This window comes from Dermacentor andersoni, chromosome 4, assembly GCF_023375885.2.
Source record: "Dermacentor andersoni chromosome 4, qqDerAnde1_hic_scaffold, whole genome shotgun sequence".
In the NCBI taxonomy this organism is placed as follows: domain Eukaryota; kingdom Metazoa; phylum Arthropoda; class Arachnida; order Ixodida; family Ixodidae; genus Dermacentor; species Dermacentor andersoni.
In genome coordinates this window covers 139912986-140057164 of record NC_092817.1, presented here as the reverse complement: position 1 = coordinate 140057164, position 144179 = coordinate 139912986, and the positions used below count along the sequence as shown (strand labels likewise).

The following is a 144179-nucleotide window of genomic DNA, read 5'->3' as shown; positions in this document are numbered from 1 at the left end:
GCATAGCGTTATTTGGAAAAGTATGCAATTATTGCATTCTACCAATACTAACGACGGAGCGGAACCGCGAATGTTAGTAAAGAAACTTGAAAAATTTTCGGTAACGCGCAATGGACACTTCAAGGAAAAGTTATAGGCGTAAGGGACAGATGTACTGCGGTGTGGATTAGAGAGGAAACGGGGTTACCCACTATAGGCGCTGACAAGAAGAAGAAGCGGCGCAAAACGAGAGTAGGGCAGATAATCGGTGCCTTTTTAGGGTTACAAAATGGGTGCCAGAAAAGAAAGCGCAGTGGGGAACGGCACCAAAGTAGGTGTTGGGGCGAAATGACCAAATTTGCAGAGATAAAATGCCGTGAGCTGGGACAATTGCCCGGTATTTGCAGATCACCGTGAAAGGCTTTCTTCACCACTGCTCATGAATGGGTTGCAGCTGCTGGTGACGATTATGATAATAAACCTTCGCAGGATGCAATACAATTCCAGCAAAGCGCATGCGCTGCAGTACGATCGGTAAGCCCTCAATGTGCCCACGACTTTTGCCTAAAATACTGTGAGGTCATCATGGTACTAGAGGGCAAATCGGTAGTTCGCAAGGTCCTGAACTAAATCCGCCATTGTTTGGTACGAGCTGGGAGCATCACCTCAATCAAATTGCATGTGTGTAAAGTGAAAGAGACTTCTGCGAAAAAACCAATGGGATTCTTCGCATTTCGTGTGGCTTAATGCCTATGTGCGGATAATCAGTAATACAGTCCAGCGTTGTGAAATAGGAGAAATCAGAGAAAGCGTTTGCGACGTCCTGAATAAACAAGTACCCGTGTGAAATGAATGGTAGAAAGAGGGTGCACATTATGAGCAGTTGTTGGACGGGAAGCCGAAGCAAGGATTGGTTGCGGTTGCCATATTTGCGGCCAGATATTTTTTCATCTGAGCCCGCAATGCACTGGTTGGGAAGTGCGGAAGTGTGGAAGCCTTTCAAGCTTATAGACAAAAGTACGGTTTACCTAGTGTCACCTACCTACACGAGTAAAAGAAATGAGACAGCTCAAACACGCAGTGCATATTTTGTTGTGGTAAAAATCAGAAATGCAGTGTTTGTGGGCACTCTGGCGCATACTGCTCTGACTGAGGCAATGCCAGTGTCCTTGAATGGGAAAAAAAAAATTCTAGCAGTTATGGCTTGTGACGCAACTCTTTTGCTAATATCCGTTTATAAAATGACCAAAAGCGCAATAAATACTGGTAAATAAGAGTAAAGAACATTTACCGATTCATTCAATACAACTTTTTAGGCTTGGGAAACAGACGCAGGTTGCCATACTTCCACTGTTTCCGCCGAGGCCCAGTTTTCCAAAGCTCGGATCTTGTGATGTCGACTGGGAGAATTTTTCGGGGGGATCAGCTTTATGCCGCGTACCCGGCGTTTTGTTGTGGTTCTTTTCATCGAACCTGGAAGAAACAAAGGCGTAATGATTCGTATGTATTCATATTTTATAACGAAAATGAGGGACATACAATTTCATAGGAATTGTTTTTTTTTTTCATTAACAATTTTTAGCATTAGCGCACGAGGACAGAAAGAGACGTTGACAACATAATTGACTCCCTTCTTAACGTCTCAACCTCCACTTGTCGGTTCTGTTCTCGTCGGCTGGCGCTAAAATTGTCCTCCAAGTGAGAGTACCAACATGCCCAAGATACAGCACAGCTTTTCTGCGGCCACTGCCCCCATTTCGCCGTTTGTACATTTCTAGCTGTTATCGGAGGGCAATCAATTTGCACCGCTATGTATGTGCTAGGTAGCTGTTGTTTGGCCGAGCAGACAACTTGTGGCAATGGGTATGTCCCCAATAGGCAGGTTGCTGCTGACTGGGGTAGTTGAAAACTTGGGTCACTGGGTACGTGCTGGAAGCGACAACTTTTACAGTGAGCATGTGGTATTGGCATGAGGCCATTTTTGAGCCAATCCCCCTCAATGGATGTCGCTGAGCGAGATGAAGTGGCAGAAATTTCGACATCGACTACTTGCGGCTTGGGCATCGTCTCGATGGGCAATGTTGTTAGACATCTGGATATGAAATATTTTCTGACCAATGCACAGGGGTTATGAGGGATGAATAGTTATATACGAGGTATTTTTGTGCAATAAATTCATTAGAAAGTAGCGCTCAGTATGTCCTCATTCGTTTCACTGTTCGTGTTTTTCGCGCTCGCCTAAAAATTCATGCCAGGTTTTCGCTGTGCCTCATAGGTACAAGGGCATATTCATAGCCTTGTCAAGACCTTGTCCCCAACTATTCTGCTCGCCAGGCTTGATCGTTTGCAGATTACGAACCTTCATAAAGATCCAGTTTTAGCGTTTCCAACGACAGCCTCCAGGAATGCTGGAGGACATTTTTGTCACGAGCTTCAGTATTTGTTGCTGGTGTTCAGTGTTTCTCTGTTCCAGTGATATTGTTTGATGAAAAATGCGTTTCACACTCTCACATTTTCGGCATTGCTCACTCATGCTGGTGGTACACGGTTACCTTATACCACCAGTAGCAAAAGGTCATGTTTGTGAGCGTTCTGAACAAGGGATCACTGCTCACCCGGAAAAGCGAGCCATCCTACGTGGAAAAATGTGGCCGCGCAGACGAGTCTGTGGCCTTACGTGCAGATTTCGATGACATTCAAGCACATGGTCCTCCCCAAAATGACACGGGTGAGGTGCACAACACAGGTTCCTACCCTGTCCATGACTTTGCCAAATCGGTATTAAAACTGAGATAAGCCAGAATAACACGGTAAAATCTTTCCGTTTCTTTTACATTACACAACTTACCAAAGAAGCTGCGCCTACTCCCACACCTTCCCGCGACGAACAGGTTAGCGAGATGTAGAAGCGACTGTGTGCCCCTACCCCACCCTACCACTTCGACCTTTTCCCGCCCTACCTCGCCACTGAGTTTCGTGGGAGCTCACACACTGCGACACCGCCCCCCCTTCACCAACTGCTCGCCCCTTTTCAGAACTCGGTTGCCCAAAAAAGTGCCCCCTTTGTGTCAGCGCGCATCCCGGCCTTTTCTCGCCCGAGTTCGACTACCGTCGTACCAATGACCCACAACTACAACGGCCGAAAGAGCCATGTGGAGTCAGAGACGAGGATTGACATCGTGTCTGTCATGCATGCACGTTTCTCCCGCTAGTTAGCGCATAACTGCAATATTCTTGGGAAACTTCACTTATACAGATTAGACGGGAGTGAACCAGTGGAAGGTAGAACAAACTGCAAGCGCGTCGAATCTCTATAACAGCGGTTGTTGAAAATGTCGTGTTCTTTGAATTTGTTTATTTTTCTGCTCACAAGTTGATTATGTGCGCGAAATATCATTTCTAAAACATTTTTATTGCGGCTGTAAAGATCTTACAGCATTTGAGATGGCAATATGCTAGAAACTTCGGATGTTTTGGTACGCAGAATTTTGTAAAATATTGGTGTATTATTACTAGTTCAGTACGGTTTGAGGTTTTACCGGAGGTTTGAGGTATGACACCGGAGACCTGCGGAGGTGGGGGAAGGCCAGTAAAGTACTGCCAAACCGCACACTTAGTCTAACTTTCGCTGAACTTTCCCCAGCTCCACTGGTCTGTGGAGTTTCCGGTAGCAGAGCCACGCATAATATTTTTTCCACTGCGAGAAAGGGGACCGTTGGAGCGAGCGAGCGGGTTTTTAACTTAGCAATGACGTCACACCACCTGCGTCTTCGCCATGGTTCCCATTCTCCCTCGCTAAGCTTCACCCACCCTCGCCGCATCGCTATGGTGCGAGATACCATTTTTATACTCTGCTTCCACTTCCTCCCAGTTCTCTCTCCCCCAGCTCGGTGAAGCTGCTGACGTCAAGAGAAACCCAGAGAGGCTTTAACAGCTCTACTGTAAAAAATTCTGGCAGAACCAATCTTGATGTTTTTCTAAGTGTCCGCTTGCTCTCCTTTTTCTACCGGTCGTAACTTCACCTGCTCTTACAGATCTGCATTCTACTTAGGAGCATAGTGACTGCGCTCGGCCTCCGCTAGGCGTCGTCCATCGCTTTCGCATTTGCGGCGGGGACCTTCTTCGGATGACTCACAACAATAAATTTCTGTCACTACATCTCGCCCAGCGACATCCATTGAGGGGGATTGGCTCAAAAATGGCCTCATGCCAATACCACATGCTCACTGTAAAAGTTGTCGCTTCCAGCACGTACCGTAACTATTCATCCCTCATAACCCCTGTGCATTGGTCAGGAAATATTTCATATCCAGATGTCTAACAACATTGCCCATCGAGACGATGCGCAAGCCGCAAGTAGTCAATGTCGTGTTTTCAGCGCCCCCCCCCCCCTGCCACCCCCAAGCTAGGTTGTCTGTATAAGCGTGTGAACGCGAGTGGCGAATGGCCTAAAATCTGCAGCGAAAGACACGCCAAGCACTTGGTGTCCTGCAAATGTGGCGGCGTCTACAAAGTGCCGCTCTATTGTGCACGTGTTTACATTCGTCAAACAAGCCAAAGTATCAATGATTGCTTACGAGACTACACTAACAATTTGAAGTCAGGCAGCAATATGGCTGATTTACACTGTGCCATGTGCGGATTTTCTCCGTTTTTAGACCAGACTGTTATAATCAGAAGTTATCAAAATCAGACCACACGAGAAATTGGTGAAGCGTCATGCATTTAAGGGCTTTCTACAAATCGCGTTAGCGGTGCTTCTGTGTCGCTCTCGAGGAAAGAGCTTGATTGCCTGCAAGGCTAAAGGCACCAGCTTCTCCGATAATTCTTTTATTTTTTTCCCTGTCTCCTTATTTCACTCCCTAGACTTTTTAAACATGCGCTGGCTCTGAAGTGCCTCTTTCTTGCCTTAGTTTTACAACCTGTTTAGACTTTTTATCCTTCGGGGAAGTAGTTTTAGTGTTTAATGGTGTTACATTCATGCTATGCAATTTTTTCAATGCTTTATCCTTTAACTATCTCTCTTTTTTAAGCTGACAGTTTGTTTTTGTGTTTTGTTTTATATCGTCCCAGCGTTGTTCACCATGTGGGCACATGTTTTTATCACATTTTGCAGCTTGGGCATCACCTCGATGAGCAAAGATAAAGGCTCAGATACAGACCCTAGTACTCGCATGACTTGAGGATCAGTGATTTATCACACCGGTCATTGGCTGAGTCTCTGGGGAGGCAGTTTTCAGACGTATTTATCCGAGAATAAGCTCCACAGCTGGGACAGCGCTATATCTTAAAATAATGTTCCCACGTTCTAGTAGAAGGCTTTTTTAGAAGAGAACGCTGCTACATGTTGCTGACTCCACATTATGGGACTCGTCTCTCGTACCTCTCATTATATTAGGACTTCTAAGAGCATGCAGCGCGACATCGAACTTCGAACAGCACATACATTTGATGACTTGCTTAAACATTTGAGAGATTAACGCACTTTACAGCATCAAGAGAGTGCTCCTAACGGCCTACCATATCCACTACATATATCACACGCCCTTCTTTGACATACATTCCGTACACAGTTCACTGGCATGCGTGTCATCTCATGCCCTTGAGAATATGCCTACCCTTGGAAACAGTTGAGGATTTTCTGATTCATATGTCATTTGAGTAAAATCATCGCCTTTTTTGAGCTTTGCATGCGTCAAGTGTTCTGAGATGAGTTCTGCGCTGAAGTATCTTATTTGTAAGCCCTTTACAACGTAAAGCTGTGTCCACTAATCAAATTCCGACAAAATTCTTCATATTTAACAGCATGTACAATCAGAACCTCTAGAATAAACAGTAGCCTGAATCAGAAGTTATATCATTCTTGCATTAAAATCATGTGCCCTCTCACCAGAAAGTTGTGTCTCCACTAAAACGGCTTAGCGTTTTATTGCTCCTACACTGACCGGGAGATCAAATTTTCTAAAACCACAAACGTACGCTGTTTACAATACCTCTGAAAGTTTCCTAACCCCTTTCTCCTCTAACACCCTACCGTTCTATGTCCTTCTCTTTCTTTATTTCTTCTTTCCTTATTTTTCGGCCGCCTTAGTATTATTCCGCTCTCTTACCCTCGTCTTCGAAACTACTCCTAGAGCCTTCAAACACCACCGCTCATTTTATTTTCAGTTTCTCCCTTTACAGCCAGCCGCCACCAACACCCACACGTGACGGGACCTCACCCACTTGTTAAACCTAACCTGCCGAGGATCACGAGGCCCCCTTTGATGAAAATAGGCGCTCCTGTCGAAACGTTGACCAGCCTTATTGCGACACCTTATCCTGTTTACAATCGGTATACGAGCTAAGAAAAAAATGAAGCATGGTGAAAAAGCGCTGCGACAGAACAATTGCTGCATCGGTCGATGCGTGGAGCTCGTTTGGTTGAACTGCGTAATACTTCGCAGTCGAAGCGATCAGTAACTCCGGCTGCAAGTGCGCAACGAACGCTCTTTCGCGAGACGTTGTGATCCACCCTAACATCGTGCTTGAGAAAATATTAATATAGAATCACTCAAAAAAGGTGCGGAACTTTCTACCGGCAATATAAAGCTCGCCAAAGAAGGCAGCGATGGCGAAGCCGATGCAGATTAGGAACATTGTGATGACAGATTGAATCTCGAGGAGAGAAAGCGGGCTGTAGGTGTCCGCGTGGTCCGCCAGCAAACAAGACTGCCAGTCACCGAGCTGCGTTTCTAGCCAAGCTTTCAGTAAACCGCTTTCAGCAAGCCAGCCGACCCTGTAAGAAGAAATGGAATTAATTGGTGAACAAATCACTCTGAAACAATAGTCTTGTTCTCTACAACCGAAACCCACAAGTCAAAAACATTTCTGGACCCTGTTTGGTGTAGCTGTACCTGCATCCGTCATTCGTTGTTGTTTTTGGTGCCAGTTCGGTTATGATAAATCCAACAAAGATGGAACAAGAACGATCAAAGCATTCAAAAGATAAGCTAATTTACGTGTTACATCATTATTACATGCGCCGACGCCATCCAACATGTACAGTATTTTGTCAAAATGTACAGAAATGCAGTTCTTTCTATGAAAAAAATCAAGCCATATGCGTGGCCGCGTATGATTTGGAGAAGAGTTGAAATCCGGGCCAGTTGGTACATAGTTGAAGGAAAAAGAAGACAGCCAAAAAACACAAAGGACAAGAGGAGAGGTTCACACCACAACCACTGGCTCTCCTCAACCTCTCCTCTTGTCCTTTGTGTATTTTACTGGTTTTTTTCCCTTCAACAATGATTTGGGCTGTTACGGGTTGCTTATGACCTGCCTTGGACAGCTCGAAGAGCTTTCTTTTTGTATCAACGCAGTCACGTATCCTAAATAAATCATCATCATCATCAGCCTGGTTACGCCCACTGCAGGGCAAAGGCCTCTCCTATACGTTCTCCAACTACCCCGGTCATGTACTAATTGTGGCCATGTTGTCCCTGCAAACTTCCTAATACCATCCGCCCACCTAACTTTCTGCCGCCCTCTGCTACGCTTCCCTTCCCTTGGAATCCGGTCCGTAACCCTTAATGACCATCGGTTATCTTCCCTCCCCATTACATGTCCAGCCCATGCCCGTTTCTTTTTCTTGATTTCAACTAAGATATCAGTAACTCGCGTTTGTTCCCTCACCCAATGTGCTCTTTTCTTATCCCTTAAAGTTACACCTATCATTCTTCTTTCCATAGCTCGTTGCGTCGTCCTCAATTTATGAAGAACCATTTTCGTAAGCCTCCAGGTTTCTGCCCTATACGTGAGTACTGGTAAGGCACAGCTGTTATATACTTTTCTCTTCAGGGATAATGGCAACCTGCTGTTCATGATCGGAGAATGCCTGCCAAACGCACCCCAGCCCATTCTTATTCTTCAGATTATTTCAGTCTCATGATCTGGATCCGCAGTCACTACCTGTCCTAAGTAGATGTATTCCCTTACCACTTCCAGTGCCTCACTACCTATCGTAAACTGCTGTTCTCTTCCGAGACTGTTAAAGATTACTTTAGTTTTCTGCAGATTAATTTTTAGACCAACCCTTCGGCTTTGCCTCTCCAGGTCAGTGAGCATGCATTGCAGTTGGTCCCCTGAGTTACTAAGCAAGGCAATATCATCAGCGAATCGGAAGTTACTAAGGTATTCTCCCTTAACTCTTATCACCAATTCTTCCCAATCCAGGTCTCTGAATACCTCCTGTAAACACGCTGTGAATAGCATGACGCCTTTCTTCATTGCGATTTTGTTGCTTTCTTTATGGAGGACTACGGTGGCTATGGAGCCGCTATAGATATCGTTCAGTATTTTTACATACGGCTCATCTATGCCCTGATTCCGCAGTGCCTCAATGACTGATGAGGTTTCGACTGAATCAAACGTTTTCTCGTAATCAATGAAAGCTATATATAAGGGTTGGTTATATTCTTCACATTTCTCTATCATCTGATTGATTGTGTCAATGTGGTCTATTGTTGAGTAGCCTTTACGGAATTCTGCCTGGTCCTTTGGTTGACGGAAGTCTAGGGTGTTCCTGATTCTATTTGCAATTACCTTAGTAAATGTTTTGTAGGCAACGGACAGTAAGCTGATCGGTCTATAATCTTTCAAGTCTTTGGCGTCCCCTTTCTTATAGATTAGGACTATGTTAGCGTTTTTCCAATATTCCGGTACGCTCGATGTCATGAGGCATTGCGCATACAGGCTGGCCAGTTTCTCTAGAAAAATCTACCCACCATCCTTCAACAAATCTGCTGTTACCTGATCCTCCCCAGCTGGCTTCCCCCTTTGCATAGCTCCCAAGGCTTTACTTCTTCCGGCTTTACTTGTGGGATTTCAAAGTCCTCTAGACTATTCTATCTTCCATTATCGTCGTGGGTGCCACTGGTGCTGCATAAATCTCTACAGAACGCCTCAGCCACTTGAGCGATCTCATCCATATTAGTAATGATATTGCCGGCTTTGTCTCTTAACTCACAGATCTGATTCTTGCCTATTCGTAGTTTCTTCTTCACTGCTTTTAGGCTTCCTCCGTTCCTCGCACTCCGTTCCTGGTTCCTCGCGAGAAAATCGCACTGCGATTATTGTCGAGCTTATTTCTGCTGGATGCTCTCTATTCGTTACCCGTTAATCACATCGCTTAATGTGCATACATTACAGCAGCCTTGAGTGTGGGTAAATAGATGACAGTGAAGAAGTCACTGAATATAGCTGAAAGAGTTGGCTACCCTATGAGCTTGTAGTCAACGCTGCGTGAGCCTGCCAGATACATTGTCCATTCCGATAGAAAGTTCAAGTATTTGGAATTAACGTGTGCCAGAACCACACGCTCGCGTTGTTTTGGTTCTACGGCTTATGGCGGTGTCATTTATTATAATACCCGGGCTCAGGGACGTACTCAAGGGGGGCCCGGGGAGCCCTCCCCCCTAAATTAATCGAGATACACCTCCCCTCCCCGCGCACGTCCCCACTCCTCACAAACATTCCTAAAGTGCCGGCAAATCAATCTAGTCGGCGGTCAACACATCGCTGCCTTTTACAGCGGAAGCTGTGTATGACTAACCTTCCGTAGGTTTTTCCGCATCCATCAAGAGACAAAATCATCATTTGGGCCGATCCGGGTCATAGTGCAGCAAGAGTCTAAGCTCAATGGCATATACCCCTGTGGGCTCGGAAACTTGTAACGCGCCCTTCGAAATCTTCGTAATGGCCCCACGTATGGTGAGTACTTAACGCCTGCTTCTTCTCTGCTGCGGGTCGACCCGGCATTGCACTACCTTCGGGATGAACCCACATATGCGCAGCGCTAAACGCCTGCTTCACCTCCGTGCATCATCTTCGGGATCAGCCCACGTATGGGGAGTGCTTAACGCCTGCTTCACCTTTGCAGTGGGTCGGCCCACATTGCACTACCTTTGGCCCGACCCGCGGCGGCGGTGAAGCGCTTTGCTTGCCGTTTGAGAGCTTTGCTTGCCGTTTGCCGTTAATGGCAGCTCTCGTTGCCATCCCATCTTCACACAGTGGAATGATTGTTTGTCTGCCCTTTTCCCAATAACAAAATCTGCCGAGGTTGCGGAGTCCGCAACCCACCTCCTGATCACACGTGTAAACCCAAGTGCTGGTTGTGCGGCGGCCCTCATCTTACGGCGGGCAAATGGTGTACGGCTTGCTACAAGACACCGTACGTTATTCGCAAATGTATCGGGGAATGCCAAGCTGCAATGCAAGCCACTCTTCAAGAAAGCGATTTCCCGCCCGTGAACTCCAAGCCTCGCTCCAGATCCCGGTCTCCATCGCGCACGAGCCAACATTGTTCCCGGACCCCTTCACGTTCGAGACAGCGCCGTTCCGGATCCAGATCTGCCTCTACTTCCCCCGCCAAGTCTCCTACTAACAAAGTGTGCTTCGCTAAAGCCCTTACAGGCACCTCGCGAGAGGGTCTCAACACACCTTCCCCACAGCCCACTAACAACAATGATAACGCAGAAATAGCGCCCCTCAAAAAAGAAAATGCTATTATGCGCGACGCAATTCACAAGCTCTCGCAACAGGTTCGCGACCTCAAACAATCCAAAGCACCCGCTCCTACATTACCCGCCGATGCGTCGCCCTCCTCTATACCAGGTGCTCCACTGACACCGGCCACCAAAAAGGGCGCTCTTCAAGAGGGAGCAGCGGGCCAAGTACGCTCACAGGTTAAGGACACTCTAGTCTAACTTCAAAGCACTATGGACACACTCCACAACGCAATCGAATCCATACAACACGCCCTTCTTACCCTGGCACAGCGCGTCACAAACATTAAAATCCACCAACAAACTCTCCCCATGCCCGCTCCCCGTGGCGACGAAACCCCCGCACTGCCATGATGGCATTCCCCAATCCCCATTATGGCCCACACTAACAACGATACACTTAACTGGCAGTGGAACTGCCGAAGCTATCTCCACAAACAACCAGTCATCCGTCAACACCTTCGAACCTCACCTGGCAACCGGACGTCATCATGAGTCAAGAAACCCATATCGATCCGGTCACCTTCCCACGTTAACAAACTTTCATCCCGTCACATGCTTCTCGCCGCCTCTGCAACTTTGTCCGCAAGAGAATCACCGCCATGGAACACAATCTCCACGTCCGAAACATCGAACACCTTCTCGTTGAACTTATACCCACCAGGAAATGTAAGGAACGTTTTTTTTTTCCTTTTAACGTGTACAGCCATCCCTTTGCCAAAGTTCGAAGCCGTTTTCTCACCCCCTACAAGAAGACACTTAACGCAGCTCGCACCAACCCCATCTTTATCGGCGGCGACTTCAAACTCCCCCACATGGTATGGCGATACGGCTACTCGATGGTGGCTGAAACCCTCTGGCAAGACCCGCAGGACCTCAGCCTCACTTTCATTACAGACCCCACGTTCCCCACATGCCTAGCTTCGCTAACTCTACTTCCCGCCACACGAACGCTGACCTCACATTTACAAAGAACGCCACCAACGCCCAATAGAGCAACAGGCAACATGATCTCGGTAGTGACCATTCCGTCGTTGCCATACTTATCCCACGGATAGTTGCAGTCACCGCCAAACCCCCTGAGTCCACCTGGGTTGACTGGGATACATTTCGCAAGCATCAACCCGCTGACCAGCACGCGCAACGCATTGCGGGCATTGATACATGGACCCAAAATCTCCACTCCGATACCAAGGCAACCACGCACACCGTTACCACCTGCGCCCCCGTCGAGCGCATGTACAGCAGAATGGCCCATCTCCTCGCGGCTAAAACATCCATCCTATCCCGCTGGAAAGGGCAACGTCTTAACAGGCGCATCCGAGCTAAAGTAACCCTCCTTAACAAGGAAAGCGAAACGCATTGACTCATCCTCAGCCGTCAACAGTGGACTGAACTGTGCACTAGTGCTGACGGACAGATCCACTGTCTCTTCTTGGAAGCTTCTCAAACACCTACTCGATAGTCAAGCTACCCGCGCTTCCAAGCAAGATTAATTCACTTAACTTCTCTATACAAAAATGAAGAAGCAGGGCCGCGCCCAACTCTTAGACTACTTTACTATCGACTATCCCCCTGTGGGTCCAGTGCAATCTCATAGCTCCTATACACGGGCCTTCAACCCCCCCCCCCCCCCTAGACGAAGACATCGTTGACGCTGAGATCCAAGCAGTCCCACATAAATTAAACAGCCACCCTCCCCTGGCCCCGATGGGGTCTTTAACAAAGCCCTACGTAACCTGGATGACGCACCCGTCACCCACCTCACAGATTATATCAATGACTGCTGGCGCCATTCCCCGACCTGGAAGACAGCAAAGGTCATCCCTATTCCCAAACCTGGCAAACCTTCTAGCCGAGATCATCTACGACCCATCTCACTAAGCTCATGTGTGGGAAAGGTTATGGAGCACGCCTTCCTCCCCCGAATTTAACACCCATTTGGAAGACACTGCAGTGTACCACACTCGGTCGTTGGCTTCCGGGCCCACCTGTCGACCGAAGACGCCATGTTACAACTTAAGCACCATATACTAGCCGGTAGAACACGTACTACTAAAGCTATACTCGGCCTCGTCCTCGAAAAAGCTTTTGACAGCATAGCCCATTCCACCATTGTTGACCGCATCTCACGCCTTAATCTCGGTGTGCCCACTTAAAATTACGTCAGAGACTTTCTCTCTAATCGCACGGCCTTACTCTCGGTGGGGGATCTCCGCTCCGACGCCCAGACTCTGGGCAGAGCGGGGACACCGCAGGGCTCCGTTATCTCCCCAATCCCTCATTAATCTAGTCTAGATTGATATCGCCAAGAAGTTGCAGCAAGTGGACGGTGTCGCCAACACCATCTACGCCGACGATATAACCATCTGGGCCCACCAAAGCTGTGACGGTCAATTAGAAACGCCACTACAATCCGCCATTGAAACAATCGATACCTCAAGGCACCGGGCTTCGTTGCTACCCTGCGAAGTCGGAACTCTTCTACAGTCCTACTCTCGGTGGCCACCGTCTGAAATATCGCACCGCTAAACACCAGTACGAAGACATCGCGCTTCACCTCATGGATGGCAGCCCCATACCTTTCGTCGCCAATATCCATGTGCTCGGCAAGCTCGTAGAGGCGAACGGAGCGCATGGCATGGCCCTCGCCAAAATCACGATCAATACATCCAACACCATGAGACTTTTGAAGCGGGTCTCCAACCGCCGCGGACGCGTGAAAGAGGAGCATGTCCCCTGAGTAATCCAGTCATGCATAATTTGCCACTTCACTTACGTTGCTGCGTAGCTAAACTGGTGCACGCCCCAACAACTCAAACTCCTTCTAGGCGGCGTCTATAAACAAGCCCTCGGCCTCCCCGGTTACACCAGCACTAACCTCCTCCTTAAACTAGGCGTCCATAACACACTGTATTAGCTCATGGATGGCCAACGCTGCTCTCAGCTGCAGAGACTCACTCTCGCAGCGACGGGCTGCCAGATCCTCGCCTCGCTCGGTATCACCTACCACCATCAACGCATCCATAAACACCAGATCCCCTCCACCATACGAACGTGGTTTCACGCCGACCCTATCCCCATAAACATGCACCCTGAATACAACGGCGCACGCCGCACATCACATGCCACGGCTCTCACCAAAGCCCCTGCTTAGCTCTACCGTGTGAGTTTGGTCAGCGTCGCTGAATATTCCAACAGCCCCCGCTTTGCAGTCGTCACCACACGTGAAGGCTCTTTCCACCATGCTATCAGCAGAGTAACCCCACACGCTGAGGAAGCTGAAGAAGTGGCCATCGCGCTAGCCACACTAGACCTAACATGTCATACCATCGTCTCTGAGTCCCGCTCCACCGTTATCAACTATATCAACGGCCGTATCTTACACCAAGCATTGCGCATCTTGCAACAAGCACCCCGCTCAACCGACCGTCAAGTTACACTCGTCTGGTTCTCAGCTCACGTAGGCTCGATCCACCCACACCTCCCCAACCCCAACGATGTTACCTATTCCCTAGCGCGAGGGCCAGTTAACCGCGCGGGAGACGGGGAGGCCGCCCCCACTGGTAGGATGCGCCTGACACGCTACAATGACCCTGCGATATCCTTGTAATTAGAGCGTAGAACCTTCCCCGGTCCACACAACAAACTATCCCCAGCGCAGGCTACAACTTTCCACCTGTGACAAACCAATACTTACTCCTTGTCACACCGTTACAACAAGATCTACCCAGACATTTACCCCAATCACACGTGCCATATCTGCAAGACACAGCCAGCCACACTTCAACACATGCTTTGGGGACTGTGTACCAAAATAACTCGACAGTGACCCTATCGTCGAAATGGCACACTGCCTTGCGTAATTCCAACCGTGACGACCAACTCTGGGCGACCCAGCAAGCCTGTGAGGTGGTGAAGAGGCAACACCTCGACGTGCCCACGTGGAAGGCGTAGGCCCAGCCACTACCTCTTGCTGGTTTCAATAAAGTTGATTCAGTCAGTCAGTCATGTGGGTCACCCGGTATAAAAAAGAAAGGTTCAAGTTGCATTAGCAATATATCTCTCTTGCTCTACAAATCAGAAACGAAATTGTTCGAGCGCTGGATAACATAGGGATGGATGGAATAACTTTAATGAAAGATCCTGCGAGCTACAGGGCGCAATGTCCCATAGAGCGGATGCTCCCACGTCGGGACCGGGAGTTGTAACTCCCTCACCGCATCGTGGGCTCGCTGGACGGCCCAGAGCTGCTCCGCCAGTTCCGCGCTGCGTAATGCTTCTTTGAGTCTGGCGGAGTCTTGATCCTTGTTTGCGTGGGTCCGACCACACGGCGAGACCGAGTGATGTACGTCTAGTGTCATATGACAATTTTCGCAATATGATGTTTTATATAGGTCAGGCATGTAGTGATGTAGTCTGTTCTGCGTGGGTACGTGTTTGTTTGAAGCATTCTGAACGTGAGGGCTTGAGGCCTGGTGAGCTTATTGTGAGGTGTGCTGTATATTCTGCGGTCTAGATAAAAGTGCATTGTGACCTCGTTATATGTGTAGGGAGGGTCCAGATTCTCGCTGGGATGGTCACGACCAGAATATGTGGCGTCGCGGAGGGTTAGGTCTCACGCGCTCCTGTGAGCCATCTCATTGAGATTGCGAGGGGCGTCTTCGATCTCTCCGAGGTGTGCCGGGAACCAGTAGATGGTGTGATGCTGCAGCGGCGCGGATCTATTGATTATTTGTAGTGCTTGGCTTGCAACTGCTCCTCTCTGAAAGGCTTTGACGGCCGAGCGTGAATGATTGTAGACGTGGGTGGTGGTCGGGTCTGTGAGCGCGAATGCTATGGCGACCTGTTCTGCTATCTCGGACTTGTGGGTCTTGACTGTGAGAGCGTTTGTAACTTGACCTTGCTCATTGATCGGGGCGGCAACGAAGGCTTTCCTGTTCGGGTGTTGTGCCGCGTCTACGAAACAGGCTTCTTATCTTATCTTCTTATCACGTATTTCGCGCCGGATGAACGATCCACGTGCCAGCCTTCTGGGTTGATGGTGTGCGGGGTTCATGTTCCGCGGGAGCGGGGAACCGTGCAGGAGTTGCGTGTGTTCGTTGGAACGCTTTGCTATAGATTCTCAATTACAGTGGTGTCATGACCTAGTTTGCCTAGGATTTCTCTACCCGGTTTGGTTCCAGAGTGTCTTGTCCATTGAGCCCGTTCTTGAGCTTCGGCAATTTCTGCAAGTGTATTGTATGCCCCAGTTGCAGCAGGAGCTCTGCCTCGGTGTTCTTGGGGATTCCCTGTGGTAGTTTGACTAGCTTCCTCAGTTGTACATTGAGTTTGTCCTTGTCGGCTATCTTCCGTCTGTGTATGGTCGCCTCGTAGGTGAAGTGGCATAGCGCAAAGGCATGTGTTAGCTTGAGGAGATTTTCTTCCTTAAGGCCGTGTTGTCTGTTTGCTACGCGTCGTATGAGATTCAAGGCATTATTCGACTTTGTCACGATCTGCTCCACTGTCGCGGCGTTAGAGCCGTTGCCCTCAATAAGCATCCCAAGGACTCTGATTATGCTGACGTGTGGAATGGTTCCTCCGTCTTTTGTTCTGAGAGTAATGGCGGGTGTGTCTCTGATTTCGTTCTTTGCCTTGGGACCGCTTCTCGATGGTTTGTAGACGAGGAGCTCCGACTTCGCAGGCGCACATCGCAGGCCGGTGGGAACGAGGTATTTTTCGATCGCGTCGATCGCTTGCTGCATAGCGCTCACAATTGATCCCAGGCTACCTCCGGGGACCCAGAGCGTTAGGTCATCTGCGTATATGGTGTATTTGAAGTTCTCGTTTTGATCCAGTTTCTTGCCTAGGTCGGCTAGCGCAAGGTTAAAAAGCGTCGGAGAGATGACAGAACCTTTCGGGGTGCCCTTGCCGCCGAGTTTGTATTTCTGGGACTTGATTTCCCCAAGACGTAGGGTGGCCGTTCTGTCGCTCCGGAACGATTTTGTATAAGCGTAGAGTCTCGTGCCGAGGTCGAGGTTGGAGATCGTGTCGAGTATGTAGTCCTGTGATAAATTATCGAATGCCTTTTCGACGTCTAGCCCTAGGATTACTCTCGCGTCTCTCGTGTCTGCGTCAATGATCTCATGCTTGAGGAGCTTCATGGCGTCTTGGCTGGATAGCCCTGGTCTAAAGCCAATCATTACTGCGGGGTAGATATCTTTTTTTTCGACATGTTTCGAGAGCCTGCTTAGGACCATGTGCTCGGCTACCTTGCCGACGCAAGATGTCAGCGGGATAGGTCTGAGGTTATTGATGTTGGGCGCATTGCCCGGCTTTGGGATTAGCACGATGAGAGCCGTTTTCCAGTCTTCAGGTAGTGCTCCGTTCCCCAGATTTTGTTGATTTCCTCTGTGAGGGTTTCGATTGAGGTTTCGTCTAGGTTTCTAAGTGCCTTGTTAGTTACGCCGTCCGACCTCGGCGCTGACTTGCTGTTTAGGTTCTGAAGCGCCGTGCGGATATCTTCGGTTGAGAATTCCGATCTAGCTCTGGGTTGGCCAGCGGGATGTGTTTGTCGGCAAAACGGTCAATGAGCTCATTTTCCGTGGTAATCTTGAGTTCCTCGTGCATGATCCTGTTCAGCGTACGACCCTGGTCCGCTTTGGTTCTTGTTTTGTCTAAAAGATGTTTCAGCAGGTGCCACGTTGTCCCGCTGTTGATGTGGCCGTCCGCGGCGTCGCACACTTCGTTGCGCTGCTGGTTAGATAGTTGCGTGCAATATTCTGCAATCAGCCGGTTGAGGGAAGAAATTCTTTTCCTCAGCCGTCGATTGTGTCTTTCTTCTTTCCATCTCCTGGTGAGCGATTTTTTGGCTTCGAGCATATGAGCCAGTCGGCTGTCAATGCTTTGAACGGGGAGATCTGTCTCTATTTCCTTCGTGGCCCCCTTAATGTCGGCCTTTAGTTGCGACGTACATTGTTCCATTTATCCTTTGCCTGTTCGGCGTTCGTGTCTGAACTCGCGGAACTTGTCCCAGTCGACGTACGTCATTTTACTGGGTTCTCTGGATGGGGTGTCAATTGTTGTCTCAACAATGGGATGATCACTGCCCAGATCCTCGAAGAGGTCGTTCCACTGATAGTTTTGTACGTTGCGGACGAAAGTGAGATCTGGCGTTTTGTGGCGGTTGACCTTGTTACCCCTTCTCGGATCAAGATAGCTTGCCACACTTGCATACTTGCTTTATAAGAAGATTACAGCGCCGTCAATATGCCGCCTGCGTTTAACTGCACCAAAAAACCTAGTAAACCAATGCAAATATTCATGACATCATTTTATCATTCGAGTGCTCAGTTTGCTAAACTGTAGTTTCGTAGTAAGTTCCGTGCATAATTAACGAAGCTACTGTCATTGAATTTTGAATATTGATCAGAGGTGACTAAAGAAAATTAGTAGTTTGGAGCCCCTCCTCGGTATTATCAAGCCGAGCGAAGGCATTTTGGCTAAACGTTCTTCCGTAAGAGCCATGTGAACAAAAAGTTTCCAAATAAACACTCTTGAAAAGCGTAACTGACGCTGCAAAAGAGCGCCTGTAAACTCACAGAAAAAAAGCGCTTTACGACGGGACACAAAGGAGGAACTAAACGCACACTGTGCTGGCTAGCCGCTTGAAGTACTTTTTCAGTGATAGTGAACCCACTAACCCTTCAATCAATCTTTGCAAACCTGTAAAGTCAAGCTCACCGCATCTTCCTTTTGTGATGTCACCAACAGTGTGGCTCTGTGACCATGTTCCGTGTCGACGGTCGGCTTTTGATTTTTCTCAAGTTGTTTTTTCGAAGGCAACCAGTTTATACTTTTAGTGTCAGTACAGCAAATGTGCGCCGCCGAAAGCTTGCTTGGTCGCAGATGCGATGAATGACGCAACAATCCTGCAGATGTAGCGAGTTGCTGGCATCATGACAATGCGCTGCCGTCGAGGGAAGCAAGAAGACAATAGTGAACAGCTCGGTAGCTACTCACGGAGCCGCGCCGATGGCGACGGTGCAATTGTGACGAAATCTGAGGGGATGATATTGGTGGCACAGGCGCTTTTTTGTTGCGTTCATTTCCCTTTCAGAAAGAGATCAAGCTATAAATGTCGCGTCATTCGCTCTTGTCTCGTACACTTAAATATATCTTTAAATAAGCTATATATCCCCTTTATCCCCGAGAGTAGGTGTAAACGGGGAAATCTTCACTCCCTTGTTCACACACACATACACACACACAAACACACATGCGCGCGCGAGCGCCCGCATGCACACAGAGATACGCGACATCTTTACCCGCATTAACAAGTAGACGCGCCCACGCATGCACACAAGCACGAAAATGCAAACATGCACGCACACGGAACACGCACAAACGCGCGTTGCTCGCACTCGTATACATGCACTTGTGCGCACGCAGATTGAAATACGGCAACACGAACACGCGCGCCCAAGCATGCACGCTCAATGCATGCACACGCATATACACTCCCTCCCCATTCCTGTTGCCTCACAAAAACAGGCGCGTGCAAACAGTCTGAATGACACTCGCTATGCAATTACCGTTCAAACTCCAGTGTAATAAATCGCTTTAAGGTTTAAATTTGCCGCTTCTTCAAGCCAATGTGCCCTCTGCTGAGAGGGTGGAAAACCATTGGCTCTTGTCTTGTGACATAACCGCCCATCACTGACCAAAGGCTCTATTCTCGACACGCATGGCAGCTGCACGACCGCAATTATACTCCATATTGACTCTCCGATTGGCTGTCGAGAACTCACGGGCCTTCAAATTTGTGCCGGGAAACGGAAGGTTTGAAAAATGCAATTTTGCGTTTTCATCAAGATGACGAAACGTGACGTGGGACTGCAACATTTATCGACTAATAATTTTTTTTGCCCTTGGCAGCTACATTGCGACGTTAGCGCTTCAAAAAGGAACTGAGTGGTTATGTACAGAAGCCAGTGCAATGCATCTGAAATTTCGCGAATATATGGTGGCGATCCAAGATAAGTGCCATGCCAGCTTGCTGATTGGCTGAAGGAATGTGCCTAAGGAAGCGTCACAGGAAGGGCCGCTTTGTAAAAGTCAATTTGATGTTGCGTGACGTTGCGCTGGGCCTCCATTGCAGAGATTTTCCGCTATTATTTGTCGTGCGAAGAGTCACACGAATTATCGTAATGCGCAGCGATATGCAATGGCGGCCGAGAGGAACGCGTATCTCCACATTTCCCCCTCGTTTCGTGCCATGAAAATCTTTTTTCATAACGCGTGCTCAAAGTATTTGCATCTCTCTCGGGTGGTGTTGGAATTTGTGTTTTGGGCCATAACATTATTAACAGAACGCGTTTACAAGAAATAATATTGGTTGAACATAGCAAACGTTTTGCAATGTTGTCCACTTTTCACTGCTGTGTTTGTATTGCAATCAAGAATAATGACTTTTCGCACAATCGAAAGTTGGGACCACGGCGTCTTTTTAATTTATATAAAGGAATGTACTGTCGGCCAAAAAAGTATACGGATCACGGCTGAGGTGGTTGGAGTGGCTGCGGAGCCACGACGGGGCGTTGCTATCTCGCGTCTAGCGCTGACGCAGAGAATGCCCCAAGTGAAGCCAGATTTCGCACTCACTCTCACGCGGGACCTTGTCACGATTGATAAATTTCTAGTGCGCCATTCGGTTGCTCTGGTGCTGACGGTCGCCACAGCAGGGGTTGTGCATTGCCTGTGGTCTAGCACACGGCGCTGTCTCACAGTAGCGGACGGCAGCGGGGCATCAAACCGCGGCACTGAGAAGGAACGAAGACCCGTTCTGATTGTTGCTTTGCTTATGTTCACCTTATCTTTCACGTTAGTGCATGTCACCGGTGTCCACTCCTGCTCGATGTCCCCACTACTGCTACCCTCTCGTTGATGCTGTAGGATTCGTCAATGTTGCCCGCTATGTACATATGGATTAGGAATCCTACCCCGTATTGCTTCTTATCCGGGAGACCTCTATGGCAGAGGACATGGCCGTTATTCAGCAATGTGTAAGCCTCCTAAGGTGTTCTAATCTCACTAAGGCCGATAATATCCCAAACATTGTCTGATAGTTCATCGAAGAGTCCTGGTAAGCTTGCCTCACTCGAGATGGTTCGGATGTTAAACATTGCAAGGGTCAGTTTCCATTGGTGGCCTGCCCGGACCTAGATATTCTTAGCACCTTCTGCTGTGTTGCAAGTCTGACAGCCGCCTTGGTGAGGTTCTCCGCAGCCACTGGCGACTGAGGGCCATTTCATTGAGGAGAACATTTCATTAGGGAGGTTGTGGCCAAATACTGCACCAGGGAGGCCAATTTTTGTTCTGGTGGGAAGTGTGTTTGTTCATGCTTAGTGGGCCTTCTTAATTTGGTTGTACATGGATTAGTATAGCCGCACTCGCTCACGACATCTTTCGCCTGTGTCAGGCGCCACTCCTAGCCTGCAGATGTAGTGCACTGGAGGATGTCATACGGAGATACACCATCATTAAAGAGAATAAAAGAAAAAGAATTAGGGGGCGGGTTTGAACTTCCGACTACCGCAACCGGGCATAAGACGAAGCTCACTAAAATAATACCTCAGGTGGCTAGGCTACCTTGTCGCCGACAAGTACAGCCCAGATGGCCGTACATGCGTAAGAGATCCCCTAATTTGTCCGCCTTTTGCGGGTTTTTGCTGATCGGCATAGGTTGCGCGATATAGTGTCAATTCTCGGTTGCCCTAGCCTCTTGTTTCCCGCATCTTACACATGCACGTGGACTTGAGCGCGTCTAAGTACACGATACATTTTTGCTAATTTTGAACAGCACTTAACACTTGTGCTTAAAAATAAAACGGGAAAAGTGTTTCAGCGCTTACGAAGAGGCCCCGAGTGTCATATGATCCGCTTGTCGCCTCTGCTTGTTTCTTGTCGTCCGAACGTTCGTGTTCCCGGGTGGCTATTCAGAATGTTCAGTCGCACTACCACGCTGATATTCGCACAAAGCGGCGACTTTGACGGTGGTGGCTCTCAGTGGTGTCTTCATCCTTTCTACAGCTTTGGACATTGATTATACTAGAGCTAATGAGAAGGAGAGAATCAGGGGCGGGGGGAGGTACCTGACCTCGTAGTTTTTCTGGGAATGCAGATAGCCTAAGCATTAGGGAGACGGGAGTTGTATGCCTCATTTAACCTTCAGTGGTGTCTTCTTCGATCAGTCAAGGCCGACCAACATGAGCTCGGTTAAACCGCACACATAGCACTCCACTGGAGAAAGCGGGTAGTTTATGACCTGCACGTTAGTGGCCATAAATAAGAGAGGAAAAAAAATTACAAGTGTTTCAAATATTTTAAGAGGGTACCCGCAAGGACGGTCGTGGCAATGATATGTAATTCTCTGTTATTATGATAATTTAGAAGAAAAGAGATAAAAAAAGGAAAAAAAAGAAAGAAAATTGGGATTTTGAACTCATGACTCCTGGATAATGGCCGGAAAGATGGCGAAGTCGATTGGTCCACCTGGCCCCAGGTTACTTGGAAGCGGCATAGCTCCTGTCCAGAGCCTCGTACTTACGTGGAAAAACCAATAGATAACATGGCGAACAGCACTCGAATACAACAAGAGAAATTATTGAGACATGGAAAATTCCCTTCAACTAAGTGTGGCTTCCGAGCGAATTGCTCTAATTATTGCAAATTTTAAAAAGGGAGGAAATATAAGATTGGCGATATATGTATAAGACATAAGAATGGCGGGCAGGCCGCCATTGGAATATGAACCTGGCAACGTTTAACGCTAGAACACTATCTAGTGAGGCGAGTCTAGCAGTGCTATTGGAGGAATTAGAGGGCAGTAAATGGGATATAAGAGGGCTCAGTGAAGTTAGGAGGACAAATGAAGCATATACAGTGCTAAAAAGCGGGCACGTCCTGTGCTACCGGGGCTTAGCGGAGAGGCGAGAACTCGGAGTCGGATTCCTGATTAATAAGAATATAGCTGGTAATGTACCTGAATTATATAGCATTAACGAGAGGTTAATAAGAGGTACAACTTGAAGGTCGTACAGGTGTACGCGCCTACATCCAGTCATGATGACCAGGAAGTCGAAAGCTTCTATGAAGACGTGGAATCGGCGATGGGTGAGGTCAAAACAAAATACACTGTACTGATGGGCGACTTCAATGCCAAGGTAGGCAAGAAGCAGGCTGGAGGCAAGACAGTGGGGGAATATGGCATAGGCACAAGGAAAAGCAGGGGAGAGTTATTAGTAAACTTTGCAGAACAGAATAATATGCGGATAATGAATACCTTCTTCCGCAAGTGGGATAGCCGAAAATGGACGTGGAGGAGCCCGAATGACCAGACTAGAAATGAAATAGACTTTATACTCTGCGCTATCCCTGGCATCATACAAGATGTGCACGTGCTCGGCAAAGTGCGCTGCATTGACGATAGGATAGTAAGAACTCGAATTAGCCTAGACATAAGGAGGGAACGGAAGAAACTGGTACATAAGAAGCCGATCAATGAGTGAGAGGTAAGAGGGGAAATAGAGGAATTCCGGATCAACCTACAGAACAGGTATTCGGCTTTAACACAGGAAGAGGACTGTTGTGTTGAAGCAATGAACGACAATCTTATGGGCATCATTAGGGAGTCTGCAATAGAAGTCGGTGGCAACTCCGTTAGACAGGATACCAGTAAGCTATCGCAGGAGACAAAAGATCTGATCAAGAAACGCCAATGTATGAAATAATGTAACCCTACATCTAGAATAGAACTCGCAGAACTTTCGAAGTTAATCAACAAGCGTAAGACAGCTGAGATAAGGAAGTATAATATGGATAGAATTGAACATGCTCTCAGGAACGGAGGAAGCCTAAAAGCAGTGAAAAAAAAACTAGGAATAGGCAAGAATCAGATGTATGCGTTAAGAGACAAAGCCGGCAATATCATTACTTATGTATATGAGATCATTCAAGTGGCTGAGGAGTTCTATAGAGATTTATACAGTACCACTGGCACCCGCGACGATAATGGAAGGGAGAATAATCTAGAGGAATTTGAAATCCCACAAGTAACGCCGGAAGAAGTAAAGAGAGCCTTGGGAGCTATGCAAAGGTGGAAGGCAGCTGGGGAGGATCAGGTAACAGCAGATTTGTTGAAGGATGGTTGGCAGATCGTTCTAGAAAAACTGGCCACCCTGCATACGCAATGCCTCATGACTTCGCGCGTACCGGAATCTTGGAAAAACGCTAACATAATCCTAATCCATAAAAAAGGGGACGACAAAGATCTGAAGAATTATAGACCGGTCAGCTTACTGTCCGTTGCCTACAAAGTATTTACTAAGGCAATTCCCAATAGAATCAGGAACACCTTAGACTTGCGTCAACCAAAGGACCAGGCAGGATTCCGTAAAGGCTACTCAACAATAGAGCATATTCGCACTATGACTGAGCTGATAGAGAAATCTGCGGAATATAACCAACGCTTATATATAGCTTTCATTGATTACGAGAAAGCGTTTGATTCAGTGGAAACCTCAGCAGTCATGGAGGCATTACGCAATCAGGGTGTAGATGAGCTTTATGTAAAAATACTGAAAGACATCTATAGCGGCTCCACAGCCACCGTAGTCCTCCATAAAGAAAGCAACAAAATCCCAATAAAGAAAGGCGTCAGACAGGGAGATACGATCTCGCCAGTGCTATTCACAGCGTGTTTACAGGAGGTATCCAGAGACCTGGATTGGGAAGAATTGGGGATAAGAGTTAATGGAGAATACCTTAGTAACTTGCGATTCGCTGAGGATATTGCCTTGCTTAGTAACTCAGGGGACCAACTGCAAGGCATGCTCACTGACCTGGAGAGGCAAAGCCGAAGGGTGGGTCTATAAATTAATCTGCAGAAAACTAAAGTAATGTTTAACAGTCTCGGAATAAAACAGCAGTTTACGATAGGTAGCGAGGCACTGGAAATGGTAAGGGAATACATCTACTTAGAACAGGTAGTGACTTCGGATCCGGATCATGAGACTGCAATAATAATAAGAATAAGAATCGGCTGGGGTGCGTTTGGCAGGCATTCTCAGATCATAAACAGCAGGTTGCCATTATCCCTCAAGAGAAAAGTATATAACAGCTGTGTCTTACCAGTACTCACGTACGGGGCAGAAACCTGGAGGCGTAAGAAAAGGGTTCTACTGATATTGAGAACGATGCAACGAGCTGTGTAAAGAAGAATGATCGGTGTAACGTTAAGGGATATGAAAAGAGTAGATTGGGTGAGGGAACAAACGCGAGTTAATGAGATCTTAGTTGAAACCAATAAAAGAAATGAGCATGGGCAGGACATGTAATGAGGAGGGAAGATAACCGATGGTCATTAAGGGTTACGGACTGGATTCCAAGGGAAGGGAAGCGTAGCAGAGGGAGGCAGAAAGTTAGGTGGGCGGATGAGACTAAGAAGTTTGCAGGGACAACTTGGCCACAATTAGTACGTGACATGGGGCAGTTGAAGAAGTGTAGGAGAGGCCTTTCCCCTGCAGTGGGCGTAATCCCGATAATGATGATGATGATGATGATGATGAAATATAATGTATTTATAATGAAATATAGATGTCCGCACGAGACTACACCAGGCACCTCACTGTGACATGGACCTCTGTGGCCAGCACAGAGCCCCTTGTTCAGCCTGCCGGGCGCAGATCACGTGGCTTCCGATCACCCAAGGCTGCGCGGACACTTTAGTTTGAATCGAGTGAACTCGAGCGGCTCTAGAGACTAGGAAAAGCTTAAGCAGGTGCGAGGCGACCGCCGGACGCTTAGCGCTTAGCGTGGGAAACCCACCCGAGTAACTATCCCAAAGAATGGTGCTTGCGAGAGCGAAATACTTTGTGTGATTATGGTCACCCTAATATGACTATTTTCGAAAAGTGAACGGCCCACAGGGCTGTAATGCGAGTGCTATGACTGATAATTTTCTATATTTTTTTTTTTCATTTATAGAATAACTATACGAATCATAATTAGGACGTGGTATGTAATATCATCAGGAAAGTCTTTACCTGGAGATAAAGCAAAGTGCTCAATGGCTCAGTCCAACAGTGCAAATACAATACATGACACCATGTAAAAGATACGACGGAGAGATATATAGTAGTCCACCTTTGGTTGATGAACTGCACCAGCGCCGGGTCAGCGCTTCTGCTGACGGCCATTGAGACTGTTATGGGGAGCGCGCGCTCCTTGGCGAAGTAGTAGCTCCCGGCTGCGAGGTGGCGGCGACAAGCACGCGAAGCTTGGTAGAGCAGCGTAGTGTAGTCGCTGACGATCACCGCCTTGCCTTCCAAAACCAGTCCAAGGTTCTCATCGCTGTACAGGTTCGCTTCGTCTCGTAGGCCATCGCGTGCAACTATCAAGTTCAACTATCAACTTCCACGTCCAAGGATTTCTGCGAGATTATTGACGTGGTAAGCGCACCTCCGTTCTATATTATAAAACACATCATGCCACAAAGCCTGTACGTATAATGTTGGCTAATTGGTGTGCATAACCAGAGCGACTTTATGGAAGCAACGAATGACAATCTAGGGCGCTGTTTGTTTCCTTCGACCTCTTTTATTTGAACTTCCCCACCATTGGACCATTGGGTATGTACTGCTAGATATGGGCCAATTTGTGACTAAACGATAATGATAGTAATGCAAACAAGCATTTTCTCATAAAGAAGGAGAGCAAGGGGCTACTTCCACTCCACATTGCTCTTCCACTTGCAGTAGCATTGCATCGCACAGAGAAAGTGAGGGCAGGACGTGTCATACCTTCAGGACTTGTTCATAGGCACCGCCTCTCCAGAGAAAGGGCGTTACGTCTTTTCGACGAGACAGATCCATGAAGGTGTCAATACGCTCTGGTTCCGGGAACAGCATCAGGGTGGCCTTCATGTGTCCCGTGAAGGCGTTCATCAGCACGAGTATTGTCAACCACCACACGGCCAGAACAAAGCGTCCTGCTGTGCTGCGGGGTGTGCGCGTCGATGCTGAAACCCAATTACATTGATTAGTGACAGCTGGACGTTTGGCTGCTCGTATGCATAACGAAATTCACAAAAACTTTTACACACCTCATTTAGAAGGAAACAATAGCTTATCGCAGCAAGATTAAAATTTGTCAGCTGGTATTTATCGACATTTTATTGGGGTCCGTAGTGCTACTCGTAAAGCCGTGACAAGCAGGTACGGTTATTTGTTGGGAAGTGCGGATTCGGTAATGGTAAAACAACGTAACATGGATAAGCAGAAAGACGTAGGAGGCAAGCATTGTTTAGTGTTGTCGACATGACCAGCCCCACGAATCATATGAACAGCGGAAAAGGTGGATTGGGCGCTGCACTCATGCAAAATTGTTACGCGTCATCGTATAATGTTGTCGCAGAGAAGCAGTCAGGTGTGTCAGGAAAGTAGAAACTAGGCATTTTAGTCTCTCAAAAATTTTATTGCTGGTGTCAATACAATATTGCCGTAGATAGACTCTACTTTATTGCCATTTGGAGCGATGCGCTCTAAGAAAACATAACTTGATGACACAGGTTAAATCTTGTTTTCTGATCATTTCGCACAGACAGGTAAATACACGCATAATCGCTCGCAGGTCGCATAGCCAGAACACGGAAATAGGAACGGCGATTATTGATGCAGAGAACCCACTACGTCGTTCCTGCTAATCATACCGTAATTTCTCCATTTAATACACTACCTTTTTTAACGAGCAATAACGAAAATGTCGAAACAGTCGAAATTCAGGCCAAGGCAATGAAAAACGAACAAACATCGTTTTGGTTCCGTGGTTTATTATATTAATGTTTAGAAGAACACTTATTCTGAAATCAGAGTAAGCAAAATATGTGTTTTGCCAGGCGCACATTCACGAGTTCAATTGGCAAGCAGAAAAATTGCTCTCTGTGATACTGAGAGGGGGTGAAAGCGCAGGCGTTGCTGCTGGGCTAGTACATTCGAGAACTTCCTGCCTGTCACTCAAACCGCTCAAGCAGGCGTCGTTGCGACATCCTGCGAATACTTGTCAGAAATAGCTACGCTTTAGGCTTCATAGTAAATTAATATTTCTAACTTACATTTCATGTTGGAATCAGCAAGGATATATGCATAATTTTATAGGGAACCAGCAGCTACAGTATAAGACCACATTCACGTCTTCAGTCGGTGAAAAAACACGTGCAACAAATTTATTTCTGGTGGTAGTGTGTGATATTCTACATGTAAAGAAGCTTGGGTTGTCACTTAGTGCGCTCCAAGACAGCTACTCTAGCCCTCATTGCAAATATGCAGCTTCTCATGAATATATTTGTGTCAAATGAAAAGACGAACTGACTCAGTCGAAGACCAGCAGGAACAACATGGCTTACAGTTCCCTAATCATAAAATGTTTCTCATCTCTCACCAATGAAATCACTTATGCCACCACCTGTGTGCCTTCTGTACTAAAGTGTCCACGACGCCATAACACCAAGCCCATCAATTTGTCCTTTCGGACCCTTTGGGAAGCACCATACGGTGAAATTATTGAGGCAGTAGTTCTGAGTATACGTTCTTTTAACAGCTTTTCATATAGATAAAGACTCTGCCAGAGAATACATATAGTTACCAGTTCCTATGTGGCAAACTGCACTGGTTCTTGTGAAGTGATCTTCAGGTGTGGGATCTCTTGCAAGACCTTGCCAAGCGATTTCTTTTGTCTTTCATTTGAGTTTCTTCTTTACTTCAAAAGAAACTTGACTTACGCTATTGTGTCATCTGCATTAATGCTGAAAATCATTCGCCGAAAACGCCTTTTAATATTTAAAAAAACAAATGAAGAGTGAGTTCTGAACGCTGTTGCAGATTACCAAACACTTTTATCTGCGAGAACTAACGATGATTCAGACGCCAAGCAAGGACAGGCGCCAACTTGCAACTAATTTTTATTCCCGAAAGGCGATATATCAGTTCATCCCAAAAATACACCACTATGGGCTCGCGACAAAAACAAAATCCCCAAAAAAGCTTTCTGTTCACGCAGTACGTAATCTAACAAGGCTCATCAATAAACCTCGTTTCACTGTCTCGCTCGGTTATCTGAGCATCGCAAAAGTTTTTACTTCATTCAGGATTAGCTTACACGGACACGTGAACCAGTGGCCCCTCACCTTACGTGCGCACCCATGTAAGGTGCCCGTCTAAGCCGATCCTAAAAGAGGTAAAGCATTGTGTCAGGGCCGAGATAGCCGAGCGACAAAGTTACGCAAGGCCTACCATATAAGAGGGGACGTGATTGCGTCAACGACACCTCAGTTTATCTGCCGCACAGTGAGATGAGGTTTATCAGTGAGCATGGGTAGGTTGCGTTTTGCACAGACAGAAAGTTTTTACCCGTAAGCGTAAAACGGGCCAGCTCGTGAAATCGGCGGTGTTTGTCTGTAGCCACGAAACAAGCGCACGAGGAAGGCGCCTGGACTTCCGTGCTGGCTACGGCTTGTCTACAAATTTTGTTTCCACGTTTAATTATAATTATGGGCGACGATAACGAAGAAATTTGAGGACGAGAATCGTTAAGCGTATTTCATACTCTTCAAGCTAACACTTTGAACACAAAGCCTGACACGCATCTGCCTGAAATTGCGCTGTTAAATCTTCGCTATTAATGAGTAAAAAAAAAAATATGAAGAACCAACCAGGCTTATTATTGAACAATACGTTGAGCATGCATTGGGAGGTGGTTGTTTGCGTCACTATATTGAACTTTGTTATGAGGGGTGATCCCCTTACCACCGTGCTTTACATGCACGCGGAAGCCAACCGGTACTTCGAGCGCCACTTCCTCAAGCAACGCGTTCGGAACCCATGGCGCCACTTCCAATCGTAAACGCTGCAACCACAGGCGCAGCCTTTCAAGGATAGCCTCTCAAATAACTAGATGTAACGAGGGAAGAATGCGAGTACGGATGGATGGATAGATGGTTAGATGGATAGATGCTATGAGCGTCCCCTTTGGAACGATATGGTCAGTTGCGCCGCCAAGATCTTGTCTAATATTGCATAATGTTCTACTTATGTAAAAAAAGAAAAAAAGAAGTGCAGAAAAAGAATACCACTGTCAGTTCCCATAACCAACTTTGTAAACGTATATCGTGAACTTTGTTTTGTACGCCTCCGTTGTTTTTCGTTTTCCTACTTATCTTCCACGAGTCGTCCAATCACCTCTTACTAATCTCAATTGCGGACATGTTTATTTTTACCCTGCTCTCGCTGAACCTATGGACTTCAAGAAGGCGAGAGGTGCCTAAATCAACCGCTGGGCAAATATTTTCACATTTTAAGGAAACATGCTCAATCGTTTCCCTAGCTTTGCCGCCGCAAGCACATTCTTATTCCTTGTATCTCGCTTTATAAGTGCGTTTTCTGAGGCATCCTGATCTCACTTCGAAAACTAATGAGCTTCCCTTGAGTTATTATAAAATGTTCCTTTCCTGATTTGGCTTTTTTCTCTTAAGTAGTTAGTCGTAGCAGGTTTTTTTTTTTTTTTTCATTGCCGCACCCTTCTGTTTTTCTTTTCCTCCACTTCGGATGGATGGATGGATGGATGGATGGATGTTATGAGCGTCCCCTTTGGAACGCGGTGGTGGGTTGCGCCCCCAAGCTCTTGCTGTTATACTGCCTAATGTCCTACCTAAGTTAAACAATAAAAAAAGAAAAAGAAAACTATGAAATCCCACAACCAAATTTTCTGATCTTCTATTGCGAACTGTGCTTTTGTACGTCTCCGTTTTTTGTCGTTTCCCTACTTTTCTTCCACCAATCCTCCATTCGCCTCTTACTAATGCCTACTGCGGACACGTTTACTTTTCCACTGCTCTCTCTGAACCCAAAGGCTTCAAGGAGGCCATTGGTGCCTAAATCGACCCCTGGGTAGACGTATTTACATTCTAATAAAGCATGCTCCATAGTCTCCCTAGCTTTACCGCAGCAAGCACATGCTTCTTCTTCCGTCTTATATCTCGCTTTATAGGTGCGTGTTCTGAGCCATCGCGATCTCGCTTCGAAAAGTAATGAGCTTCCCTTTGAGTTATCATAATTTGTTTTTTTCCTGATTTCGTTTTTTCCTCTTAAGTAGTTACTCATGGCAGGTTTCGTTTCCATTACCGCCACCCATAAGATTGTTTCAGCTTCTCTAACTTCCCGCTTGAGCGTCTTTGTTGCTGTGTTGCCCACCCTACGGGCCACATACTTTCTGGTAAGCTTCCTAGTTCTTTTCCTCCACTGTGAATCAATGTTTTTCCTGTACAGATACCTGAACACTGTCCCAGCCCATTAACTTTCTTCCATATTCCTCAGGCGTTCTTCATACTGAATTTTACTACGAGCTTCCCTCACTTCAAAAGTAGTTCAGCCCATATCACCCTGCACAGCTTCATTTGTAGTCTTCCCGTGAGCGCGCAATGCGAAGCGCTCCACTGACCTTTGGTTCCCATCGAGTCCTGATTATACCCCTGATTTATATCAAACAACCGCATTTCCAAAAGTAAGTCCTGGAACCATTACACCTTTCCACATACATCGGAGGACCTCGTTCCTATTGTATCCCCATAGCGCTCTGTGCTACATTATGGCTGCATTTCTCTTCTCCTTCACTGTTATTGTTTTTTCCTGTGTTTCCATATATCTATTGTCTATTGCCTCATTTATCCATATACCAAGGTATCTATATTTCGTTACCCGAGGTATTTCCTGGCCCTGTATCTCCACTGTCTGTTCACTGTTTTCATCGAATACCATAACACATGATTTTCCAACACTAAATGTAAAACCTAAATTGTTGCCTTCCTGTCCATAGATATTAGCCAGACGTTGCAAATCACATTGCTTGTTAGCTAGCAACACAATGTTATCCGCATAAAATAAACCTGGGTCTCTTACTACCATGCCACCATGCGGTGCTGAATGGTACTACCCTGCCAGCTGTACCACAAAACTGTTCCACGGCGCTGTTTGGCGCGGTAGCGCGAATTTAATCTATAAAGTGTTCTGCGAGCTTAGTCTTGGTGGGCCGACGACTCGTAGTTTTGCGTGCGCTGTGCTCTCACTGCTCAGTTTGCGTTGAAAAGATAAACAGCACGAAAGTCACTCTTCTGTCTTCTGCTGCCGCGATTCCTTATGCAAGCGTTTTGACAGGAAGTGTCCGCAGTCATCGAGTGTAAAGTGTTCATGTGTGCCAGCGCGTGCTGACACCATGCTAGGTAATTTAGATAGTACGTGAATGTTCAAATTGCGTCTTCTAATGCGACGGCTGCTCCATATGGCGCGGCTGTGCGGGTCCTATTTTGAGTACGACCTGCAGTGCGGACAGTGTAGGCGTCTAGGCGCACTGACAACCGATAGTGGCGGTTTTGCGTTGATTATCGTCGCCTAAACTCCGTTACTAACAAAGGTGTATATCCACTCCCACGAATTGACGACGCCATCGACTGTCTCCATGCGGCATCTTACTTTCCTCCATTGATTTACGGTCAGGTTAGTAGCAAATTCCTACACACAAGGACGACAGAGAAAAGACAGCATTTGTAACGCCCGATGGACGATTGGAGTTTAACGTGATGCCTTTCGAATTGTGTAACGCGCCCGCAACGTACGAAAGGTTCATAGACACGATATTACGCGGCTTAAAATGGGAAGTTTGTAAGTGTTACTTAGACGACGTTGTGATCTTCGGGCGAACGTTTAGTGTGCACAACAAATCTTTGAACTTGGTCTAACTGCTTGGAGAAAGCGGATCTTGTGCTCAATTAAAAAAACTGCCGTTCTGGGGAACCACAAACTCTTGTGCTAGGACATCTGGTCACTAAAGAAGGCATCCGACCAGATCCACAAAAGACTGCGGCTGTAGAAGCATTTACGATACCCAACTCTATCAGGCAGTTAAAAAGTTTCTTGGGCTTGCGCTCCTACTTTCGCCGATTCATTCCCCGGTTGGTTGACATGGGTCATCCCCTAACACGCCTTCTCCAAAAAGGCGTTCCCTTTGAGTGGACCGCAGACTGCTACTCATCGTTTCGCCAGCTCAATTCCTGTCGACGTCCCAACCAATTCTTCACCACTTTGATCCTTCATCACCAACTGAGATTCACACAGATGCCAGTGATGTAGGCAGGCATCGGCGCTGTGCCAGTTCAGCTTGTTGGCGACAGTGAGCACGTGATCTCGTGCGCTAGCCGGTCCTTGAGCTGCTCCGAGCGCAGCTACAAAGTCAGTGAACAAGAGTGTCTGGCGGTCATCTTTGCAGCGCAACGGTTTCGTTCGTATCTCTACGGGAACCCCTTCACTGTGATCACAGGTCATCATTCGCTATGCTGGCTAGTGAATCTGCGGGATCCCTCAGGATGACTAGCGCGCTGCCATCTCCATGTACAGGAATACGATTTCGTTATTTGCTACAAAAGTGGCCGGCGACATGCTGACGCTGAATGTCTCTCTCAGATGCAATTTCAAACAACTGAATCTGATGCGGACAACTTAGAAGAATACATCGCTTTTGTGTCTCCGGAATTTCCGGATATGGCTACCGTCATATCTGAGCAGCGCAAGGACAAGAAGAGCTTACAACCGCTCTTCGCGGCAGCACAGGAGTCAAGTGCAGGCAGTCGCTTTCGCCTACGTGATGGTGGCGCGCTGTATAAGAATAACAACTCGACCACCGGTGCACGCTACCTTTTAGTTGTCACCAAGAACCTTCGCAACTAAGTATTATACGCCATGCAAGATGACCCAACTTCCGGTCATCTTGGTATTACACGTACGCTCTACCGGGCTCAAGAACGCTTTTACTGGCCTAAGATGCGGAAGGATATCGAATGGTACGCCGCCAGCTGCTCTCAACGCCAGCGCTAGAAGCGTCCGCCATAAGCACCACACGGCCTGCTTCAACCAATTCCCCCTTCTAGCGTCCCCGTTGAGCAAGTTGGTATAAATCTTTTGGGCCCTTTCCCGCGATCCTGCAAGGGCAATTGTTGGGTTATCATTTGTGTAGATAGATCACTTTACCCGCTATTGTGAGACCGCCGCGTTGCAATCGGCCACAGCTACAGAAGTTTCTATCTTCTTGTTGGCTCACGTTGTACTCTGACATGGACCTCCTTGCATAGTAATCAGGGATCGTAGGCGACAGTTTACTGCGGACGTAGTTGAAGAAACCCTTCGCCTGTGTTCATGTAGCTTCCGCCATTCTACGCCATCCACAAACTAATAGTCTCGTCGAGCGCACAAATAGAACGCTTCCCAACACGCTGTCCATATACGTCGATTCAGCACACTAGAATTGGCACCGTGTCTTGCCTTTCATTACCTATGCCTTCAATGCCACGAGACACGAGACTACTGGCTACTCACCATTTTTCCTTCGTTATGGTCGTCCGCCGCGCTACACCCTCGACAGCGTATTTCCCTAATTCGCTCATGACAACCAATCAATTGATGAGATCCTCTGTCGAACAGAAGATGAGCGACGCCTCGCTAGGCTACGCACCCTGACATTGCAGGGCCGGTCCAAGATACGCTATGACGGGCGTCACCTCAACGTTTTCTTCGATCCTGGTGACCTTGTGTGGCTCTCGACGCTGTTGCGGAAACGTGGCTTGTGACAGAAGTTTCTCGCCCACTACGTCGGCCCCTATGTTATTCTGCAGCGCTTCAGCGAAGTGAACTATCGCATTGTACGTCTCACGAGCAGTGGACGACGCTCCGTCAAGGCTGAAGGGACACACGTCGCGCGGCTGAGGCGTTACAATCCACGAGATGACTGACTCGCTTGGCGGGCTTCGTCTGCCAGCGGGGAAATGTCGCTAGCTCTGTCATGAACCACAGCTGCCACGCAGACAAGCAGGTGGAGGAAAGAAGAGAACGACGTTAGCCAAGCTGCCTCGGGACCATCCTCCAAACGTGCCTATCAACCAGATTCATCTGGTTCTGCATTAAACACTTCCTGTGTAACAATATTTCTCACAATGTTTTGCCGCGAGAGAAAGAAAAACATGAATTCTTATTTGTCCTAAACAAAGTCAACATCAATTTGTAGTTGTACAAATAGGGAACTGGCTCTTTAGCACTGGACGCTTTTAATAACCATTCACTGGACATTAACTTTGTCAGAGACGCAGTGCCACCAACCAACTTTCGCAGGTGCTTGAATTGTGATTTCGTCAGAACGCAGCCGATAAAGCAAACGTGAGAATGAGAAATTTGCTTCAGTGAATAATGTCTCCTGGGTAACTTCTAATGTTGCTCAACCTACACCGACTTGAGAATGCGAACTGGCGAGAATGCGGGTATATTGCGTTAGCATAGCGCTAAAGAAAACGGACTTAAAAAATCTGTGAAAATACATGTCATTGACTGTATAGTTTATACGCATGTGAGAGTTTTGTAGGTTGTGTCTTGGTACAATAATACAAGTGCATAACTGCTGCTCTGTCACAATTGCCTAGAGAGTTCTTTGGTTTCGATATACAGGCTATTTTTTTCCGTTATGTACACTTGGCCCCTTTCATCGCGTTGGCATCGTATTCGGTTTTCGAAATCTCTTGAAAGTGGCCGTTACCAATTTTGATATCTCAAGCACTGGCGTCACTCAAACTGCATTTTTTTCTGCGAGGAAAAGATGTAATTAGAATTCGCAGAATAGAAGTGATAGAAAGGAATAAAGAAATCTAAATATGGCATGAAGAGGAGTAGTCGAACAAGGAATGTCGCTTTAGGTCGAGACAGCCCTGGCTTAACATCGACATTATTTGTTTTACTTCTCTTCATTATTTCGAATTTCTATTGTATTTTAACCTTCTGTCTTGTTTAATCCAATATTAGTTGTAATTGAAATACGTTATGCGTTACTTCTACATTTAGAGGCAGGTTACGTGTACAATTCTTCCGCATGTGACACAACATTCCTGGCTGCAAGAAACGCGGTGAACAACATGTGGGCTCCATTAGCTTTGCATAAATATCTGTGAAAAGATGACAGGAAGTCGGATATCACTTGCAGATAATCGATTAAAGAGAGCACTGCACGTACGTATGAAATGTGTTGGTGTTTGTTCAGTGGACTAAGAGTGTGCGCGGTTTTTAGCTACATCAGGTGCAAAAACATGAAGAGGATCTTGTACTTTTAAAGGCAGATGGCATTGCTGAACTTGTCGCTAACGTTTGAGGCGCAGTGAAAGACAACACGCAGGTGACTGGTTCAAAGCAGCTTGTTTTGCTCTGCCGTGTATATCACAATTATTACAAAGAAAGTACTGCTGCAGGCTATTTTGAGAAACATTTCAATCTCACGTCCCTGCGTTAAAAGGAAGCTAAATGCTTACTTGCTGATAGCTACACAACACACAAAAGTATCAAGAGGCAATAAGTCACTATCCAAGTTTTCTAAAGATGAAAAAAATTTTTAAATGCCACTTACACTCCATGAACATCGCCGACACGTACAGCCACCAGTTGTTTCCAAAGGCCTCCCGTATTCGTACGTTTGGACGATGGCTGCAGTTTCTTACATCTGCCAGCACGCTTGTGAGCACGCACACCATTAGAGCACAAAACAAACCCAGCCACACCTGTAAGGTTATAAAAAAGTTTATTTATTGCGCTCAGTTTATATCTCTTTAAGCGCGCATGTACAAGTTGGTCGAACGAGTTCCGAATGTTAACAACTTAGGAAAGCCCACTAGGCAGCGCAAGGAGGACGTTAGGATAAAATTTTAAAACAACTTTCAGTTGCCACTGTACTGACCATCAAAATCTATCTTGAGAACCTGCGTACAACAGAAGCAACCAGCCAGTGAAGAAAGATTAAAAATAGCGGCGCGGGATGACTATAGACTGAACGTAGGCGCGCTCCTTAACTGTTGCGCTTTCACCATACAGCTGCTGCAAGAGGGCAACCGCCGCGTAGCATAACTGCTGTAAAACTAATTGCAACCTTTCGGGAAGTGATGGTACTTTGAATTAACTTCAAGGAGTGTACGCACTGTTTTAGAGACACTGCAATGAGATAGAATGTACTTTTGTTGTTTCAGGAAGAGGGTTGAGAAAGGGTAATAACCTTGTAACAGAACGTCAAACGTTCTTGCAGGCTTGGCAATTATTGTTACAGTCGATTGTGCTTTTTAGACATAGGAAAAAATGAACATTTTATCTCAACAATAAGGAAACAAGAAACTGCCTAAGTTATGCAATCTTTAGAGGACATGTATAAAGAATTTTGGAGGCCAGTGCTATTAAGCTTAACTAAAGTGCTTGTTTATGCATGGCTTGCACAATTGCACATGCTCGAAAGTGCGCTGTATATTGCGGGATAGCACCAAGCTCATCAACGTCAGATATCATGCTAGTTTTTATTTTGTGATCAACCTTATTAGCGCCGAAGTTCTAAGACTGCAAGGGGGAAACGACGTAAACCAGTGCGAACATAAAACTAAAGCTCAATTTCTGATAACATGTTATTTGTACATAAGATGCCATGCGCGGCAGCCACGTCAAAATCGTATAAAGGCCGAAAAACTTCTTTGTGCACAAAAGTTTACCATACTTATAATTGGTATTAATGTGATGTCCTGTTGGACTGAAGAATTACCTGCCACTCAAACGTCGCAGTCGGGCAGGATTACCCGACTGCGTCGGGTAATCCTGCCAGAATGTTGAAGTACTCCGTGCTGATCTGTGGCGGATAGTTGACGACTTGAAGGCGATCGTACGTCACGCCGATGGCACTAAGCGAAATATCCGCCTTCTGCAACAGGGAGGTTATAGGAAAATAAATCAGAAACATAGATCTGGTTGCAAATTTTACGTAAACCTTTCCTAATGTTTTCAACTCCTCAGAAAATTGCATACCTCTCACTAAGCTTTTCGTAATGGTGACCAATGTTGATGCTCTAATAAATCGTTATTTGTTAGGTGCCACGGCATAAATGTAATATCCAATTAAACAGAATAAACTGGGTAAAAGAGTTTCATGACCTGAAAGCAACGAGATCCAATAATAACCAAATGTTGAATAACTGTAATCTAAAAGAATTAGAAGCACTATAGTCGCAAGGTAGTTCTTGCGACTGGCGTGCTTCTTTCTGATCGGACAGGTGGCCATACAGTCCAGCCAGTGTCTTGAAGCAGTAAACAAAACTGAGCTGATTATGGTTTTTGGGTGCGTTTTGTAGACAAAGCTGCTTACATTGATACCAGCGGAAACGAACTCGTCGTTAATTATGGATAAATATATCGAGATTTCGGATCACCACATTATTTTATTGGATCTACTGCGAGTGGGCGGGCATACCGCACACTCGTAAGCCCCATATGCGTGCCGAATTACTAACGCTTCCACTCTAGTTACCAAGTTGATCAAGTTAACACATAGCTTCAGTCATCTACACCTTTAAAGCTCACTAGAGCAACGACCAGAACTGTTTTATTATATGATTTCGATTTAGGACTCGCCTAACCAGCCCTAGAATAGATATAATGCGTAACGTTCCTTTTGAACACAGCTTAAATAAGCACATTGATAATGTTGTGAACACTGGGACCACCTTTTTGTTAGCACGGCCGCACTACGCACAGCAAGCGAGCCACGAAATAACCAATATTGCAGATGAAACGCCAGCAATTGGTCCATTTGATTCCTGCGCCTTTCTGGTAAAGAAAGGCGGCGCGCGCGCGTGTGCTCTCTCTAAGAACTGTGACAGAGAGCACGCGACAATTCTTATATTTGTTTTAGTTTCTTCAGTACTGGCCCTGGTGGCATAGTGGCTCTGGCGTGGCACTGCTCCGCGCCAGGGCACGCGACGCCATATCCGGGCAACGACGGCCGCATCACGTGCTTTCGTCGATTTATTAGTTAGATTTTAAGAGCAGTAATTAAGTAGCACCAGCTAACTGCACTCCACTCGGCGTTGACACCATACGCATCTGTATAACTTTCTTTATACGTCTTTTTGATGGTTTTCGCACGTGCGTTCAACAAATTTTCTTCACCTCAACAGTGCAAGTGGAAACTGCTTCTTGTACAGCAATCCGCGCATGCCTCCCTACTCACGATGTCATACGCTTTTAGAACCACGGCCTATTCTCAGAATCTCTAAGCATCAAAGGTAAGCTTTACATTATTTACTGGTATTGGGCTCCACAATTGGTGGTGCAGTACGATATGAAAAGCCTGGCATTCACGGTGAGCTGTTCGGTATCGATCACTACGGTTGGTTTAATCCCGGGATGTGACTCACTTTTCTGTGGAGGTCTCCCACGAGCCCAGTCCAAGTGCCGTTAGGATAGAGCAGTCCAGTGCCACCTTCTTCAGAACAGGTGACATCATAGCTAAGAAAGGTGAAAACAAAAATTTGGAAGTGAATTTATGCTGACAGCTATGTGTCAGGATGAAGTTCATATCTATTGTGTTGTGAAATTACGATCACGTTTCCTACATTTTTCGCAATCTTCCGACAGCAGGTACTGTGCTCAAGATATTCATTATTTGAATAAGCGCGCAAAACAACGGCAACACAAGAAATGAAGAACCGCGGAATACCTTTGTGCTTCCTTTATTTTGTTGCCATCATCTTCCGCGCTAATTCAAAGAAATCATCCATTTCAATTAGCCCGGCTTTCCAGCCTTTTGCAGTATTCCTTAGTTCTAATTATATTAAATACCTGGCTACAGCGGGATTTCCTAGCACGCCCTGAGCGACGTCAGCAAGCCTAGACATTTGAATAGGGATAATTATCCTATTGGGGCACGCGTGCAATTATTGCCTCCGGCCGAATAATCCCACCGGTAAGGCTGAATCATTAAAGGGTCATTACATGGTATGTTGCGGAAGTCTCTTCGGCTTGATGTTGTTGATGCAACGTTAAGCCTGATATTCTATAAATGGGGATGCACGTGGCTACCAAGCGTCACTCTTCAATACTGTAACACCAAAGTTGTAATTTCTATTAAAAGAACAACCAAAGCGCGCTTTGTGGTACAAACTCGAAAAAACAGGACCAAGCTTTTCAAAAGGTTTGCCGGCTTACGCTGCCGAATCGTAACAAACAAAGAGAACAGTGCATTTAAAGCATAAAATCTTTTTAGCTGGCGTTGTGGTCGAACTTCAAGTGATCTCGAGTCAAAAACTAGAGCCGCAACCGGGCACTCAAACCAGAACGTCCTGCCAAGTTGCGAGTCAAAAATAGAACTTGTGAAAACTTAAGCACTTAACAACCAGTCAAAACAGGACCGCATTACATTCCTTAGTTAAAGACCAAAGGAGTTACAAAAAATATTGCTTCCAAGTGCTTGCTAATGTATCTTCGCACCATCACTCAGGCTGTTATTCCTTGCATGCGGAAGTTTTATTTGCCATTACTAATAGGGGGGGGGGGGATGTTCACATGGCAGATGCAGGTCAACATTATCATGTTTTGGCACTGACGAAAAGTGGCTTGTGCTTTTCCGAACGCCAGTGGGGCGTGCGTTCCGCACCGCAATTTTTGACCTTGCCATCACCTTGCATGGCGCCTCATTCAGGGGCTTTATTCTTCTAGCTGGCCCGTGCTATCTGTTTCCCTGGCGTCTTTCACTGCCTGTCGTGCCACCTTCAGCCCATTTGCTTCTTCTTGCTGAACAGAGTCCATATGCAGTAGTGCAAAGTATGGCATGTTCCGGTGTGGTACGGTGTGGTGTTGTCGGGTGTGCCGTTGAGAATATGCGCTACCCCCATTTTAAGATTGTGGCCAGTATCATCACGAACCAATCTACTTTTCCGGTTGCCATTTCATGCGGAAATCTGTTGGGAGCTTCGTTTGGCGGAGGCATGGAGTACACATTTTGTCAGCTTGAGAACGGAGAGTCGGCTGGCTTTGTTGAGAAGTACAAGCAGGTTTCCCGAGTGGCTGTGGTGGCGCCCGACTCGGCCAGTTACATCGGTTCCAAGAAAGAGGTAGGGCCAATGATCCCTACAGTGAGGCGTGGAGCAGTTATGGACGGCCGCTACAACGACCCCCTCCTCCCTCCTCTTTTAGAACGCCGGAGGTTTAGGTGTGAATGGCGGAAACAATGAAGAGTTATTGTTCATTATGGGCTGTTATCGCGCGGTCGTACGACCCGGTCTTTATTTGCCACGAAAGTCAATCTTCAAGGTTTTCTGTGAAGGCAAAGCCACACAAAAGGGGCCTTCAGAGGAGTGAGGTAATGGTGGTTTGGTAGAGTCGCGCTGCCGAAAGACGTCCGTGGTTGTGTCCATCGTCTGCAAACAAAACACAGGCTGCCCGCGGGAGATATGTCGAAGCTGGTCGAGCCAGGAATGCTGGTCGCGCAAAGTTGAAATGACTGAGGAAATCCGCTCCCAGTATGCAAAGCTGACGTCTGCAATCACAAGCACTCATCTGTGCAAAGGCCGGAGTCCGATGTTTAGCGTTACTGACCGGAGCGCACATGACGCGATGGCAGCGTTATCTACCGCGCTGACTGCGGCTGTGGACTAGCCGCGTTGGCGATGTGCGACCGCGGCGGGAGCAATAGACATCTCCGCTCCGGTGTCCATGAGGAGGCGTATGCTGGTGATGCTGTTGTCTACGAGGAATAGGCGCCTTCCGCGAAGGTCTATGTCGCATGTCGCCATTAGCAACTGGCCGGTGCTTCCCGTCCACAAACAGGGCTGGGTGCAGCGACTTGCATGCTCGCTAAAGTGACGGTGGTACCATCGCAACTGCCGCGGTCAGTCTGTAGGTGCGCTGCGAGACTGTGAAGTCGAATGGTTGCGTCCACGGTGGTCGCCAATGTTGCCGCAGGTTGTGAGCTTCTCCAATGCATTGGTAAAGCGGTCGAATGTTTTCTGCAGGGGTTATTATTCGTGCCCCTGTTCCCCGGGTAAACGCATTTTTTTCAGCATCAAGAGCTTATATGGCTTGCACGGAGATCTCGTTTCCCTATCGCACTTACAATGGGTCCTCTCAATATAAAAGCTTAAAATAAAAATAATAAATTTCGGTAATTACCGACTAATTACCAGGTATTACCCATCACCACGTGCTCACCACCACTGACGGCATGTCTCCAAAAAGAACGGTCGATTTAATTCAAGAATTCATATTTCGCCATAAGGGTAATGAAATGAATGCGATAGCGACGTGTTAGAATATTACACAAAGTGTAACACTCGTAGCGATAGTAGCAGTATGAATTGAAGTAAACGTAAGCTGACTAAGTTAAAAGGAGATGTGTGCCAGGCTTCTTTATTTGAATCTTGCCATCGGACTATTTCATTTATGGTTAATAAAGCCTACTTTCTTCTTAGAAACTTTGGCGCCACTGTTCCGGAACGGCTATGCTTCAAACCTCTTTTCTGGGCCCATTCCGGAGAAATCGCATAGCCATGCCAATAAATTTACGTTGTTTACAATTGTGAACTCTGCTTTTGTTTTGCACTTGTAATATTTATGTCTGAGAAAATTTAAAATAAAGGACATGTGCTGTTGCTGTTTTGTTGCATGACATTTGTGGGCTGCAATTCTCGAAATTCTGGGAATACTATTATCAGGAATGTGCCACTTGGTATGAGCGACTTCAGTGGTAGAATGGCGTGACCATATAACACACATATATCCAAAGTCATATAGCATGGCAGGGCATATGTCAAAGATACACCAAAATATATACAAAATCTCACGGCGTCAATAACGGCAAAATTTTGGTTGGAGCCTCCCTATAATACATATCCTAATAATATCGTTAGAAGCGCTGCTTCGGCACTCTGAACAAAGGCGTCTGTATCTGATGTGGTAGGTTGAGACGAAGTTGGTAGGAGCATCACGTCGAGCATAGTTGTAACGTCGCGTCCATAGACCAGAGGAAAAGGAGGAAACCCGGTGGTTTCTTGAAGAGCAGTGTTATACGCGCATGTCACATACGGGAGCAGTTCGTCCCAATTTTTATGATCCGTGGCGACGTACATAGAAAGCATATCCGCAATTGTTTTGTTGATAGGTTCAGTTAACCAGTTAGTCTGCGGGTGATATGCCATTGCCGTACGGCGCGTTGTTCCACTCAGCTGCAGAATATCTCGGACCAACTGTGAGGTGAAGGCCGTACCACGGTCTGTGATGACGACAGCAGGAACACCATACCGAAGGACGATATCATTGACAAAGAAGTTGGCTACATCTTAAGCAGTAGCTCGCTGAACAGCTTGTGTTGCACAGTAGCGAGTGACGCAATCGGTGGCCACAACGGTCCAGCGGTTATCAGCCGAAGACTTGGGAAATGGGCCAAGTAAATACATCCCGGCTTGTTCAAAAGGTCAGCAAGGAGGTCGTACAGGCTGAAGCAGACCGGCTAGTTTCAGTGGTTGAACTTTGCAACGCTGGCAATCTCGACAACTTCTGACCTACTGCGTCACGGCTTTTGTGAGTTTTCGCCCCTAGTACTTCTGCTTGATGCTTGCCATAGTACGCGTGAAACCAAGATGCCCGGACGTTGGTTCGTCGTGCCATGTACGTAAAACGTCGTCGCGGAGAGTAGCCGAAACAACGGGAAGGAAAACAGTTGCCGTATGGTGAAAGTTCCGCTTGTACAGGATGTCGCCGCGTAGGCAGAAAGAGGAAAAGTGACGCGCGAACTGCGGCAAGGGTTGTGAGCGGCTTCCTTCAAGGCATATAATCAAGGGCTGGAGCTCCGAATCTTGGCGTTGCTGTTGAGCTAGGTTTAAAGACGGAAGAGTACAAAGAAAACCAGAGTCATTGTCAGTATCTAGTGGCACGGGTTCGATGGTGGCGCCGGAGAGACAGTCGGCGTCAGTGTCTTTCTGGCCAAACTTATAGACGATTGTCCCATCAAATTCCTGCAACCGAAGGCTCCATCTTACGAGACGGCATAAAGGATCGTTGAGATTCGCCAGCCAGCAGACAGACTGGTGGTCGCTGACGACGCGGAAGGGGCGTCCGTACAAGTATGGCCGGAACTTCCGGATAGCCCATACGATTGCCAGACATTCCTTTTCAGCTGCTGAGTAGTGTTTTTTCAGCAGCAGACAACGTTCGACTGGCATATGCAATAACGCGTTCAACATCAGCTTAAAATTGTACGAGTGTCGCTCCGAGACCAACGTTACTAGCATCAGTATGCACTACTGTGTCGGCCTCAGTGTCAAATTGACCTGGATCGGTGGTGTCTGTAGACGTTGCAGAAGTTCGTGGAATGCGTCCGATTGTGCCGGGCCCCAAACAAATGGGACATCATTCTTGATGAGTCGTTGCAAAGGTTCGGTAATATTACAAAAAGTGGCCTCAAAACAGCGGTAATACGCACAAAGCCCTAAAGATCGGCGGTCATCGTGCTTTGTCTTCGGTACCGGGAACAGAGCAGCTGCCATGGCTTCGTCAGGGTCAGGGCGCACACTGGTGATGCTTACGATATGACCTAGAAATTTAACCTCCTCGAAGTCAAAGTGACATTTTTCGGGTTTCAGAGACAGGCAGGCGGTGCGGATGGCTTGAAGAGCCGCCTCAAGCCGCTGGATGTGTTTTTCAAACGTGGTAAAAAAAAAAAAAAACTACATCGCCTAAGTAGACTAAGCACGAGTGCCACTTGAGGTCTGATAAAGCAGTGTCCATCATGCGTTGAAATGAGGAAACAAAAAAGCGGAATAGAATCCAAAAGGGAGGACCTTAAATTGCTAGAGACCATTGGTTGTTATAAACGCCGTTTTTTCCTGGTCCCGTTCGCCAACTTCAATCTGTCAGTACCCTATGCGCAGATCCATTGAAGAAAAGTAATGCGCATGTCTCAGGCGATCCGAAGAGTCGTCAATCCGAGGAAGTGGGTAAACGTCTTTTTTTGTGATCTTGTTCAGTTTGCGATAATCGACAAAGAATCGTAATGAACCGTCTTTCTTCTCAACTGATACAACAGGTGAAGCCCAAGGCCTTGTCGATGGCTGAATTACATCATCGTGTAGCATTTGTTTAACTTGATGACGAATAGCATCCTGTTCTCTCTGCGACACGTGATATGCATGTTGGTGAACAGGTTGGAGGGTCGGTTCTGTGTTGATTCAGTGTTTGGCTAAAGGAGTCTGACCTTCGACGTGGTGGTCGAACAGTCGCAATATGACAATAGCAGAGTGAGGAGCCTCTCCTCACTCTGTGGGTTGACACTGATGTGACTGGTCAAGTCCACATCGCTGGGTTCCGGAGTCGAGATTGTCGTTACCGAAGCACAGGCGTTGGACTCGGCCACCGTTTAAAAGTAGGCCATGGTGGTATGCCTCGCAAAGTGCTTGTATTGGCCACTAAAACTGGTAACTAGGATCGTGGTTTGCCTATTTTGGCGCTCTACGAGACCTCCTGCGACGCCGATTTCTCGACCCAGCAAAATGGTGAGGTTACCTTCGGCGTTACCTATTCCTAGTTGGTCTTGGGCGCATTCAACGAGGACAAAGCTGCTACTTCGAGGTGGTAACGTCACGTAGTCATCGACCACGCGTAAAGCCGCACGGTGATGTTGATCCTCCACACTCGAATCCGAAGAAACATAGTTAGAAAAGTCACGAACAAGTCACGCAGGTTAATGATCGCCCCATATTTCTGGAGAAAATCTATGCCCAGTATAACCAGCCGAGAACACTTGGGCAGCACAAGGAAAGACGCTACAAAAGTCGAAGTACAAATTACAAGTCGGGCGGTGCATCGTCCAATTGGTGACACTAGGTGTCCTCCAGCCGTAATCAGATGTGGGCCTTCTTACGGTCAGCACCTTGCGTAGCCGAGTGGCCAGTGAGGCACTCATAACCGAGTAATCAGCTCCCGTATCGACAAGTACAGTTGCCGGATAACCACCGACGGAAGCAGTAATAGCAGCGGAAGTTCTTTTGGCAGTTTAGAATGAAGGCGTGCGCGGTAAGTCGCGAGGCGGTGGCGTTGGCGGAGGACATTTGATGGTCCGCATGACAGCGGCCGCGCCCCCGAAGGTCGTCGTTTTCAGTTTCCTCGGCGCGGGCTTGCTCCGTTGACTCCAACGGAATCAAAGGCCGGTCGAGCGCAGTTTGATTACGGGTACCGACAAGGTGATGGCGACCGTGACTGTCTTCGCTGCGGGGGAAGGAGGAATCCGGTTACTTTCTAAGTATTCCTCGATTGTGCCGGCGTTCGCAATAGCGCAGGCAACAGGCGTCCCGATGGTATCCCCGCAGACCAATCCATCGGTACTGGCAGTCGCGATACATGTGACCAGCCTCCCCACAGTGGTAGCACAACGGACTGTCGTCGGGAGAGCGCTATACTGTAGACTTGCGAGTACTAGGATGAAAGCCTGCTTGCAGATTCGTGCGGTGCATTGGACTTGGGAAGCGTCCAGGAATCCCAGCAGGTGGCTGCGAGAAACAGCCCGTCGACGGCGCGCAATCCCAAACAGCATCCGCGTACGCGAACGTGGGGGGTTCGGTATTGTTGGTGGCGAGGGAAGAACCACTTTGCCGATTTCCTCCCGAATGACGTCAGTAAGAGCCGCGGCACTCGGAGGTGCCGCAGCCGATGCATAAGACTTCTGCAGTTCTTTTTGAACAAAATGCCGTATTAGTTCGGTAAGGGACTCCCTGTCATCATTTGCAGGTACGAGAGAGCATGCAGAAGTCATGGTGGTCTGGAGTTCATACTGCGAGAGCCGCTGCCGAAGCATACGTGCCATGCCTGTTGCCTGACGAACAAACTGAGACACAGTTGTAGGAATATTGCGCACGAGGCCAGCGAAAAGCTGCCCTTTTATGCCTCGCATTAACAGATGCGCCTTCTTGTCTTCTGGCATTAGTAGGTCAGCGCGACGGAACAATCGTGTCATATGTTCGACGAACATGGTGACGGTTTCGTTCGGCATTTGGAACCTCAAAGACAGCGCCTCCTCGGCTCTTTCATTCCTTTCGGGAGTGCTGAAGGCATCGCGAAGCAGTCGGTAAAACTCCTGCCAGCTGGTTAATGAAGCTTCGTGGTTTTCGTACCATACTCTTACCGCGTCTAAAAGAGAAAAGTAGACGTTCTTCAACTTACGGCAATCGTCCCAGTCGTTAAAGACGGCGACCCGGTGAAAATGGTCCAACCAGTCTTCAACGTCCTCAAAGGCGTCGCTGTGGAACCAGCTAGGCATGCGGGGCGCGTTGACAACGCATGGTTTAGCAGCATTTGGGATTCCCTCGGTTTGGCTTGCGGTTGTTGTCATCTCCCTCACGGAGCTTGCCATGGGACTGTATTGGAGTGAAATACCTTGGTGGCGACGGCTGCTTCGATTGATTTCTGCCGTCTCCGAGGTACTGGCGTCGGTATCTTTTTGTTCAGGACCAGTAGGCATACGGTAGATGCGTACTCGGCGCCTTCACCAGTTTGTCGCGAGAGGAAAACGCAAGCACTCAGTTCCAAGCGAACGGCCGTTTACTGTTCGTTTCTGCAGCAGCTACCACGCACACTTCTTCATCCTCGGCTTCTAGTGTAACTACCACGTGCCAATATATACGGAACCTCACGGCATCCGCCGCGGTAGCGTAGCGGCTATGGTGGCGCGCTGGTAAGCACACGGTGGCGGGAACAAATTGCGGCCGCGGCGATGGATTTCGATGGGAGCGAAATGCAAAAACGCCTTTGCCTCGTGCATTCGGGACACGTTAAAGATTCCCTGGTGCTCAAAATTATTCCACAGACCCCACTGCGGCGTGCCTAATAATCAAATCCTGGGTTTGGCACGTAAAGCTTCAGAATTCGATTCCATGGAACCTTACGGCAATGGTGGCGCTGATAAAAAAAAATTCGCTCAGTGTGTCCATATAATTGCTTTCACAATAGAAAGCCATTTAAAGTTTTATTTATATCTGAGTAGAAACACATTGTCTGAGGCATGTATGCACGCAGCTGTCATTTCTCTCACACACTTTCCTCTTGATATGCTGTGCCATCAGAAGCTGTTGCTGCGATGTCCTAATGTTGTGCTGTGTGAATACAAATTCAGTCAAGATTGTCTGACTATTTATGACGGGGGTTCGACTGCGCCAACCACCGTGTAAATATAAATGTTCTTTCTTTTTCTCTCTGCAAGGTCACATATATTCAATTACTGAAGTGGGCGTCACAGAGGTTAATGAAGAGCGGCACATCCCCAGCTGCACACAGCTGGTGACCCAAGTCGGCGTCAAAGGCGTTCATTGTAGAGCGGCACATTTGGAAATTTTATATCGACTGTGAAACAGGGTAATTGAAGAGCGGCGCATATCTTGTGGATCAATACAGTGGGATGTACCCAATTTCACAAGTGGTCGGTAGAGAGGTTCGCTGAAGAGCGTCAGGTGCCCTGTTGCACATAGCTAGTGACCCAAATCGAAATAATATAGGTTCGTTAAAGCATGGCATGTACCTTGGGCCCTATAGCGTAAAACTATGCCAATATGCTTTATTCTAATTTCCTGACGTCAAATTTGCGCAATCGCCGACGCAAGCATCAAGCGGTCGCCCGCAGGGTTGTCAGAACACGCCAATCAAACACTCTCCTTGTTCATAGGAGGTCACTTTAGTTTGCTTGAAGAACGAATTACATTGCCTACACTAAGCTGCTTGTCTTACGTAATTGGCTGACAAGAGGCGAGGAGCACCTTCAAGTGGAGAGGGATTCGAAGGGGCCGAGTCACTGCACTGAAAATCGATAACCGGATGAACAGGCTGGTGCCGGCGTCTGCGATTGGCGCGCTTTCCCTTACTTAGCTTTCAGTGGCTGGCCGATAATCACGGCGGCATGCAACGGAAGCTTGAGAATCACCCTAAAACAGACCCTCAGCAAAGAGTTGGCAGAGCGAGGTCGTAAACGTGCCGAAAGTGCTTAAAAACGTTACACGGCCACGCAAAAAGATTTATTATACGCAAATAAAGCTATGCTCTCCGGCAGGAGCCAGTAGCCAGTGCCTGCGCGATCGGCGGCAGCCTTCTTTTATTCCTTTCGGAACGGAGCAACATGAGCCAATTCAGAAGAAAATTCAGTTTTGTTCGGCAGATTAATGCATCTTTAACGCGTACGCGTTACTTTGACGCGGTGAGTTCTTGCGGTTTTGTGACGTCGCGTGACAGGCAGGTGAAGTGGGTGCAGCCCGAAATCTTTGCACCAATAGCAAATGGCTAATGGCGAAAACGCGTCCAATAAGAAATAACTATTTTTCTTTTGTTCGGTGAAATGATGCATAATCAGTGTCTGCACGTCATACCGAATGGGGAGCTATCGCGGTTTTCCTGACGTCGGGTGACAGACAGGTGAAGTGGGAGTCGGCCAAAAAGAGTTTTTGACCAATCGTGGAGGCCTGATTGCAGAGTTGGAACAAAAAGTTTCGAATAGTTTTACGTTATAGCACCCCTTGTTTCACATTTGCCATGATCCATCTTTGGGTGTGGAAAGTTCATTGAATAGCGGCACATAAGTAGTGGTTTATGCCCAGTAACAGAAATGGACGTGCTACAATCTACCTGACGAGAGGCACGTACGCAATGTGAAATACTCGTGACCCAAGTTCACCTGAAGAATGAGCTTCAACCCAGCTTCATCATCATAGCAGCTTGGTGTACAAATAACTTGATCATGAATTACACCGTGACCGAAGTGGACAGGAAAACGGTGACAGGCCAGGCAGACAGAAAGATAGACAGCCACCAGAAAGTGCGTGAAGTACCGTAATAATGCCAGTTACCGTATTATGACACATTAGTGCAATTACATATTAGGCAGATTTCACCTGCTTTGAAGGTATCATTGCCTAGTCAAAGAATCTAACCTGATTCGGAATTCAGTGGTGCCTAACAGTGTATGAAACCGCTAAATTTCACCATGAAGAATGCCAGACACTTGCCGCGGAATGCACGCGCCATAAGTTTCAATGAGGAACTTTGGTATGAAAAAAATGTATGAATGCCATTCGATCCTAATGGGCAGATCATTGACAGGTCACTTATGCACAACTCTGGTGGGGCAAAACGCTGCATTATCATAATGTGATTAAACTGCGGCTGGCTCCACAATAGCTCAGGTAAACTGCTGTTTGAGATGAAGTTATAACCATTGATGTCGTCAGCTGTTTCATATTACCACAGTTGTTCATCTGAGTTTAGGGAAACGTCGTTTTCTGCAATATTTGTATTGTTGAGGTGAAATTATGTCTTGGAAGAGACTCTCACTGATCAAGTGGATCGTGAGAAAGTTGATTTCTGGATGTCCTCTAAGGGTACTTAACTTGGGCATTTGTCGATGTCACGACTTCCACTTGGGTGGCGCATTGAAAGCTATCTGTTGTTGCCAAATTCAAATGGCACTGGAAGTCATAAAGGGCTGGAAGAAATAAGTTTTTACTTGGCTATTTCCTTTGAATTTACATACCACACCACCTCGCCACAGCCTATGTTCTAATAGCCTTCTGAGAGCAGTTTCCTTGTCGACATCTATGGTCGGTTAGGCTAGCTGGCAAGAGCCCTGCAAGAAAGCCAACTCAAGCGGAACCTCCACTTCACGGGAATAGCAGCAGCCAATGTAATAAACATGATTAGTGCATCTAACACAGGTTATTTACTCTATTACGTTATTGGGAGCACGATAACTAAATCTAGGCTCGCCTATGTGCTCGATTTTTCAGGAACATGCGCTTGTAAGGCCAACGAACCCGCCAAACGGATTTTAAGCAGTTAGTATTCAAACTTTCAAAATAACCAATAAAAATGAGAATGAAACGTCAATTTTTTGTCAGTGGCCCTCTTATTCTGTCTGGAACAAGTGAAAAAGTTTCAGCTTTGGGCTTATACTGCGACTTTTAAAGTGAAATGGCGCACCGGCTTGACTTCTTATAAGGCCACACTGCGACTATCCTAGACCTATGCTGCACCGACAACCTATGTAATTGCGGTATAAGAGTGAAATAGACTTTCCCAAGCACTCACTTGAAGCCGCCTTCGTTGGACAGCATTTCGATCATATTCGCCAAAGGGCCAAGCATGGACTTCCGTGGGTCTTCATCACTGCAGTTGAGAGTCAGCCAAGGAGGCCACTAGAGGAAGAAAAGCGAGAGTTACAGTAAGGGCTACGCATACACAAATGTAGCAACATGCGAGACCGCTTTTTCTATTCTTCTGGACTGTTCCGTGCATAAATGTTGCTATTGTGAGGAAGTCCTTGGTATTGATGGTGGTAGTAACCAGGGGCCCTATAACGTACAACTATTCCAATATGTTTCTATTGCAATCTCCTGACGTCAAATTTGCGTAACCATCAACGCAAGCACCGGGCGGTCACCCGCAGGGTTGTCTGAACAGACCAATCAAACGCTCTCCTCGTTCATAGGAGGTCACTTTTGTTTGCTTGAAAAACGAATAACATTGCCTACACTGAGCGGCTTGTCGTATCTAATTGGCTGACAAGAGGCGAGAAGCACTCTCAAGTGGAGAGGGATTCGATGGGGCCGAGCCACTGCACTGAAACTCGATAGCCGGATGAAGAGGGTGGTGCCGGCGTCTACGATTGGTCGGCTTTCCCTTACTTAGTTTGCGGTGGCTGGTCGAAAATCGCGGCGGCATGCAACGGAAGCTCAAGAATGACGCTAAAACGGACCCTCAGCAAAGAAGCACCCCCTCTGTAATGCCTTTTGGGCCCTGAGTGTATTTAAACAAACAAACAAATAAATAAATAAATAAATAAGTAAAGTAGCATTATCAGGCCCATTTTTCCGCGGAAAAAATTAAAAGCACCGGCGTAGAGCCCAGTGGAGTGGTGGCGCTATTTTACGCGCCAATTGATGGTTCTAGCTAAAGCATGTACCTTGGGGTAGATTTCACGCTGTCATTATGACAGTACTTTCAATGCCAAGAGGTTTAATTTCCTTCTTCTCGTACAGGGAACACTACGCCCTCAACCATTGTGCGTAGAGATTACAAATCACGCGTGAAGGGTGTGTTTGGGAGAGGCGAGGCGCAGTGGCGAAATGTTGTTTAAGGCGGAAATTAATTCGCACTGGTTGGACCTTTTCAGCCTGTTCTGCTGCAAAGTACCAACGACAGATGCTTAAGCGTGTGATGATCGGTGGCTACCGGCCGCGAGCAACTTGAAATGCATCAGCGATTGGACATTGGACAGAATGTGGCATTGCGCGGTAGAATGTAGGCAAACTCAAAGAATGTACGCGTGTTGGTCGTGGTTGCTGTTAGACTCCACACGAAGGTGCGTAAATTGACTTGGTGATTGACAGAGCTACACCGAGCTTTTGTTTTTAAAAAAGACGCTCGGAATGACACGGGCGCAGTTTTCTGGGCGCGGCCCCAGAAGACGCTTTGCTTCGTAAATGAACGCTTTGCTCCATCCGACGATAACTCTCCCTTTGCTTTACCAGCGCTTTACCAGCGCGCGTGTGTTGCTCGCTATACATAGGGCATTGAAGTACTTACGGTACATATCGGAAGCCAGGTCATTCTATATTCGCACTTATCGCAAGCCACACACCCACGCTTTCACGACCCAACCAGATAGATTGTCACTGAGAGACCTCCGGCAGCTGTTATTCCCATCTGAATTCTGGACAAATATGCGCCATGTCACTGGCTTCGAGAACGCCGCAGCAGATGCCTTCTCCCGTCCAGAAACGAGCAGTGTCATTTGAAATTCAAATTCAATCGACATTCACTAAATCGCATTAGAACAGCAGGAGGTTGAAGAGCTTCAAAGCTGACAAATTTTTTAAAGACTCGTATTTCCAGAAGTGCCCTTGTAAGCCTGCACGCCGCTACTCACTTGGGAATTGCGCACTGGCACGCCAAACCAATTTCTATCGAAATCTTTCGCCAATCTGTAGTTGACTCTCTTCGCTCTCTTTCACACTCGGGAAACCGTGCAACGCAACCACTTGTGAGCACGCGATACCTGTGACAAGGCATGAATAAAGACATCAGGCATTCGTCGCGTACACACACTCAGCGCCAACTTTTGAAGATACAGCGTCTAACTATGGCTCCATTTTCAACATTCTTGCCATCAGACGTAATTGGCCCTTTGCCACGTTCGCAAGGTTGCTGCTGCATTCTCAGCTACGTCTATCGCTTCAATCGCTGAACAAAAACCAGACAGATACGCCACTACACGAGATATGTCTGCGGAGACCATTGAGAGGGCACTCATGCGAGGTGAATTTCACACTTCGAAACACCTTCCACCTTTACAACAGACCGTCAACGCCAATTTCAACCTTCTCTGTTCAAGGAAATTCTCGGTCTCCTCGGCACACTTTGTATTTGTACCACCGGCTACCATTCAGCATCTATGCCTGGTTGACCGAATGCTACGGCAGATCAAAGCTTCTATATTCACCTGCGGAGAATGCTCTCGATGGACCGGAGCGCTGGAACTTGTTACTCTAGGCATACGCGCAACACTGAAAAACAACTTTAAGTGCACCTGCGGCGAGTTGGTCTATGACAGCAACCTTTGCCTCCCTGGCCATACCATTAAGGCTTGTTTTTCTTCTGGGGTTCCTTTTTTACTTGACAACGAAAGCAAACTATAAACATTGGTCCAGGTAGGAATTTTTGACATCGGGTGCAACCGCTCAGCGAAGTGAAATCGGAATGCGCGAAGCACCTGCACGGCCAATAATCCTCTATCTGCTACAACAAAAAACGTATTTATAGTGTAGCTATATGGTTGCTTCGTGCAATGCATTCGCTCACAGCCTCCTCATGATTCTCAGACCGGTACATCAATCATCACCGTTACCTGTATTTCTCCATTTTTGACGGTGCCTGGGGAGTCTGCTAGGCGTAGTTGCATCTCGTTCTGTAGGCTGAGTGGAAGCTGTTAGGTCTCTGAGTTTGTGGCTCCTACGGGTCCCTATTCAAGCATACCAAGAAGGGATATGACGCAAGTAGTGTACCTATAGCCTTAGCAGTGCTTCTAAAATACCTGTGAAAGCGAACTTAGTGGCGTCTTAAGAGGTTTCGCAGCCTCGTAGCCGGAAGACATTTTCAAGACAAGCGGCAACGACCATGTTTTCATTCAGGTAAGAGTACACAGTGTTTTCTTCAATTTGACTTCTGGCTCATCACAGAGTAATGTGTCGCCCGTGTTTGTGTTTATTACATGCGGTGCTGGTGTCATTTCTCATGTATATCGGACGCGTCAACACGTCATTAACGTTATGATAACAATACATGCGTCGCTTTCCGAGCCCAGTGCTTTAAATAAAGATGTGTTTTGAGTAGGAACCGGACTTTGTGTTGGATGGGCAAGCATCATTGAACTGACCTGTAGAATTTCGTTCACGTGGATTCGGTGGTTCTCATGGGATTTTGAGCTTCTTCGCTTAGTTATTGTGCAGTTTGTAACAACATACGTTAAACTATGATGAGGCCCGTCCTAAATAATCTCCTACTTCAGATAACGTCCTATTTCACGAAGAGAGCAGTTTAAATTGGGGACACCAATGAGCCGTCATAATATCTCAAGGATTTATATAGACATTTGCATTTTTGTTATGCAGAAATAAGATCAGCTTTATGACCCAGTTTATCGGTCCACATAGATGAGTAATATGAGCCCCGGTTCAGGTGATCCACAAGGTGGCGTGAAATTTGCGCTGGCCTAGTTAACGCGGAAGCCAATGACATCCTACACCACATCTATCAATGGGCAAAACCTCTGTTACGTAAGGACGTGCAGATTCTTAGGACGCATACATTCTCTTTGGTAAACTAACCGCCTAATTCTCCCTTCTAGAAGTTTTTACACGTTCATCTCACTATTGTCCGTCAGTCGCCATCGATATCGAGATTATTCAAAAGACTAGCGCGAAATAGCAGGGACAAAGACAGAGAAGACGACAGGACGAGCGCATCTCTGTCTTTGTCCCTGCTATTTTGCGCTAGTCTTTTGAATAATGATGACACACCAACTAGCCCAGCTTTCTGCCTTGATCGATATCGAGAACCATTACTATGAAATTGTTCTTAAAGGAATACTAGATACTGTACTTACCAGTTTTACTCATTGCGTGACACCGCTGTCAGCGCAGTTAGCTTTGCAAAGGTCACTTAAGATGTCTGCTTATTTGGCAGGCGAGTGCCTCCGTGCTGGTTATATCTATCACTGGTAAGCCAAAATATGTTCCTAACTGAATCAACAGCAATAAACAATGTTATTCTAGCTTTGATGACCGACCAAGAAGAGGGGAAAGATATGAGAGCTGACAGCCGCTAACCTGCGTCAGTACTTGTTCGTGGTACACTGGTAACACATGCCAGCGGGCCTCGTCAGGAGGAATGAGGAAGCGAGCGGCGTGTATTGCAACTAAAAAAAACGTTCAGAAATATTCAAGTGACCGGCACGTTGAAGCCTAATGCGAGGTGATGGGCTCTCCAGGCTCGTATTCGAATACTAATGAGCAGACTAAACGCGCCATTAAGGTTATCTTGGCCATATGCAATGTACTGTGTATATTTGTCCTCCATAATTTGGAATCACTGAAAGAGATAAATGTGTTTATGTAGTCTGGCGTTCTCCTGCCGCATAAATTTCTGTGATATGGGCTCGTCATGGCATACACGGTCTTTGTTCTGGACGCATGAATCACTGAGCTGTAAAGCATGGGCCTAATCGTGCACTCTTTGCTGTTTCAGAAAGCACGTTTATTTCTAAGCATGAAGCGCTTGGAGCTCCGTTGTCGGTGACCTTCAGCCAAAAGCGAGCGCCGTTATCCGGGCACTCAAACGGAAACATCCGGGAGAGCTCAAACAACAAATCGACGTTATCCGGGCAATCAGACAAGGCAGCATTACATGCGCTAGTCACTTCCCAAGAAAGTTACAAAAGATATTGCTTCTGAGTTCTTCCTAATGTTCGTTCACAATATAAGCTATAAGTTCTAGTACTCCGAAGTTTTATTTGTAATTTCCAATAGCGAAGTTCAAAGGAGAGATACAGGGCACTGTACCTTTCTTTGTCACCTTTTGGCGTTGAGTGTTCTTTTCAACGGCAGCGGTCCGTGAGTCGCGCGGCAAGTCCGACGCACCACGAATGGTTGTTTGACCGAGAGGAGACTTGCAATTAGGTTTTGACTGCGACAGGAAACTATTGCGTCCATGTGGACAAATGCACAGTATGGCGAACACGTACTTCACCCATTTGAAGATCGTGGCTGGTATCATGTCCAAGCAATCTGCTTTGCCGGTAGCTATTTCATTCTTACATCTACTCTCGATTACGGTAGAGCCAGGAAATTTTCCCTATATAGAAGTTTTTATTGGTGTATACGGAATACCCTACCGTCACTAAGGCATGCTGCTATCTGATCTTTTGTATATCAAGCACGCTTGCAAGAAAGAATCAAAATACATACATCCGCAAGAAGTTAAGCAATGATAGTATGCCTAGGATAATTTCCAAGCACGGGAGAAATCGGAGAATATCAGTGAGGCATAAGAACTGCAGCTGGTGTGCCACGTTCTGCCAGTGATGAGGAAAACCTAGGCTTGGGGTTCCAAGCGCAAAAACAAGATTAAAAAGCTAGTCGAGTAAACTGGCATCGGCCACTAGGGCGACGTCCGCCGAAGTGAGGGTAACATGTAGCCTGTATTAACGTCAACTTTAGTGCGGTGCACCCGGCCACGCTTTGTACTCGGCCCTGCGGGTCGCGAGGAGCGAATGCGCTCCTCCGCTCCAGCACAACATTGTTCAGTCAGGTCAGTAGCGGTGACTTTGCCAACGCTAAATCACAGGATATATGCTAACGAAAACAGGTTCCTCCGCTCACTAGCTGTGCGTTGCGGCGCTTTCGTGTTCGCAAAACAAACTTCTGCGCAGGTCGATAACGGTGACCGTTTTGTAGCCTTATCGCGGGTGCATCGCGAAATAATGGGAGCCTGTGCGTCTTATTCTAGGTGGTATTGTGTCACACGTGCGCGCGTGAATGGCGTGCTGCGAGTTTCTCCAGAACAGTTGAGCTCCTAATATATTGCAAACCCAAAATAATGCAACGCTCAAAAAGCTTCTTCAAGTCAGTGATTGAAAAAAAGAATACAAGAACACTTATAAGGAATACAACGTCTAGAAGGCTGCCTCCTGCTGACAGTTAAATCCCCATTTCATTCTCATATTTGAGCAGATGGTTTAGCGCTTTGAAAATGCAGCCGAAGTTCAAAAAGAACTGGCAATATCAGATTGTAATGTCAAAGAGGCCGAGGTATGTTTCAATTGAATGAGTGGGGCATAATAATGGGGCGGAGCTCATTCCCGTTAATAAGTGTGGCGCTATCTACGACAACGCCAAGCAAGTGGATATTTTGTGAAGGATGGTGAACCTTTTCACACTAGGTCTATCCGGCCCTAACAGACCCAAGGGGCCCTGATCATCACAAGACAATAAATATGGGTTGAAGCACATACGCTACCCTGTACTTAATCTTGACCCTCATCAGAGTGATATTTTTAAAAGTATGCAATTATTTCATTCTACCAGTACTAAGGTATGAAGCCGAACTGCGAAGGTTAGCAAAGAAGCTTCAAAAACTTTGAAATGCCCCAATGAACAATTGAACGATAAATAATAGGTGTAATGGACAAAGGTACCGCTGGGTGGATTAGAGAGAAAACGGGGATACTCGACATTGAAGGTGGGAATGAGAAGAAGAGATGGGGTCGAACTAGAGTAGGGCACATAATCGGTGGCCTGAAAAGACGACGACGATGTCTTAGAGATTTGGATGTCTGAGACCGGTCCCTACTTTTCAGTTTTCTTCTCGGTCTGATAGACTTTAAAACTTTTTTTGCGCGCTGTACTCGCCATGTGACGACCCGGAGGTCCCCGCCTAGCCGGAGACCCACATCATGCGACCCTCTAGGCGCTGTGCGCCGTATCCACCACGACATGCTATACCACCGCCAGATGCACTCCACGCTGCATTCATGGCAGCGGTGGCAACTACTAGTCCTGCAGCCCCTGCAGTGGCAGCTGCAGACCATGTAGGCCCTGCGAACAAGAAGCTAGGTGAAGAAGAGCCTTCGGGCGAAAGTGCTGAGGAGGTGGACCAGGCATCCTTCCACGGTCGTATCTTACAAGAAAAAAAAGGTGCTGGCGTACCTGTTATCTTCAGACCTACCCTGGAAGGAGCAAGCCTATGGAATGTTAACCCTAACATCATGGCATCGGTGGTTGTAACGTCGGTTCAAGAAAAAGTTCTCAGTCATGGCTTTAACAAGGACAGCAGCCTGAAGATGGCGGCAAGGTCAAAGAGACACGTCGTCAATTTGTTATATTGGAATTCGCCAAAGAGTGACCTTTACCTCAACGAGTTATGCTTCGATTCTGGAGTTACCCTGTCACTGAATACACCGGGGCAGCAACACAGTGTTACAAATGCCAGAGGCATGGCTACATATCGCGACATTGTACCGGCTCAGTGCACTGCAATGTGTGTACTGGCTCCCATTCGCACAAGGAATGGACCTCGAGAGCGCAACCTAAATGCGCCAACTGCGGTGGCCCACACCCTGCTTCATATGGAAGGTCCAGTAAAACGAAGGCTGCTAGACTTGCTGGTGAGGTGCAGTAAGTACAAGCGAAAACACCCAACCGTCATAAACCACCGCCTAAGCTCGACGTGGTGTTCACGAATAGGACAAACCACGCCCAACAACAATCGCCACAAAGCCAAAAGACATCTGGAAGCACATACGCTGATGCTGTCAGAAAGAAACGTGGAAAACCCGCGGCCTCATCGCCTCCTGCGAGGCTACCGCAACGTGTCGCACAAGACCCCCTAAATGACGACTGCCGCCATCAGCCTCAGGCACCACAACTCGACAGGATGACCTGCGAAAGACAGCAACACGGAAGCACCGAACACGACATTACACGCTTACTTATTCCGATGTTGTATACAGCCCTCAAAGCTCTTGTCCGCGCCAACCCTTCGTCAGGATGTCTCCCAGAGGCAGAAGCTGTCCTTACAATGGAGCCGTTGGTGTCGGCATCTTACGCTCCCCAGGGGTGCACTACCTCACAGTAATGATCATGGCTTCTGCGAGGACAGCCTCACCTGAGCTGACCATCTAAAATATTTTTCACAGATGCACCAAAGTTGAGTGGAATGCTAGCGGTCTTCGCTCGAAACTTTTCAGATTTCCGGCAGGTGGTGCGTGCGTATCACTTCCTTTTCATATTCATCTCTGAATCGCGCATCGAGGAAGATTTCCGAATGCAAGGGTACCATTTTCATCATTAACAGTGACCGGATGACATCAGCGCATTACTCGTAGGCTTTCGCAAGGATATTTCGGCCTCCATGTTTGATATTCCGCCTCACAGTGACAATGAGTATGTGTGTGCCATAACAATAAAAGGTCAACAAGAATACACTCTCATTGGGGTATAAGTGGCGCCAGGCAGGTCATTCCACGCTTCGAGACTTGAAAACTTGATTGCAAAGGCACTTCCCCAGATATTATTTGTGGAGAATTTAATGCTCACAATAAAATTTGGGGCGGGTCAAGCACATGTACACGAGGAGCCAAGCTCGCAGAGCATCTCTCAAACTATTCAATTGAACCTCTAGATGACGGCAGTATAATCCACCTCAGAGGCGCGGCAACTACCAGCAGCATGTACGCAACTTTTGTAACAAGTTCGATTGCCGAAACTTTACCTGGTGTAACGACTTGGAAACACGCGGGAGTGACCATTAGCAATTCTTATATCAGCTGTCTACTTGAAGTTGCCAAGAAGAAAATTCCTTACAAATTCTCAGATTGGGATGCATACAAGGACGCTCCACGCAGGGGAATCACTTCTGCAACCCAAGACGAGGAATTACAACAATGGCTCGTGGTCTGAGGAAATGCACACGAATTTCCACTAAAAAAGTCAGCTTACAGCCAAGTGACGAGGAATTTGAAGGATTGTGTGCCATTCGCAGACGAGCTGAAAGGTAAGTTCTACGCACGAAATGCATTGAAGAACTCCGTGCCTGCCGATAGACGCAACGTCATATCCGGCGATACCGGAATAAACGTAGTCGGCAAAGATGGCGCGACTTGTGTTCCACGTTGGATGTGCGTCAATCTGTAGCCAAAATTTGGCGGATCCTTAGAGGTATGCGGCAGCCGCCCCAACAGCGTCACCCTTTTGCTGCACTCTCTCTGCATGAAGGAAATTTCCTAAATCTCAGATGAATGCTGCAGACTACTATCAGTGGGTTCAAGGCATTCGATTTTCTCCACAGATAGTCAATCTGGCCTCCCACAGGGGGCAGTGCCAGCGTCGGATCTGCCTTTCACAATTGAAGAGCTCACCACCGCTATCGCTGAATGAAACAGGCACCCATCTCTGGGCCATGACGAAGTAAGCTATGAAGCCATCGCAAAGCTGCACCGCACCTCCCGCTTACGGCTCCTGGAATATTATAATTCTTTGTGGATATCTGGTGAGGTCCCAAAGGAATGGAAACTGGAAAAATCGTGCCCATTCTTAAGCATCATAATTCACCAGCAAGCTACCCGCCTTTCCGGCCGATCGCCCTACTGAGCTGTGTAGGCAAGCTTATAGAGCGGATGATCTACAAACGTATTACATGGTTCCTTGAAAGCCACAACGTTTCCTCAACAAATGAATGGCTCCCGCCAAAACTGGTCTGCTACTGATAATGTCATCGCCCTCGTCTCTTAACGTAAAGAGGTCATTCACGCTGGGCGCATCCGGACAGCTGTTTTCCTTGACATCAAAGCAGCTTTTGACTTACTTTTTTATCACGCAATTCTCGCACCTTTGGGTAGCCTTGGCCTCGGAAGAAAGCTGTAGAAGTGAACAGATAAGAATTTAACACAGTGAAAAATTTTTATAAGTGCTCCGAACGGACCTACAAAATCTTACGCAGTGGAGAAAGGCGTACCCCAGGATGCTATGCTCAGCCCGCTCCTATTCAATCTCACCCTGATACACCAAACAAGAAACCTGCCGCGAGGAGTACACATCGCAGCCTATGCCGAAGATATCTGCATCTGGGGCGCACCAAGCTCGCGCTATATCACCCTCAAGGACTTCAAAAAGGATTACTGAAGCTCTCCATGTATTTGGCTACCTGAGGTCTTCATCTCTCGCCAGAAAAAAGCCCAGCCACGGTTTTAAAAAGAAAAAAAATGAACAAATATCCGCTCTTACTCGGCAGATGACCGCTGCCGTACGTACGGTCTCATCGATTGCTTGTAATTTTGATAGACAGAAATCACTCTTGGTCACCGCACGTAAAAAACTAAGTGCGAGGGTTGCTGCTGCATCGCCAGTTTTCAAATTGATGGCGGGAATACGATGGCGCTGCAACTGCCGCTCAATGGTACTACATGAAAAAGCTTATTTAAAGGCACATTGCGCTATTGCCTACCGGTGCTTCAGGGATTATGACCAGCAAACAAGAGGACTCTGGAAGCCACGCGGGAAAACTGGCTACGGATTTTCCTGGGGCCTCCCGAACGGCTCTTCAGCTTTGGGAACAGTAGCGGAAGCAGGATGCCCACCGCTAGATGTCATTGCTTCCCAAGGAACAATGAGTACCCATCTTCGGCATGTGCTCCAAAGGAAGAAGCACTTGATGTACCGCATCCACGTAACCCGCAGTAAGTCTGGCTTTGGCCAAGCTGTGCGAATCTTGGACCTTCCTCCGATTATTCAGCCACAGAAATTACTGCCTCCGACTTTTTCTCAATGGCTACTTTCGCCGCTAGATATAAACCGGTTTGTACCAGATGTAAATGGGACAAACAGTCGCATGCCAGAGGCCACGGTGCTGCAGACCACTCACTCTCCTCTATTTAGCCGAGAAATATACTCAGCACACCCACGTCTACGCTGGTGCCTCGACCACTCGGGAGACTTCCTCCTGGGGTCTTTACGTGCCCTAAACAGGACAAATGCTTTCTTATCGGCTGCAGCGGAGGACATGCTCAATGACAGCAGAGCTTCACGGCATCAAATACGCTGTTCTCTATATACTGCGCCGAGCGCCTGATCAATGGCCGATTTTCACTGATTCTAAAGGAACACTACAAACATTGTGCAGTCTCATTAAAAAACATAAAAAAAAACAACCATAAGCCTGTTCCTTTCGACATTGCGTACTTACATCACTTGACCATCGCACCAGCCCACTGTATTAAATTTCAGTGGGTACCTGCTCATTGTGGCATTCTGGCCAACGAAAAAGTAGTTGAAGCGGCACGCACAAGTCTTCAACACGAAAACTGTTAGCGGATTTATTTCACTACATCTGATGCTTCACAACTAGCTAAAAGATTTGCTTCTGAAGGAAAGGACGGGCTGTGGAGCTTGCCGACCCAGCATTACCCTTTCCTTTACTCAATCGACCCAAATCTCCAGATCCAGACTCCCTTACAACAAGCCTCGCCATTTGGAAACTTCATATCATCGTCTTCGCCTGAACACCGCCTATGGGCACAGCTAATGGTACCGCTTCGGTCAAATAACAAGTCCACACTGGAACAACTGTGGCTCAATTGAAACCGTGGAGCATATCCTGTTTTAGTGTCGAGCGTATGCCGACGAGCGTGATTTGTATGAACATTGCATGCATTCGCTTGCAAAGAGACCTTTGTCGTGTGACTGTGTCATAGGCCCTTTAGCCTGCCTCCCACAACAGAGGCGCACGATGAAATTTTATTCACGTACTTAGGAAACATTGGTCAACTCGACAAACTTGAGTTCTACTCTGTCACCCGGATGTACCTTTCACGCAGCGAATTCTGTCACCTCATTGTGCGACGGTGCACATGCTGAAGGACTTTACCATAGTACGTCATGGCCCATGAGTCAGAAAACTACGCGCCCATTTTTTAAACTTATTCGTTTGTTTTTAGAGCCTCCTTCCTCTCTTTCTTTCCCCAATTCCCAATTCCCAATTGCCACGCAGAGTAGCATGTATGCGATGTCTGCACGCCAGCTAACAACTCTGCCTTTCGTTAAACAGTTTTCTCTTTCTCTCTCTATCGGAGGCCTTCTAGAGGTACATAACGGCTGCCACGATTAGAAAGCCCAGTCGAGGAGGACAGCGAACTAGGTGGAGTGGTTAAATGGTGAAACCTGCAGAGGGATAAAATGGCCTTGGCCGGCACAAGACGGGCATTTGCAGATCGTTGCGAGAGGCTTTGGTCTTGTATTTATAATAAATGGGTTGCTGCTGCTGATAATTAAGATGATCAACCTTCGCAGAATGGACGATAGGTCCGGAAATGTACATACGCAGCAGTACAATCGGCAAGTATTCATTGTGCCCGTCAAAACTGCATAAAATATTGTCACATCATCAAGTTAGGAAAGAGCAAACCGGCAGGCCGTTCGCATCGCACAGAACTAAACGCATTATTATTTGATACGAGCTGGGAGCATCGCCTAAGCCCGATGGCAAAAGTGGAATGTGAGAGACTTCGTGACAAGTTAATACGATTTTGCGCATTTCATGCGGGTTAACGCCTATGCGTGGATATTTATTAAAGCAGCAGAGCGTCCTTAAATATCAGTCATGAGACAGAGCATTTGCGACATCCTGAGCACATATGGACGCGTTGGGATCGAATAGAGAGACCATGCACATTACGAGCAGTTTTTGGAGGCGACGCAGAAGTAAGGGTTAGTTGTGGTAGGTGTGTTTTCAGGTAGATATCTGTTGCCGTAGTGCACCGTGCAGTGGTGTGGAAGTAAATAAAAATAACTACCACGCCACTTTAGTTTACGGGTTCCTGATTCGAAGCGAAAAATTGAGGTAACAAATTTTAACCGCTATTCATCGCAGCCTGGCACACACAGCGGGGCTAAAGTTTTGCTTCTGCAACGAAATCATGGTGACAGCGAACTCACAGTTACCTGGTAAGCTAGAAGTGAGGGTCCATGGGCCTGAACATTGGAAAATAGCCGGCCAAGGAAGATACTTTGCGCTATGCTTGATCGTCGGTTCCGACAACTTTGCAAGTGAGCTGAAACGTACTTTGGTGTGATTATTCTATTTCCTAAGTTTTTCTTGTTTTTGGTTATGTATTGTCTGCTCGTTCATTTGTCATACAACGTTTTTTGCTTGCTTGTCATTTATTTCACAATCCCTCCTGTTTGGGCGAAAACATTTGCCTGCAGTATGTGTAAATCGAAATAAATAAAAGAGTAGACAGTTCGACGCAGTGAAAGCTGTCAAAACAGTGAAGCTGGTGGTCGTTTTGCCAAGCTTTAGATCGTGTTGAGCGCGATCTTCATGAAAGTTGTTTGTCTCGATCGTTGCCATTTTGCTAGATTCGAGCATCGGTTTCGGACTGCGTACTCTCTTCAGTTGAGTAAGGTTGTCGTCACACCGCAGTCTATCACAAACCTTGCAGCTGTGACCGCACTCACGGTCGAGGAATTCTCTCGTGAATCGCCCGTCGGCACCCTCCGGTAGGGGTTAGCTTGCCTCGTACGGCGCTTGGCTTATGTTGCCTTCTCTTGAAAGTGGGGGTTGCCTTGCATCCAGCAAGGCTTCGCTTGCGCTGCCCTTTCTCCATCCTCGGCGGCAGCGGCTTCCCTCCTCTGCCGCTTTGCTTGCGCTTCTCGCTCTCGAAGCTCGGAACTTGCGCGACGTCGGCGCTGCCGTTCTCGCCGAGCGCAATACATGCGGTGAAAGAGCGCGTGCTGGCGCAACACCTGCCGTTGTACCCACCTCCTCTCCTATCCTATGGCCTATTCCCCATTGTGGGTTTGTGCCATTACCTTCCCCCTTCGTGACACCGGACACCGGAAGGCGAAGGCTCGTCTTATAACAGCTCCTCTGTTAAAAAATCCCACGATGGCTCTGTCTGGCTGCGTTCAATATACTGTCAGTGTTCTGTCGTTCTGTTTTGCGCCTTACAGCGCATGTTCGAGCTCTGTGGTGGCCAAAATAGTACAGCGCCAACCTTCAGTTTATGCGGTGGTTTCTGCATATCGGAATCTATGGTGATTTGCTATCATTGCCGTTTGCACTGGGTGCCTGTTAAGCTTATAGAGAAAAAGGCACGGTTGACCTTATGTCACCTACCTACACCGGTAAAAGAAACGAGCAGGGCTCATAACTGCGAGTCGGCCTAGTTGGAACAGATTCATCTTAAAACTTCTTGTGCGCAAACAAACAGGGACGAAGAATAGGGGGCAACACAAGGACGAGCGCTTACCAGAACTGCTGGGTTGTTTAAGCTATAGTTCGGACAAGTAGAAAGAGGGCTATCCGAACTATAGCTTAAGCAACCCAGCAGTTCTGGTGAGCGCTCGTCCTTGTGTTGCCCCCTATTCTTCGTCCCTGTTTGTTTGCGCACAAAAAGTTTTAAGATGAGCAGGGCTCATTTAATTGGGGTAAACATCAGGACTGGCCCTTCTTGGGCACTGTGCCGTATACTGCGCTGACGGAGAAAAGGCAGTGTCCTTCTATATGAAAAATACGCATAACAACTTTGTCTAATGAAGCAAACCTATTACCAATACTTCGTATACCAAATGTCGGAAGGGGCAACAAATAAGCGTAAATAAATAACATCTAGCAATTTATTCATTACAGCTTTCTCGGCTTCGCGAAACAACGTTACCATTGTGTCCACCGAAGTCCAGATTTTCAAATCTTGAATATTGTGATGTGGACTGGCAGAATGGTTCTGGGTAATCTGCAGGTATATTTGTCGTACCGGGCGTTTTCTTGGGGTAGTTTTCATCCAAAGTGGAAGAAAGAAATGCGTAATGATTCTTATTTATTTGTGTTTTCTTATTCAAATGGGAGAATACAATTTTACTGCAATTGCGTTCTTTCTATAATATTTTTGCGTCAGCGGACGAAGAAAGAAGAGATTAACTTGCTGCTCATATTGATCGGCTTTTGTGTACCTGATATTCGGCCACATTATTGTCTGCTATAGCTGAAAAGTTATTTAGGCAGGTAAAAAGGACAATAGCTCAGAAGCCCAGGAAAGAAATAATGATCAAATGAGACCACATAAATGATACAGCGGGAGATAAAAGCAGCTCATCTTTCTTTGATCAACTTTGCGGGTGCCGGATCAGCACATTTGGTGACGCGCATGGCGAGGGTTGTTTTTGGGAATATGGCGCTCCTTGGCAAAGTAGTACCTCCTGGCTGCGAGGTGGGGGCAACGAGGGCAACGAGCACACAATAATTGCTACAGCATCGTAGTGCAGTCACTGACAATCACTACCTTTCCTTCCAAAACCAGTCAAAAATTTTCGTCGTTGTAGAGGAGCTCCTCGTCTCACACGACACCCCGTGCACTTATCAAAAACATCACACCACGGTACTCTTCCACGTGCACAGATTTCTGATGAATTATTCTGTCGGTAGCGTACGCCTGTTCTGCGTTATAAAACGACAAACGATGGCATAAAGCCTGTACATATATTACGGGCTCAACGGTGCCCTTACCACAGTGGCTTCCTTAAGGAAGCAATGAATTACATTCTAGGGCAATAGTTATTTCCTTCGATTGCTTACATTTACTATCCCACAGTCGGGCAATTGGGTGTGTGCTGTTAGATTTGTGCCCATTTGTCACAACTTGCCAAGGATAGTCATGCAAACGAGCATTTTCGCAGCGAGACGGAGACCGGGGGGGGGGGGGGGGGCACTTATCCACGACACACTACATTCCCACTTGCAGTGACACTACCCCACTCAGAAGTGAGGGCAGGACGTGTCATACTTTCAGAAGTTATTCATAGGTGCCACCTCCCCAGAGAGAGGGCGTTTAGTCTGTTCGGCGAGGAATTTCCATAAAGCTGTCAATACGTTCTGGTTCCGGGAACAGCATCAGGGTGGCCTTCATGCGTTTTGTGAAGCGTTCATCAATGCTACCCCCGCCAACCGCCATACGACCAGGACAAGCCGTTGTACCGTGAAGCGTAGTTTGGCTGTGCGTATGCGTAGCAATATTCACAACAATAACGTTTATAGACCTGGGGTGCTATAACGTAAAGCTATTTCAAACTTTTCTATTCCAATTCTGCAATCAGCCCTTTGCGATTGGTCAAAAAATTTTCGGGCAACCCCCGCTTCACATGTCTGTCACGCGATGTCACCAAAACCGCGGAAACACCCCGGCTGATATAATATGTGCACACTGATTATGCCTGGTTAGGCCGAACAAAAGAAACAATATTATTTCTGATTCGGCGCTTTTTTGCCAATCACCTTCTTCTACTGGTTAAAAGCTTTTGGGCTGCGCCCATTTCGCCTGTCTGCCACTCGGCGTCACAAAAGCGCGAAAACTAACACGCCAAAGTTACGTGTTCGCATTAAAGATGCATTAATATGCCGAACAGACGTGATTTTTCTTCTGAATAGCAGCAGGCTGCCCCGTTCCAAACGGAATAGAAGATGGCAGCCGGCCAATCGCTGAGGCAGTGGCAACTCGCACCTACCGGACAGCATGGGTTTATTTCCGTATAATAAAACTTCTCACGTAGCCGTGTAACGTTATCGAGCCCTTTCAGCACGTTTACGTCATCGCTCTGCCAACTCTTTTTTCCTGAGGATCCGTTTTAGCGACATTCTTAACCTTCGATTGCATGCCGCCGCAATTTTCGACCAACCCCCGCAAGCTAAGCAAGAAAAAGCGGACCAATCGCAGACGCCGGCACCGCCCTCTTCATCCGGTTATCGACTTTCAGTTCACTGGCTCGGCCCCATCGAATCCCTCTCCAGTTCGGCGTGCTCCTCGCCTCTTGTCAGCCAATTAGATAAGAAATGCCGCTCAATGCAGGCAACGTTATTCGTTTTTAACGCAAACAAAAGTGAACTCCTGTATACGAGGAGAGCGTTTGATTGGGCTTTTAAGACAACGCTGTGAGTCACCGCCTGGTGCTTGCGTCGGCAGTTACGTAAATTTGACGTCAGGAGCTCGGAATAAAAATAGATTGGAGTAGTTTTACGTTGCAGGGCTCCTGAATGGGAGGAAATAATGGCTAATCACCGCAAGCTCAAAATTTTTTTACTGATGTTTATCTGCTTTTTATTTGTGCACACTGTTCTTGTTCGACACGTAAAGCGATGACAAACAGGTACGATTATTCATAGGAACGTGCTGACCTGGGAACACAAAACAAATCAGTGACATGCATAAGCAGGAAGATGTAAGAAGCAAGGAGTGATTTCTTGCTTTCTGTCCAGATGACCAACACCACGAGAGACATCAACGACGAAAAGGGCAGCTTGGGCGCTGCACAAATTCAAAATTTGCACTAGTCATGGCATAAAGGTGTCTCAGACAAAAATGCAGCTTTAACAAGAAAGGAGAAACTAGGCTTATTGGCATCTCAAGAATTTTATTCGTTTGCCAAATAAATACTGTCTTAAAAGCCCCCTTACTTTATTGTGATCTGGAGCATGGCATTATAAGAAAGAATAACTAGCTGGCACAGCTTTAGTTTTCTACCTGGATCCACTCACACGCAAAGGCAAATATATGCATAAGGATTTGCAGGCCACATAGCCGGAATGCCACTGCACTAACGGTGAAAATTGATATGGAGTATCTATACGATTGGGTTCTTCAAGGTTTGCGTGCCTCGTTGCCGGAAACGAGCAGCAATGATGATGCCTTCATTCAGGTAAGAATTTTCAGTGTTTTCTTTATTTGTCTTGTAGCTTATCACAAAGTAACCCATTACCGTTGTTGTGTGAATTATATGTCACGCTTGTGCCTGTTCTCATGTACGTCCGACGCGTCACAACGTCATTAACGTTAGCTAGAGGATACGCGCATCCCTTCCAGAGCGCTGCGCTTTAAACAAAGGTGTATTGGGTGGAGGAGCCAGACTTCATGCCGGACGTGTAAGCCTCATTGAGTTGGGCTGTAGAATTTTGCTCATGTGGCTTCGTTGCTTCTCAAGGGGTTTTGAACTCCTGGCCTTAGACATAGCGCTGTTTGTAGCTACATAAATTAGACAGTGATGAAGAACTAACTTTTATCTCTCTTTGTTTAAATTAAACGCGCACGACAGAGCATATACTACTTTTGACCAAGCATATGTATCTATACACTCACCCAAAACTGAGGTAAACTAACGCATGCATCCAGCACTTTATCGAATGTGCAGTACTCGCACTTCTTAAATTTTTTCAGAACTTTGAGCAGCATATAGTGTCGGAGAGTCTTGAAATTCTGCTGGATATCAGCAATGTCTAGTGTATCATTGTCTGCCATGACTAGGAAAACCTCAGTGGCATAATGGTGTTTAGGGAGGCAAGCTTTTTTTTCTTGAGATAATTTCTGTGCCCCTGGTCGTTCATGGCCTGAAGCACCGTGATTCACCACGCTATGCATCATAGAACCGTAAAGCGTTACCCTGCATTTACTGCTCTTGCTTGTTTCGAAAAGCCGTGTTACACTTTAGGGATACGACAAAGAAATTACATATAGTAACTCGCGTGCGCTGATGGCTACTCTATAACACAAAGACAAATATATCGCACACGTTCACAAGCAGTTAAGAACAGATTATGCACCAAAAATAAACTCCGAATTTCTGAGATCTTGAAAAAACATCACAAGGACACATAAGCGGAGCAAAACGGTACAAAAATAGCGCATATCTCTGACTTAAAATTGAAGTGAAATGATGAATGCCACATTCAATTCTTTTCCGAATGGCACTCGACATGGTAGTTTCAGATATATTTTAGACAAACCGCAGCAACTGACGCGTTTGAGGAGCATTTACTGGACGCGGGCCTAACATAGTTATAGATCTACACTACAGACTCCTTACCATGGACACAAGTGGACTTCTTGTCTGTACCTACTTGTCCCAGTTTGATCGGATATTCCTCTAAAGTTGAAACAAATCGGGTATTGGTGCTTATTGGGTTTAGGATGAAGTTCTTTTATGTGCGAGTACAGTGGAAGTCGTTGAGGCCAGTGCATAGTTATACTATTTTAAAGCAGTTATAAGTTCATTTGCTTCATCGAGTACTTCCTTCAGCTGGTGAGATGCTTTAAAATTCTATGAGAATAATTGGGATCATACGGCTGTTTTTTTTATTTCGTTATGAACATGAATTTGGTTTGCATTGCCACAGAACACTAAAAAAATGTACTCTATTTGTTACGACTCTGCAATTACGCGGGTTGACATGGTGGTCTGCTAATGGAGCCTTTATTATGTACATATTGTTACGGCAAGAACAGAGGTTCAATATGTTTACAGATATTCACAACGCATTCAGTGGCGTATAAGATGGAAGACAGTCCGCGCTACTTCAGCCAGAATCGTTTTCTTCTGTACTGTCCTCAGCTTCATCTCTAGCTGTGCTTGGTAACATGACCTCCAGCGGCGAAAGGGCGTTCCCGGTGCGCACTAGATTGTCCGAGTTGAATTGCATGAGGCGGGTAACGTGGACGACATCGGTGGAAGGTGGAGACATCGGGGAATCGAGAGGCGTGATTTCATATGTGACGTTGGTCACTTGGCTCAAGACACGGCACCAGTTAGAGTAAGACGAAAGAAATTTTTCACGAATTCCTACCCGCCATGGCGGTGCCCAAAGCATGACGATATCATCAGGGCTGAAATGGGCATTGCGGTGCTGGTTATCATAGAAGCGTCGCTGCTTTTCCCGCGAAGTGTTAAGGAGCTCCGATCATGGCGTCGGGGCCTATTATGACGACGTATCAAGAACGGCGGGGAAAAGCGTGTCACATGACAACGTGAGGTTCCTTACACACGAGAAATAAAACGAATACAAACCTGTACAGTCATATCAGGAGGAATTATAAGCAAATGCTACGAAGGCCAGAGCGACGTCCTAGTCACGACGGTCAGCACAAACATGCATAGCAAGCATGTCTTTGATAGTTCTGGTAAGGCGCTCTGTGAGACCATTGCTATGGGTATGGTACGCCATTGTGAACTTGTTATTTGTAGAACAGCAGTGCAAGGGGTCTTGGACATCCTATGATATCAAATCGCTGTCCTGGTCTGCGAGTAGCTGTCGAGGAGCGCCGTGGTGAAGCACGACGCTTGAAGTCTTCGAGGAGCGCTGTGGTTTTCGAGGAGGATGCCATTGACGTCGGTTGCACAGCTGGCTGCCCAGATCGCGTACTGGGTGGTGCAGTCGGTAGCGGCTGCTATCCACTTATTTCCGCAGGCAGATAGAGGGAAAAGGCCAAGAAGGTCAAGAATAACCCTAAAGAATGGCTGCGATGGTACGTCAACGGGTTGAAGGCGGCCAGATGGGACTAGTGCTGGTTCTTGTAGCGCTAGCATTGTCCAAAGGAAACGACGTAACAACATATGGAGCCCAAGGAAGCGATGCCAAACACGCTCATACGTCCGAGAGACTCCTAGGGGACATGTGGTAGGAACATCGTGGGATGACAGTGACGCATATGTGTAGAGATAACCAAGAACAGTTCGGTACAGTCACGGTGCATATTGTAACTGTACAAGACGCCATCATGCAGCACAAACATACGCAGAGAAGGGGACCGTGTCTCAGAAATTCGCCGGAGAATGACATCTCTCAAATAGCGGTTATGGCGTTGCTCATCTGCAATGTTCTGAAACGCTGTGAGCTGAAAGACACAGGTTTACTCGCAGCTGTCGGGACCAATGAGCGTCTTCATGCAATTGGACGCTTTTATGCACAACTGTGTACTGCGAAGCGACGGCTGCCGCTGTACTTGCAGCAGCCAAAACCATTGCCAAGGTAGCATGATTGGCATCCCTTAGAGACTTAGCGGTGGATGATGTAATGAGGGGATATCCATAGCAAGGGAAGCGTGAACAGCTTTCTCTAGCAGCAGGAGGCGCCCACGACGGCGAAGTGTCACGAGGGTCGTGCTTAAGGCATGAAGGCAACGAAAGGCAATTAACTGCAACGAAACGGCAACGAAACGCAGCCTTAGGCTGTGTTTTCGTTGACAGCGTCATTGTACCTTCCTTGCGAATGCCTGCTTTCGTTAGATTTCATCTACAAGGGGCGTTTATTCAACATGGCCTTTTGGCCAATATTAGGGTTAGTTAGAAACACATTCGTACGAGATTATTACTTGGCTGATTGTGTGACTCCACCGTCATCAGAACGTCGTGGCAGAATGCCGCTGAAGAAAAGCCGTGCCAAAAAAACAACACACAAATTTAGTCATGCTCATCTAACTAAACAAAAGTGGCCACGGTGAGAACTCGATCTCTGCCCCACCGCCAGCGCTACCGCTCCGTATACGAGCGCTAACCGCTGCACCGCCGTTGCAACAGGCGACAGTGCTGAATATCTTTGAGGCTGTGGATGTGATTGGGCCATGCCTTGAGGGCGATACACCAGATGGCGCACAATAGGAGTGGTGCCACTGCCAGTGCATTGAAATGTTCATCGTCCGAAGTTGAATCGTTCGCATCGACATCATCAGGAGAGACAGCAAAGCATGACCGCAAGCTCCCGTTCATTGCCGACCAAGTAAGAAACCGTCGCAACCCAGCGAAATGTGCGAAGCGAACAGCTGCAGCGAAGCAGCGTTCACCGCCCCAAGTAACGCTCTCGCATTTATACATAATAATAATTGCTAGGGTGCCCCCATAATTATTGTAATAGTATATATATATAAGACTATTTAGACATCTGAAATATATGTCAAATATACGAAGTGGGATAAATATTCAAGCGTTTAGAAGGACATCATGGTGATTCAATTGTAATCATGACAACAGCTGCACCGACGTCCCTATGGCAATGCCCTAGAAAGGATACTCGTGGAAATAAACTATCTGGAATGCCTACACTTAATCCAACACCCTAAAATTGTCCTTTTAATGCTGGAAAACTGGAAAATGAGAAGTGCTCTATCGTCTCATGATCTCTGCAGTATGAAAGCAGGAAAGAGGGCGCCAGACCAGATCTATGCAGTCAATACTTTGATGTAGGCACTCGAAAGTGCAATTTCGTAAGCAGGACTTCAACTTTTCTGGTGAAGTATCCACTGCAAGAGAAATTTGAGGTGTTAGTTATAAGTAAAAATTCTATTGTTGGGTCCAATATTACAATTTGGGTCCAAAGTTCTGCATGAATATGGGTGTAATATGCCTAGCAGCAGTTTGCTCCTGCCTGGTCATCTTTTCTTGGGTCCGCGCTGCGAATGCCCGAGCCTCAGGGCCACTTTTCTTCTTCGTTACATTGTATTGATCCATAATAACGACATTTCTATCCGCATGCGTCGTGCGTGAGCTTTATGATCTCATTGCGATGTTATGCAAACGTTATCTTGAGTCCAGGTAATGTCAACAGTGTTCCAAGAAAACTGGCCATCGAAGTTTCTAAGGCCAGGTCGGTAGCGTAAAAATGTGTTGTTTTAGGCCAGTTGGTTCTGTGACCTTGTTAAACACTACGTTTCGAAGTAATACTATGCACACGGTTGCGCTGTACTAAGACATTGACGCACTGAGGCCGGAGTCTTTCCACTTTTGAATGACAACGACGAAAAAACAAAGTTGCACTTTCACGTGAAAGGCAAAGCATCGATTGCGATAGCAAATTAGTGGACAGTTATGCGAAGTAAAGATACTAATAGCGCTTTATTGCCGTGTAAACTTGCAAGCATGGGCATTCGAACTAAATGACCAAGCATAGTGTCACGCGCCCAAAAGCAAACATGAACACATCTCACTCAATAACGGCGGAAACTCGCGGTAATAACGCTGGAGTGAGAAAGCGCGGAAGTACAAGCGAGCGAATTGACCTTGTGCCGCGTCTCGCATCAACGCGAACTAAGCTGCGAAAACACAGCGCGCGGCGGCCTTTATCCCTACAGCAGATGGCTTTCAAGATACAGCGGCCCGCGCGGGCGCGAGCGGCTGCCCGCAGTAGAACGTGTCCCTTGTGTGCGTTAGATTGAGCCGTGGTCGCCGACTTGAAATTGTACGCTTTCCCTCATACAAACAGGATAGGGCGCGCGGCGACCATTTTATCGCCATTGAACTTAGTACGGAATCTCACGCCGACAGCGACGCCGACAGCGACGCCGACAGTAGAAGTGCGCCTGGAGTGTCCCCCTAATTGTTATCGCACTAGAAAAACAAATAGGGTGAATATATTAAATGCACTGAGTCAGTTGTTACTTCCTATATGCAGAAAGTTATACGCAGATTAATAAATTTACCAGGACTTAGACATTTTTGTATCCCACTGCTACAGACAGTGTGCTGGCACAAGTGCCGTTCGATATCAATGCAATGTGGACTGCTTTGATAATTTCTCGATGCATGTGGTCTCTGTGCGAGGCAATGACGGTATTGGACTGGCAAGCGCACCTCGGGCAGTGCGCTGCGAGCTTAGCAAATGGTGATGATGTTTTACGAGCCAGTTCTATGCATTCACGCTATAAACTGATCTGCAAAATGCTACATCTGTATACAATTTGAGTGTAAGTAGGCAAGCGGTTTAGCTGGAAAAATCACGTGTATATGGCGTACCTATGTATGCCGGAGCGGGGTAAGGGGGGAGGCAGCAACAGTAAATTTCTGTCGCTATCTCTCTCTATAGAAAACCAGTTTTCAAGAGTGGTGTGGGATGGCACAACAACGACTAAGAAGTGTGGTGCTTATGCTGGTGTTATCAAACAGTCAAGGTGAGACCGGACAGAAGGAAGCACATGGTGGGATAGAAGTTGTATAAACTGGGATGGAATGCCTCATACAGGCTGCAAGATGTTTCAGTAGGTGGGTCTATCTTACTAAATAGTGGGCTCCTCATTCTTGGCGAGTTCGTTTTAATAGGTTAGTAGGTTGACGTCTCACGCTGCCTTGGCGGCTGCCTATAAGCGAAGTGAGCGAAAAGAAAATGGGCTCTTCGTATGGTGTTTTTAGGTGTCATTGTGGTTAGGACTTACGAGGAAGTGTGGAGGGGCAGAATGAGGAAGAGGGAGTAAAACGAAAAGAATAAAGGGGTAGACGAAAAGGCAGATAAACAGTGCCAGTTACGCTTACCTCTCGCCTAAGAGACGTGAAGGCGAAAGCCTTGTAAGGCTATCGTAATTCACCTTAATCCCCTTAATCAACCATTTTCCGCCTTAATTAAGCTTAATCCACCCTAATCCGCGTTAAACCACCTTATTCCTTCTTAATCTTGCATAATTCAACTTAAGACACCCTGATCCACCTTATTGCTCCTTCATTCATATTGTTACGAATGATGTTTATTTACAGGGTGAAACGAGATCCGAGATGGAAGCTACAGGCTAGGCCCAGCCGGCGCAGAGCACCCCGAGATCACGCGCGCACACCCTACTTCTGCTTTCTCTGCCTCAGTCGCGCAGTGCTGCGACATTTTCCGCGGGGGCAGACGAAGCTCGCTGAGCGAGTTAAAGGGACCTGTGATTGTACTGCTTGAGTCTGGCCACGTGAACAACTTGCGTCTCACGTGAACGCCGATTACTTGCCGTCACTTTGGCGACGACATAGTTCACATCACTCAAGCGGCTGAGTATAACGAATGGCCCCGTGTAAGTGGCGAGAAACTTGCGGTACAATCCCTTTTTGCGAACAGGTGTCCACAACCAAACATAATCGCCGGGAGTAAAGCTGACGGGGATATGCCGCGCATCATAGCGAATCTTGCTGTTGCCTTGTGAGGACAACGTCCTAAGATGCGCGAGTCAACGTGCTTCCTCAGCACGACACAGAGTTTGGGCGATGGAAAGATCTTCTTGGTGCGATAAAGGTAGAATAGTGTCCAGAAAGCTCTGGGGGGGTGCGTGCGTACAGCAAAAAGAACGGCGCATATCCAGTAACTTCGTGCTTGGCACTATTGTACGCGTACGTTACAAAAGGTAAGACGGCGTCCCAATTCTTGTGGTCAGCAGCGACATACATTGATAACATGTTGGTAAGGGTTCGATTCGTCCGCTCCGTGAGGCCATTGGTTTGCGGGTGGTAAGGAGTGGAATGCCGATATGCAGAACCACAAAGCCGTAAAAGTTCTTCAACGACGTCGGCGGCGAATTGCCGTCCACGGTCACTGATGACAACCCGGGGAGCGCCGTGACGGAGTATGACGTGGTGCAACAAAAATGAAGAGACATCTGCTGCAGTGGCGGATGGAAGTGCCGCCGTTTCCGTGTAGCGAGTAAGACAGTCTACGCATACAATAATCCAGCGGTAGCCAGCTGACGTCTTTGGGAGCGGGCCAAGCAAGCCGATGCCGACTTTTTCAAAGGGTAGCGTCGGGGGCCTAACTGGTTGTAAATAGCCTGCTGGGGCCGTCGTCGTTTGCTTGTGGCGCTGGCAAACAGTACAGCTGGCGACACACTGTTTCGTTGTTTTCCAGAGCTTGGGCCAGAAAAATCTCTGTCTAAGTCGGTGTAGTGTGCGTGCAAATCCAAGGTGCCCGGACGTGATACCGTCATGCATGGAACGAAGGACAGCAGGGCGCAGATTTTCGGGCACAACTAGAAGCAATGGGGGACCATCCGCCGAGTAATTTTTTTTTTTACAGCAAACCATTACGAAAAGTAAACGGTGTTGTTCCTGCTGGCTCACGTGCAGCTGCCCGTAGGGATTTCAAGGTAGGGTCGTAACGTTGCTCGCTCTCGAAGGTACGCAGGTCTGGAAAGTCGGAAGAAATGGAAACTAGGTAGTCATCGAAGTCATCATCCTCAGCTTTAGTGTGAGGCGAAGGGAGACGGGATAGGCAATCAGCATCCGTGTGACGGCGCCCGCTCTTGTAGTTAACGGAAAAGCTGTACTCTTGAAGGCGCAAAGCCCAGCGGGCCAACCGACCAGACGGGTCACGCAGCCCAACCAGCCAACAGAGTGAATGATGGTCAGTCACTATCGTGAATGCGCGGCCTCGTAGATACGGACGGAACTTCTGAATGGCGAATACGACTGCTAGGCACTCGAGTTCAGTAACGGTGTAGTTTGTCTCCGCTTTTGTAAGTGTCCGACTAGCGTAGGCAATTACATGCTCACGGCCATCGCAGAGTTGAACAAGCACAGCGCCAACACCCGCACCGCTGGCGTCAGTGTGCAGCTCAGTTGACGCCTCCAGATCAAAATGCCGCAGTACCGGTCCAGAAGTCAACAAAAATTTCAGCTGTTGAAGCGCCGACTCGCAGTCAGCAGTCCACAAGTATGGGGTATCTTTGTGAAGGAGATACGTGAGGGGAGAGGCAAGCTGTGCCAAATTCTTGATAAAGCGCCGGAAATATGAGCAGAGGCCCAAAAAGCTTCGCGAATCTTTCACCGTTTGTGGCTGTTGGAAGTCGCGAACCACTGTTATCTTTTCAGGGTCTGGTCGTATGCCGTCTTTGTCGACCAGAAAGCCTAGTACGAGGGCTTGACGCTCACCGAAATGACATTTCTTCGAGTTTAAAATAAGGCCAGCTTGCTGGATACAGTCAAGAACGATCGACAGGCGCTGATTGTGCTCGTGAAATGTCCGGCCGTAGATAATGACGTCGTCTAAATAGCACATGCAAATTTCCCATTTGAGTCCATGGAGCATAGTATCCATAAATTGCTCGAATGTTGCTGGAGCGTTGCATAAGCCAAAGGGCATAAGGTTGAACTCAAATGGACAATCAGGTGTCACGAAGGCTGTCTTCTCCTTGTCTGAGTGGTGCATGGGGATTTGCCAATATCCTGACCGTAAATCAACAGAAGAGAAATACGACGCGGAGTGGAGGCAGTCGACGGCGTCATCTATTCGTGGTAGGGGGTACGCGTCTTTCTTTATGACGGTGTTTAGGCGGCGATAGTCCACACAGAATCTCCGTGAGTTGTCTTTTTTCTTCACTAGGATCACAGGAGCAGTCCAAGGGCTACATGATTCCTGGATCACTCCTTTCTGTAACATTTCTTCAACCTGCTCGGCGATTACTTTTCTTTCTGAAGGTGAAACGCGGTAGAACTTCTGACGAATTGGCGTTGCTTGCCCTGTATGGATGCGGTGTTGCATACGAGACGCCGGTGGTGTATGGGACGCTCGCTGGCTTTGAGCAAAATCAAACACTGTGGCGTAGCGAGTGAGCACAGCTTCCAGCAGACACTGCTCACTAGAAGACAGCGACTTGTTAATCATGCGCTTAAAGTCAGCAGAATTATCATGGTTGGAATTGGGGTTGAATTTCTTTTCGGCAGTTGACATTTCGACCGTTCCGACGCTGACAATGGCTTGCTCATCAAAACTTGCCGCTTTAAGTCCTAGCGGCAATGTTATGGATTGGGTCGAAACGTTCACTGTCCACAAACGAGTACACCCATCAGTGGTGACAACGAGGGAGCGAGGGACTATCACATTTTTCTTGAACGCATTGTTACAGTCGGGCTCGGCTAAACCACAACAAGAACCTGTACGAGGGCGAGAAGTATTCACAGGTACAAACATTGCAGTCTGATGGGGCAAACACACATCTTGTGACACGGAGAGAACGTCCGCGGCATCACTGGTGCTATCTGTCATTGAAGTTCGTGCGTCGCGGCGAAGAGAAATCGCGTCACTTCCACAGTCCAAAGTTGCCCCCCACTCACGCAAGAAATCAATTCCTAAAATAATGTCATGCGTTGTACGTTCAAGCACAGTAAATTCACTTCGAATTGTCTGGTCCCCTATCGTAACTGAAACAGAACAGACCCCAAGTGGGCGTAACATTTCCCCACCAACTCCACGAAAGGTAGCGTTCCGATCCCAAGAAGACATAACTTTTTGTCCAAGACGATTTTTGAAGGACAGGCTCACAACAAAAACTGCCGCACCGGTGTCAACTAAAGCAAAAGCACTCACATTGTCAACTAAAACGCACACTTTGTTTTTAAACAATTTTACACAAGGGGGTCTTGATGAAGATGAACATATTGCGGCCTCACCCCCGTCGGTCGCACCAGCTAGTTTCCCAGCGGCGGCGGTGATAACGAGCGACGACGAGGTGATGGAGAGCGTCGTTGTCGTGTCTGTCAGTGGTGGTGTCAGGCTGCGATCGGAAGCGGGGGAGTCACTGCGATTCGCGCGTCCCTGCTGCAGCCGCTGGAAGGAACTGGGATACGGCCAGGGCTCGTCAGCGGTCACGCGGGGTGTGTAGGAATTAAACCGTGGAGCACGCTGCTGGCGGCGGTGGCAATACCTAGCAATGTGTCCAGGCACACCGCAGCTGTAGCAAATGCGGGAGTCGCGGCTTGTCGCGGGTGACACCGGTGACATGGGTGTTATGGGTGGAAACGTACTCTCAGGCTGGTTGTAGGAGGGAAGAGCCCGCGAAACAAATCGTTGTTGTGCATCTTGTCGGCGTCCCAGACTTGTCGGTTGCGGTGGCAAGTTGCTGCTCTCCTTACGATCAGCATAGGTCCTGCGAGGTTCTCGGTAACTCTGAGGTGCCAAGGTGTCCGGTGGCACACGAGAGCGATGATCAAATGCACACTGATGGCACACATGAGCGTCGTCAACAACTTTAAGGCGTTCAAGCTCTTCTTTAACCACTTGCCGAATCACCGAGGAGATGTCGTCGTGGGTTGGGACGGACACACTTGCAATAGTAGTAACGTTGTCCAAGCGTCCAAACTTTGGCCCAATCCTTCTCATTTTCAGCGCTTCAAACGCCCGGCAGTGTTTCCTCAGATCAGACGGAGTCTGCTCAGCCTTCTTTTTCTTAGAGATAGGGTCCCCGAAGCACTTGGTGAATTCTTCTACAAAATTGTCCCAGCTTGTCAGAACGCTCTCGTGGTTTTCAAACCAGACGAGCGTGGTTCCAGCGAGAAAAAAAAAACCACGTTATCGAGCTGCTTCGTAGTGCTCCAGTGGTTGTGGCGACTCACTCTGTTGTAGTGTTTAAGCCAGTCGTCGACGTCTTCGTTCGCCTTCCCCGAAAAGGTGGGTGGCTCTCGCAGCGGTGTCCAGTAGCCAGCCTGACCTGCGTGATTGCTGTCTGTTTCGCCACAGGTGGGGTCGTCACTGCCTTCTCCGGAATCGGCCATGTCTGCTGCTTGTGGTCGTAAACCGGCCAAGCGCCTACTCCGTCGGACAGTTGGTAGAGCTGGGTCATCCAGGATCGTCCAAGATTTACCCCGCACCTCCACCAAAGATGTTACGAATGATGTTTATTTACAGGGTGAAACGAGATCCGAGATGGAAGCTACAGGCTAGGCCCAGCCGGCGCAGAGCACCCCGAGATCACGCGCGCACACCCTACTTCTGCTTTCTCTGCCTCAGTCGCGCAGTGCTGCGACAATATAACTGAAGCTTAAGCTACCGCAATACACTTTAATCCACCTTAATCAAATCAATAATGAGGTGTTAATTAAATTTGTTATTCATTAATCATCTCCTATACACCGGTGCACATAGTTTGGTTCACTACTGGCCTTCCTTGGGTCACGTGATATTTTCTGTACATCACAACGTGACCTTGAAACATAGAGATATAAGGCTTTCGCCTTAAGAATTCGGCAAAGACACTTATGGCTGCTTACGTGTGGGGATGCGAAAGCATTAGAGTCCTATTGGTGAAATGCCTTTTTTTAGGCGTTCCTTGTCTGCGCAAACTCTCGCCTGCTTTTTAACTGCGCCACGGTAAGGTCAAATGAGAACGCATCAAGAGTCTTAACGCTCTCGATTACGCGCGAGGAGTTCATAATTCGGCGGATCGTTCAACGGACACTGACGCTTTCTAATTTATACACTCATTTTCTACTCTCATCACGTGGTGCCCACTCCTACCTATTGGCTACGCCGCCACGTGACCAACGACGCACGAGCCAGAAGAATGCGATCTGACGTGCGTAATGATGCACGCACTAGGCACACATTTAGTCAGCCACAGCTATGGAGCCGCTGTGGAGCCGCCGTGATTTGAGGAAGCGTGCTCGTCTCGCTGCCCGCAGGCCCGTGCTCGATTCCTACCCTGAGAGAAACTCACGCAGTATATCTTTTCAAAGGCATTAGTTTGTTTTTTTACAGGAACCTTTCTGAAAAATTTGACGTCAACGTGTTTTTACTCATTGCTGTCGGTGATTTTTCGTACCATTATTCGGTCATGCCGCCGAGTGCAACCCTTATCAAACACACATTAATATGTGTGGTTGATCCGCCTGTCATAAAGATCGGTAGAGCACGAAAGTGAAACGTCTCTTCCCAGAAGCTGTTGCTTCGTGAACTCATGGTCCGCTGCATCCAAATGCGCACGACTTGCGCCATGTCGCACCGTGTTGAAGGTTTGCTTTGCGCGCCACGTCTCGTTGGCGAGCGGCATCCGGCTGCCGAGTCGCTTTGGCGAAGATACGAGTATTTTTGTCTCGCTTCGTAGTTTCTTGGGTAGCCAGTCGAGTTGGGACGCGCTCGGGTTCAAGAATGCGGGTGGAAATGTTCACAGCGTGGGCCGCGAACACGCGCAGGCGCGACTCTCGCCGGACCAAAGCAAAGGTTTGCCCGTCGATGTCGCTGCCTTTTTGCGCCGCATAGCACAGTAGTTTTCATGGTGTTATCGCAAGCGAAGCAGTAGGCGGCGTCTAAGCACTACTCATGCAGGCGGAAGCTGAACCAAGGTAAGTAAGCATGGTATGGAAGCTTCCTTAGACACACTCACCTTCAATATGTGGCAGTTTATCGGCGGTTCACGGGGCTTAGCGTCATCTCTGTGAGAAGGGAGCACTTCCAGCGGAATAACAAATAATGCGACGCCAAATCCGTTAGAAAGAGAAATGACGTGGTTTTCTTCTCAAATGCACGAAATTTTTTTGTGTTGTCCCGCCATTACAATTGCATATTCAAGTTCCCCGATATTCGACTTGATGGTCGTCCAAGCTTTAATCGCGGAAAGCGATGAATTAAAAGGTCAGCTGTATAGGTGTCGAAATCGTACCCCTGCACAAAACATACTTTCACTGGAGGTCGGTGAAATCTTTGGGTGTAGTGTGCTGGTCCCATCGTGAGACGCCAAGCCCGTTGGTCAGCGCAGTCGCCCGAAAACAGCTAAAGTGAACAATTACCTGGTGGTCCTAATTCACCACTTTTGACTGAACAAGTTAACAAACGATGAAACTACAAGCGCCATCAAATTCAGAGAAACGCCGACAAGAAAAACCATACAACATGAGCGGGAGGGGGGGGGGGGGGTCGTATTATAAGAGGTGAGCTTTACGATCGTGCCTTTCTCCACACTTAAAGAGATAGATGCATTGCAAGTGGTAGCGGCGTCAAAGCCCCCTCTTATGGTGGGCGCTGAGAAAAGGTATTTGTTGATAATGACAAAGTCAAAAGTAGCTTTTCTATTTACGTCACGCTCATCTACAATTGAATAGGAATTTTATGTTCCTTGAATTAATGTAAATGTTGTTCATTTTTATAACAAACGCATTTTTCTTTCCCACTGTTTCTTCCCTGCTCGCATAGTCACACTTCAATCGCGGCTGCCATAACCACCCTTCCTGATGTCGGTGCCAATTTGGTCTGAACGCTTTTCGCTCGAAGCTTCGCGACCCATTTGGATCGACCTTAGCTGCACTCTGTAGGTGACGAGTCGGCACAGGCTAATTGAACGTGAAAGTCAAACCATGTTCGGCAACTGCGTCTTCACCTCAGCAGACGGCCTACAGCGCCTATACTAGGCTACATCGCATTGGAGCCTCCGCTGATGTGAGACTACCGAAGCGCTCACTGTCAGAGCTCGTTAGCGTTATGGCGAAATATTTCGCTTCATTTCTTATATATGACGGCGCCATTCCTGTCAAGGGAAGCTTATTTTACGGGCTCGCGTCGACGTCACATCCGTTAACCTTGGCGTGGACCTTGGCATATAATGCTTTCATGTTAAAGAAAGAAAAGAAGGTGGAGACTCCGGGGTAAACACGAGCGGCCTGATAGAACTGGTCACAATGTACTTCACCGACGTGTTCTTGCAGTTCCGTTGTGGCTAAGTGGCAAGAGACACCTGGAGGACGACGAAGTGGCGTCAAAAAATGGAAGCGCGTCCACAGCGGCGCCTGAATCGTCCACAAGGGCCAGACCTCGCTGCACGTGCGCTCGTGGCGCACCAAAATAATAAATCAAGACGAAACCAACGTATAAGGAACCGCCGCAAAAGAACGCTCAGGGAATCGGCAAAATTGTGTGGCTCATGCGGCCTACAGAAGGCGAAGAGACAGACAGATGGAACTGAGAAGCGTAGCAAGGCAGCCCCGTTGGCTTCGGTCGGACGTCAACCTTCTGTGAGCCAACTGTGCAAGGGACCCGGTCGAGCGCCAACACATGACGGAACCTATACACGATGCGTCTTTCGCTCCTGTCAACCAGCCGGCAAAGCAGAGTCTGCGAGAGCTCGCCTGTCGTACACTTGATCTACTGACGCAACACCAGCCAAACTGAGTGCGCTGTGATAGTTGCTCTGAACGCTTTGCAGGGACACTTGCTCTTGCTTTCCCTATGCCCTGCGTCCTTGTATTATGAATGTTTGAACACTTGTTGATGAGTGGTGATTGTTGTCGTTTTTTCCTTAGGCCCTTTGCAGGCATCTTGGACTTAGAATTAAGCTTTCTCCCTGAACCACATCATAACCATGGCATCTCCGACAGAACTTCCTGTCTGATTTATTAAGCGCCACAAAATATGAAGCACTACAAAAGAGCGCCCAGGCAATCGGCAAAAAACGCGTTGCTCATTCAGCCTAGAGACGGCGAAGAGACCACGTCGGCAGACAGACGAAGCTGAGAAATGCAGCAAGGACGACGCGTCGACGTGGGTCGGATGTTAACGTTCGGGAGGCCAACGGCTGTCGAAGGGCCCGGTCGAGCGCCAACGCACGAAGGCAACTCTAAACAACACATGTTCTGCTCCCGTGAACCAGCCAATGGTCCAGAGTCTGCGCGAGCTCGCCTGTGGTCTCCCGTAGTACAGACCACCAGCCAAACTATTGAGTGCACTGTGGTAGTCACTCTGAACGCTTTGTAGGGATGCTTGGCTTCGCTTACCCCATGTCCTGTACCCTTGTACTTACATTTTGTGTGTTTGAATAGATGCTTTGCGCGGTGATTCTTGGCGTTCCTTCCTTGCTGCCATCAAAGGTGTCTCTGATTCACAAAATTAAGCCTGCTCCCCGAACCACATCGTAATATCGATCAATAAGGTACGCATGGAAGCGCGCAATTCAATAGGGTTTTCAATGCATGCATACGCTTGACTTGCAAATTGAGTGGCTTCATGACGGTGGTTCTCTATTTCAAGCCTATTGTAACGGTTAGTTGTTGTAGCTTTGATTCTCCAGTAACCCATCGAAGTTAAATGAATGTGTACAGCGCAAAGGTAAGGGGGGGGGAGCTAGTTATCGGGGTTTAGGCTCACGAGCAGCACCATCGTAATGGGATTAGTGACTCGCAAAATACCTTGTAGACGACAGCAGTTATGTCTGTTGAACGAAAAATGATAAAATTAGCCGAGGTACGTCCCTGAACAATAATCTGGCATGGTGAATTGGCCGAATACTCAAATGGCTGGGACTGAACTTGTGTAATGGTATAGAACGGTATGAATTTGCTACACCAGTGCACATGATATTTTAACGCGTCAAGCTTCCTCGCTCCTCTCTCTCTCTCTCGCGTAGCTTCTTTGGGGAAATCCGCAATTACAAAAGGCATGACAGATGTTGATGGTCACGCCGTCAAAAGATTTCCCCATCACAGCTTTCGCTTGACATTATTCAGCGACACGATCGGGGTGCATAGGTGGTATCGCGACATGACATTGCGCCAAGCCCTTTGTGGAGGACCAGATGCTCATTCAAAGATCGTCGTTATGCGGTGAGCACCTGAGGCGTAAGAGGGAATGCCCCAGCAAACTCAATGGCCCCTGTAGCAGAGCGTGCGCGTTCATCAAGCTTTGTACGCCAGTCCTGCGCTCGCTCTCAATTCTATCATTCATGGCGGTGGCACAAATCTGATGTGCACAGGGTGTTGTGAGTATTAAGCAAAAGGTCTTTAATGTTTATCTCAATATCCAAAATTTTTTTCGCCAGATATGCTAACTTAGCACATGAATGAAAATATAACGCCACGATAACCATGGGAGGAGACCGCAAGCTTTCTCGTGAAAATTCACGTCAAATGAGAACAAACGATAACGAAATACAATGCCACCACTTTGTTGAAGACACATCGTAGATGCGGTTTGTCCTTCTTATTATAGCATCTGCGTTGAATCGGCAGCTGCGTAGCTACATGCCAAGCGGTGTCCACCGTCCAAGCCAGCGCCTTAATTTTTCTTGTGCCTGATTTGTTTAGTACTGTTCGATAATTTCACACGCCTAAAATTGTGGTATTGCGCATTTGTGTTTAACGGTTGCTAAATAAAGTTAACAACTTGAACATGTAATCTCGGTTAACAGAAGAGAGATCGAAATAGATGGAAGATGCTGTACATAAACGTGCATTGTTTCGAAGTGCCTCCACACAACGAAGAAAAAAACTGCTATTCTATATTTGATTTAATAAGTTCTTTATTCTTTTACATGAAAGTGAATATCTTAGGCATGAAAGAGCGTGAAAAACGTTTTGCGAGTCAGCGTTGCTCTGGGCCCTTGCTACTGCACACGAATGCAGCATTTTTCCCATTTAATCTTGCAAGTGGCGACAGGGTACGGAACACCATAATTGCGGCATCCGTTGCGGCATTTTCCTCCGAGTTTGGAGCAGTTTCTCGTTTTTCCTAGAGGAAAGAAAAGCATTGCGTATTTTGCATTAAGGCGTGATAAAACTCTACGAGACGTTCACAAGAAAGTCAAAGGCGCTATGTCAGTTTCAAGTTAACGGAAGTCGTGGCACCCGCATAGTGTTACGAACCATTTTGAAAATTAGATCAGACATCACGTTATTTGCGCTGCAATTTCGCCACTGATTCATATAAATTAATCTTCCGTAATTTAAGCATCGTTCTTTTGTAGGCCATGGAGAACACGCATTTCAATGCTTAATTCACGAGCTGACAACCACCATGCTCACAACCATCTGTACGAGTTGGAGTCAATGCTCGGGTAGAATATTTTTTTTCAATGAATGTTGGGCTATAAAGATGGAGCTTGCGCGCCAATTCCAGATCTCATCTCGTTTGGTGTCACCGAGAAATTTCGTTCCCGAGTTGGTATGTTTACTTTACTGCAGCTTCATACGTGCAGGTTGCAGGCGCTGCAGGTCCATAAGCTGCGGATTTCCTGGAAAGCCATACATAACGTTTGTTTTATTTACCTCATTTTCTCTTATTCTGCATAACAACAGTGCCCATATTTTTCAACTGGGACGTCCGGGATGTAGACCAAAGTACAACCAAAACAAGTTTTCCAGCACAGGCGAAGTCCTGTGAACCTTCAAATGGTCTTGCAAGGTTTCCATGTTTAGCGCACGTCCAAAGAGTCGTGTAAAAAGCAGAAAAAATATCAGGATGACAGTAGACGCTAATGCTATTAGCATTGAAGCACCGGAACGATACACCGTATTGCCACTGCCAAAGAACGTTATGGATGAGGCGTGTTGCGTAGCTGGGATACTCTCTCACGCTTCCGTCTGAGCACACGCCTACATAACCCGTGACCCAAGTTGGTGTCACGAAGGTTTATTGCATAACTGCACATGCCGAGGGGAATACACATAGTGACCTTAGTTGGTCCGACGGTTGGTTCCGACCCCAATTCAGCACTGCAGCCCGATGTTCCACCCATCAGACTACAAACTATAGCCGAGGGGCCCAACTTGGTGCGCAAGTTTCTGGATCAGGACAAATCGAGATACAAAGAGACATACAGACAGACGTAGCCTAAACTGGGTGAAGTTCGGAAAAACTACCAATCGCATTAAACTAATTCTATAGATATGCGTTCACATGGGCTCTGTTACTGCTGTTTGATTCACCACAATCGTTCACGTCGAACGTAAATAAGGTATTATTTCCAGGTTTGCAGTATTCAGTTCCGGTGCGTGTAATAAATCTCCTTTCGGTCTTATTGTGTCAGCGCACTCCCGGGACCCGTTTTTTTTGCTAGCGCGGGTGATTCCTTCTCGCAGCATCTTTCCAGAGCCTCAAGCGTGAAGGCCGTGTTTTTCACAGGAACAAAGTCCTTGACTGGGTTCCTAAGCGCCAAAACAACCCGTGTTTGACAAGCTCTAGTACTTCGCTTTTGAGTTGGTCGTTAGAAAAAAGGATGTCTGATCTATTTACCCAGAGTCGCGCATATCTGGCTCAGTGCGGAAGGCATTGCTACTTTTCTAGTTCAGTGCAGTGATACGATGCATTACCCATGGCAATGACTAAGCGCGGCTAGGCGCTTGGTTGAAGTTGCTCATTAAAACCTTGTTAGAACAGCATCTGCATGATGGTGAGTGGCAATTTCTTTGAGTGCCAAAGAAACAAGATACGCTACGACGAGAAATCCGTCAGCGCTACCACTATGGGTGAGGAACCGCCAGTCCCCTTCTAGCTTGATCCACGACGCCACGTAGAGAGGAATCGGCGAAACGCATCTTGTCGTGCCTCTACTCCGGGTCCCGTCGACTACTTCTCCTTTGTGTGGCTAGCGCTCACCCATGTCTAACCTAGCTAATATTCAGTACTGTTACTAATATATTCAGCGAAAGAAGCTGTTTATTATTTCTTTCTTTCGCTAGTGAATCATTTGTTGTTCGATTAACAAGATGAAGACGCTCTGGGCGGCTGCGTTACCCACACATATATGTGAAGTACAGCTACAAGACATGGGTTTGGTAGTTCTTTTCTAAAAGACGCATATGTTCGCCTTCCCTGCCTGAATCGTTCGCATCATATGGTACCTGGTGCACTTAGTCGCTGCTGAAACATCCACATTTTGAAGTGCTGCGCTATTCTGGGAGCATATTGCAGATTGCACATAGATGTTAGAATTGCACATTAGGACACAATGGTGGCAACAGCAACATGCAGAATGCCGATCACGTAAAACAGGTCGAATGAATTGTTTAAAAGTCTAAACAAATATTGGACATTTCCTAAGTGCATCGGCTAAAACCTGAGTGACGACATTGTTACGTCAATACAACAAGTAGCTCGGTCGCAAGAAATATTCACATGTACTATAATGTGCAATATGAGAGGAAACGCTGAATTCATTTTGAAACAAAAGTTTCTTATGATAGCAGTGTTTAAACCTGAGACCCGTTAACATGAACGAGGTAGCTCTTCTGTGTAATATTTACAAGACTCCAGCCCGTTTATGCATGACATTCGTTCTTTGCATTTAGAGCATTTAGAAAGCAAATTTACGGCTACCTGTCTTTTACGCGGGCACTCATATTTTCTACAACTAGAAATGCGGTTAACATGGCCGCTTGCGCATTTCAGCATGGTTCAGTGGTACGTCCTACACCCCGTGATGATATCGTATCTTTAAGGCAGGGCAGCATAACGCTTTTTCATTTCGAACCAAGCCTCATTCAACAATTTCGAATAAGGTCAACACTGACATTCGGCCTGCCCATGTCTGAACCGCCGATGGTATCGCCATAGAGAAAGGAATTTCACCAAGAGCGGACACTCCCATAGAGCCCAGCGGCCGAATTGACTGTAGCACACCAAGCGGATGTTATTGACTCCTTCCGATTTCGGTTTTGGGCGCGCGCGCATTTGAACACCAGTTGGTACACGCCGCGCCGGCTCCGCTTCTCGGCGCGGCATTCATTTTTTTTTTCGCTTCTGCTGAACCTCGCGGGGCCTTGGCATAGAATCGTTTCATTATTAAGTATAAATGATTGCGATTGACTTTTACAAGACTGCGCCGAATGTGTCAGGTGCAATTTCATAAAGAAAACGAAAGACGTCTTCTGAAATGATTAAATGTTTATTTTGCTCTATATAAATGCTCGTTCCGAGCTTCTTCTGCATTCATCCAAAGTTGTGGCACCAGGTAAGCAGCAGTCGTTGCCGTACGATGCTCCACTGGATGTCATCAGCTGAAAGAAAGTAAATTACAAGCATGTATCATTTCGGTATATTGACCTAACAGGAGTATTGCATGTAGAGGCGAAACGTGCGTAAGTGGTGAATGAGCGGTATTACAGAGAAATTCACTTTTACGTACATTTCGCAGCGAGGACTCCTCCCAAACAATGCCATAAAATCTGAACATCCGATTTTCAAGCACCCCTCTTTTTCCGGGCATTATTTCCTGCACTTTAAGTGCACAAATACACGGGTGACTGCGCGTTTCCAAAACAACTTGGCCTCAGTCGACACGGTGGTACGCCAAGTACACAAAGGTGGCTACAACACAGGCTCAGCCAGCCCATGTTACACGTTCGCAGAATGCCTTCTAATCGCACTCAAGTCAGACTCGTGGGTGCAAAGCCTGTTTTCAGTCGCTCAGAATACATAAATGTCATGTTCTTGAGCTCCTCCGTGTTATCTTTTACGCGTCCTGCCGGTGCATGCAACACTCCCATGTTATCACTCTCGGCAATCGCTCGTCGCGTTTTCGAGAAGCGTGAGTACCGAAATAAGGTATATGTTGTTGCAGGGCTATAAAATGCGTCACAAACTTGTCCCACTAAAATTCTGTACACGCAAAAATAACTCACTATGGCCGGCTTGCTTTTTTGCTAACAGCTTCAGAACCGCAGGCGCACCGAGCAAGCCTCAATATATACCTAAAAGTTACCAAATAAGTTACAATACTTTTTCGGGTCAGAGAATGCGTCACGAACTTCGACCAGTAAGATTCAGTACACGCGAAGCTAACTGCGGCACACAGCCGAGCTGCTTTTCGCTAACTGCGCCACTACGCCGAGCGCGGCCACTGTGCTTGAAAAGTACCCCAAAAAGTAGTGAAATTAGTTACAATAATGTCTTGGGTCAGAGAAAGCGCCAAAACTTGTCCCGGTAAGATTCAGTACACGCGAAACTGCGTCACACGGCCAAGGTGCTTTTCGTCAGAAAGCCAGGTGCGGCGAGTGTGCCCAAAAACTACCGAAATAGGTTTTAATTATGCTTGGGCTCATAGAAAGCGTCGCAAACATCTCCCAGTAAGAGTAATTAACTCATATTAACTAGGCTTGGACTGCGGAGCTGTTTTTCGATAACCGCGTCGCTATATATAGGTTCAGTTTTGTGCAGTAAGCCTAAATGTGCTTGAAGTGCGCCGCAGAGTGTCAAACAAAATTCCTCACCTTGCTGTAGTCCAGTAGGGCAGCGTTGCCGTGTCGAAATGCAGACGGAACACAAGAGAACGCCGGGAGCCCAAAAAACGCGCTGCATCCAAAAGAGACGGGTCGCCGAGCACGCGAGCTTCACATGCGCAGCCGGCCTCGCTCACTCCTGCGGCTTGTCTGGCGCATGACGTATGCATGCGCGTCTGGCGTGCCACTAGCTTGTTGCTAGGCAACGCAACAAAAAGTTGCAAAGTATAAGTTCATTTACGCGCAAAATGTTTTCACTTTTAGTGGGAAGGAATAAAAAAAAATAAAACGTTGTCTGGAAGTTTATTTCACACTCTTTTTTTCTGATGCTCGCGTCAACTAACGGATGGTGTTGAAACTAGGCGTGACGTGGTTCCTGTTACCAGTTTTTGAAGAGTGTCCCCTCTTGTTGAATTTCTGTCTCTATGATATCGCTGTTCATTTTTACAGCGAAGTTGTATACCCCTACCGCCCAAGGAAATTTTCGTATCGTAAGCAAGAAAACAGCCCATATGTGGGCCGATCCCAGAGATAGTGCAATGCCTGTCCGACCCATGGTGGAAGTGAAGCAGTTGTTAAGCACTACCCTTACTTGGGCCCATCCCGAAGATAGTGCAATGCCGCGCCGACCAGCGGCGGATGTGAATAGCCGTTAAGCACTCTCCATACGTGGGCCGATCCCGAAGATAGTATAATGCCGGTCCAACCCGCGGCGGAGGTGCAGTTCGCCATTAAGGACGGGCCCACATACACAGCTTCGCTGGTCATCCTTCTTCACAGACTGGAAGGGTACTGAGATTTTTTTTCTGCAGTCAGTATTTCATTGTTTACAAAGAATCCATTTGCTTCACGTTGCAAGGCAGCCGCTGTGAACTATTTGTAGCGCTGCCACCTTTTTCTTCAAGTCTTGTGGTGGACATATTTAGCCGAGAACTTGTTTCTGGCGCTTTAACAACATCCAAATCGTGCAGAGCTACGAACGCGATAACGGCAACAGCGACTTCTTACTGGTAAGCCCGCTGATTGCGGGGTACGCAGAAAATGCAGAAAATATGAGCTGTTTGCAGTGTACACCGACGTAGACATTGCACGCAAGCTATTTTGTCTGCTTTGACAACATGAGTGTCACAAATTTGGCGCAAGTCCTCCTCGGCGAAGAAAACAGCGACATTTCAGCAACAGACGTGCAGGCGCAAAACACAGACTCCGCGTTTACTACCGATGCAACAGGTTCGTGCTTACGGCTTCCATTGCAGCTGCGGAATGGCCAGTGGACAGAGCTCCATCTGTTGCGGTCGAGGTTTGCGTACACTCGACGACATCTTTACAAGATCGCGTGGTAACAAAACCCCGACTGATGTTTCTGTCACATTCCACAGACAATATCTAATATGTTTTGCGTGTGCCCTCAATTGTGCAGCTGGACGAAGTAAATTCAAAGTTGTAAAAGACTTGCCCCCTTTTTAGTAGCAGGCTTTGGACACTTGGAGACGGGCTGACAGTTACTAACACGACATAGAAATTCTCCTTAAATTTCTATGGGACTAATGCCTAGACGCTTGTCGTTAAACCACATGTGGTGCACATGAGAACATGAGACATACAATCGGGTGAGAACGTTTTTTGTTGCTTTATGTGAACTCCTACGGGTAGTGCTTGTAAAGTGCATATACCACGTATCGGGAAACGTGTATATGGTCCATGCTCATCTAGCATTTACCTCGGTCTTTCCCTTCGCCTCCAATTTGCACTAACCCTGGCGAGGAGTAGCAGGCTACAGACATGCTCTTGCAGCGAACTTCACAATTTTCCTCTTAGTTAAAACCTCCTCCTCGAACTATACAGAAGACAATCGTGAAAATAAAGCGGTGCGCATTTAAAAGAACAAAAAGAAGTTTTTTTCAGAACTATAAACATATTTATTTTCCTTATGTAATACCTCAAGTGTGGTTTCTTAATTAATCAGTTCACTAATATTTAAAGTGGGCTAAGGAATTCATAAACATGTGAATAAAAGAAATATATATATAGAGGTGCATAAAAAAGGAATTGATTCGAATATGTAGCATTGGATCTAGTGCAAATAAAAGCTGGAAAGCATAGTATTGCTACTCCAGATCGAAGATCGTAAACATTACCAGAGCAGCATGCGAAACGTCGCAACTGTTATTCATCTCAGAAAGAAATCCACAGTGCTTGAAAAAAGTGTGCAAGCTGGACAGCAAGACCTAGAAGGCATTTTACCTCCAACTTCGCGGCCTTGTCTTGTTCTCCCATAGAACAGAAATTGATGGGGTCGTTGTATGTAGCCTCAGGAAACTAAAGTAGGGTATGTCATAACAAAAACAGGAAATGTCTAAAGTACACGCTCTTCAGAATATGTGATTCAAAAAACGGTATACGTGTTAGTAAGCTCGTCGCACCTATAAACGCTAGTCGCATTTAGAAAATATTATTCAGCATTCCTTCAAGTATGATCTGATATCGCACTTTCTAAAGGACAGGAACAAAAGTTCATGCTGGAAATCCAAAGATGAATTTTGCAGAAGAGGTACTTCGAGAACTTGTATAGTCGATTTACTTTTTCAGGTTTTCGGTAGCGCTAAAGCGGTACTTTAGATGACGAATAGTGTGGCTACTTTCAAGTGCCTTTGTGGATATATTTATCTTATTGGGTAAAGGCAGACAAATGAGTGAACAGGCCTATAACATATATGAAACATGCATGGTTTAGCGAGATTATCGAGCTTCTCAGCGTTGACGCTTGTCTAATCCTTCTACAACGGTGTTAAGTTGCGCTGTTTTTTCCACCATGAATCTACACCCATTCGCCGAAATGTGAGCTCTAATGAATGCGGCTTTAGGAAGTTTGGCTGCTTAACCCACACAGGCAAGATTATTGCAATTCATAAGCAAATTTTTCAGTTATATTGATTCTCAAGAATGCAGTGCTAGTGCAGAAACAAATGAAACCTGCTAAAAAATATTTTGGTGTTTTAGATACCAACTCCGTAATTACAAACACTGACCACAGTCGATTAGGTTCACTTCATCTTACAGTGCTAAGAACGAGGTCGTTGGTTTTATTGCAACCACATGCGCTCCAGTACTGAGAAATTGGCACATATTAAAAGGTGGGTAAAGTTGGAGTTGTAAATCTCCACCCTCCACCCGGTCCTTCTCATAGGCGCAGTGTTTATGTGGGATCAATGTTTACACATGCGTAATTCAGCTGCACAAGTCTGTAAATATAACTATGCTATAAATGCTCGGACCATACTGAGCAACTCCACTTCGCTGACGGAAAGAAAATTAGGTACTCCTGATTGGTAAGTTAATATGCAGTTTACTGCCGTGAGAAAGATGTTTCAATTGTGCCTTGTATGACAACTGCGTTGCACAATCATTGGTTTAATTACCAGTAGTGTGTGAACAAAAGCTGTGTGCTATCTGCCTCAACAAATTGGCAAGGTTGTGTAGAATTTGGAACTATACACGTCCATACAGTTCACGAGCGCGGAAATAAAACAGCGAAGAAAGCTTTTTTTTTTTCGCTTGTATAATTGGTGTTCTGCATTCCATGATCTGATCTGGATGGAATATCAGCACTGCAAAAACTGGTCAATGCCTGGATGCCCGGCTAGCACCGAATTGCTACAGTAATTTAGGAGCATTTAGCGGTAACGTAAGAGTCAGGGATTGTACGTGCGAAAATTCTGATATGATTACGATGCACGCCGCAGTAGTGGACCCCGGATTAATTTTGGTCACATGGGGGCGAATGAAGGGTACACGAGCGTCTTTCTTTTTTTTTTTTTTGCACTCCACGCCCATTGTAATGGGGAGGCGGCGGCGGCAATCGAATTCAGGAATTCGTTGCTAGCGATGCAACGCCAAATCAATAAGATACCGCGGCGAGTGGAAGTTCATTTCGAAGAATGAATATGGTTTGACATAGTTGGCTTCGGAATACAAATTCAATGTGATAATTGTGCCTTTGAGCAAGGTTACTCGCACTAACCAATCATGTAAGAAATCGTAAATCAGATCATAATTAAGATGCAAAAGGGAAGTGCTGCGATCGATATGGTGATGACAATATATCGGCATCCGCATTAAAGCGGTGCGATGAGGAATAGTCAGCTAGCCTGCTTTAGTTATACATGCATGATATACAGGCTTTTCATTGTAGCATGCTGTATACGTGCACTTAATTTGATTTTCTGTTCGTCAAAAACTTCTTTGTATGCCGTGCACAGCCGCTTATGCGTGTAATGGATTCAGTCTTAGCAATATCTTCCCTGCTTTTATTCTACCAGAAGTGGATAGAACAGAGTAAGCGCCGCTGTCTGAAGGTGCCACCTCGAACAATGTTTTAAAACGACTCACAAATATCCAGCCTGAAAGAAACATGTGTGAGCGTTACCTCGGTTTCGTCAGTGAATACTGAAATGACTTTCTTTTTTAGACACATGCGAAAGGGACGTTAGTTTCCTGACTAGTCATTACGCAATGTTTTTCTGTTTCGTCGCTCTTTCGGTAACGCACATAAAACAGCCAATATGAGCAATCAAAAATTGTTGAGGCGCCACAAGGGCGTTGCGACCTTTTCTTTGTGGTATTTTAACGCTCTTCCTTTTCCCGAACATATCTCTCAATGTTATCGCCAAGGTATGACGTTTTCATAATTAAGAACCGACGTGACCTGTAGTACGCCTATCTCTCCAGAAGCAAAAATATTTCGCTCTTCGCTGTGCGGAAACGTGAAAGATGACACGATTTCCATGCCAGTAAGCGCCACGTAAAAGGCCAGCCTTGGTCCATCAACCCAAGGTAATGTGTTAGAAAAAGAGCACGTAATTATCTAATTAATAATATGTTCCCCCTGAACTTCAAAGTATTTATATACATTATTCAAGGTACCTTCAGTAAACTTACATCGTATTTACCAGCATGCAATACATATGTAAATAATCTGCATCTTACTACTGTTGCAGCAGACTTCATTTTTCCTGCAGCCAAGGAGCGGTAGGCGCCAATTGTTCTTGCAGGACTTTGGTGGCAAGCATGAATTGCCAAAAAACTTGCAGGCATGGCGGACCAAGTAAGCTGGGGAAAATATAAAGCACATTCATGTTATTCTGCACTATCCTCCATAAAAAGCAGCCAGAAAATGCCTTTACTAAACTTTCAATATAACAGTCAACACATGCTGTGTTGTCCTTCAATGAGCGCTACATCTTTGCGAAGTGGACAACTTCAGTGCCAACAGAACTTTGCCAAGAGAACTGTGCCAAAAGTTTGACATAGGTATGGAGGAAATGCCCCGACATAGAAGCACGTAGATCTCAACTCCCGAAAATGCGAAACCTACAGCCGTCGGTAGCAGCAACGTTGAACCCACAATGCGTCATCACGTAACAAAATTTAGTACGAGCGAAAGCATGAATACCTGCAATATCCTTCGAGATTCTGTCTCCGCTCCAAGAGTCACTTGCGAAATTCTTTTAATAAGTTGTCATAAATCATATTCTTTACCGGTCCATTACGCTTACAAAGGAACAATATTTTATTTGTCTTGCAGTTGATTTTCCAACACAACTGAGTACTTTACGAGACTGCACAATGTAAACGAGAGTCTGTAACGCTGGCAACGCAGGCGGAGATTCACCTTGCACATATATTACTCGTTGGTGGTATTGTCATCTACTTCTTTGATTCTTCCCTGTTTTTTGTGCTTTGCAAACTACTAAATGCAAGGCACCGACACCATGGCAGCTTGCATGCCGTAGCTTTATTTTCACAGGCCCACTTGTAACTCTTATTTCACTCCACAGTTCAAGCACGCGTTTGTGCAGTGTGTTTTTAGCCTGCTCCGCATCACTTGCTATACTTCATCGCTTCGTGTCTCTGTCTGTTAAGTAATGCATACTTAGAGTATAGTAAATGATGCAAGCAATTTTTTCATATGAAATTGCGAAAAGAAAGAAAGTCTCTGCAATGCTTTTTAAGAAATTGCTTCGCAACATTTGTGTTTCTCCATTGACCACATCTATAAATCAATGAAAACGTTATTCCGTTTGGAACAATCATGCCTCCTCGTTTAGCTAGCTCTCCTCTGGTAAAAGAAATACATAATTATTTCATCATATTGCTTTGTCGTGGCAGATCGTATATATAGCAGTGGCGTTTATCCTTTTTATTGCCATAGCAATTATATGGGCGCTTCAAACGGGTTTTTGCCATCGCCGTCACCGTGATATTCTGTATAAAGTCCTGTGCATGCGTCCTATGCTGCACGAGGAAGTGAAAACACGCGAAGGAAGCCTACAATCGCGGCTCAATCTGGCGCAGCCGAACGAAGAATTCGGAGTGCAAACGCACCGTTCTCCGTCACGCGAAAGGTCGAGGGGATGGGGCGGCGCTGTGCTGCGGCAGCAACTGAGCATTACGCCACCGGGCGCAAAGGGAACTGACGATCGCGGCTCAATCTCGAGCGCCATATATGGAGGCAAGTGGGCAGAACGGAGGGTGAGCGGCTTCGACTCGGCCAACAAGTGCGTATTTTGCGCGGCCGCGGGCGTTCACATGTTCGCGCGTGCGCGATGGCACCATGCTCGTTAATTCCATGTATATACGGCCGATGAAACTGCTATCCTTACTTGGTATAGCTGTGCAGTAATTCGCTATCGCAATCGATGCTTCCCCTTGCAGATGAAACATCGAATTATTTTTTTTGTTTTATTTTTGTTTGACACTATCATACGAAATTGTATGCATATAGTCTTCCAAAAAAAGCTAACGAAGTCTTGAGTCATTAGCCCGATATCTCATTTTGCGAAAAATTACCGTACCGAAGAATTGTTGAAATGTCTGCTGAATTGTTGAAATACTAGTGTTGAAATGTCTGCCTTGCTGTCAAAATGCCTGTCCTGCTTTCCGAAATTCGCGCGCGGACGCCATCATTCTTTGTTTGATGTGAGGTGCCAGACCTCCAACAAAAGACGAAGCGCCAAAGTTGCGTGATGAGGCAGTGGTTAATGTCCAGCTTCCAAGTGCAGAATACCGCACGGACTCACACCACCAGATGCAGTAGTAGAAACAGTTTTTTTTTTTGTTCTCTAGGCCAATGGGATGATTACAGGATGTATAATAACATCCTGTAATCTTTCTAATCATCCCAATAAAACCGATTCTAATTCTGATTCTGAATGGCTCTTGTGACGCTGGTGACTGAGAGTTGGCTTGAGGACAACCTGACTGTAACGATGGCGAGTTGATGATGACCGGCTTCACCGTTTGGTAAATGCGAAGGCCAGAAACACTGGCGGACGTAGCAAACCTAGCTCGTAACGGCTATGGAAGTGGAGTGAATGGTATCGAGAACCAAGACACTGCTGAAGAACAAGTAAAATAATATGCACGCAGGTCCTACGCTTCCGTACAAGGTATACCGCTCTCTCATATTTAGTCAGGCACAGAAAGTAGCCGTTAGGGTCGTCGCTCCATGCATTAGTATCAAAAGGGAATCACACAGCGTTTGAACTAGTCACCTCGCTTTGTTTATTAAAGCCGGCATATTTGGAAGAAACGATAAACGGTATCACAACAATAAAAGTAAAATAATATTTGCTTACGATTTCTGACCGCTGGGCCAAAGGGTCCTCCTCCTCTTGCTGGAAATATATTGCGCAATTAATATTTAATAGCGAGAGTAGGCTTCGTTTTTTGGGTTCACAATAAGAACAGTATAGAAGTTAAGAAAAGGCTACTAAATAATTTGTGTTTCTGCAGTCGGGTAAGGAAGCACTCTGATTTTTGTTTCATCTCTAAATGGTTCTGGCACGGAAAACCCCATAATTTTTTTTTGTTTCATCTCTGTACATCGCTTGTAACGGCTACCTGGTGCTCTCTCAAGCTGTCTACATTACTTTTTGTTCAGGTACCTATCCAGTGCTATCTTGTCAGTGATATGAAATAATGACTCGAACTTTAATGATACCGGTATCTACCACGGTTCCGGTCTTCACAAGCGAAACTTGTTGTCGTATGGAAGGCGTTTTCGCACAAGTTCACTCGTGAGAGTTTGCCATAGCATCATGGTGCAAGAACCCTTTCGCCTGAGCAAGAACGAGTGCCGTCTTTTTTGTTAGCTTTTACTATATTGCGCATCACTCTCTTGCACACGAGAGCACGTAACTTATTTCCCTAAATGTAGCATAGAACGAGCAATATTTTTCTAGATATACCTAATGAACTTTTCACGCCATTAGGGAGTCATCCCGGCCTGTGATTTTGTTTAATTCCATCAAATCCCCCCCAAAAACTAGTGACTATTCCTTCAGTATGCTGTATATTTAGTTTGAATTCTTGCCCTAGTTCTGGTTTTCACAGGTAATGAGAACATTGGTGTCGCCACCATGACATGCCGAGTCAGTAAGGCTTTTTCAGTTAAGTTTCTTTCGTTCTTAAGGTTCATGTGGACATATCACAATGTTAGTTATTATCATCGTCTATTGAAAACCTAACTGGAGCACACTAATGTTTAAACGCGCGTCTTTTCGCGCCGTCCTACATACTGCAAGCTCTGCGTCGATTGCAGTTCTAAGACTAGTTATTTAGTTCTTCCGTAATTGGTTTTAGCAGTCATTTCGGTTATAATCTGCACTTACACATGACTTTCGCACTTGCAGTAAAGGTTAAAAAAGTGTGGCGAAATGGGCTTCTTTTATTTTGAATGGCAGCAATTGAGTGCTTACTAAAGACCAGAACAGAAAGGGAGGTACGCGGACATACGGACGCTGCTCACAAGAGTAAAGTTTAATTTCTTCATAGAGCCGAACAAAAGTGCCTTCGAAGGCACGTCGCCGGCCGCGTAAACCATGTTGCCACCGGGGAGCGCGATAACAAGATAGAGCGCTGCTCCCCGTTGGAAAGGTGGTTCACGCAGTCGGTGACGTGTATTCGAAGGCACTTATGTGTGAGCAAGTGATAGTTTTGCGCATGTGGAACACAATTTTATTCGTCTAGAAGAAGGAGAAACTTTATTAAAGAGTGGTCCGGCAATTAATTCGTCTAGTTTGTACGCTCTATCCTGTCACCTTGCTTCCCGGTGGCATCATGGTTCATGTGGTTGGTGACGTGTATTAGAAGGCACTTCCGTTCGCCTCTGTGAAGGAATTAAACTTCATCATTGTGAGTAGCGCCTATGTGTCCCTGTTTCTTCTATATTGTGCTCGTCTTTACTAAGCGCTCAACTACTGCAATTCAAGGTAAAAAAAAAAAAGCTCTCATTACCATCCCTTTTTTTTTTTTGGCACTGAATGATGCAATAATAATTACCGATCTAGTTTTTTTTCGCTCGACGTATGCTACATAAAGGTTTCCTGAAATCCTAAAAGAAGCCCGTGAGAGTTCGTGAAAGGAATAAAGCTTTTTTTTGTGTGTTTCGTGGGCTTTTTTCACGCTTGAGAAACACTTTTATGTTTCCCGACTCAGCAAAGAAAGCTTATTAGGAATGTGGCAGGAGGGTATAGAATTTTTTCATTCACACTTTCTCTCAATACAATAATTATTCAGGTTGCTCATAAGTAACAATAACTAAATACGTAATCATGAAAAATAAAAAATTCTAACTTGCTACAAGCGACGGCAAACATAGATACCTTAGCTGCGCTCACCTACGTGGTAATGGACCCTTTTCCCAATTCGCAAGTGCACTTCACTGCACTGCCCAATAGCCCTACTAATGGCGGCACCAGTCATTGTTCAAGCAAAAGACTAAGTGCTCACTGCGCATGCCGGTGCTTGTCTCCTGCGCATGGTTTCATCGAAAGAACCACGTCTACATTTTCCTTGTCATAATACAGGCAAACTGTGCTTGTACTTGCTCTTTGTTAAAATGACTATGCTGCCATTAGTTGGTCAAACGGGCTTGCAGGAAAGCTGGCATTACAGTTATGAAAAGGGTCTATTGCACATATTTACATTTCTGCCAAAGTACCGTAGAACACAAGGTATATATCTGTGCACCTAAGACATTTTCGAAAATTTTGAGCTTTCAGATATGAAAGTCGCGTCAACTTACTATTTAGAATCGTTGGAAGGCTGATAGGTGCTGTAATTCATGCAAGCAGAGTAATTAGTAAGCGCTCACGGAAACAATTGAACAATACCTGAAATTTGGTTTTCGCTCTCCACTAAAAATGTATGGCACATATATCATATATGTTGTATTCGAAGAAACAATGAGCTTAACAAGCATTTCAAATTTTTCTGCACGAAATCTTCTACAGCTTTTAAAAAGTTTAAGTGAATGCGAGAGTAACGGCAAGCATTGGGAACCTTCGATGTGTAGAAAATGGCTCAGGGATATTATCTACGCTGGTAGTGCGAAGTCTTAAGTTTCACTTAAAGGCAGCAATTGATAAAGCCAATTCACCATTGTGAGCCACAGCACTGCATCTAAGATTAGAACAAACGCTACCCAAGCATTCAGTGGTCTACACTTCATAGTAGCTACACATTTTTCCAAGTAACACACTAGATGTCTTCAGAGCAAGCATTTATTTAAGCAATAAGATAAATGAAAACTTAGTATTTGCGTGACTGTGAGCTAGACAAGACTTGCGTTTAACTTGAAAGAGGGTCACAGTTCGTGCTCTATGGGAACTTACATTTGACAATTTTTTCCGCTCACTTAAAATACAAGCTCGTCTATGGGCCTGAATGTTTTATCATTTCCCAAAATACATTTTCTTTCTAGCCGTCAATGGCGAAGCTTGGGTACATGCATCGAACATTGGCGAAAACAAATACGTATGAAATTACAGTTTACATGTATAACAATGCTTAATAGGACATACCCGAACCGTTTCAAAAGAAGCAGTATAACTTAGATCGGGCTGACCACCGCAATGGTTCTGCGTGCGCATAATGTAGGAGCGTGGTCAACTTAGCAGTTATTGTACATCACCATGGTGTGTGGCACGGAGCGAATTGCGGAAACTGGACTGTGCGAGGCAAGAAAAGTACAGTGAAGTGGACAGCCGGCGCAGAACCGGGGCTGAATGAAGGCGCCCGGGGAACAGATAGTGAAGAGTGGCGATGATGACAGCAGAGACAAGTGTCTCGACAGAGGCTATAACGCTCGAGCCGGTCTCAAGATGTCGGTACTAATGGACTGGCCGCCTGTAAATGGCTTACGTGCTAAGCGCCGGTTCGCAACAGATGTGCAAAGAAAAGCACTTCTGCTAACTGAACACGCTATGAGGTGAGTGCTATCTAACTACAGGAAGTGAACTGTGTACTCGCTGTGGAGCCCTGCTGCTTACATAAATTGCGCTCACTGTTTTCAGTGGGTTCTTTCGAACTACAGTAGGCGCAGTATGCAACTGAAATGTGGTTCGGAAACCACCAGCCTTTTACCTCAAGTCTAAGCAAAGAAACAGACAACGATGACATGAACTGGAAAATAATGGTAAAAAAACCTGGGAAAGGTCCACTTCTCTGTGAGTGGAAAGTGTGGTGGGGCCCTAGCGCTCTTGCGAAATTGACATCAAGTAGGAACACAGCTATACCTAACTACGAGCAGTGTGCTGTTTTTTGTCCGCCGCAATAACCCATACCATTGGATAATTTTGCGCAAGTGGGGTTTTCAGGGCATGACAATACTGCTATTCTAGTGAAAGACACGTTGATACAATTAGGAGCAGCCCATATTAAGTGTATTTACCGTACGACTGGTCCTTGCGGAGGTTGATTATAAGAAATGGAGGTCACCGAGTGAAATACAGCTTGTAAAGTAAGTACAGCGCAGAGTTCTCACCCTCAAGTTGTATCTTGAAGGTACAAAGAGCAATTGCCTAATGGTATTTTGATTTTCCCAACAAACCAAGATTCTTTTACTGAAAACGGAAGGCAATGCTCTGGCGAGTTGTGTGTATCATATCACCCTAGACAAAATGGTTTGAGTGGCAGGTGAATGAATATGTTAATGTGTGGTACACGCGGAGAATTCATGACAACTTTCCCTTATTGCGTCGAAAATATGACAAAAAAGCGTAGTTCCCCAAGTCATCATGCCTATAGGTACGTCTGCGTCGTCTATGAAATTTGTCGCATATAAAAAGTTCTAATTAAATAAGTTGACTTGACAAGATGCGCGCTGAGAAATTTTGACATATGTTGAATAAAGTTACACATGGTTTACTGAGGTTTTGTTTCATAATAATGTCCTCCCATTATTTTTAATGAAAGTAATAAATTGTTGACATTCGTTGACGTTAGATAATGGTAGTTCATGAGAAATTGAGAAAGTCAGTGTAAGCCTCTCGCTCTGGTTCAAATTCATTGTGTTGCAGAAAAAGAGGAATATTTATGTGCAGGCCGGCAATCTAACAAAATAAAAGTTCGAACGAAGGAGTATGTGACAACCTCCCGGGTTATGTACAGGAAACCCTTCTGCATTTTGGTACGAATAAGCTCAGAGCAAACATGTCTTTTGTCATCGCCCACTTCAGCGGACGTTCCCCTCGGCCACATCGTACTGCGGGTGGCGAGTAATGAGCAGTTTATTTTTTATATGATTGGTTAAGATACAACATGGCTTTCCACCTGTATCGGCACAGTTATGACAAGACACCTGAAACTCAAGTGATGAGCTCTATGGAAACAGAAGCGACAGTTCTACGGCAGGCCATTTACTGCTTTCTTAGTCTACTGCAGACATGTCCAATCTTTAAGCTATTTTTGACAGTTTATCTGGTACCAATGCAGAGTTCTTCTTATTTGTAGCGGCTATTACTGACGACGAGGTGGAAGTAAAATATACGATTGCTGTCTTGAACTTCAGAGCTTACATAAGAATGACAGGGACATGTCGTATGCCGAGGAACATCATCTTCTTTACTGTGCTCTCGTGGCCTCGCTCCTAGCAACCACTACTTCGTCTTCTTCACTATGCGACATTTCCCCGGCTGTTTATAAAATACTGTATCTTGAGAACTTAATAGCTTACATAAGAATAAGAGGGACATGTCGTATGCCGATGAACATCATCTTCTTTAATGTGCTCTCATGGCCTCGCTCCTCGTGAACACTACTTTGTCTTCTTCCCTATGTGACGTTTCACCGGCTGTTAAAAAAAGAACACTAGCTCTTGAGCTGCGCGTAGTCGCTTAACTTTATTGGAGTTTTCTTCCCTCAAGTGTTCTTCCGTGGCCCTGAAACAAGTCCTGCGGTGTTGGCTGGCTGTTGTGTGCCTGTGCTGTTTCTTCTTTCCGCGATGTAGATGGAGAGGTAGCACACTTCTTGGTTTCCGGGAACGCACTTCCTGTAGAGATAGTGTGCCAGGCTGCGGTAGCGTCCATTGGAGAAAATTAAGCTAGTTGGTTATCAACTTCTCCCCAGCTTCAGTGTGCACTGCTTGAAACTTGGAAGCATTCCACACTCGTCCGCCTTCAAAAAGAAATAAGCTGCTCCTCGTTGTTCAATAATCCTCTTGGGATTCAAAAAAGTATCATGAAAACTTGCGATGGGCTCATGATTCCTTACACGGACGTAGTCACCAACGGCAAAGTACTTTCCTCGTGCTCCATGAGGTAGGTCTGTGTAGCGCTTCGAAGAAAGTTGTTTCTGCTTGACACGCGGTTGCAGCAGTCATCGGTTATGCAGGATTTTTGCTTATGCAGCAGGCATCACTTATGTGCGGTTTTTATTGAAAGATACACGCCATGGACAAAACAGCGTAACCTGTTGCTTGAAAACTACCGAGATAGAGTGTTCACTTGGCTACAGAAACTGGCAAAAGAGACACCGATTGATGAAATCTTGCTGGAGCAATACCTCATCGTTAACCGGCAATACCTGCTGCTCGGCCGCTACTGATCCTAGTGATCGGGCTATATACTGCATGTTACGATGAGATTATACAGCACAGATAACGCTAGCACCTTCTGATAGTGTTCATCTCAAAGGCGCATGCTCAAGGCTTCCCATCGCAAACAATTTCTTGTACAAAAGCACAAAGACCAACTTTGAGTTGTCGCAAGTCCTCTAGGGCTTTTAGTGGCACCCCAGTCACCATAAACAACCACATCGAAAACGCACATTTTCGGGTCAAGGAAAAGGAAACCAGTCGGTAACTATTCTGGCTTTTCTGGGTTACCGTATTCATGTCAGTCAAGAAAAGGAGTTTGTCTAGTGGTTCTCTATTGCCTAGCACAACCTATTTGCCTCATGCAAATTGGCGTCGTATCGACAGTCACTATCTGTGAAAGTCGCAATCGGTGACGCAGATCGAGACGGTTAGTTCATCCTATTTCATAGTGCCCCATAGAACCAGCTGTGCGCCCATAGTACAAGGAAAAGCGAGATTGTAACGTGCAATATAATGTACCTAACTGACACTTTGACAACTTATCGAAAGACCGGAACTATGAAAGTTCTGCCGGATACGGCCTGAGAATTCAATTTGTGGATCAGTGTCGTCGACGCAAGTAAGACGCGGTGAAACACTTTCATGAGACGAGTACAATAACAGTGAACTGTTTTGTGCATGTCAAGCTCAAGTAACGTCCCGTCTAAAGCCGAAGGGCACCTTTTGCTTGGAGACGCTATTACCAAGCATTCAGTTTTCCGTTATCTGCACTCTTACCTTGATCTGGACTAAGTACCATAGATTTCAAATATTGTAAAACTCAGGCTGCTCGACATTACCTGAGCAGAAAGTTGAAATACCACAAGAAGATTTCCACTCCAGCTTTAAAACGGGTCATGTGATGTAATAGAGGAATGTAAAACGTACTAGGTGAGTCTAAGATGTATTCAGCCACTAAAAGGAGTCGCGGGCTTCCCAAGACAAGATGAAATTGTACCTGTATACGATGCACTATGATATTAACAAACTTTAATGCGGGGAAGGAAAATCTAGAAAACAATGAACGTGCGCAGGCTGGCATTGTGAAAAAGAAATGAAAAAAAAATTGTAATTGCTGCATTCAACCACACAATAAACGTTTTCGCATAATGAACGCACCTCCTAGTTCGTAACTAAAAATTGATATTTCCCCTGCAAATCGGCACCGCCGGCACTAGCACGGCTTCGTCTTCAACTGATGATAATGGCTGAATGTGGACGTCGAATGTCTCATAGCACTACATGGCACGTCAGCAGAATGTTTGTATTCCCAAATGTTTTCTTCGTTAGTTAGATGCGTTCTGTGAAGGTGTTTGCATGCGCGTGGAGTGTTCGGTCTGCGGGTGCTTCGAGCTGTGCAGTGCTACGCAAGCTACCTCGCCGGTTTCAAGACTAAAGCTATTGAGTAGGCTTCGCTGAATGGCAACGGTACACGAAGAAGGCACTTTGGCGCCAAAAAATGTACGCATCAGATATGGGAGAAGGCCACTGTGATGATGTGCATTTCGTGGCCACGACGAGGCGAAAAAGGAACGGCAGTGATGATGTGGATTGTGTGGCCTTAAAGAGAGGAAGAGGAAACGTGGAGCCACGAGAGCGAGAGTGGTGTGCAGCTTGAGGAAATGGAGCGTGGAGCGGCTCGGACGGCAGCTCGCTGACCGGCGGTTCGAGTCGCGACCTTCTACAACCGGGCGTCCTGCAGCTTTGTGGGCCTTGTGAGGCTGATGTCCACTCTGGGCTCGCTGCTCACCCAGTGTCCGGTGGACAGGTGTCCTTGCGCCCTGGTGCCGTATATGATCTGAGGGCCTTATAGTCAGCGGCGTTCGCGGGTGGGACTAAGGAGGCACGCGCCTGTGCAGCAGGTGATTCGACGTGCGCTCAGCCTGCGGCAACAGTGGCTGGCTAACCACTGACCTGTACTGCAGCAACCGGGTGTTCCGCGAGCGTGCGGGACACTTTCACTGCTGCTGCTACATCACGGTCCGGTACAGGGCACCTCGAGAGGTGCTGAGCTCCCGACTTCCACGACTAAAACCGCCACGACAACGGCGACAACGCACCAGCGAATAGGACGGTCTATGTGTTCTCAGGCGCGTTATTCCTAACGTTATTCCAGGCGTTCCGAACTGTTATAATTTTTATTGTTCTCTTTTGTCGAGCATGTAACTTGTGTGTAACGAGCGTGTGGAGTCTAGTCTATGTTGTCCGTGCGAAGTACCTGACTGCCGTTTAAATTCTTGAGGACCCTGGGCTCACGATATCTATCATATCATAGCAACATCAAAAACTGAACGCTACCAGCAACACATGCCAGCATTCGAACAGACATCGGCCACTACACGAAAATCGAAGCATTGTTTGAACGCGCCAAAATTCTCTGGAGGCGCGGCTGTGCTGCATGAAATAATTAATAGAAAACGATGCTTGCCGATTCAAGAGAAAGAAATGCATTCAGAGTAGAAATTTCCAGGCAAGCAGCGGCTGGACGACCAACTTCATTCCGCGGTGGCACGGACTTTCGTTTACAAGCAGACCACATTGTGTCAGTGGTTGTATTCTGTGTTTGAGTAAAACATAGCGCAATTTAACTGCTTCGTGCTGAGAAAAAGACAAGAACTTCGTGCTACCGCAAGTTTCTAATGCCGACCAAACACCCATGAATTATGACATGTCACGGAACACGGCAGTACTGAACGGGACAATATTGATGGTGCACGCGGAGAAGCAAATGCCAACGTCACGCTCATTGCGAAAGGTGACAAATGGAAGCTTGCACACGTTGTCTTCCTTATGTAGAAAACCCTGCGGAAGCTAACCATTCCTCTGGAAAATCACGTGTTGGTTCATAAAAATGCTTGAGCGTAATGTGAAAGTATGGTCGATTGGATTAACATTGTTTGAGGATGGGGACCGGCAGCGTTTCTTCCACTGCTGCTAGTTCTGCGCTACATTCGAGAGTGTCTTGTAAACGCTGTTGTGTTAAAACTGGAATAGCTAACCAGACACACCGCGTTCTTTCCAGATAGCTTTACGCTACTCCTGTAGTTCCTTGGTCATCTTCTTAAATAAGACATTCAAGGACAACGCAATAAGCTTCAACAGAACAAGCATCTTAGATTCGGAGGACTTCATCGACAAGCACCTGATTTGAAACAATTCCATTGGAGTTAAAGTGTCCGACGGCCCGGTGGGGATTGCGAATTTGTCGTGCCGAGATCTTGATTTGGTATGAACATTTTCTAAATGAGAAAATAAAATTCATTTTGCTTGCGGAGCCTACGTGTATGTTTCATTCACTGGCACCTTGTTATTGGACGCAATATTATGGCATCTTCGACTGGTTGCCTCTATCCTGCGAAGCAGAGTCAGGCAGATCCGGCGTTCCCCGAGCTCAAAGCTACCGGACAAACGCGCAAGCCGAACGTGCGACTCGCTCTCAGAGGAGCAAACGGCAGATACGAATCTTGTTAAAACAGACGTTTGTGCGAGTTGGTAAGACATATTTGAACAGAACAGCGCGGTTTTCACGGAGACAAGCAGGGAGAAATGACACGGACGAGCGCTGAGTTGCGAGGCAGCGCTCGTCCGTGTCGTTTCTCCCTGCTTGTCCCCTTGAAAACCGCTCTGTCCTGTTTCAAAAATGCGAAACCACATGACTACTGCCAACGTCCGATGTTTCGTCTATCCAAAGCTCGCGGCGCTGCTGAGAAAACTGGCCGACGCGCCGGCGGGACGAGCGTTCGTCGAGAATGCAGCATTCAGTGGCCTAGGTTGCCTATGTAACAGTGGACCGTCGCCAACAGCAGCGACGCGGCGCTGCGATGTCGTTTCAATCTCTACGACTGCTCCGACGACAGGGCTCGGAGCCTATGAAACTCTATGACTCGGAGCGCCTCAGAGCGCTCGAATATGGGAGACAGCAATCGAGAAGAAGCAGCCGAACGCAGGGCGCGCACCTTCTTCCAACCAGCCGAAGACAACGCCGCTCTAGGGCACCAGCCGAAGGTGGCATTAGTGTAGCATAGGAAAGCCCAGTGGTGGGTACGGAAAAAAATTGCCTATAATTTTACCCGGCCTAACAAATGGAGCTCCCAAGTTCGCGTTCTGATATTTTTTTATGTATAAAAAAATGTGCGTTCATTATCCGAGAACTTACAATGCATCAAAATTCTGCTACAATTGTTACTGTTGTTTCATTTGAGGTTCATTCCATCTATATTGACCGCTATGTCTTTTTTCTTGAATTTGCAGTTTTAGGTTTTCTCAAGGAACAATCGCAGCGATTGTAATGGCCAAAATAGAGACTCACAATGCAACAAATCTCGTTGAACGCGTAGATACAAGTGCGAATACTCTGAATGGGAACAGCTGTCATGTAGCAAGCGTTGTCATAGTAGAGAGCGCAAGCGCTGTGACATGCATCACTTTTACAAAGGCTTACATCGTCACACTAAATTGCAGCACGAAGGAAATTCCCATGGAAATTGTGAAAATAGGTTGTCTTAAAACTAAAAGCCTACACATCTTCATAATAGGCTGTAAATTTAGAAACAGGACAAAAAAACATAGTCATAATTCTGTATGAATAGTGGTAATTCAATTATGAAGAACAGATTGCACTCACCAGGTATATTCACAGGCGCAAGTGGTGTACCTAGGGAAAATAATGTGCAATGAAGAGTTCTAAGCACAAGGAAAAGACTGCTTCTCAAAAATGCGGAATATTAGTTTGCCTACCTGGCAATTTAATTTCAGCGGTATCCCCAAGAACTGTTCCACATTTATTGGTTTGTGGAAGTCATCTCATGAAGCAAGAAATTAACTTTGGAATGCACGAGTCGCCTGCCTATTGTTGCTTGGATTGAATAAGAAAACAATGCTGTTGTATTGAAAATTCATCAATTTCAATCAGACTGACGCCTCTTACTTTTTATTACGCCTATTTTATTGACGCCTATTACTTTTTTTATTACAGACCGTATGTAAAAGTTGCAAAAGCTTATTGTCAGTCTCTTACTAAGTTTCAGGGGTGTATAGGGCCTAATGCTCGTCATTATTACGATATGTTGTTCAGCCACTATGCATAGTGTGTAATGAAAATATACATTCTGATAATATTAGATCCTGCATTTAAATTTCTAATTCTAAATAAATTTTCCAACAAACATGCAGCAGTATTTCGCTAAGAAATGCCGCTCTCCTAATATACCTTCAAAGCGATTATCGTGAGGTACATGTTCGCTATAGCATACTCGTGTTCTTTTCTTTACCTTTGCCACTATGCTAAAAATTTTGTATTCTTCGCCTTTCTGGCGTTTCTTTCTACCATGTAGCATTTATGCACTTTTTGTACACTGAGACTCCGCCCGAGTGGTCCACGCCATAGTTTACGAAATATTTCGGAGTCTATAGTACCGTAAGTAATAGCCATTCTGGAAAATACTGTATGCATCTGTGTGCTTGAAGTGTGCATCATCCTTCGCATCAAAACTATATTTATTTATTTGCCGCGTAAATGTCAAATTTGCAAAAGCTTTGCGAACATTCACTGTTTTCATCTTTTGTAGCACAATAATTGATTGCACAACTCAGAGAGAAATATTCCTCGGTATTGCTCTTGTTAAACTTGTACTTGAAGTAAATCGGCGAAGAACACATAAATCACTGACGAATTGATAGATTGATAAAACAATTGACGGATTTACTGATTATTTTGCCTACAGAAACTTCAAGCGTAGACTTAGTGAACCTGAATTGAGCGCAACGAATTAAATATTTGTGGTTAATGGACAAAGAAAAATTTTAGTATGAATAAATATACAATTACCTTGCGTAGATGTGGGCTTTGGATTTGTTTCAGGTGTTGTATCTTCTGGAAGAATGTTAGCAATAATTTTATTTCACTTTTTTTCGTTAAATATTGAACTTATGGAGCAACCAAAGTACGTTAGCTAGCGTTAACCTTGGCGCATTGAACGCAAAAGGACCTTACAACTAAAGTAGATTAGGGAAATACAAAGCTAACAGTACTTTGATCGACAACGGGCATACAACATGGCTACTTCTTAGGTGTCGGTCCATGCGCGTTTATGCATACAGAACCACAACGTAAGGTGAGCGCCAATAATTGAAACATAATTGTACAACACGAAAAGGAAAACTCGACTAACGCGTACTATAAACGTCCGTAGATGGGTGATTATCACGGTGATAGCATAGGAGAGGCGGCGAAATAGCGCCGCTTCCCCAATGCACCCAGCATTTCGCGACTGCTCTCGAGTTGCCAGAGCTTTGAAAAACGGTGGCAGAAGGCAGCGTCTTTGCCCATTCCGCCGCTGCAGCGTACTTCGAAGCACGTAGTCGCGGGCGTTACGAGCAGTCATACTGTATTTTTCGCCTCTAACCTTTGAAAAAGATGTTCACGTCGTACTATCACACATTCTAGAGGTCTTAAACTATTCTGAATGGCTTCCATCGCTTAAACCACACTCATTGCGCGCCTTCGCGCAAACAGGTAGCGACTGCAGACGAATCTATTGCACATGGTGCTCTCGTGGCCTCGCTCCTCGCGAGGCCACAAGACCTATACCCATAGCTATATTTATTACAGCGAAGCTCTATCTGACTAGGATCAGGGGATTTCTTCATTGCGTAACGTCGTCAGAATACTATCATCATCTATATGCTACATACCCACGTAAAGCAGAACCTGGAAGCACTTAGGATAATTCAGCCAACAGTACATACATTAATTGCAATCACGCGCACAACATAGAGAACAGCATATGTTTCAATAAATATAAGCTCAAAACAAGCATCCGAGCCAACTAATTGATGATAAGGCTCTCCTGCGCCAAGATACAATGCGAAGCACGTAGCGCTCTTCGCATGCATTTTCCTATAAAGTTTACTGTTGCGCAAGCTGCACGGCAACGGCAGCTTGACTGTAGGATACGAAGCAGGGAGTGACGTAACTACACTTTCGTACGTAGAAGAACCCGCCTAGCTAGTGATTTGTGATGTGACATTGCAATGGGAAGGCCACATATGGTTAGCACTCCTGAAAAACAGCGTGCGTACTAGGCGCGAAGAATTTCTCTTCTCGCCGGTTCACTCTTCGGTTGCTTGCTTGCTTGCTTGCTTGCTGGCTTGCTTGCTTCCTTGCTTGCTTGCTTGATAACTTGCTTGTTTGCTTGCTTACTTACTCGATTTGCCTGCTTGCTATATAATTGGCCAAGAAGCCGGCGGTTCAACGAGTGAGGCGTAGGGAAAAGACTAATCGCCATCACCGACTTGCTCAAGTCATAGTCTTTTTTCGCAGTTGACTTTTAATGCAAGTTCACCTTTCAATCGTCTAACGCGCGCTTTCGTTATCGATCCCTTCTGACAGCTACAATAATCACATGTGTGGGACGTGCAAGACTTCGTTCATGATTTATTTGCTACGGTACATGTCCTGCGGATATTCAAGACAGGTATTGTTAGTTCGAGCATTCGGATTGTATACTGTCGGAGTGTGCCACTTGTACACAAAAAATATAGGATTTGCCTAATTATTCACTTCTAATGAAGGAGTCAAATGAGACTCGTCAATGACTACGGGATAATTGCCTGTCTGTCGTAAGGACATAGACGGGGCACTGGGAAACCTCCAAAGTGGTGTACTTCTGATCATTATGCTTCCAAGGCACCACGACGAACCATGCATCCCATTATGTTTTGAAAAAAAAAAAACAAATATAACAGAACTGTTACTTTTCCTAATATTCTCATAGACTCAAGCCAGAAAAGTATCTAGAGATATAGAAGCTAGATGCCATCAAGTTAACTGAAACAATGACGCCAAAGAAATTAAGCGGATGCACGTCCTTTTTCGCTTGTTTGCAATGGTCACCTTAGACAATGGACACGGAGAACCCTAGCGCCATATTTTCGTCCATTGCAGGGACGTTCAATGACTGCATGGCTTTTATGGTGGTTCACATCCTGAGCCATTCACTTCTGCAAGTAGAAGAGCAAGGTCAAGCTTACCGAAGGTAAGCGTTCTATAGGTCTAGGCTTTTTATAGAATCCCGAATAGGCCCTGTACTCATTACCACCTTACTTTTTTGAAAAATTGCGAATGAGGTTCAGGCGAGTTGGCCGCCAAATTAAAAGCATGTTCTGGTTCGTCGATATTTGTTGGGTAGTTCTTCCTAAATAGCAATTCGTCTTAGGTCGGAAAGGCGCCATGATGGAGCTTCAACACATTGGAATAGGGCTATATGTTCTAGCGGTGAAGTTGCCTAAGAAAGTCATTTACAATTTTTTTTTTTGGCGAAAGCCTAATTGCGAAGCCATAAAGGCGTGTTACCACGCCCCGCTCAATCGCTCCGCATGATGTAGTTCTGTGCTTTCCGCTGCTGGGGTGATACTTGCGCTCATGCACACTAACGTATAAATAATGCATTGTGGGGCTTGTACTCCAGAAACTGTATCGTATTATTTTGGACGCCGTAGTCAAGGGCTCGGCAACATTTGAGACCACTTGTGGTTCTTTAACGCACACTGAATGTTTGAACACGAACACTTTTTGCATTCTGCCTCCGCGGGAATGTAGTCGCCGTGGAAGTGACCAAATCCGCGATCTTGAACTTTGCCGTGATACGCCACAGTCACTAAGCTAGAGTGGTAGGTAAACACGTACAAGCATTGACTTTGGCCAGGATGATTTAGTTTCATAAGGGTTGATATATGTGTTTTGTGGTGCCGGGGCAACGAACGAGCAAAGTGAATTCAAATAATTTGTTGGAAGCCTGTCCGAGGGCATTTTTCAGCAACTGCAACTGCAATTGGGGAAACGTGATAATGTAAACGTACAGAAGTTCATGGAACATTTATTCTTACATCTCTGACATAAAAGATTGCTTTAAAAACGATTAACATTGCCTACATTGAGCGGTTTTTCTTGTCTAATTGGCTGACAAGAGGCAAAGAGCAGTATCAAGGGGAGAGGGTTTCGATGGGTTAGAGCCAGCGCAGTGAAACATAGGTAACCGAACGAGAAGAAATGTGCTAACGGCTGCGATTGGCCCGCTACCCCTTACTTAGCTTGCGGTGGCTGGTCGGAAATCGCGGCGGCGTGCAACGGAAAGTTAATAATGCTGCTAAAACTGATCCTCAGGAAAAAATGGTTGGCAGAGCGGTGTCGTAAACGTACCGAAGAGGCTCCATAATGTTATACTGGCACGCATGAAACTTTATTATACGCAAATAAATCCATGCTATCCTGCAGGCGCGAGTAACCAGTGCTTGAGCGGTCGGCGGACACTCATGTTATATTTCTTTCGGAACGAGGCAGTCTCCGGCTATTCATAAAACAATAGTTTTGTTCGACATATTATTACATGTGTAACGCATACGCGTCACTTTGACGCGGTGGGGATCCTCGGTTTTGTGACGTCGAGAGAGAGAGAATACAGGAAGGCAGGGATGTTAACCAGTCAATAGTTATGAACAGGCGAAGTGGGCTCAGCCTGAAAACTATTCACCAATAACAGAGGGCAAACGACTAAAAGACACCCCATCAGAAGTACTTATTCTTTTTCGTTTCACCTAACCATGCATAATCACTGTGTACCCGTCATACCAGGTGTGGAGGTATCGCTGTTTTCGTGACGTCGCGTGGCAGACAGGTAAAGTGGGGGTGGGCAAAATATTTTTTCACCAGCCGTGAACGGCTCATTGCAGAATTGGAATAAAAAAATTGAATAGCTTTACGTTATAGCACCCTAAAATCCGAGAAACCGCAAAATTATTCCTTTCTAAATCAAGAACAGCAATTATAGATAAAGAATACAGGTGTAATAGAGAAACTTACCTGTTGCTTTCTTAGGCTGTTCAGAGGACGTATTTTCATCTGAAATAATAGTACAATGGCTTACTTTTCTCACGTTAGCCTTACGAAGAAACACGGCACCAAAGCTAGCTTTGTTCAAAAGACCAGGGGGGGGGGGGGGGGGGGGTATTCTGTAAGAGTCCACGTAGTGGACTGTCCCTTTTGGCCGCTGCTGATTGGAAGCAGCTTTACGAGCGAGGAGGAAACTAGCGGTCCTAGCCAATCAGCGGCGGCCGAAATGGTGGATTCTTACAGAATCCCCCCCTCCGCCCCCTGAAATCGTGCATCAAAGCGCAAGATGTAAAGATGTACGTGTCGCCAAAGTATTTCCGACAGTGAGCGAATATAATACAGAAATGTTTGATTGTCGGTTTGTTCTGCACATGGCAGTACTGGCCGTTGTATGAAATGCATTGTCTGCATTCTGGATCCCTGCATATTCTGTGCCGCACGTAGTACTCATTCCCGGTGGGCGATGGTGATATGGGACCCTCCAGCCGGTAACACCAACGTTATTATGGATGTATTCCTTTCTTATCTTAGTGCCATTTGTAACAGTCCTATTTTATCATTTGTGCTGGTGCAATACTGATGAACAGCTCGTCAATGGTGCAAACAATGACTACGATAAAAACAATCATGGTGCTTTCAAATAAGGTATTACCAGAGCTCTACCGATAAGAAGTTGCTTCGTGCAGATTCACTTTCAACATAAGTGATACAAGTGCAGTGACTTGTTTATGCTCGGCGATTTCTTGTAGATAATTTTCTATTACTGACATCGCTGATCTCTTGCATGCAGTATTTTGTCTACTGGAATAGTGTTTAACGCAATAAAAGTGAAATAGGGGGCTGTGCATAAAGAGACAAGGAATAAAACAAATATTAATACGAGCCTGTTATCAAAATCGGAATAAAACCACCGGCACATGTTTCCTATATAGAAACAGGAATTCGTACATTGCCGTGGAAAGAAAAACATTTTAATTTTGCGGTGGAACGACATCGGGTTGCGTTGTAAAATTCACAACATTTATGAGTCTTGAAAACAAGAAAACGCATTTGTATTTGTAATAAGCATCACTAAGTGCCAATAGAGCGTGCCCTATAGATGTTCCCTCACGATGCTCCCAGGCGATGAGCACCAGTATTGAAAACGAGAACGTTTTCGTTACGTCCTATATTTAATAATTGAATGACCTTCTTTATTCGCTTCATTAGGAAAAGAAATCACTCAGCCCTGCGTGGACTTTTTTAGCAGGACGTGGTGCTGAGCTAGGGCAGTGTAGTTCTTGTGATTTCCCGAAGAAAATTCATTACTCAGGGGGAAATTAACTTCGATAAGTTGTTTAACGGTCACCCGCTTACAATGTTGCCTTCCATTCGGCAAATATTACGTAAACTACGTAAAATTGTACGCGGAATATCAGCGCGTATATACAGGAGAAACATTCATGAGATCCTACTACGCGGAATGCATGTAGTAAAAATACACGCTAGAAGAGAGGCTTTACCTGACACCCATAATCAGAGAAGGAGATTGAAGATGAGCACTAACCTAATTGGTATGGTTCACCAGTCACAACAAGAAATAGGCCAAATAGGCATTTTTGGCGACGTAGCAAATACAATATTATTCTTAAATCATAACCTGAGGAAAAATATATTGAAAAACTATGGGATCTTAGTTAGAGGTCTTGCTTCCGTTACGACGAACGTACCTAGCAAATACACCACGCCATCTACCATGTTGACATAGTGAATTATGCAAATAAATTATCAATACTTTACAAATTTATATGTACATTTGAATATTGTCTGTACAAAGTTTGCAAGCGATAATTCCATTGCAATTCTTGACTTAATTCAAACACAGCCTACCCACAATACCAGTAAATTCAAGCAATGGGAGGTCTGGCATACCTTAAGTTTTTTGCACCCGCTTTTTCATATGTGCAACGCTCACAATTCATGTGTGGAGCAATGAATCTGTACTTCGTATTTCCATTTTCCGTTATTTATTTGTTCTTACCTCGTGTATTTTGCACCGTTTTCGCACACAGCTGTCTTCACTCGGTCTACTTTCCTTTTTTGTGTGTAATTATTGTGTTTTATAAGTAACTAGCTTCGGCGCATTGTAGGCATGTTAACCCCATGAATGAGATGAGCGTCAGTTGGATGTCAGGACTCGTAATGCGCCCAGTCAGATAGTAGGATAAGCACTTCTGCTGAAACGCATTTCATTTTGAAATAGCACTGGCGCGCACATACACACAGACCGATTGCTCAAAGGAGTGTGTGTCCGTAGTAAGGCGGATGGTGTAGAGCTCGTTGTTGAAAAAGGGGAATTAAGAGGTGCGTGACTAACTCCGGGTGCAATATTGGAACGTGGAGGAGGGGAATTGGCAGCGCCGTTGAGGAAATGGAGACGGTTGCTCTGAAAAGCATGAAATCGCGAAAGCTGGTGGAAAAGTTGTAGCTGTCGTTTCGGAACAAATATTACGGAGCTCGACTGCAAGTTCGAACTGTTGAAGTTAATCTCATTGTAGTCAGCACTCGTCCATCGCCGTCATCAGTGCGATCGGTAACGCAACCATGCACCGCGAACACCACTGCTGTCTGACAAACAAGATACAGAGAAATAGTCGTGACTGTTCTTCCTCCCCGTTCTTTCTTTTAATGGCCCTGACGGCATTAATTTGCGAGCTCCCTCGACTTCATTTTCGATTGTTTACGTCGCTCTGTGCTTCGCTTTCTGTCGTATGCACATTTTCTTGCCTATGCATTGTAACCACAATTGGCAATTCTTTCATCACGGTATAAATAGCGAAATACATTGTATAAACAAATGATGAATATGATCATGATCACAATGATTATAATGATTATGAGAGTATATGTGCAAAATTCATAGTGCATTTTTTACTACAACACTTCTTTCTTAAGAAGCTATTGCTCTTTTGCCGTGCAACCTTCTTTCTCTTGCAGTTGCGTAGTTTGAGTAATCATTCACAATGCTTTTCTTTCGGTGCACCTGAACAGCCTATACCCATCTCAATGAAGAGCCCTGACGACCAGCTGGTATCAAACACGTGCCTCTAATGAAGAACAACAATAATGTTGACTGGTTCATCATTTTCGTCAGAGCCATTGTGAAGACTAGAACAAATAATACTGAATAGACCACACAAACGTGTACTATTCGTGGTACAGTAATATAAACAGATGTATGAAATAAAAAATGAAAACAAGCTTACCATTTTTACTTGTTCCATTTGAAGCAGTAGATGTAGTGTCTGTAAGAAATTAGTGGCAATGCCTATGAGAATGGAATAATTTTAGCAAAATCCGCTTCTATTGCACCCTCTGAAATTCGATGCACAGTGAAGCTATTGCCGGCGTCAGACAAGCACCACCCCCGCAAGCGATGTGCGTAACGCACACGCGCTTGTGTGTGCAATTGCAGCATACATCCTTTCTCTCCTATGTCCTCCGCGAAGCCTAAATACTTTACCGAATTGACTGAAAATTTTAAAAGGAAATTGCGTAAGGTCAATCGAAAAGTACGACTTACACACAAGCTGTAGACATGATAGCTTGGTAGTGTAATTCTAGTATACGAGAAAACACATATCTGGTATGCGGAGACAAAGCTCTTTTCCAATTGCCGCTGAGGTCTCTATGAGTGGCCGCGGCCGCTAGGTGGCAGTACTGGTTTTAGGACAGTGTTTGCCATAATAGATCGTTTTAATATAGCGTTAGTGGCGGTACGCTTAACGCTCAAATGTAGCGGGACCACACTGTGAACGCGCAGAACGCTATAGACCCTTTCGCTATTTACAGACATAGGCCATGGACGGCTCCCGGTTTTGCTCACTGACGTAGCCCGCTAAATGTAGCGAGCAAGAAAGGCACAGGCGGCGATATCGAGTAGCAGGACTACGTTAAAATCTATGCCCACGAATTTTCAGCGCCTTTCCTCTGTACATAACGACAATCTTACAAGTCAGAAAGAAAATGCTGGGACTTTTCGTTCCAAAACTGCTACCTGATTATGAGGCATGCCGTAGTGGAGGACTCCGCAAAGTTGGACGACCTGGGGTTCATTAACGTGCAGCTAAATCTAAGTACACGGTTGCTTTCGCATTTCGCCCACACCGAAATGCGGCTGCCACAACCGGGATTCACTGCCGCGACCTTGTGCTTAGCAGCAAAACACCATAGCGAGTAAGGAACCGCGGCGGCTTAACTTTACAAGGCAAGGTTGCCGTAAGTTACCCTAAAAAAATTATGTATTAGCCTTGAGGCACAATGCGAATTTCTTGTATCTCAAAACCTTAACATACACTTTCCGTACAGTGAAACAACTTAAAAACGCGTCTATAAGATTTGCGCACAGCGTGCCTTCACTGTTCTTGGAATTTATCGTGATACGCTAGCGCTCGCACTATGCGGACGCTAAGAAATGGCTTTGTAAAACAAGGCGGCATGCATGGCTCCCGCTTCCTTTTGAATTCTCGGGATCATGGAGGAAGGAAAAAGTTAGGAGGGAGCATCACGCAACGCGCTTGAAGCAAAACCTCTCGTCCCAACACGCGAACGCACATCAACGTGCGCGGTTGGTTTCTGTGTTCCCGCTCTGCCAGTGACAGCCAAAGCAGGGCAGCTGAACATGCACGTTTCAAATAAGAGGTGCTGGCATTGCTTCTGGCAACAAGACATCTAAGCAAATCTCGATTCTTGCCCCGCAATCTCGACGCAATAGATCAGGTGTTGGGCTGCCACTGAGCAAATGTATGGGCTTCAAGGAGCGTTCGCTTGCCAAGGCTTCCTGAGTGACGTAATACTATCTCCTAACTTTTCCTTCCTCCGTGCTCGTGATGGCTACGCTCTCACTCTCGTCGATCGAAAGTAAATATTCAAATAGGCTTCTGCTTCCTCTAAACTCAGCTGAAACACTAGTTATGAGCACATAGTGCGTGCGATTTCTGAAATTGTTCAGCGATTACGGCATCCGTAGGCCTGACGAGACGCGCCCGTATTACAACAACGGGATGGTTGCTAATGGATTGCGTTAACTTAGATGCATTTGTTACGAGGCACAAGACGGCGCCCCGTCTTCTAAGTAAAAAGCGGAAGGTCTGGCAACAAAATATTTAACGTATTTTTTACGTTTGTCTTTCCGTACATTAAACTAAATGTATTGAAGGGACGCCGACCATAACATCCCACAAAAGTGCGTACGTTTAACGTACATAATGCGACAAAAGCTATTATAAAGCTATCTACTATCAAGAATGTGGTTTGGAGTGCTACTAACTAGATGGCAAGCCAATAAGCTTTGGAGCTTTGATTACTCGCACCTAGTTGGCATGGTGAAGTGTTGCGCGTTGCGCCCATTGTTGTTTTATGCTATACTAAAGCTATATTGAATAGCGTCCCGCAGAGGTTTAGAGTGCGGAAATGCAAACACTAACGAAAGCAGCTTGCGCTATAGTAGTACTGCCGATCGCAGCACACGCTGTCCGACAGATGCAACGGGCACAGTGTTTACGCATCAAGGACAGATACATTGGGTGTCCACGTACATCATGCGTCAACGTGTGATTTCCATAGCAGGAATAATGCCCACGTTTTGAAGCATCCTGTTCCTCTATCAGCTCTGCCGCACAATGAGTCCCGTGTCATCAGCAATGTACGACGTGTGACTATAATTTTAACCATCCACAAGTCAATTACCAACCTGATGATAAAGTTTTGGTCGAGACTCAAGCCAGAAAGCGAGGCCTTGTCCAGAATCTCCTCAGCAAGAACTTATTGCATGTGAGCGACAGGAGCGACGAAATCTTTTCATACGATGGAGTGCACCATGTCGGCGTCAATTACCATGCACCGAGATTGTGCACGTCGTCTACAAAAAGCCGTAATTCACGCGGTGATGATAATGCCCCGGTGTACCACTTACAAAACTCAGGCTTCCCATCTGTGTTAAGGGCCATTCACAATATTCTGCCTTGGCAACCTAAACGCAAAAGTAGCCAGGATAACTCACAGTTTGTAAACCTAATCTAACAAAAAAGGTCTAACACACCTGGAAGATCACGTCGCACTTTGGTATAAATATTGCACACAACTTCTCTTACTTTTCGCGAACATTTAATAAATGGAATCACTTGTCATAAGCAATTATTATTTAGTAAAAGTTTTAACCCTCACTAATGAGCCTTTTGAGTCTCCTTGGTGATAGTTCTGTTCATTGTGTAAGTATTCTGCGAATTGTGTATTTCTTTTTGGGAAAAATGGTAATGTTGCATTTCGCATTGCAGGTTCACGTTAAATAAGAATAACGGTTGTGAACGTATTAATGGCCTTGAAAAATCTTTTCTTGGTCGCACATCTTGCTGTGAGATTGTGTTATCCGTGACCTGCCTATTTGTTCAAGTTACTTGAAGTTTTTAATCCTTTGTGCCCTTTATGCTTGGATCTTAGGGGTAAGTTAGGAATATTGTTATGGTGAAGAGAAGGAAGAAGTTGATTTGGACTAGAGGATTGATTGAGGACTAGAGATTGATTAGACTCGAGTCTGACAGTTGCCTGAACGCCATTACCTCAGTTATAAATATACATCATTTTACACTCGTGGGCCTGCCTTCTTCCTGCAACATTTTGGTGGAAGGTGCGGGGTACAATCACGGAACTTCGCAGCGGACGTCATTTACCTGCCGCCACAATGGCAAATCAACCGACACAGGCGACAACGCCTCAGCAACCCGTGCCAACGGTCATCCTCACTCATCCGCGGGACCCAGGGACATTTTGTGGCACGGACAACGCCGACGTCGAGGACTGGCTTACGATGTACGAGCGAGTGTGCGACAACAGATGGGATCCAACAATGATGATAGCAAACGTCACATTTTATCTAAGAGGAACTGCAAAGCAATGGTACGACACACATGAAGCTGACCTAACGAGCTGGGATGTCTGCAAAGAAAAAAAGTGAGACCTGTTGGGCAGACCTGTCGATCGTCAGCTGGCAGCAAAAAAAGAACTCGCGTGCCACACTCAGACGTCCACAGAAGCCTATGTCATGTACATACAGTATGTGCTGGCCCTCTGTCGCAAGTCTGATAACAACATGACTGAGGCAGATAAGATTGGTCACATACTGAAAGGTATTGCAGACGATGCCTTCAATCTCCTGATGTGCAAGGAGTGTGCCTCTGTGCATGCAATTATAAAGCAGTGCCGGCGCTTCGAACAAGCGAAGGGCCGGCGCGTCGCTCAAACTGTCGACCGATTGCCCAATACCGCCGCGGTTCGTTCAGCCCACAGGACCGGAATATATCACGCGCATCGTTCGCCATGAGCTTGAAGCCATGGCTCTCGCTCCAGTTCATTCCGACTGTCGGGAAAGCGTGCCCGCTATCTCCCTTATACAAGCGGTCGTTCGGGAGGAAATATCAAGTTTGGGCATTCCATCTCTCTGCTTGGTCCGCCATACAAATGCCTACCAAATTTCTCCGGCCGCTCGCTCCCAGACGCAAAGCTTTGCGCCACTCCGTCGCAACCCAGCTGACTGGCGCACAGCCGATTATAAACCCATCTGTTTTAATTGCTCCGGTATTGGACACATCGCCCGTCATTGCCGCAACCACTGGTCGTCACCTCCTCGGTAGTCGTCTCCGAGTCACTACCGCCAAGTACAAGACAATCGTACTTTCTTCCCCTATACACCGACTAGGAACATCAATGGCGACAGTGCTCCACCAAGATCCTGCCGCTCCCCGTCTCCGCAAGGTCGTAGGTCCCGCTCGTCTTTCGTTCACCGCTCTTCGTCCCCTTCTGTAACCAGTCGCTTCGCTTCGGGAAACTAGGCGGTGCAGCTCCCGGAGGTGAAGCTGCAACTCCGACCCGGCCCACAAATCCTCAGTTGACCCTGCCTACATGTGGAAACCTAGTGGACATTGAAGTTGATGGCGTTCCTGTTAGATCTCTCGTTGATACAGGACCGCCGCTTTCAGTTATGAGCGCTGCTCTCCGCTGAAGGCTCAGAAAGGTTCTGACACCCGCCGTACCAGGCACTGCGCGAGTCGCCGATGGGAGTACTTCACCTGTCCTTAGAATGTGCACAGCACGTGTGACCATTGGGGGCCATTATACCGTTGTTCTATTTATCGTACTTGAACACTGTCCGCACGACCTAATTCTCGGCCTCGACTCCCTTTCGAAACGCTCTGCCCAAATTGACTGCTCCGCAGGTGTTGTACAGTTGGATCTGCCGCTTCCTGCCGACGCAACAACTTGTGCTTCACGCAGCTTATGTTCTGCTGAGTTTGCAAGGCTGTCTCCACAAGCGGCTATAAATGTCCTCCTGACGTCCTGTCCTCCCGTACCTGATGGTGAGTACGTCGTGTCGCCGCTTACTGACGTGGTTTTGTCGCGCAATATTTCTCTGCCGAGCACCTTAATCCGGATCCGCGAAAACTGTACTCGCGTGCCCATCCTCAATTTTGGATTTTCGTCGCATGTACTGCCACACGGTATCGCCATAGCGCATATCCCTCCTTTGGAAGAATTTGAGGTTGCTTCTTTGACCTCTGAATCCTTTCTCAGTACCAACGCCCCTGACCTTCCTTCCGAGCAAACAGCAGCTCTTCGTCACCTCCCGCAACCTTATCGGGACATCTTTGATTTGGACGACCGTCCACTTGGCCCGACATCTGTCGTCACGCATCGCATCAACACCGGTGACGCCAGCCCCATTCATAGGCGGCCATATCGTGTCTCCGCAACAGAAAGAGCCATCATACAGAAAGAGGTAGACAGGATAATGGACAAACACATCATTGAACCTTCCAGTAGCCAGTGGGCATCACCGGTTGTCTTAGTGAAGAAAAAAGACAACTCGTGGCGCTTCTGCGTTGACTACCGTCACCTCAACAGGATAACAAAGAAGCATGTTTATCTCCTGCCTCGCATTGATGACGCTCTTAACTGCCTTCACGGATCCCAACACTTTTCATCAACTGACCTCCGCTACGGCTATTGGCAGATTAGCGTCGATGAGGTGAACCGCGAGAAAACCGCGTTCGTTACACCGGACGGTCTGTACCAATTTAAAGTCAAGCCTTTTAGATTACGCAATGCGCCAGCTACATTCGAGCACATGATGGATCTCTCTTGCGCGGCTTGAAGTGGTCTACATGCCTTTGTTACCTCGACGATGTGATTGTGTTTTCGCCGAAGTCTGAGAGCCACCTGCGGCGCCTAACAACCATATTCTCCGTGTTTCGCAGGGCTGGCCGGCCTTCAGCTAAACTTTTCCAAGTGCCATTTCGGTCGCCGTGAAATTAACATGCTCGGCCATCTCGTAAGCGCCGCCGGAATCCAACGTGACCCACAGAGAGTTCACGCCGTGCAAAATTACTCCATTACTGAGAGAGAAAGTCTGGCGCTCGTATGGGCGGTCGCGAAATTTCGGCCGTACCCTTTCGGTCGGAGCTTCTGCGTCGTAACCAATCATCACGCCCTCTGCTGGCTCTCCTCTTTGAAGGTCCCAACTGGACGACTTGCACGTTGAGCATTGCGTCTACAAGAATATACATTTTCTATTGTGTTTAAGTCAGGGCGCCTGCATAAAGATGCTGACTGCCTGTCTCGCAATCCCGTGGATCAACCGGACGATACCGATGCAAAAAAATTAAATAATGGGGTTTTACGTGCCAAAACCACTTTCTGATTATGAGGCATGCCGTATTGGAGGACTCCGGAAATTTCGACCTCCTGGGGTTCTTTAACGTGCGCCTAAATCTAAGTACACGGGTATTTTCGCATTTCGCCCCCATCGAAATGCGGCCGCCGTGGCCGGGATTCGATCCCGCGACCTCGTGCTCAGCAGCACAACACCATAGCGACTGAGCAACCACGGCGGGTGATACCGATGCAGACTCGGACATCAGTGTTCTATCCTTCTCCGGCTTCCTCCATATTGGCGGTGAGGAGCGCAAAGATCCTGTTCTTCGAACACTTATGGAAGGCCTAAGCTCCTCGCCCAATGACCCGTCCCTCCGGGTGTTCACCTTGCGCAATGGAACTTCATGCCGTCGTAGCATTCGTCCTGACGACCCGGAGCTCCTCTTAGCTGTCCTCAAGTACCTTCGACTCGCCGTGCCCCAGCAACTTCACGATGCTCCTACTGCTGGACATCTGGGCATCACTCGTACATACGCCCGCCTGCGGAGCCGCTTCTTTTGTCCCGGCATTCATCGCTCTGTGCGCCGTTATGTCGCTTCTTGCGACCTGTGTCAGCGCCGGAAGAACCTGCTATGCCTCCCGCTGGTTTGCTGCAGCCAATTGATATCCCTACAGAGCCCTTCTTCCATTTGGGCCTAGGCCTCCTGGGCCTCTTTCCAATTTCCATCAAAGGAAATGAATGGATTGCTGTAGCAACCGATTATGCCATGAGATATTCGATCGCACGAGCGCTACCAACCAGCTGCGCTACAGATGGCGCCGACTTTTTGCATACGACGTCTTCCTGCACCACGGCGCCCCTCGCGATTTGCTAACGGATCGCGGCCGCTACTTTTTATCGAAGGTCGTCGATGATCTGCTCCGTTCCTGCTGTACAGAACACCAGATTGCTACTGCGTACCACCCTCAAACGAACGGCCTCACTGAGCGACTCAACAGCACGCTAACTGAAATGCTGGCTATGTACGTTTCTAACGATCGCCGCGACTGGGATGTCGCTTTACCACACATCACTTTCGCATACAACTCGTCCTGTCACGACACTGCCGGATTTTCATCATTTTACCTGTTGTATGGCCGCGATACCACCTTGCCGTTTGACACGTTGCTACCTTGCGCAGTAGAATCGCACAGCACTGGTTACGGTCGCGGTGCTATTGACTTAGACGCCAAGGCCAGAGAAGTCGCCCGTTATCGCCTCACAGTCTCGCAAGCTTCTCAAAAGCCACGCTACGACCTTCGGCGCCGAGACCCACATTTTTCGCCTGGTTCCCTTTTCTTTCTCTGGAGGCCTTCACGTCGCGTCGGCTTGTCGAAAAAAACTACTTTCCCGTTATTCTGGTCCGTACGAGATCTTACGCCAACTGTCCGACTTGACATACGAGATTACCCCAGTCGGTCAGCCTTCAGTGCCTCCCAACGTCACCAGCGATGTTGTTCACGTCGTCAGGCTCAAGCTCTATGCCCCGCCATTAAGCGAGACTCAATAACTTGCACCGGGACGGAGCTACTCCACCCGGAGCGTGATGTTACGTTGAAGAGAAGGAAGAAGCTGATTTCGGCTAGAGGAAGACGAAGTCTGGCAGTTGTGTGAACGCCATATACCTCAGTTGTAAATACACATTATTTTACACTCGTGGGCCTGCTTTCTTCCCGCAACAATAATTTGTAAATAAAACAAACAAGCAAATATATAAAAGCGACATAAGCGCGCACCCTTTAACCTATATATTGCAGACCGTTCGACATCACCTCGTTGGTCGCTATTGTATCCAGTACATATGAAGTTTACGCAAAACTATGCCAAGAGAACTGCCTGAGAAACCACAGGTGCAGAACGCTTGTGTGCGTCGAAATATTAAATTTCTATTCTGTGATGCAAGGTTCCCCTAAATTTGAGAAACATGAGGTTTTCTTAAATTTGCATAAAATGGGGCCTCACCTTTTGAAGTCAACAGCTCCAAGGTCTAGATGGCAGAGAGCTGTGCGCGGAATTAATTTTAATTTGTCTCTTAAAGGAAGCCGTCTAAACAACTTATAATAGATTAATGAATGTGGTCTTCAACATACAACAAATATGTTCATACTTATAACTCTGTATGTAAAACAAGTACTTGCATAAAGAGAGCAACACTAAATTTGCCTTACCATTTCCATTTTCTGTCGCCGTCGAAACTTGAGGTGGGTCTGCACGCAATAAATTTACATTTGCACAATATGAAACGATGTTATTTGAAGGCAGCATTGTGCAATCTTAGTGCAATCCGGTCAGGCGAACTACATTTGTACAAGTTAAAAAGTCATAAAAACAGAGCTCAAAATGATTGTTTGCTATAAACTATTGTAACATTTACCTCTAAAATTTCTATCGTACGTGTATTCTTTCTGCCGAAAAGGCGGTTCTGATGTCGCATTGATATTTGAAAGACAACGAAAATTAGAGCTTGTTAGGGTTCGTCATGCCTCATTAGCTCCCATCCACGAGTTTGCGCAAAGGAGCGAATTGCGTACCTTGATCTCACTGGTGCTCGACTTCTTAGTGTATACCACAGAAGCCAGTCGCAATGACCATATCTCCTTAAATTCCGCATTGAAAGGTATCAGTGACTGGTGCAATAAGTGGAAAATGAAAATAAACTACAGCAAGACTATGTCTATAAGTGTAACCAACAAGAATAAGAATTGACACTCCTACGATTAAGAGATTGATGGTAAGGTCATAAGCCGTGGAAATCCCATTAAGTGCGTTGGAATTACCATATTGAGTGACCCTAACTGGAAAGCACCCATAAACAACATATGGCATCAGCTTGAAAAAGCTCTGGTACTTCAGGCGAAAGTTAAAACTTGCCGCTCAAAAACTAAATTAGCTGCTTATTTAACGCTTGTTCGTTCCACATTAGAGTACGCGAGCGTCGTGTGGGATCCGTTAAAAAAATCTGGTAGATATATTAGAAAAAATTCAAAGAAGAGCAGCAAAGCTCATCTTGTCAAAATATCGTTCAACCGACTCCGCAGCTGAAATGCTCAGGAAGCTCAACCTACCTCTACTTTACGAACGCAGAAGGATAGCTAGACAAAAATTTCTTTATCTGATTCGCCATAACTGATTTAACCTTAATACACAGCAGTACATCAAACAGCGTCTGTCTTGAACAGTAAGAAGCAGCAACCAAGAGCAAATTCGACCCATTTCAGCACGAATAAATGTACGTAAGTACTCGTTCTTCTCGCCCAGAACAATATAAGAATGGAACGCGTTGCCACATGAATTACTAACACTAGACACTGTACGTAAATTTGAAACCACACTAATAAACTTTTTTACCTAGATTAGAAGTACTGAGCTACTACTTTCATCATGGTAATTTGTCTAATTAAAAACTTATGTTCTGGTTGTAATACACATTGGTATTCCTGCGGCTGTGGTACATTCGATGCCACGCTGATGTAATTTGTCTTTTGCTTCTTCTTGCATTGTATTGTGCCTTGTTGTGCATAGGCCTCATCTGGTTTGTTCTAGACGGCGGCATCACTGCTATCTTGTTTCGTTTGTCTTGCAACCGCCCTGTAACGGCCTTCGGGAAAGAGTATGGATAAATAAAAATGAATAAAAATTGCCATCCAAAGCGAGCGTGCGCTGCGGAATAATGTCGACTGAAGTAGAAACCGGAGCTTCCCGTTTCTCAAAAATGTCACGCCATGTAGATGTAGCTTTATTATTTATTTCATCGTCTTACTAACTCGTCGAATAAGTTAGCCAAGTGAACATCACATGTTTCTGATATTTATGAACAAAGCGCTGTTTTGTAGAGGAAACTAGAGAGAACATAATATTTTGTTTTATTGGTTGAAAGTTTGATACGTTCCACGTGGAGAGAAAAAGTTACTTGGGCAAACTCATAGAAAAAGAAATTTCTGTCAGCAGTGACGATGTGCTCTAAGTGTGCCATGAAAATTCTCGGCGGGCGTTTTGTTCTAAAAGTTGCTTTGTGAAAGTTTCATAGCTAGACAGCGAACGAAGTTCAGGACTCAATATGTGTATGCTGCTAATTATGTGCATTCTTGAGATTTGCAATCGAAATTATGATTAATTGTCAACTTAACTTACCAGATTCGGTTGCTGGCTTTTTCTCAGGTCCTGTATCCTCTACAAATTAGTTGCAGAATAGAATTATGTTATTAAAGGAATTTATTCCTTCGCTAACATGCCGTACGGAGCTTTTAGCAAAATTAGTATGCGCAATACACTTTGTTATATTTTAAAATGCAACGGAAAGGTAGGTGAAAAATTTTATGTTAGGGTTGGTTGTAAAGCGTCAGTGTTGTGACTTGTAAATAATTTCTATAGATTCGTCAGTTTCCCTAGGGTGGTCCTTTAAAATCGCTGGTCGAAATGTGGGTATGTTTACCATTAGTCAGTATTTAAAGAAATGAAGTTTTCTCCCAATTGTTGAAAGATAATATCCGCGCTATTTTTCTTGTAGTTTCATATTCAATGAAAACTATTCTTACTACATTTAGGTAAAGCGCCGCTATAACTAATTGTAATCTATTTGATATTGAAAATGCAATTTACGCAGATTCCTCTAACTTCAGGGGGGAATACACACCTCATTCAGGTTCAGCATTCTATAATTGCGTACACTAACCGCGAGTTACTCCACTGTCCCTTATTTTGCTCGGTTCTCCCTCGGTACTAGGACAATGGAAAGGCCATCGAAGGTTGTCGTGTCGGGGGGACCAGCTGGTTTGCTGAAAGTGAGATATATAGCTCCAACGGCGGACTTAAGCAACTCTTACAAGGGCATGCGAGTTACACTGAGATATTCATTGATGAACTTGGAAATACAGGAGTGGGCATTTTAATATCATGGCAACGTATAGTAATTGCGTCAGAAATGAAATTGCAATCAATTGAAGCATTTTAGTAAAAAAACATCGGTTTGCTCAGTGACACCAGGAAGACTTTTGTTTACGCTTTATGATTTACGGTCTGATATACAGTTTACAAGTACATGCCATGATTATGCTGAGTGCCTCCGTAGTGAACAAGTGAAATCTGCAAATTCGTATTGTTTCCCTCAATAGCAAGCTTATATATCGTCTCAGTTATCGGGTGGAAGTCTGCGTGTGAGTTAAGGGCACATAGATTTAGTTTATTGGAAATTGCACTACAATAAAACATATATTTCGGGCCTTGAACGGCACACAGTCTTAAATCACTGACAGCCGAGACTTCATTAGGAGTGTTCCCATGGTCACGACCTGCCAGTGTACGTTGTAGCACAGGAATATCAGAGTGCATTGCTAACCTCAAGCAGCTTTTTCTTTATGCTAAATACATATCCAGAGGTCTACAAATGATGATCGTTGAATACGATATCTACTAATGGTATATTCTTTCACATTTATTCACTTTTTATTCAAACATGGAGGCCTCCATTGCCACTAAGAGAAACACTTATTTTACATGCACTATTTACGGGTCGGAGCACGTGACGAAGATAGCAAAATGTCAGTCCGACCCGCGGCAGAGGTGAAGCAGGCGTTAAGCGGCATGCATAAATTAAAGAATTGGCAGTGACCTGAGTCACCTGATTCTCTTCGGGCCGATCCCGAAGATGATCAATGCCGGGCCGACCCGCGGCACACGTGCAGTTCACATTAAGGGGCCCACATAGACAGCTTCGCTTGTGATCCTTCTTCACAGAGCGGAAGGGCACTGAGCTATTTTATGTGGTGTCACGGCCATTTCCGTTACCATCATTCGGTCACGCCGCCGGCTGCAACATCGGATTTGCGTAATGGAGCATATAATGCTTCCGCATTAAAAATTGGTAAATTTCGCTCTGGGGGGAATCAAACCCGGGCCACTGGGATGCGAGACGAGCACGCTTCCCCGACGCCAGAGCGCTCCACGATTGTGGTTGCCTAAAGGTGTGCCTAGTTTATGCGCCATTGCACGCGTCCCCTCGCAGCCATCTGTCTGAACAAACATGTGGCCTGTGCGTGCGTTATTGAGCACGTGACAGCGCCACCAACGGGGAAGGAGGTAACGTCATCAGTGTCTTGCATAAAATAAGTAGAAATAAAGAAGATAGTAGATTGTATAACAACGGTAATTAGTACTAATTGCGAGTCATTAAGATTTAAAGTGAAATGAAGTGGATGAAGGAGGACGTAGGTGAAATAGGGTTGCGAAGTTATAGTAAGGGAACCAAGGTGGAGTAAAATGAATTTACGTGAAACAACATGAATCAAGGTGAGTTAAAGTGCATTAAGGTGGAATAAGATGACTTACGGTGGCTTAAGGGATATTTCAACGTTTTTCTGTTGCTTTCGCACTCAATAACGCAAAAGTACTCAGGTGACTGTCAATTTTTTTATTTCTCCATGCCGCAATCTTTTTTACCTTCCAGCATTCTTTCTTCTTTTGTGCGAAGCTTGTACACAGCGAGCATTGTGTTTTTTGGTTGTTCGCTTTATTTGTATTGATTTTCTTTCGTACAGAGAGTGAGAAATTAGGCAGCGTGCTCAGTCCGAATGTATAGCTCGGGTCCGTTTACACATAGAATATGTTTTCGTAACATCGTTTGTTAAGCGTAACAGAGCTGTGCGCATAAATGAACGGCTGGTCCTGCAAGCAGATGCATTCGTGCGTGAGGTTTTGAGCGTCTGAATATTAATATGCTGTCCTAAAGCGGTCGGTAAAGACAGACCTCCTCTTCTACCGCCTCTCTCTCTCCGTGCCGGCATCAAAGGGGGCTCCAGCTATAGATGTGCTAGGTAATTCCTCTGTTGTCTACGGCATTAAACAAGAAACACTCCTTATATTTCCTTCTTACAGCAAGTATGCCCTTTCCCGCACATCAACGCTTTCTTAAAGAGTAAAGCCATCAAGCAGCGTTCGGCAATTCGCGTGTGTTGGGAAATCTCGTCGGCGGTATAAGCAATTTTCTTAAATGCTGAGCATTTCTTGGCGAATATTTGCCACTTTGACAGTCGGTCAGTCGGTCGGTCGGTCGGTCGGTCGGTCGGTCGGTCGGTCGGTCGGTCGGTCGGTCGGTCGGTCGGTCGGTCGGTCGGTCAGTCGGTCGGTCGGTCGGTCGGTCGGTCGGTCGGTCGGTCGGTCGGTCCGTCCGTCCGTCCGTCCGTCCGTCCACCCGTCGGTCCGTCGGTCGGTCGGTCCGTCCGTCCGTCCGTCCGTCCGTCCACCCGTCGGTCCGTCGGTCGGTCAGCCCATCCGTCCGTCCATCCGTCCGTTTTTCTGTCTGTCTGTCTGTCTGTCTGTCTGTCTGTCTGTCTGTCTGTCTGTCTGTCTGTCTGTCTGTCTGTCTGTCTGTCTGTCTGTCTGTCTGTCTGTCTGTCTGTCTGTCTGTCTGTCTGTCTGTCTGTCTGTCTGTCTGTCTGTCTGTCTGTCTGTCTGTCTGTCTGTCTGTCTGTCTGTCTGTCTGTCTGTCTGTCTGTCTGTCTGTCTGTCTGTCTGTCTGTCTGTCTGTCTGTCTGTCTGTCTGTCTGTCTGTCTGTCTGTCTGTCTGTCTGTCTGTCTGTCTGTCTGTCTGTCTGTCTGTCTGTCTGTCTGTCTGTCTGTCTGTCTGTCTGTCTGTCTGTCTGTCTGTCTGTCTGTCTGTCTGTCTGTCTGTCTGTCTGTCTGTCTGTCTGTCTGTCTGTCTGTCTGTCTGTCTGTCTGTCTGTCTCTCTGTCTGTCTGTCTGTCTGTCTGTCTGTCTGTCTGTCTGTCTGTCTGTCTGTCTGTCTGTCTGTCTGTCTGTCTGTCTGTCTGTCTGTCTGTCTGTCTGTCTGTCTGTCTGTCTGTCTGTCTGTCTGTCTAGCCGCCTACGCCTTGGTGCTCTCATGGTCGTTTCGTTAACTATGTACGAAAATTGGCGTAGCATGAAAACAGTGTACCGTGAACATAAATGATCGCTGATGGCATGAATATAATATTTTTGTCATGTAGGTCAGGAAACAGCTGCCTATGTCTTGGTGCTCTCACGGTCCTTTCGCTAACTTGGTATGTACGACAATTGGCATAGTATAACAAGAGCGTATGAAGAACATAAATGATAGCTCATGACATTTGTGTCATGTAGGTCATGGAACAGCCGCCTACGTCTTGGTACGTACCAAAATTGGAATAGTATAACAAAAGTGTATGACGAACATGAATGATAGGTGATAACATGCGTGTCATGTAGGTCATGAAAGAGCCGCCTACCTCTTTATGCTCTCATGGTCGTTTCATTAACTTGATATGTACCAAAATTGGCATAGTAAGACAAGAGTGCATGACCAACATAAATGATGAGCCATGACATGAATGTCATGATATGTGTGTCATGTAGGTCGTGATACCGCCGCCTAAATCTTGCTGCTCTCCTGGTCGTTTCGTTAACTTAGGATGTACCAAATTTGGCACACTATGACAAGAGTGTATGACAAACATAACCGACGGGCCACCACATTAATGTCACGACATGCGTGTCATGTAGGCTGTGAAAGAACCGCCTACATCTTGGAGCTCTCATGATAGTTTTGTGAATTTGGTATATGTACCAAATTGGCTTAACATGGGGAAGGCAGGAGACGGCAATTCCATCGATGGTCAAAACGAGAACAAGGTGAAATCAGGAGCCAACATTTCTACAAGTTGACTTCTCTTCTTCAGGGCCTTGAAGAAGACAAGTCCACTTGTCGAAAAATTGGCTTAGTATGATAAGAGTGTATGACAAACCTAAGTGATGGGCCAGGACATGAATGTATTCTAGGTCTTGGTGCTTTCATGGTCGTTTCTTTAACTTTGTAGGTTCGTCGCCCACTGCTTGGCATAACATCGGTTGCCAGAGTGCGTGTGATCTGCCGCCTTTCTTATGGGCAACCACATTACACTTATTTATTTGTCTACCTGCACTGCTTTTTGTTATGGCTTCGGCCGATCAAGGTGATAATAAAAGAAATGAAAAAAAAATCTCAGATTTAATTACTGTTTATTTGAAACAGCAATGGAGTATGTTCGTTCCACCAGCTGTCGTCCTGACAAAAGAACGCAGCATTCACAAATAAAAAGAAATAAGAACAGTAGTTGTAAATGCCCGAACGGATAAACAGAAAAAGTGCATACAAATTGCTTAACTTACCTGGCTTAGGCTCCACTCCTTGAACGTGAGATGTGTTTTCTGTAAATAGATAACCAGTAAATATAATAAAAAATAGGCACTCGACATCGCAAACTCACAGCGCGAGCAATAAGCAGTGTATTTCCAGTAAAATCAGGAACATTAGATAAGCATTCAAAGAAGGCAGAAAAAAAGATATTTGGCATTCTATTAGGTGAAGTAAGAAGATGACACAGTTTCGCTATAAATCGTTATGCTTTTTGCCCAGAGCTTTAAGCTTTTAGTTTTTTTTTCCGCTTTCAATTGGAAGTCAATATTGTAATGATTCCTCTCCGACGTCCTCTCAATTTGTTACACTATCGTAGCTCTATCACGTAATGTTTTTACAGATACTGGAAGCCATAGCTCAGGCACCAGAAACAAGTACCATACAGGGTGCTTCTCGTAATTTGAACCAAAGCTGTAAGGAAAGTGGTTAAATTCACCTGAATGAAACCGATTACATGTGGTTTGCCATCATGTTGAGTTACTTAGAGTATATTTTATATCTCGCTTGATTAGTTCATTATCTAAGATCAGATATGCGAAACTTTTCATATTCAGTTTAGGGCAATGTGCGTTTCATTACTTTGTAGAGGCGAGTCAGAAAAAAAAAAAACAGGATCAAGCTTATTATGACGACGTACATGCTACGTGGTGATTTTTTTCCGGAGTGTAGTAAAGAAAGCCTACTAAATATAAAATGAAACATGTGCACAGGTTCCACTAGTGGGGCAAGGCTGGGTCACAGCGGGCTATTTCCAGCTTTTACTCAGTATTGCTAGGTTTCGCTAAGTTTTGCGAGCTTACCCTTGGCTTGGCTAGGCTTATACCAAGCGTTGCTAGGTTTTGTTGAGTCTTACGAGGTTATGCATAGCTTAACTATGCTGTTACTAAGTGCCGCCAAGATTTGCTAAGTTTCGCCAAGTTTTTGCGAGGTCATACATGGCCAGGCCGGTAAGCCACACAAGCCCCAGCCCCCCCCCCCCCCCCCTCCGCCCCCCAAGCCACAAGCATACAATCCACAGTACATGTATCACAATTTATTATGTACAGTGCTTCAGTACCAGTTGTCATCAGCGTGGATCCGGTCCTCGTCCTCGACGACCGACCGTCATCGTGGTCGTCATCGGAATCGATGGCGTCGGGGAAGGCTTCGCGAAGGACTTGCAAGGCAGAGAGAGCTCTTGTGTTCAAAGTTCCGCACCGAGCTCACCGTGGAGAGATTCACGTCGAACAAGAGCCGGCCACAGATGCGGCAGCTCTGGCCGAACTCTATGCCAAGGAATTCGCGCTGGAATAGGCCGTTCGCACCCTCCAGTGTCGGCGGGGATGACGCTTGAAGTTTTCGAGCAGTCGCAGGCCAGGATTGCTTTCTCGGTGAAGTCGAGCGTTCAGGTGTCGACTCTCACGTTTCCTGAACTGAAACTGAGAATGCTCGAGTCAGCGTCACCGAAGCTGCGGCTAACACCGCAGCTTCCGCGCGATGTTCCGGATCAGCTCCGCGGCGACGCATCGCTTCTCGCTTGGCAGCACGGCACTCTTCCTCGTAAGCTGCTTCTTCTTCGGGCGTCCGGATTTTCTCCGGTCTTCCCGGAGGCAGCAGCCCAAACGCGCGGAGTAGAGGAGGCGAGAGGTATGCCGCCGCGCCTGCCCGAGCTTTTATTTGCATATGATGTCACTACTCCGCCCTACGCGTGTGGGGAGCGAGGAGGTTACGTGACTCGGCGCTATCGCAGGTGGTTGCTACGGAACGCGAGGTGGCGCACAGCTGGGCTGTTTCCTGGTAACGCTGCACGACGGCACAAAACCGTAAACAGTTCCGCTGTTAAAAACCGCGTGACTGCGCTCATGCGCTGTCGCATTGCAGTGCTCTCCACCGTGCATAGAGCGAAAGAACCGTACACGCTCAGAAAAAATACACCGTTAGGGGTGTAAGTCTGCCACAAAGCAATAATCATCGTCTGCCTTGCTTGCATTTCCTTCCTTGAAAATGCCACGCCCGCTACTTTTCTGTCGGGAATGCTTGTCATGTTGATAACGAGCGTGCTGTTCGTTACTGGGGAAGTACTGGGCTAGCAGTGCCAAAGAAAGAAGACAAGACAGATGACGTTTATTGTTGTGTGGCAAGATACAACTCAAAGGGTGTAATTTTGTTTTAGAGTGTACGTGCGGACCGCGGCGAGGTAAGCGGCCGCGGCTCTAGGAATCTGCTTCACAGTGTCACAGCATCTCTGATGGTGGCACACATAAAGAAAGTGCCGTGTTCTCTGATAAGCGATAGGTTATATATCTGATCCTGCGTTTTTACATAACTTTATTGGCACTGTGACTTTATACCGGATTTGAATATTCGCGTAAGCCTTCATAACGCCGGGCTGAGTTTATCGTTACTCTCTCTACTGGTTTTTCTAGTTGTTCCATCCGGACCTAGAGCTTAGTTTTATTGAGGTAAATATTTACCTGAGAAGTCTTCGCCTGCATAGCCATTGTTATATTGTCTACCTCCATAAGGTTATCAATTCAATATAGTTTATCGGAGCTGCGATTATAGGCTTTCGGCATTATAGAGCCTCGTAGCGCTAGTCCATACGGCAGCGCGCGTACGTCGCTTCGAAGACTAGGTCTACTGGATGGGAGTAGCCAACGAAGTTCTCCTTCCTGCGTTGGCGAAATTTCCAGTTGCTGTCGCAGTTGCCTTTAGCACCCGTAAGCGGATTAGCACATCCATGCGCTGGACACAGGGGACGTACATGTACCTCGCTTGTCACAGCTGGCATTGCGCGCTTACTAACCTCTGGCTACCGTACTGAAGGACAAGGTCAAACGAGAAAGGCCCTACATAGCACCTCGCATATGATGACGGTCATTAGCAATCTAGTCCCACTGCACACTCCACATACAGATATATGTGCTTATTATTGCAGCTTTACATTTACAGCAAAGCTGTTCGTCAACAAGAAACGCTCGAAAGCGCTATCTCCGTGGTAGTATGAAGTATTTTTCAGAGCTTTTATTTACAGCAACGTAGAATATCTTTGAGCTCACAGGCAGGAAAGCTTTTTCGAGTGGAGGGAATAATGATAAACCCGGTGAAAATGCCTAAATCGTTTGTTATTGGGCTACTTAGAGACTGTGTATGAAACGCTACAAACTTACCAACCGCCGTAGAAAACCTAATGGATACAGACAATGTATATATACGGAGAATGGGGCCTACGTTAAGGGTTGACCTTACCGAAAGTTCGAAGTGGGGAGTGGAATTGCCCCATCTGTGCAAACTTACTAGCTGCTGCGTTCTAGAGCTTTTTTTATTTCAAGAAACCCCTAAAGGCCCTCACAACGAGGGTATTACATAGGGGGGTGACAAAAATTCAACAAACATATAGTAAAGCGTATTCAAGGAATAGGCAACAAGAATAAAAAAAAAAAGTAGAACAGCAACACTTAATTAGACATAATGAAAAAACGCAACATAATAAAGAGAACACAAGAATACATACATATATATATACATATATATATATTACACATATATGCAAAATCAAACAAAACTAGAAGGAAAGCTACTCATCGCATTCATTCTTTAGAAGCTCATGAAATTTAGACGTATTCATTTCAGTTGCGATTGAAGCAGGCAGCTGGTTCCACTCAATTATTGTTTTGGGTATGAATGATTTCGCAAAAGATGAAGTGCGGCAAATGATGCGTTTGATCTTGAAAGGATGGTCACGGCGTGGAAAGACCGCCGATGGTGATTGAAAGAAATCATCATGAAGCAAGGGATGATGGTAAATTTTGTGAAAAAGTGTTAAGCGAGCAAGTTTGCGACGATGGGAAAGGTTATCAAGACCAGCACGAGCCTTTAACACTGTGACGCTAGTGAAACGTGAGTAATCTGAAAAAATGAAACGTATTTGCGTATTTGCGTAAATGCGTATTTACGAAACGACTACAAAGTTGGCCTCATGCCTTGAAAGAAGTCGTAGTTTCGTTAACAAAGCATCGATTGAGATACGAATGCGTAGACAGATATACGAAGTAAGGATCGTAGTTTTGTGGGTCGCACACCCTTGCTTACATTAGATTCTAAATTAAGAAATGTAGCGTCAGCGCATACTTCAGGGAAGCATGCGCCCGTCCATGTCATTACTCGTCCGTGTCTTTTTTAGCGCAGTTCCCTTCCTTAAGTAAGCATGAACACATCATACTCGATGACAGCGAACAATGACTAAAAACGCTATGGTCTATCGCTTCAGCGCAATGTGAGCGGTGAAAACGCAGCACGCACAAAGGTGTCAGCCGTCGAACCACTTAGATTCAACCGCCAAAGCAAATCGCTTTCAAGATAGCGCGCGCGCATCCGCACAGTGCGCAGTTGCGACCGGAGCAGAAGGCCCGTCCCCCTCCCTCCTCTCTCCCGGGCCCCATGCACGCGACGGAAGATGGCGCCTTTCCTCCCCTCTTTTTAGAGTCACTGGAAAAGATTTCAGAGTACCGCAAAGGTCTGGATTTGACTGGCAACACTGAGCGGCCACCGCCATATACCTTCCAAGCCGACTGCGTCGCGGGAAGGCCGCCGTGTTGGAAGAGCTTGATATTCGGTGGCACGTCGGGTTGAGTGTTTACTGAAGTACAAATACTTTGTGCCCGGAGATAATGGTTGCTAAGGGCGAAAATAAAATGTTATTTTGCGCGAAGTAATGCAGACGATGGTTGTTTTGCACGCCGATCCTGTATACTGCTGGAACTGTGCGTCGATTGTGGGTTGCAGCTTAGCGCTGCTATCGGGAGCTTACGCACGCGTTTTTTTTTGTTCCACTTCCGCGGAGCGAGCTACGAAAGAAACATTTCGTCACTTCGAGCAGGAATCAGGCAACCTTGTGCTTTTGGGCATGAACATCGTGGACCACCGCCGGCTTCTATTGAATGTTTCCAAGCAGGACGAAACTAACACCTGACAGTGTCACAGGCACCTACGTTCATTGTATAATTTCACAAGCTAAATCGGATACATTTAATTTATTTTGTAAACAGATACCGTGCGTTCTCGATTCTGCCGGGCGACTTCGTCGGCCGTATACGCACGACACACTGCGACTGCCGTGTGCGCACCGGTGTTCGGCCGTGATCGTAAGACGATCTGTGCACAGCAGGCGTAAAAACCATATTCGATGACCATTTTGCGCACTAAATCTTGCGGAAGGCCAATATGAGACATTTCCGTGTTTACAGCAATGTATACGTACTTCTGTACACTGATAATGAGCGAGAGTTTGCTAGATTGTGATTTATGAACGCGGCTGTCTAGTGCGTTCATGAGTGGCTACTCTTGTCAACTTATTTATGACTGCTTTCTTAGACTGCCAAGATTTTCTGCCTGTGTAAACAAAAAAGCACGAACGCCCGCTGGTGACGCAGCACTTTTTTTTGCGAAGTTACATAGGCGATGTATAAAATTCTTGTGCTTTTAGACGAGAAGAGAGGGAGTTAACCAAGGGACCCGACTATTATTAGTCATATCATGAGAGGCAAAGAAACACTGACACTAAGGACAACATAGGGGAAATTACTTGTGTTTAATAAATGAAATAAAGAAACGATAAGTTAATGGAAATTAAAGTGGATGAAAAACCTAATTGCCGCAGGTGGAAACCGAACCCACAACCTTCGCATTTCGCGTGCAATGCTCTACCAATTGAGCTACCGCGGCGCTGTTTCCCATCCACTTTCTTGGGTATTTATGTGTCCTAGTAGAACCCTACTCTTCTACTTAGAAGCTCAACCATATATGTGCCCTTGCAAGGGTTATTTACTTCTTAACATTTTCGGGGCATCAAGCAGTAGTTGACTTTGGTTGTTTCGGAAGAAGCGGTAGAACATCTGCTAATCCGGTAACGGGGACCCAGAGAAGCCAGAGTGCCTCGAGATAAGCCTTCATTTTACACAGAACCAGATCTAACGTCGTCCGTTACCGACTGTCCCTTCCTCCAGGTCGTAAGTAGTGTACATGTGCTTGTTCCCCTCTACTGGCTTTTCCCTCTCGAAGTAAGGATTTACCACCTTGGGACTAGGGAAAGCCAATGCTTTAAGTGAATGCACCTTGAAGGTATTCTAATGTGCTACTTATGTGTTCTTCAGCTGTCGTAAATATGTATTCATATTCCTTCTTTCCTATTTCGGCCCCCTCACCACCGCTTACTCCTTATCAGCAAGCCACACTTGACCTGAAGAGGCGGTTGGTTAGCAAAATCGTCCTGCAGCGTAGCCCAATTACCATTCGATACGCACTGGAGCTGCATTCATGTCACCCTTTCAGACTCTAATACCCACACCAGACAAGTATTTTAAAGTTTTTACGTGATTCCGAACATTTAAAGAAATTCTGGGTGACGCCTTTATCAGAAAAAGCGATATTCGCCCCACCGATAGGTGGGCCCCTCCTATCTATGAGGTATCGCAACTGATATGGCCACCAGACGGTAGGGCAGACACAGTTGGGCAGGTCACTAGAGAGTGCCTGCCATGTCTCTTGAGTTGCACTGTTCGGCAATTGTGTTTTGATTTTGAAGGTGAAGTTCTCTGCAATTTTTTACATCAGAAAGTTACCAGCGTCATTTTTCGGCAGGTCTTCAAGCAAAAGGGAACTCACTGGACGTTAAGGTTCAAACCTCGCAACAGCAATGATCGTTTCAATATTGAAATGCTGAAATTCATGATAAGCTGAAAAGTTGCTATCTCGAGTTCTTCGCAATTGACTTGTGCTTTAGGAAAACTACGATATGATTACGGTAACCAAAGTAGAAAGGTACAATGTTAGCTGAAAGGTTATGTATTTAATGCATCATGTTGAGATAATTCAATGGAGCAGCATGGAGAAGAGTTCATGGTAAAGTAGTGTTATAATAGTAGTATTGTTCTTACCAGCAACGCTTTCGGAATATCCTCGGCCTAAACATGAGAACATACAGTGGCGTTTCTCGTTTTTTTTTCTTTTTAACGCTCTATGGACGACTAATGCAAGTGGTGCTAATTATGCGCTACCTCTAAGTCGATCAACCTTAACCAGTCACTGGTTTTAATTCATCAACTGCAACATGTTCATAAACCAGCTACTTGAATTTCATAGATTGAAATTGCTGTGAAAACATAGCTCACCGAAAATCAACCAAAATTTCTCATGTAGGATATTTTTTTAAAAATTAGCAACACGCCCAGATGCTATTGTTTTGTATCCTTCATTTTGATTATTTAGAGGTTGTAGCCGAAACACCAATTATAGCGCGGACTATGTTTCTCATCAAGCTTGCGCAAGCAATCCCTGCTGAAAGACTTTCTGGTAAATTAAAAATAATGGAGCTTTGGGCTAGCTTAGGCATCTGACTATATTTTGGAGAATAAATATACTCACCCAAAATGCCTGATATAATGTAGAAGACGAAAACGACAGAACGTGAATGCATAGTAATAGGACGATGCCAGTTGACTCTTATATTTACACTTTAGACGGCAGTATTCAAGTGTCTCTCCGGGTAGCTATCACGCTATTCGTTTTGTCTCCTTCCGACCATTCGAAAACGTGCAGGTGTCGTCAAGCACTTGAGTGGCAAGGCTATAAAAATAAACTGCCTCGGTAACTGCGTCCACTGCTAGTACTGTTTATTACAGGTCAACCAGGCTTTCACAATGTACACATTTCTGAAGCATCACTCCTTCGAGGTCTAAAAGACTTCAGACATGAAACAATGATCCTATCTATCAAGTTTTGCGAAACTACACTGCCAATCTTTTCAAAAAGGAGCAGTTTGACAATGCCACTACGTTTTGTTTGCAGCTTTCCGCTAAGCAGTCCACGACACACTCTTGTAATTGTCTTTTGTTTGAGCGCTACGGCGCAAGGCCACGGATTCAGGCCAATAAAATGCGCCACGTCGCCTTCTTCTGAAAGTTTGAGTCTACTTCTTTGAGCAAGTAGGAGCTAGGACACCACCTATCTTCAATCAAGTAACATTTCCCCGAGAGACTCCCGAAGGTGAACAAAAAAATTAATTCACACATACTTGGCACCTTGCCTTTCATGACTGCATCACAAAACTGCAGTCGTTCATCAAATAACCTTAGATGTGTGTTTTGCGCGGACAAAGGTTCCATTTTCATTGACGTACCTTCAAACATGGTGTGACTACTCTTCTCTATTTTATACATCGGTTGAGGCAATACACAGATACAAAAAAAGTGAAGTTACTCACACCTAGTTGCTGTACCCATAATTGGTTCTCATCTGTCTTCATGATGTCCCAGGCTACGTGACTCAAGATTCTCAATAAAACGAACACAACATGCGATCAGGCATGTCATGTTTAATAATGAGCCCTGTTTCACCACTACCACATTTCTGGGCAATAGTTAGGTGGCTAATTGAGGAATAATAAGTTCTTTGTTGTCGAGCTAGAGAGTTACTTCTAGTTGGAAAGTTGCTATTGTTTCTGTAAACACTTCATTCAGCCATATTCAGCGCACCACGTCTGGCGTAGTTATTTCGTCTCGGATGTTACTCGTACTACCCGGTATACAAAATTTGTGATTAATGTGTAAGCTGCGATCATCGCACTGAACACGACACTCGCAAGGAGCGGAAGCCCACACCAAAAACAACCACTTCCTACATCCAGGCGCAGGCCAGAGGGTCATGCAATGTCGCAATCAGGCACTGCCGAGTCACCAGAATCTGTCACTCGCGCGCAACCGTTTGGAGCAAGTATGAGTAAGTACAACGTAATCTCAACCCCAGTGTCCGATTGTCTTCGCATCCCACCCTTGGCTGTCAATTTCATGAAGGTGCAGCTGGTAACGAAGCCATAGTGTGCGAACCCTGGCAGGCAGCACCCGACTTCATCCAATTGGCACAGCTCGAGCTTTATCGCAGTTCTTTCGTTCTTTGTATCAGTTCGAGCAATCAGTGGTAATAGACAGTTCTTTAGAAACTTATTCCTCGGAGTTTTGATAATCGCAGTTCACAAACAAATGCCACAGAACAAAACACCGGCAGTGCATGCTATTTATGTTAGATCTACTCATACTGAAACACAAGAAGTGCGAAACCATAACAGAACTCTGGCCAACGCAACAGGCTGCATTTCTACCAAAAAGCTAGCCTGCATGCATGGATTTCGCAGTCAGCGTGGGTACTGCTAGAAATGGAGAGGCTGATTCCTCGCTTCAACTTGTGCTAACAACGGGAGTGACCGCCCAAAAATTTCTTATGCTACTGACAACGCCCGTGTGTTAATCCGCGGAGATCTGCTAAGGCAGTACACGGACCACCGTGATGAAAACAGCTCGTTCTCTGCCCGTGTTCGTGTTAGTGGCTTGCCTCATAGTACTAGAGCACTGCAAGTTAAATAGAGTTGGCTCGGTGTTGGTGCGCGGGCACTTGCATTGTCAAGGACGTGTGGACAGCCCATCGTGTATGACCCATGACTTTTTTGATACACTTGAACACCTTATTTATTTGTTTATTTTGTTCATTATACACTCAGGGCCAGAGACATTATAGAGGCGAGTGGTACAAAAGAAAATGTGGGACAAAGAAAGTAAACAAAACGCAAATATTATTGTGAATAAACACAATGCTTGAATACAGGAGGTTCCTTTCTATACGATGTTAGCTGCTGTGTCAGAAAAAAAGAAGTTCCTGGTTATACAATGCTAGCCAAAGTTTCATGAAAAGCCTGTTATCAGTAGTATTTACGATATTAGCGGGAAGGTGGTTCCAATCTGCACATATGCGAGTTAAAAAAGACTGGGAAAAATGCCTTGTGTGGCATAGATAGGTTGCAACGTTATGACAGTCATCAATACGCTATGATTTATAATGGTGTCATGTAAAGAAATGCGTGGGCAGTTTAGGATGACGATAAATCCTATGAAAGAGTGCTACACGTGCAATTTTACGTCGAACAGATAGCAAAGGAAGACTAAGATTATGTTTCATGGAAGAAATGCTCGCAGTTATATTATAATTAGAAAAGATAAATTGAACTGAAGTATTTTGTACAAATTATAAAGCCGTTTTCTAGTTATCTCGGTCAGGATCCCATACAGAAGTAGCGTAATCTAATTTAGGGCGTATTATTGTTTTATAGACTAGGTGTTTTAGGATAAAAGGTGAGCTAGCGAAGTTACGGCGCAAATAGCCTAGCATACAGTTAGCGTTGTTAATACCATATTCGGTGCGCATGACCATGACAGGCTTGTAGTTACATGGACACCTACGTATTGTAAGAGTTAAGTGTTTCTAAAGAACCGCTGTTTAAGTGGTAAGTGGGCTGTTGGCGAAAAACACGGGATACATGTAGTACTTCACATTTGTTAATGTTTAGTTCCATTAACCACGAGTTACACTAGGTAAATATTGTGTCAAGGTCGAGTTGCAACCTGCTGTCGTCGGTTTCATTGGTTATTCCGCGAAAACTAACATCGTTATCAGCGAACAAATGTACGTTAGAAGACAGTGTAGCAGGAAGATCGTTAATATAAATGAGAAAAATGAGAAGGCCCAGGACTGAACCTTGGGGTACCCCCTAATGTACATCGCTGAAAGAAGAATTAAAACCATTAACTGTAAGAAACTGAGTGGGGTTTGGAAGGAAGAGCTTAACCCACGTCAGAAGGTTTGGATCTAGATTGAGTATATTTAATTTGTACAGGAGAAGTCTGTGGCAAACCTTGTGAAACAATTTAGAGAAATCTAAGAAAATACAGTTGGCGAAACAAGAAAGATCCAAAATTTGAGGTAGCTCGCTAGTGAATGAAGCCAGCTGTCTTTGACATCAGAAAGTTTTGCGAAAGCTGTGCTGACCTCGGGTGACAAATGAATTATACTCGAGGAACTTAACACGCTTAGAAAAAAATTCGATAATTAAGTAGTTTACAACACGTAGTAGTCAACGAAATGAGACGGTAGTCATTTAGTGGTCTTCTCTTACCTGACTTATGTAGGGGAATCACCTTCCCGATCGTCCATTCTGTAGGTAGTGCGGCAATATCTAGGGACTGCTGAAAAAAGATTTTGTAAGGATAAGGGATGGATGGATGGATAGAAAACTTCATTTGGTCCTGCAAGTAGTTATAATTAACCACGAAGGGGGCCACTTCCACGTCGAGACTGGAAGGCCAAGCCTCACGGCCACGTCGTCAGCCGGATGGACAACCCATAATTGTTCCTCCAGGTCCGGGCTGCTAAGTGCAGTCTCCCACCTGGACGCGTCCTTGATCGCCGAGTCTTCAATTCTTTCGCAAGACCAGAGCATGTGTTCGAGCGTGACTAAAGCACCACAATCCTGGCAATAAGGCGCTGTATGCGTCTCAGGATAAAACATGTTCAGCCTCCGTGGGCAAGGATAAGTAGCAGTCTGTAGTAAGCGTAATGTGTGCGCCTGAGCCCTGTTTAGTTTAGGATGCGGGAACTCGTAAACCCTGAGATTAAGAAGGTAATACTTCGTGACCTCATTGTATGTGGAAGGGGAGTCTCTATTCTAGGGGAGTACCGCCACGCCGCGGGGCAGAGGGGAGGGTAAGACCTCGCGCTGCCTCATGAGCGGACTCATTAGATTCGGAGGGGCTCCCTCAATCTTCCCAAGGTGAGCAGGGAACCA

At 46.2% G+C, this 144179-nt stretch overlaps 1 protein-coding gene across 3 annotated transcripts; it reads right to left on the bottom strand.

Annotated features, from left to right (window-relative positions):
- Window positions 1–85106: 85106 nt before the first annotated feature.
- On the bottom strand, window positions 85107–140152 carry LOC126537722 (uncharacterized). Of its 3 annotated transcripts, XM_055074476.1 has the most exons (12): window positions 139934–140152; window positions 132505–132543; window positions 127477–127515; window positions 125514–125552; window positions 116867–116905; window positions 113592–113630; window positions 109560–109604; window positions 108357–108386; window positions 99902–99931; window positions 97452–97490; window positions 94801–94923; window positions 85107–85327 (listed from the first exon to the last, which is right to left on the bottom strand). In XM_055074476.1, the coding sequence occupies exons 1-12, from the start codon at window positions 139983–139985 to the stop codon at window positions 85203–85205; spliced, it is 639 nt and encodes a 212-aa protein (XP_054930451.1). In that variant the 5' UTR covers window positions 139986–140152; the 3' UTR covers window positions 85107–85202. The 3 variants fall into 3 exon arrangements, with proteins under 3 accessions (XP_054930451.1, XP_072143637.1, XP_054930452.1); XM_072287536.1 differs by lacking the exon at window positions 94801–94923; XM_055074477.1 differs by lacking the exon at window positions 127477–127515.
- Window positions 140153–144179: the final 4027 nt, after the last annotated feature.

What these genes read in the sequence shown, in the direction of transcription:
- LOC126537722 (XM_055074476.1), bottom strand. Translation starts at nt 139,985, where the DNA reads ATGCATTCACGTTCTGTCGTTTTCGTCTTCTACATTATATCAGGCATT. An exon ending in TGCGCCTGTGAATATACCTG is followed by an intron (nt 99,932 to 108,356) that starts GTGAGTGCAATC and finishes CATGAATTACAG; the next exon opens with CACCTATCAGCCTTCCAACG. An exon ending in TGAAGTCTGCTGCAACAGTA is followed by an intron (nt 85,328 to 94,800) that starts GTAAGATGCAGA and finishes TCTTTCCTCTAG; the next exon opens with GAAAAACGAGAAACTGCTCC.